The 129107-nt window shown below is 41.4% G+C and overlaps 2 protein-coding genes across 3 annotated transcripts; both read left to right on the top strand.

The window, feature by feature from the left end:
• Positions 1–30779: 30779 nt before the first annotated feature.
• Positions 30780–121048, top strand: LOC139456420 (uncharacterized). 2 transcript variants are annotated; one of them, XM_071238120.1, is made up of 3 exons: positions 30780–30933; positions 104131–104262; positions 113939–121048. In XM_071238120.1, exon 3 carries the CDS (start codon positions 113958–113960, stop codon positions 115914–115916), a length of 1959 nt encoding a protein of 652 aa, XP_071094221.1. In that variant the 5' UTR covers positions 30780–30933; positions 104131–104262; positions 113939–113957; the 3' UTR covers positions 115917–121048. The 2 variants fall into 2 exon arrangements, with proteins under 2 accessions (XP_071094221.1, XP_071094222.1); XM_071238121.1 differs by lacking the exon at positions 30780–30933 and adding an exon at positions 64074–64143.
• Positions 57330–59396, top strand: LOC139455031 (uncharacterized). Its single transcript, XM_071236617.1, has 5 exons — positions 57330–57355; positions 57956–58078; positions 58152–58244; positions 58436–58637; positions 59385–59396. The coding sequence occupies exons 1-5, from the start codon at positions 57330–57332 to the stop codon at positions 59394–59396; spliced, it is 456 nt and encodes a 151-aa protein (XP_071092718.1).
• Positions 121049–129107: the final 8059 nt, after the last annotated feature.

Genomic DNA, 129107 nt, shown 5'->3' on the forward strand with positions numbered 1-129107 from the left:
AGGAAAATCAATTGGTCACCTGAGCAAACACGGGAACATATGGAACATTTCAAAATGAGGGCTTACATCAGTCATAATTTTGGTCACTGTCAAATTTGGAAACATGTCTAACATAACACCTTTTGAAAGTTTTGCTTCGGCATTGTATGCTGTAACCCTGATCAAACAACTTGTGAGCAAGAGTTGCCATCTATATGATTGACATCCTGATTTCTAGTTTAGCTGGGTAAATCAGTGTAGGAGTTTGGCTATTTAACCATTATTGAATTATATCAAATCATCTACATACCTGAAGCTAAAGAGAAGCTTCCTGGCCACATTTTCTTGTTTTGATTCTGCCAATCAGAGCAGAATTACCATTCATGTACAACCAATCTCATTAAAATCAGCTAAACAAAGATCTGGGGACGTCACAGGTCACATTAGAACAGCTTTTAATCCGACCAATCAGAGAGCCGCTTACCAGATCATGAAAGTGACAGTCGGAGTGTGTTTTCTGATCATGCATCCTCAACATTAAACACGGGGTATTCCGAACGCCAGTTACAGGCTGTATGACTGAATCCATACAACCTGGTCCATATATTAGTCATTTCAGAATTTTCTTCTGTTCAGATTCTAAATTTTAATTTGTCAAAATATGTTTCGAAGCCTATTCGCCAGTTTGACTTATTGTCGTAAAGCACGAGAAAGCTGCCTTCTGATTTGGCTGATGTCGACCTCTTGTCATTCATTCCATTGGTCGGTTCAAGTTGGCGACAGGTCGCCCTGACCATTCGTGACCAACTCGTGTTATTCCGGGACAAGCCGAATACCGACGCGTGCCCCTCTCATGGCCATTTTTGCCATGGCCGGGTTCCGTCTTAGCGCAAACGGGCATACCTAAAACAATTGTCAATTCGTTGCGTAATGGTTCACATACATTTCCCCATATATTACATATGTTTCAGATGCAATTCAAACCACATCTGGACATGCGGAATTATACAGCATGGTTGAGCACATTTAACTGTATCTTTGGTATATTATTAGATGCAAGACATATGTAAAATCAAAAATTATTTCGTAGGGATTCTTTGACGAAGAACTTGAAATCATACGCGCATTCTGATGGTATTTTCGTACATAACATTAATCGATAGGGTGGTCGAGTCTACTTGAAGGTTAAGGAAAAGGGCGAGTGGTGACGAACGCGTCCTGGCTTGATCCCTAATGGGATGTCATCAGATATTTGGCTAGTGTTGGCGAGAACTTAGATCTGATTTTAAATGAGATTGTATGCCTAACGAAACTGATAACCAAGGATGTCTACCGAGATATCTACATTTTGCTTATATGTCCTCCCCTTATTTCACATAGATGTTCTCTATCAGGAAGTCCATTATTTCAGGTTTTCATCATTTTGCTCAGTACATTTCAGATGACATTTGCTCTCATATTTGACAAATTGTCCTGAACCTTGACGATAGATAATAAACAACATTTGTATCTACATTTACCACGTTTGGTGATGAATGTCCCATGGATCAAGGAGTGAAGTTTTCTCTTAGTTGTGTACAAAGGTTGAAAAATCAAATGTTTTAACATAATGGAACTTGGTTCTTTTTTGAGATTGCAAATGCACAAATTATTCGATTTAGTTTATTAGAATCCATATGGTATTAGCAATAATTTGTACATATCACTTTGCATCACTTTGTACGGATTTGTATGGAGCTTCTGCGACAGATTGGGGTCAGTTCAATTCTGTTTCCTCTTTTTCAGTTTGTTCATTTTACGTTATCCACTCTGAAAGACTTTGAACAGGTTCAACTGCTCTATTGATGTATATGTTGGCATACGCTTCGACGGCAGCCATAATGATTTTAAAGTTGTGATCCCAACTGTTGACGATAGTTTGGTGACCGATTTCCTGGAACAAGTTTAACGTGGCCTGTCCCGGACTCCGAATTACTTCCTAATCTATGATTATGTTCCTAAGGCGCACATTGTGTCCGGTTACAAACCGATTACTGGATGTCTCTAAGATAGATATCGTCCCATGTTATTAAAGTAAGAATGGCGTATTTGATATATTGCCCTTGTTGTGAGGTCGATTCACATCTTTATGGGTATGTCTGTTATTTGCAAACACTATATTTGTATTTTTAAAAATACATTTATATAGTATTTATCCTTCAGTTGAAGGATTTTATTTCATTTTCATCCCTTTGCAACACTGACACCATAGAGAAGAACAGAAACCTATGATAATCACAGTTAAACTTTGAAATTTTAACTTTATAACCTACTTCATAAACCATTTCAAAATATAATCATGTTATAAAGCTAAATTTGCACTTTTAAGTAGTGAGGATAATTTTAATTATCATTTTAGACTTTGGTTAAGAGTTATATCTTACTGATGAACCGGCAGTAGCCTGATGGTTACAGCGGTCTGTCATCACGAAGAAAGCCAGGTTCGATTCCCGACATGGCTACAGTATGGTGATATTGCTGATATTGCTTGAATATTGCTAACATCGGTATAAAACAAAAAAACCCAAATCCCTCCATTATACGAGGTCAGATCTAAAATGTATATATTTGGTCAAATGGCAGTTACCTCTAGGAAGACGAGTAAAGCAATAGCTTTATCGATCTCACAGTTACATTAAACTGAGAAAGTCATCAGAATTAAAAACCCAAACATTTTTGGACAGTTAAACTTGATATCTTTTCTCGATTTCCAATGCATGTTTAACTGTTAAAACTGTAAATTACTGCAATACATTCAAAATTACAAATTACAAATACATTGTACATTACAAATAGACGGTATGTTGGAAAGGATCCATTGTATTATCAGTGCTCATATGTATCTAAAATATCATTTTGATAAATGTGATAATATTACAGCAAAATGGAAATGTCCTGAAGGGTATGTGATTCAGTCATCTTTGTTCTCAAGTGATATTGACAGACCCCGAGATTACAGATCACCGAGATGACACGGGATTATCTTGGGAAAACGGATGCAGATCTATTGTTGTCAGTGACACCGGAACATGCAGGCTACCTGAACATACGCATTCAGAAATGCTTTCAAAATTGTTCCATTGTGTTGTCAGACTGTCTTCCTGGATAGTGCGTAGTACCCCATAGTCAGACTGCCATCATGGTCAGTGTGTGATACCCCAGAGTCAGACTGTCATCGTGGTCAGTGTGTGATACCCCACAGTCAGAGTGTCATTCTGGATACTGTATAGTACCCCATAGTCAGACTGTCATCCTGGATAGTGTGTAGTACCCCACAGTCAGACTGCATTCTGGATAGTGTGTAGTACCCCACAGTCAGAATGTCATTCTGGATAGTGCGTAGAACCCCACAGTCAGACTGTCATTCTGGATACTGTGTAGTACCCCACAGTCAGAGTGTCATCCTGGTCAGTGTGTGATACCCCACAGTCAGAGTGTCTTTCTGGATACTGTGTAGTACCCCACAGCCAGACTGTCATCCTGGATAGTGTGTAGTACCCCACAGTCAGACTGTCATCCTGGATAATGTGTAGTACCCCACAGTCAGACTGCATTCTGGATAGTGTGTAGTACCCCGAAGTCAGACTGTCATTCTGGATAGTGTGTGATACCCCACAGTCTGACTGTCATCCTACATAGTGTGTAGTACCCCACAGTCAGACTGTCATTCTGGATAGTGTGTAGTACCCCACACTCAGACTGTCATTCTGGATAGTGTGTGATACCCCACAGTCTGACTGTCATCATGGTCAGTGTGTGATACCCCACAGTCAGACTGCCATCCTGGATAGTGTTTAATACCCCACAGTCAGACTGTCATCCTGGATAGTGTTTAATACCCCACACTCAGACTGTCATCCTGGATAGGGTTTGGCACCCCACCGTCAGAATATCATTCTGGATAGTGTGTGATACCCCAGAGTCAGAATGTCATCATGGAGAGTGTGTAGTACCACACAGTCAGACTGTCATTCTGGATAGTGTGTGATACCCCAAAGTCAGACTGTCATCCTGGATAGTGTGTGATACCCCACAGTCAGACTGCATTCTGGATAGTGTGTGATACCTCACAGTCAGACTGTCATCCTGGATAATGTGTGATACCCCACAGTCAGAATGTCATCATGGAGAGTGTGTAGTACCACACAGTCAGACTGTCATCCTGGTTAGTGTGTAGTACCCCACAGTCAGACTGTCATCCTGGATAATGTGTGATACCCCACAGTCAGAATGTCTTTTTGGATAGTGTGTAGTACCCCGGAGTCAGAATGTCATCCTGGATAGTGTGTAGTACCTCACAGTCAGAATGTCATCCTAGGGAATGTGTAGTACCCCACAGCCACAATGTCCTTGTGGATAGTGTGTGATAACTCACAGTCAGACAGACATCCTGGTCAGTGTGTGATACTCACCGTCACACTGTCATCCTGGATAATGTGTGATACCCCAAAGTCAGACTGTCATTCTGGATAGTGTGTGATACCCCACCGTCAGACTATCATCCTACATAGTGTGTAGTACCCCACACTCAGACTGTCATCCTACATAGTGTGTAGTACCCCACACTCAGACTGTCATCCTGGATAGTGTGTAGTACCCCACAGTCAGACTGTCACCCTGGATAGTGTGTGGTAGCCAACACATTATTCTTCAGAAGATGGGACGTTATAGGTGACACATAATTATCTGTTGTACTCAATTAAATACGTTAAAACTATTGGTGGTTCACATGAGAGAACACATGAGAGAACACAGAAAACACATGACTAATCCAGTCCATGGCAGCAGTATACTTTTATTGCCCACACAAAGCACACTCCGGCCTGCGTGTCCTTCTCAAACAGGACGAATTGAATGTGGCATTTATCCGTATTGTCATACGATGCCAAATGGAACTTTGATTTATTGTATTTAGTGAATACAAAAAGAACCTCGTTAATTGGTCGCGATCAAACAAAAGCTACCCCACCAGTGTTGCTTTAAATGCAAGCAAACACGATGATGGAACGGGATGTTGTTAATAAGCCTGCGAGTGTGGACAGAGCGACTGACCAGGCACTGAGGAAGACGGCTGGTCAATCCGAGGCAAAAAGATTCAACACTGATGAAAGCATAGTATTTGCCAGATCTGCAGTTTGCTGTTGTCAAACACTGCAGACGGTATGTTGGATAATGAGAGGGGTGGAACGGTGGATCGTTGTGGTCCTGCCGCCACCACATATCGGCATATCCGACTTGAGACTGAGAGAGTCCACAAACGCCGGCTGTTAGTGCTGGGACTGTGACATCAATACAAACTCGATTGCAGTACGGGAATCCGTCGTTTGCTCTCGGTCTAATTCAGACTTCTTTATCTGGGTCCGAATTAAGAGGAATGCCATCCGATTAAAGACGTTTTCTCGCCTCATTTGAGCTCGTTACTTTCAAATCAGAGTCAAAAGGATATGACAATCTTGCAGATTCCCATTTTGCCCTAACCTTCAGATGGGGATCTAATCTAGATGGTAAGAATGGAGAGCCCACATCAAAGTGCTTAATCCGCGAAACAGGCAAGTGATTTCCAGACAGTTGTTTGTGAAGACAATAAGACCTCCTCCTAAGCCACCAGCAACACTTGGGCTGTGACAGATCTCGTCTCACAGTAAACACACACTTCGCGTGTACCCCCACTGCTAACACTCTCATATGCAATAAAAAACAACTACACACCTTGAGACTTATGATTGGTGAATAAACGGGTCACCATGTAAATGTGAACTTTACACCTTGTGACCTATGATTCGTGCTTTAACCAACTGACTATATAAATGTGGACTTTATACCTTTTGACCTATATGATTCGTGCTTTAACCAAGTGACTATATAAATGTGGACTTTATACCTTGTGACCTATGATTCGTGCTTTAACCAAGTAACTATATAAATGTGGACTCTACACCTTGTGACCTATGATTCGTGCTTTAACCAAGTGACTATATAAATGTGGACTTTATACCTTGTGACCTATATGATTCGTGCTTTAACCAGAAACTATATAAATGTGGACTCTACACCTTGTGACCTATGATTCGTGCTTTAACCAAGTGACTATATAAATGCGGACTCTGCACATTGTGACCTATATGATTCGTGCTTTAACCAAGTAACTATATAAATGTGGACTCTACACCTTGTGAACTATATGATTCGTGCTTTAACCAAGTAACTATATAAATGTGGACTTTATACCTTGTGACCTATGATTCGTGCTTTAACCAAGTAACTATATAAATGCGGACTCTACACCTTGTGACCTATATGATTCGTTCTTTAACCAAGTAACTATATAAATGTGGACTTTATACCTTGTGACCTATATGATTCGTGCTTTAACCAAGTGACTATATAAATGTGGACTTTATACCTTGTGACCTATGATTCGTGCTTTAACCAAGTGACTATATAAATGTGGACTTTATACCTTGTGATCTATATGATTCGTGCTTTAACCAAGTAACTATATAAATGTGGACTCTGCACCTTGTGACCTATATGATTCGTGCTTTAACCAAGTAACTATATAAATGTGGACTCTACACCTTGTGACATATATGATTCGTGCTTTAACCAAGTAACTATATAAATGTGGACTTTATACCTTGTGACTTATGATTCTGGCTTTAACCAAGTAACTATATAAATGCGGACTCTACACCTTGTGACCTATATGATTCGTGCTTTAACCAAGTAACTATATAAATGTGGACTTTATACCTTGTGACCTATACGATTCGTGCTTTAACCAAGTAACTATATAAATGTGGACTCTACACCTTGTAACCTATGATTCGTGCTTTAACCAAGTGACTATATAAATGTGGACTTTACACCTTGTGACCTATGATTCGTGCTTTAACCAAGTGACTATATAAATGTGGACTTTATACCTTGTGATCTATATGATTCGTGCTTTAACCAAGTAACTATATAAATGTGGACTTTATACCTTGTGACCTATGATTCGTGCTTTAACCAAGTGACTATATAAAGTTGGACTCTACACCTTGTGACCTATGATTCGTGCTTTAACCAAGTGACTATATAAATGTGGACTTTATACCTTGTGATCTATATGATTCGTGCTTTAACCAAGTAACTATATAAATGTGGACTTTACACCTTGTGACCTATGATTCGTGCTTTAACCAAGTAACTATATAAATGCGGACTCTACACCTTGTGAACTATATGATTCGTGCTTTAACCAAGTAACTATATAAATGTGGACTTTATACCTTGTGACCTATATGATTCATGCTTTAACCAAGTAACTATATAAATGTGGACTCTACACCTTGTGACCTATGATTCGTGCTTTAACCAAGTGACTATATAAATGTGGACTTTATACCTTGTGACCTATGATTTGTGCTTTAACCAAGTGACTATATAAATGTGGACTTTATACCCTGTGATCTATATGATTCGTGCTTTAACCAAGTAACTATATAAATGTGGACTCTACACCTTGTGACCTATGATTCGTGCTTTAACCAAGTAACTATATAAATGTGGACTCTACACCTTGTGACCTATGATTCGTGCTTTAACCAAGTAACTATATAAATGTGGACTTTATACCTTGTGACCTATGATTCGTGCTTTAACCAAGTGACTATACAAAGTTGGACTCTACACCTTGTGACCTATGATTCGTGCTTTAACCAAGTAACTATATAAATGTGGACTTTATACCTTGTGACCTATATGATTCGTGCTTTAACCAAGTGACTATATAAATGTGGACTTTATACCTTGTGACCTATGATTCGTGCTTTAACCAAGTGACTATATAAATGTGGACTTTATACCTTGTGACCTATGATTCGTGCTTTAACCAAGTGACTATATAAATGTGGACTTTATACCTTGTGATCTATATGATTCGTGCTTTAACCAAGTAACTATATAAATGTGGACTTTATACCTTGTGACCGATATGATTCGTGCATTAACCAAGTGACTATATAAATGTTGACTTTATACCTTGTGATCTATATGATTCGTGCTTTAACCAAGTAACTATATAAATGTGAACTCTACACCTTGTGACCTATGATTCGTGCTTTAACCAAGTGACTATATAAATGTGGACTTTATACCTTGTGATCTATATGATTCGTGCTTTAACCAAGTAACTATATAAATGTGGACTTTATACCTTGTGACCTGTATGATTCGTGCTTTAACCAAGTAACTATATAAATGTGGACTCTACACCTTGTGACCTATATGATTCGTGCTTTAACCAAGTAACTATATAAATGTGGACTTTATACCTTGTGATCTATATGATTCGTGCTTTAACCAAGGAACTATATAAATGTGGACTTTACACCTTGTGACCTATGATTCGTGCTTTAACCAAGTAACTATATAAATGCGGACTCTACACCTTGTGACCTATATGATTCGTGCTTTAACCAAGTAACTATATAAATGTGGACTCTACACCTTGTGACCTATATGATTCGTGCTTTAACCAAGTAACTATATAAATGTGGACTCTACACCTTGTGACCTGTATGATTCGTGCTTTAACCAAGTAACTATATAAATGTGGACTTTATACCTTGTGATCTATATGATTCGTGCTTTAACCAAGTAACTATATAAATGTGGACTCTTCACCTTGTGACCTATGATTCGTGCTTTAACCAAGTAACTATATAAATGTGGACTTTATACCTTGTGATCTATATGATTCGTGCTTTAACCAAGTGACTATATAAATGTGGACTCTACACCTTGTGACCTGTATGATTCGTGCTTTAACCAAGTAACTATATAAATGTGGACTTTATACCTTGTGACCTATGATTCGTGCTTTAACCAAGTGACTATATAAATGTGGACTCTACACCTTGTGACCTATATGATTCGTGCTTTAACCAAGTAACTATATAAATGTGGACTCTACACCTTGTGACCTATGATATGTGTTTTAACCAAGTAACTATATAAATGTGGACTTTATACCTTGTGACCTATGATTCGTGCTTTAACCAAGTGACTATATAAATGTGGACTCTACACCTTGTGACCTATATGATTCGTTCTTTAACCAAGTAACTATATAAATGTGGACTCTACACCTTGTGACCTATGATATGTGTTTTAACCAAGTGACTATATAAATGTGGACTTTATACCTTGTGACCTATATGATTCGTGCTTTAACCAAGTAACTATATAAATGTGGACTTTATACCTTGTGACCTATATGATTCGTGCTTTAACCAAGTAACTATACAAATGTGGACTCTACACCTTGTGACCTATATGATTCGTGCTTTAACCAAGTAACTATATAAATGTGGACTCTTCACCTTGTGACCTATGATTCGTGCTTTAACCAAGTAACTATATAAATGTGGACTTTATACCTTGTGACCTATATGATTTGTGCTTTAACCAAGTAACTATATAAATGTGGACTTTATACCTTGTGACCTATGATTCGTGCTTTAACCAAGTAACTATATAAATGCGGACTCTACACCTTGTGACCTATATGATTCGTGCTTTAACCAAGTGACTATATAAATGTGGACTCTACACCTTGTGACCTATATGATTCGTGCTTTAACCAAGTAACTATATAAATGTTGACTTTATACCTTGTGACCTATATGATTCGTGCTTTAACCAAGTAACTATATAAATGTGGACTTTATACCTTGTGACCTATGATTCGTGCTTTAACCAAGTGACTATATAAATGTGGACTCTACACCTTGTGACCTATGATATGTGTTTTAACCAAGTGACTATATAAATGTGGACTTTATACCTTGTGACCTATATGATTCGTGCTTTAACCAAGTAACTATATAAATGTGGACTTTATACCTTGTGACCTATATGATTCGTGCTTTAACCAAGTAACTATATAAATGTGGACTCTACACCTTGTGACCTATATGATTCGTGCTTTAACCAAGTAACTATATAAATGTGGACTCTACACCTTGTGACCTATGATATGTGTTTTAACCAAGTGACTATATAAATGTGGACTTTATACCTTGTGACCTATATGATTCGTGCTTTAACCAAGTAACTATATAAATGTGGACTTTATACCTTGTGACCTATATGATTCGTGCTTTAACCAAGTAACTATATAAATGTGGACTCTACACCTTGTGACCTATATGATTCGTGCTTTAACCAAGTAACTATATAAATGTGGACTCTTCACCTTGTGACCTATGATTCGTGCTTTAACCAAGTAACTATATAAATGTGGACTTTATACCTTGTGACCTATATGATTCGTGCTTTAACCAAGTAACTATATAAATGTGGACTTTATACCTCGTGACTTATGATTCGTGCTTTAACCAAGTAACTATATAAATGCGGACTCTACACCTTGTGACCTATATGATTCGTGCTTTAACCAAGTGACTATATAAATGTGGACTCTACACCTTGTGACCTATATGATTCGTGCTTTAACCAAGTAACTATATAAATGTTGACTTTATACCTTGTGATCTATATTATTCGTGCTTTAACCAAGTAACTATATAAATGTGGACTCTACACCTTGTGACCTATATGATTCGTGCTTTAACCAAGTAACTATATAAATGCAGACTCTACACCTTGTGACCTATATGATTCGTGCTTTAACCAAGTGACTATATAAATGTGGACTCTACACCTTGTGACCTATATGATTCGTGCTTTAACCAAGTAACTATATAAATGTGGACTTTATACCTTGTGACCTATGATTCGTGCTTTAACCAAGTGACTATGTAAATGTGGACTCTACACCTTGTGACCTATATGATTCGTGCTTTAACCAAGTAACTATATAAATGTGGACTCTACACCTTGTGACCTATGATATGTGTTTTAACCAAGTGACTATATAAATGTGGACTTTATACCTTGTGACCTATATGATTCATGCTTTAACCAAGTAACTATATAAATGTGGACTTTATACCTTGTGACCTATATGATTCGTGCTTTAACCAAGTAACTATATAAATGTGGACTCTACACCTTGTGACCTATGATTCGTGCTTTAACCAAGTAACTATATAAATGTGGACTTTATACCTTGTGACCTATATGATTTGTGCTTTAACCAAGTAACTATATAAATGTGGACTTTATACCTTGTGACTTATGATTCGTGCTTTAACCAAGTAACTATATAAATGCGGACTCTACACCTTGTGACCTATATGATTCGTGCTTTAACCAAGTGACTATATAAATGTGGACTCTACACCTTGTGACCTATATGATTCGTGCTTTAACCAAGTAACTATATAAATGTTGACTTTATACCTTGTGATCTATATGATTCGTGCTTTAACCAAGTAACTATATAAATGTGGACTCTACACCTTGTGACCTATATGATTCGTGCTTTAACCAAGTAACTATATAAATGCAGACTCTACACCTTGTGACCTATATGATTCGTGCTTTAACCAAGTGACTATATAAATGTGGACTCTACACCTTGTGACCTATATGATTCGTGCTTTAACCAAGTAACTATATAAATGTGGACTTTATACCTTGTGACCTATGATTCGTGCTTTAACCAAGTGACTATGTAAATGTGGACTCTACACCTTGTGACCTATATGATTCGTGCTTTAACCAAGTAACTATATAAATGTGGACTCTACACCTTGTGACCTATGATATGTGTTTTAACCAAGTGACTATATAAATGTGGACTTTATACCTTGTGACCTATATGATTCTGGCTTTAACCAAGTAACTATATAAATGTGGACTTTATACCTTGTGACCTATATGATTCGTGCTTTAACCAAGTAACTATATAAATGTGGACTCTACACCTTGTGACCTATATGATTCGTGCTTTAACCAAGTAACTATATAAATGTGGACTCTTCACCTTGTGACCTATGATTCGTGCTTTAACCAAGTAACTATATAAATGTGGACTTTATACCTTGTGACCTATATGATTCGTGCTTTAACCAAGTAACTATATAAATGTGGACTTTATACCTTGTGACTTATGATTCGTGCTTTAACCAAGTAACTATATAAATGTGGACTCTTCACCTTGTGACCTATGATTCGTGCTTTAACCAAGTAACTATATAAATGCGGACTCTACACCTTGTGACCTATATGATTCGTGCTTTAACCAAGTAACTATATAAATGTGGACTCTACACCTTGTGACCTATATGATTCGTGCTTTAACCAAGTAACTATATAAATGTTGACTTTATACCTTGTGATCTATATGATTCGTGCTTTAACCAAGTAACTATATAAATGTGGACTTTATACCTTGTGACCTATATGATTCGTGCTTTAACCAAGTAACTATATAAATGTGGACTTTATACCTTGTGACCTATGATTCGTGCTTTAACCAAGTGACTATATAAATGTGGACTCTACACCTTGTGACCTATATGATTCGTGCTTTAACCAAGTAACTATATAAATGTGGACTCTACACCTTGTGACCTATGATATGTGTTTTAACCAAGTGACTATATAAATGTGGACTTTATACCTTGTGACCTATATGATTCGTGCTTTAACCAAGTAACTATATAAATGTGGACTTTATACCTTGTGACCTATATGATTCGTGCTTTAACCAAGTAACTATATAAATGTGGACTCTACACCTTGTGACCTATATGATTCGTGCTTTAACCAAGTAACTATATAAATGTGGACTCTTCACCTTGTGACGTATGATTCGTGCTTTAACCAAGTAACTATATAAATGTGGACTTTATACCTTGTGATCTATATGATTCGTGCTTTAACCAAGTGATTATATAAATGTGGACTTTACACCTTTTAATTAATGACTGGTATATAAACAAGTAGACCTGTGGAAATCCCGTGTTTGAAAGGGTAAAAGCGACCAAACAGATAGGACGGACAGGCTCGGTGACTTGGTTGATCGTGTGTCATCGTACCCCGATGGCATGCATCGTTGCTCACTATGTCAATCATTGCTTTGTCTGGTCCAAACTCTATTTTATACAGGCCGTCGTCAAATAGTGGCATATTACTGTGACGTTAAATAACTAACAAACACATATAGACAAGGCTCTGTACAAATGTGGACCATGCGCCTTGTGACTGATACTTGGTACAGAGACAGGTCACCATGTATTCATGAGCATCTATTTGTTCTGCTGTCAGGCTTCAGATTCACATATCGTCAATGATCTGCATTAGTGATCATGGCAACCATAGAGTAAGATGTCTGGGATGCTTAAAGGGGTTTAAAAGTGTTCAACAATTTGCTGTGTAGAGAAAGATGTATATCGTAAGGTCCAACTTGAAAATGTGATGTGAGGAATTAGAAACTGTTAATGTAATCCTCAACATCTTAAATGATAAATGTATAATTGTGGATAAATCTGTCGCCACCTGTGTGTGTCCAGGCTAACATTACTCTTCATGTTAAATACTCATAAGAGATAACAGACATAAATTCTATTTATAACTTTAAATAACTAAACCCATCGAAATAGCTTCACCCAGCTAAGTAACAATTTAATCGCACAGTAAGTCAACAGTGCACTATGAGAGAATGTGACTGAGGGTATGTATGTATAAAGATGCTTTTAAAGTTACTTCCACAGCATCAACTGTGGGTTCTGAACATCCCAATTGTCCACGCCTTTCAGATTCAAAGTTGTAGCAATAATTCAAACTGAAGAGCAGTGATCGACACACACACATACAAACAAATGCGGCTTTTCAACTCCGGCAGATTCAGAGGAGTATGTGTATTATCTATATTTCAGCCATAACACGGAGAAGGACTACAGCAATAGGGTTTTATACTGGTAGCATGACTCTAGGTCTTCGACGTGACAGCTGGATGAGATGATGACGGCAAAGGTGACCTTTCAAGATATGAAACTTTTCCACAGTGGTCCAACTGCATACTGACAAGATATCAAATATCCTGTCATTTTCACTGAAATGGCTGACCGAAGGGAAAACAAAGATCGGGTACTATGATTGCACTGGCGTGCAACTATAGAATTGCACATCTTGAGTGTATTCAAGTGTCGTCATGGGAACATGAGTGCTCAGCTACAGCCTCACTTGTCGAGGGGTTTCAGATGATATAACAAGGCCACCAGAAGGCACAGGCTGTACGACGGGCGACACACTAGCAGGTCACAAGAAACGTTTTGACGTTTTGTTGGGGTGAGATACAAATGTAAAGTCTTTGGAAACTGTGTCAATTCATCCACTTCTAGTTTGCAGGTGAAGACTTTGAAACACACAGGCCTAAGCTTCCACACAAAACTGAACTACAGCTGACGTCCCTTGTGCTTAACTTAAACCAGCAGGGATGCGCAATCCACTTACCTCCCACCCTACTGCAGCGTGATCACATACTCTTTCACATCAAGTTAATGAGTTATAATTCCTTAACATAATGGCCCCTACTATTCCCGCGCCTCCCTGACTGCCTCCATACAGAGAATAGAAGTGCCCCGGACGCTGACCTCGCCCTCCCTACGTCACCACACCCACGGTATCCGGCCCAGGTGTACTCCCTGCCCCCCGCCCGGGCCCAGACTCTATACACTTGTAACTTGAAGTCTCCATACAGCATTAAATCTCAGTTTATTTCCCTGTATCGTTTTCTCTCAAAGCTGGAAATCTAAATAGCAAAAGTTTCACTAATAAAATATGCTTGTCAATTTAATGCCATTAAAAGAAACATTGGTTTTGAGCTGTCACATTGAATATTTCAAATCCTTCACAACAATGGCCTTAATGAATACAAGGCAGTGATCGTAATAAGAAACGCATAAATCTGTCAAATTTCGTGTTTGTTCCTCATAACTATAATCCTCGAAACAGGAGCAGTTCTTATGCATTATTCGTGAACTAATGACTGGGTAATGTTAGACTTAACGTGCTAGCTCCTGCATAACGGTAATGCTATTAAGTATCTTTGGCATGTGTTCTCAAAAACTCAATGCTACATCATATTTGCAACTAATATTAATGTAGTTAACAACGCGGATGCGCAAGAGCGCTACTATCACACGTTTTTCAGCACATAGTCTTCACCACGACCACGACACAAACAACCAATCAAAAGTCAATATGAGCATTACAAAGACAAACCTCCGCCACAACGTCAACCTGTCCTAAATCAAAGCAAAATCATAACATCAACCTGTGTTACGCCACAACCAACCGTCACCATAACATCAACCTATGTTACGCCACAACCAACCGTCACCATTACATCAACCTGTGTTACGCCACAATCAACGGTCACCATAACATCAACCTGCATTACGCGACAACCAACCATCATCATAACATCAACCTGTGTTACGCCACAACCAACGGTCACCATAACATCAACCTGTGTTACGCCACAACCAACGGTCACCATAACATCAACCTGTGTTACGCCACAACCTACTTACGCCATAACGTCAATCTGAGCTACAACCCGACCAACCGTCGCCATAACGTCCATCTGAGCCACACAACGACCAACCGTCGCCTTAAAGTCAACCGGAGCCACACCACGACAAACCGTCGCCATAACATCTGTCTGAGCTACAACCCGACCAACCGTCGCCATAACGTCAATCTGAGCTAAAACCCGACCAACAAACGCCATAACGTCCATCTGAGCTACAACCCGACCAACCGTCGCCATAAAGTCAACCTGAGCCACACATCACGAAGGGCGGTCGGGTAGCTTGTGGTTAAAGCGTTCGCTCATCACGCCGAAGACCCGGGTTCGATTCCCGACATGGGTTCAATATGTGAAGCCCATTTCTGGTGTCCCTCGCCGTGATATTGCTGGAATATTGCTAAAAGCGGCGTAAAACCATACTCACTCACTCACTCACACATCACGAACAACCGTCGCCATAACGTCCATCTGAGCTACAATCCGACCAACCATCGCCATAACGTCCATCTGAGCTACAACCCGGCCGAACGTCGCCATAAAGTAAACCTGAGCCACACCACGACGAAGCGTCGCCATAATGTCCATCTGAGCTACAACCCAACCAACCGTCGACATAAAGTTAAAATTACCAAACCACGAGCAACCGTCGCCATAACGTCCATCTGAGCCACACCACGACCAACGTCGCTATAACGTCAACCTGAGCCACGCCACGACCAACCGTCGCCATAACGTCCATCTGAGCCACACCACGACCAACCGTCGCCATAGGTCAATCTTACCACACCCCGGCCAACCGTCACTATAAGTCAATCTTACAACACCAATCTTACGTCAGTCTGTGCTACACCGCAACCAACCGTCGCCATAACGTCAAGCTAGCCTACACCGCAACCAACCGTCGCCATAACGTCAACCTGTGCTACACCACGACCAACCGCCGCCATAACGTCATTTTGTTGTAAGACGTGTAGCGTGACACTGCCGTGGTGTCTCGTACACCTATTGCATGTTCGTAACATGACGGTTCGGCTAAACAATTGTCCATTAAAAATGTTCATCAGCCGGCTTCATTTGTGTTCCATATGATCATATTCAAACAAAAGGTCTTCGGGTAGCATCGATAATATCTTCTTGTTCATGCAACCACAGTGACCAGATGCAGGCATCAAGGCCCTAGGATGTAATGATGCCAGTGCCAATCTCTCTTCACTATCAGGTCCCTAGGGGGAGTCTGCATGGTTAAGTATAGTGAAGATAACGCGTTTCTAGTGTACACATATTATGGTGTGATGACATTGCTGACAGCTTAACAAAGGCATTGATTCTGTATTTTACTATGATCATGTGTGTACGTTCTTTATTCAATCTGTACCTGCATTGGCGATAACGGAGCCTAATGCTCGCTGAGTGTCCAAACACTGTTTGCACGCCCCATCCCAGGACGTGCCTAGGAATGATGGATTTGTGTTCCATGTGTTAGGGGAATTAAATAATGACCCTCTTTACTTGTGCTTAATGTATTACATTGTACATCGTTGTTTACCCAAATGAAGGAAAGTTCGTCAAAAGATAAATATACGATTTTGAAGTATATGGTGTATGTGACTGTTATATATCAATTTAAGCTGAACACATTTTTTTGATAATATGCACTGAAGCAGGAGCAGGCAATATGCCCCTAACCTTTGCGTGTACTGTTACCATATTGGATCATATGTTTACTCGGTTTATTCCATGTCAGCAGAAATTTGATGTTTCATTAGCGGCTTCAAAATCGATTCAATCTTCATCCGTTTTATCGGTTTTGTCAACAGCGTCCCCGCCCTTTTTGCCATGCAATTTTCCGCGTACAAATCAACACATAATCCTATTTCAGCAATATTTGTGTCATCATGGCTTGTAAAATATAAAACAGGCACGATAATGAAGGCATAAAAACTCACAGAAATATCAGCAGTCGGGTAATTTGATTCAGAAATGTTCATACCCCACGTGTTATAGTATGTGTGTACACACCATCAGGAACGTGTGTTGAAAATGTTAGAGTTATGTTAAGATATGTGTTACTGTGCGTGTTAAGCTGCGTGTTAGGGTGTGTGGTAGGGTTTGTCTTGGTATGTCGTTAAGGTGTGTGTTTAGCTTTTGTTAGTATGTGTGTTAGTGTTAGGATCTTTGTTGAGATGTGTGTTAGTATATGTGTTAGGGTGTGTAGTAGGGTGTGTGCTAAGGTGTGTGTTAGGGTGTGTGTCAGGGCGTATGTATTAGGATGTGTGTTAGGGTGTGGTAGTTTGTTTGTGAGTGCGTGTGTGTTAGTGTGTGTGTGTGAGTGTAAGTGTGTGTGTGTGTTAGTGTGTGTGTGTTAGTGTGTGTGTGTGTGTGTTAGTGCATGTGTTAGTATGTGTGTTAGGATGTATATTAATGTGTTTCTTAGGGTTTGTATGAGGGTATGGGTGTCATTATGTATTAGGGTGTATGTTAAGGTGTGTTAGGGTATGTGTTATTGTGTGTTAGGGTATGTGTTAGAGCGTGTGTTAGGGTTATATTAAGGTGTTTTAGGTGTGTCTTAGGGTTTGTCTTAGGGTACGGGTGTCGATATGTATTAGGGTGTGTGTTAAGGTGTGTTAGGGTATGTGTTATTGTGTGTGTTAGGGTATGTGTTAGGTACTGTGTTAGGGTATGTTTTAGGGTATATGTTAGGGTGTGCTAGGGTGTTTGTTAAGCTGTGTGCTTGGGTGTGTGTGTTCGGATGTTTGTGTTGAGCTGTGTGTTAGGGTGTGTTAGTTTCTGTGTGTTAAAGTATATGTTAAAATGATACTACGGTGTGCATTTTAGGTTCTGTGTTAAGGTGTGTGTAAAGGTGTGTATTGGGCTGTGTGTTAGGGTATGTGTAAGGGTTTGTGTTAGTGTGTGTATTCGCGAGTGAGTTCGGGTGTATGTTAGGGTATGTGTTAGGTAGTGTGTTGGTGTATGTGTTAGGGTGTGTTAGGGTTTTGCTAAGGTGTGTGTTTGTGTGCGTGTTTGGGTGTGTGTTCGAATGTTTGTGTTAGGATATGTGTTAGGGTGTGTTAGGTTGTACGTGTTGAGGTATATGTTAAAGTGTGTGTTAGGGTGTGTGTTAGGGTGTGTTAGGTTGTACGGGTTGAGGTATATGTTAAAGTGTGTGTTAGGTTGTGTGTTAAGGTGTGTTAGGTTGTACGTGTTGAGGTACGTGTTGAGGTATATGTTAGGGTGTATGTTAAAGTGTGTGTTAGGGTGTGTGTTAGGGTATGTGTTAGGGTGTGTTTGTGTGTGTGTGTTAAGGTATATGTTAAAGTGTGTACTACGGTGTGTGTTTTAGGGTGTGTGTTAGGGTGTGTAAAGGTGTGTATTAGGTTGTATGTTAGGGTGTGTGTAAGGGTTTTGTGTTAGTTTGTGTGTTCGCGTGTGTGTTCAGGCGAATGTTAGGGTGTGAGTTTGGCGGTGTGTTTGGATGTGTGTTGGAATGTGAGTTAAGGTATGCGTTAGGTTGTGTGTTAGGGTGTGTATGTTAGGGTGTGTGTTAGGGTGTGTGTTCGCGTGTGTGTTCGGGTGAATATTAGGGTGTCAGATTGGGTGTGTGTTAGGGTGTGTGTGTTAGGATGTGGCAGGGTATGTGTTAGGGTGTGTGCTTGGGTGTGTATTTGGATGTGACTTTGGGTATGTTAGGGTATGTGTTAGGGTGTGTGTTAGGGTGTGCTAGGTTGTGAGTTTGGGTGTGTTAGGGTCTGTTGCGGGATGTTTGTGTACTGGAGAGTTTTTGACGTAGCAGAAAGCAAGATACCAATTTGAGGTGTTCCCTGGCGTTTATGTTTACTTGGCAAGTGGATTCTGATATTCATCTCAACGAAGTAAAACAATAATTCGCTATTTGATTAATTTTGATGTCTGTCCTCTGACGACTCAAGTAAACGATGGTCGTATTAGATATTAACGTGTAGCGAAGAAGTGAATGTGGCCAGGATGCCAGCCACAAGTGAGATGATGCTAACATGTAGGGAGGAGACATTCTAGGCGTCATGCATCGATGCCCCTCGCTCTCTATAGACGAGACATGACAAACAGATTGGCAGCTGCCATTATTCAAGGTCTTTTTCACTGGTAGGAAGTCGGTGTCTCACATGCACTGGCGTGAGGACAAGTGGCGCGAAGCAACAGCAATCAATTTTAAACTTTTAACTATAATTCAAAGAAAGTTACAGAACAGCCACTCAAAGAGAGATATTGTTCAACCTTTATGGTTCACATGAGAAGACAATTATCCTGACTTTTAGTTATAACGTAAAGAGAAATTCATCAATGAAAGGGCGTTAAAACATACATATTGCAATTCATCTTTAAGGCCAGACGAAGGTCTCCTGGTTTAGCAAAGCCACCCAATATCGTTTTGCAGACAGAAAAAACGAAAACATATTTATCTCAAAACATTTCCAAACTGAACTCATCGTTGGTGGTTGCATCTAAATCACTTGATAACATGATTGGTCTATTGCAAGAATGCAAGCCAATCAAACAAGCCCCTCTATTTGAACTTGTGCACCTATTCGTACTGCAGCGATCAACATTTTGAATGTCTGTCTGCAGCTGCAGTCCCAAAACGATCATGTGGTCACCGACACACCCACTGATAAATGATAAGAGATAAATCTTATCGCTGGGTCCTGGGCTTGCCATTATGAAGACAGATGTCGACTGTATGTATCACCACATGAAGACAGATGTCGACTGTATGTATCACCAAATGAAGACAGATGTCGAATGTATGATCACCACATGAAGACAGATGTCGACTGCATGTATCACCACATGAAGACAGATGTCGACTGCATGTATCACCACATGAAGACAGGTGTCGACTGTACGTATCAGCACATAAAGACAGATGTCGACTGTATGTATCACCACATGAAGACAGATGTCGACTGCATGTATCACCACCTGAAGACAGACGTCGACTGTATGTAACACCATACGAAGATAGATGTCGACTGTATGCATCAGCACATAAAGACAGATGTCGACTGTATGTATCACCACATGAAGACAGATGTCGACTACATGCATCACCACATGCAGACACAAGGCGACTGTACGTATCACCACATGCAGACAGATGTCGACTGTATGTATCACCACATGAAGACAGATGTCGACTGCATGTATCACCACATGCAGACACAAGGCGACTGTACGTATCACCACATGCAGACAGATGTCGACTGTATGTATCACCACATGAAGACAGATGTCGACTGCATGTATCACCACATGAAGACAGTTGTCCACTGCATGCAAAACCACATGAAGACAGATGTCGACTGTATGTAACACCACATGAAGACAGATGTGGACTGCATGTATCACCACATAAAGACAGATGTCGACTGCATGTATCACCATATGAAGACAGTTGTCGACTGCATGTTACACCACATGAAGACAGATGTCGACTTCATTTATCACCACATAAAGACAGATGTCGACTGTATGTATCACCACATGAAGACAGATGTCGACTGTTTGTATCACCACATGAAGACAGGTTTCGACTGTATGTATCACCACATGAAGACAGATGTCGACTGCATGTATTACCGCATGAAAACAGATGTCGACTGCATGTATCAGCACATGAAGACAAGTGTCCACTGTATGTATCACGACATGAAAACAGATGTCGACTGCATGTATCACCACATGAAGACAGAAGTCGACAGTATGTATAACCACATGCAGACAGATGTCGACTGTATGTATCACCACATGAAGACAGGTGTCGACTGTACGTATCACCACATGAAGACAGATGTCGACTGCATGTATCACCACATGAAGACAGATGTCGACTGCATGTATCACCACATGAAGACAGATGTCGACAGTATGTATCACCACATGAAGACAGATGTCGACTGTATGTATCACCACATGAAGACAGGTGTCGACTGTATGTATCACCATATGAAGACAGGTGTCGACTGTACGTATCACCACATGAAGACAAAAGTCGACTGTATGTATCACCACATGCAGACGGATAGCAACTGTATATATCACCACATGAAAACAGGTGTCGACTGTATGTATCACCACATGAAGACAGGTGTCGACTGTACGTATCACCACATGCAGACAGATAGCGATACCTCATCTCCGGCCAGGTGTATGTCACACACTTGGCTTGTTGCATCAACAAACATTCAGTAATAGGTCAAGTCAAACAAAAACTTAGTCCCAGGGCTAATCAACAAACAGACACAAACCTAGGGCTAGTCAACCACTCACAAGCTGTAAAACTGCGTTTAGAACTTAAACATATACAAGACATGTTTAAACCTTAACATGCTTAAGAATGTGTTTTAATCCCAAACGGAATACGCATTTGGTGTGTTATCTAAAGCCGGTTTAGGGTCTAAACACATAAAATGAGCTTTTGTCACACTGCCTAAGCATAATCAAAACACAACATCCCCATAATCTAAACAAATATACATGTTTAAATAAGATTCACGTGCCCTTGCGTTATCACATGACCACCGGGACTCACAACGAACTGGGTACAATATAAGCAAAGTAATGTCTTAATAAACAAGCTAAGATAATTGTTACTAGAAAAGGTCTTCCCAACGTTTAGACCATTACCAAGAGATCCAGGTAGGGTAACAACAAGTACGGATAGCCCACTACCATTCACACTTCTAGGAGCTGTCCACTAATACTCACATTTCAAGGGGCCTCCCACCCACCGTCATAATTCTAGGGACTCTCCACTAACACTCCACTTCTAGAGGCTGTCCACTAACACTCACACTTCTAGGGGCTGTCAACTTACACTTACACTTCTAGGGGTTGTCCACAAACACTCACATTTCAAGGGGCCGTCCACTACCACTCACACTTTTAGGAGCTGTCCACTAACTTTTACACTTCTAGAGGCTGTCCATTAACACTCACACTTCTAGGGGCTGTCCATTAACACTCACATTTCTAGGGGCTGTAGGGGCTGTCCACTAACACTCACATTTCTAGGGTCTGTCAGCTAACACTCACATTTCAAGGTGCCTCCCAGTCACAGTCATAATTCTAGGGACTCTCCACTTACACTCCACTTCTAGGGGCTGTCCATTAACACTCACAGTTCTAGGTGCTGTCCACTAACACTTGCACTTCTAGAGGCTGTTGACTACCACTCACACATCTAGGGGTTGTCAAGTAACACTAACACTTCTAGGGACTGTTCACTAACACTCCAACTTCCAGGAGCTGTCCACTAACACCCACATTTCTAGGGCTGTTCACTAACACTTGCACTTCTTGAGGCTGTCCACTACCACTCACGCTTTAAGGGGATGTCCACTAACACTCACACTTCTTAGGGCAATCCACTAACACTCACACTTCTAGGGGATGTCCACTAACACTCACACTTCTTGGGGCTATCCACTAACAACCACATTTCAAGGGCTGTTCACTAACACTTGCACTTCTAGAGGCTGTCCACTACCACTCACGCTTTAAGGGGATATCCACTAACACTCCACTTCTAGGGGCAGTCCATTAACGCACACATTTCAAGGGGCCGTCCCTTAACACTCACACTTCTAGAGGCTGTCCACTTACACTCACACTTCTAGGGGCTGTCAACTTACAGTTACATTTCTTGGGTCTGTCCACAAACACTCACACTTCTAGAGGATGTCAGCTAACACTTACACTTCTAGGGGTTGTCCACTAACACTCACATTTCAAGGGGCCGTCACTACCACTCACACTTTTAGGAGCTGTCCACTAACTTTTACACTTCTAGAGGCTGTCCATTAACACTCACGCTTCTAGGGGCTGTCCATTAACACTCACATTTCTAGGGGCTGTAGGGGCTGTCCACTAACACTCACATTTCTAGGGTCTGTCAGCTAACACTCACATTTCAAGGTGCCTCCCAGTCACAGTCATAATTCTAGGGACTCTCCACTAACACTCCACTTCTAGGGGCTGTCCATTAACACTCACACTTCTAGGGGCTATCCACTAACACTCACACTTCTAGGGGCAGTCCGCTAACACTCACACTTCTAGGGGCAGTCCGCTAACACTCACACTTCTAGGGGCAGTCCGCTAACACTTACACTTTTGGGGGCAGTCCATTAACACTCACATTTCTAGGGGCTGTAGGGGCTGTCCACTAACACTCACACTTCTAGGGGCTGTCCATTAACACTCACACTTCTAGGGGCTATCCACTAACACTCACACTTCTAGGGGCAGTCCGCTAACACTCACACTTCTAGGGGCAGTCCGCTAACACTCACACTTCTAGGGGCAGTCCGCTAACACTCACACTTCTTGGGGCTATCCACTAACACTTACACTTTTGGGGGCAGTCCATTAACACTAACACTTCTAGGGGCTGCCCACTAACACTTGCATTTCAAGGGCCCGTTCATTAACACCCACACTTCTAGAGGCTGTTTGTGTTAGGGTGTGTGTTAGGTTGAATGTTAGTGTGTGTGTTCGCGTGTGTGTTCGGGTGAATGTTAGGGTGAATGTTAGGGTGTCTGATTGGGTGTGTGTTAAGGTGTGTTAGGTTGTACGTGTTGAGGTATATGTTAAAGTGTGTGTTAGGGTTTGTGTTAGGGTGTGTGTTCGGGTGTGTGTTAGGTTGTGTGTTAGGGTGTGTATGTTAGGGTGTGTGTTCGCGTGTGTGTTCGGTTGAATGTTAGGGTGTCTGATTGGGTGTGTGTTTTGATATGTGTCAGGGTGTATATTAAGGTTGGTGTTAGGGTGTGCTAGGTTGTGAGTTTGGCTGTGTTAGGGTCTGTTGCGGGATGTTTGTGTACTGGAGAGTTTTTGACGTAGCAGAAAGCAAGATACCAATTTGAGGTGTTCCCTGGCGTTTATGTATACTTGGCAAGTGGATTCTATATTCATCTCAACGAAGTAAAACAATACGATGGTCGTATTAGATATTAACGTGTAGCGAAGAAGTGAATGTGGCCAGGATGCCAGCCACAAGTGAGATGATGCTAACATGTAGGGAGGAGACATTCTAGGCGTCATGCATCGATGCCCCTTGCTCTCTATAGACGAGACATGACAAACAGATTGGCAGCTGCCATCATTCAAGGTCTTTTTCACTGGTAGGAAGTCGGTGTCTCACATGCACTGGCGTGAGGACAAGTGGCGCGAAGCAACAGCAATCAATTTTAAACTTTTAACTATAATTCAAAGAAAGTTACAGAACAGCCACTCAAAGAGAGATATTGTTAAACTTTTATGGTTCACATGAGAAGTCAATTATCCTGACTTTTAGTTATAACGTAAAGAGAAATTCATCAATGAAAGGGCGTTAAAACATGCATATTGCAATTCATCTTTAAGGCCAGACGAAGGTCTCCTGGTTTAGCAAAGCCACCCAATATCGTTTTGCAGACAGAAAAAACGAAAACATAATTATCTCAATTAAACATTTCCAAACTGAACTCATCGTTGGTGGTTGCATCTAAATCACTTGATAAACATGATTGGTCTATTGCAAGAATGCAAGCCAATCAAACAAGCCCCTCTGGTTGAACTTGTGCACCTAGTCGTACTGCAGCGATCAACATTTTGAATGTCTGTCTGCAGCTGCAGTCCCAAAACGATCATGTGGTCACCGACACACCCACTGATAAATGATAAGAGATAACTCTTATCGCTGGGTCCTGGGCTTGGCATTCTCGACGTATTATGAAGACAGATGTCGACTGCATGTATCACCACATGCAGACACAAGGCGACTCTATGTATCACCACATGAAGACAGATGTCGACTGTATGTATCACCACATGAAGACAGGTGTCGACTGCATGTATCACCACATGAAGACAGATAGCGACTCTATGTATCACCACATGAAGACAGATGTCGACTGTATGTAACACCACATGAAGACAGGTGTCGACTGCATGTATCACCACATGAAGACAGATAGCGACTCTATGTATCACCACATGAAGACAGATGTCGACTGTATGTAACACCACATGAAGACAGGTGTCGACTGTACGTATCACCACATGCAGACAGATAGCGATACCTCATCTCCGGCCAGGTGTATGTCACACACTTGGCTTGTTGCATCAACAAACATTCAGTAATAGGTCAAGTCAAACAAAAACTTAGTCCCAGGGCTAATCAACAAACAGACACAAGCCTAGGGCTAGTCAACCACCCACAAGCTGTAAAACTGCGTTTAGAACTTAAACATATACAAGACATGTTTAAACCTTAACATGCTTAAGAATGTGTTTAAATCCCAAACGGAATACGCATTTGGTGTGTTATCTAAAAGCCGGTTTAGGGTCTAAACACATAAAATGAGCTTTTGTCACACAGTTTAAGCATAATCAAAACACAACATCCCCATAATCTAAACAAATATACATGTTTAAATAAGATTCACGTGCCCTTGCGTTATCACATGACCACCGGGACTCACAACGAACTGGGTACAATATAAGCAAAGTAATGTCTTAATAAACAAGCTAAGATAATTGTTACTAGAAAAGGTCTTCCCAACGTTTAGACCATTACCAAGAGATCCAGGCAGGGTAACAACAAGTACGGATAGCCCACTACCATTCACACTTCTAGGAGCTGTCCACTAACACTCACATTTAAAGGGGCCTCCCACCCACCGTCATATATCTAGGGACTCTCCACTAACACTCCACTTCTAGGGGCTGTCCACTAACACTCACACTTCTAGTGGCTGTCCACTAACACTCACGCTTCTAGGGGCTGTCCATTAACACTCACACTTCTAGAGGCTGTCCACTAACAATCCCACTTCCAGGAGCTGTCGACTAACACCTACAGTTCTAGGGGCTTCCCAGTCACAGTCATAATTCTAGGGACTCTCCACTACCACTCCACTTCTAGGAGCTGACCACTAACACTCCCACTTCTAGGAGCTGTCGACTAACACCTACAGTTCTAGGGGCTGTCCACTACCACTCCACTTCTAGGAGTTGTCCACTAACACTCCCACTTATAGGAGCTGTCCACTAACAATCCCACTTCTAGGAGCTGTCCACTACCACTCCACTTCTAGGAGCTGTCCACTAACACTCCCACTTCTAGGAGCTGTCCACTAACACCCACAGTTCTAGGGTCTGTCAGCTAACACTCACATTTCAAGGTGCCTCCCAGTCACAGTCATAATTCTAGGGACTCTCCACTTACACTCCACTTCTAGGGGCTGTCCATTAACACTCACAGTTCTAGGTGCTGTCCATTAACAGTTGCACTTCTAGAGGCTGTTCACTACAACTCACACTTCTAGGGGTTTTCAACTAACACTTACACTTCTAGGGACTGTTCACTAACACTCAAATGTCTAGGGGCTGTCAACTAACACTGACATTTCAAGGTGCTTCCCAGTCACAGTCATAATTCTAGGGACTCTCTACCTAACACTCCACTTCTAGGGGCTGCCCATTAACACTCATACTTCTAGGGGCTGTCCACTAACACTTACACTTCTAGGGGCTGCCCACTAACACTTGCATTTCCATGGGCCGTCCATTAACACTCACACTTCTAGAGGCTGTCCACTAACACTCACACTTCTCGAGGCTGTCCACTAACACTCACACTTCTAGGGGCTGCCCACTAACACTCAGGCTTCTAGGGGCTGTCCACTAACACTCACACTTCTAGGGGCTGTCCACTAAGACTCACATTTCAAGAGGCCTCCCAATCACAGTCATAATTCTAGGGACTCTCCACTACCACTCTACTTCTAGGGGCTGTCCACTAACACTCACACTTCTCGAGGCTGTCCACTAACACTCACACTTCTAGGAGCTGTCCACTACCACTCCACTTCTAGGAGCTGTCCACTAACACTCCCACTTATAGGAGCTGTCCAATAGCACCCACAGTTCTAGGGGCAGTCCACTAACACTCACACTTCTAAGAGCTGTCCACTAACACCCACAGTTCTAGGGGCTGTCCACTAACACTTGCACTTCTAGAGGCTGTTCACTACAACTCACACTTCTAGGGGTTGTCAACTAACACTTACACTTCTAGGGACTGTTCACTAACACTCACATTTCTAGGGGCTGTCAACTAACACTGACATTTCAAGGTGCTTCCCAGTCACAGTCATAATTCTAGGGACTCTCTACCTAACACTCCACTTCTAAGGGCTGTCCATTAACACTCATACTTCTAGGGGCTGTCCAATAACACTTACTCTTCTAGGGGCTGTCAACTAACACTTGCATTTCAAGGGGCCGTCCATTAACACTCACACTTCTAGAGGCTGTCCTCTAACACTCACACTTCTCGAGGCTGACCACTAACACTCCCACTTCTAGGAGCTGTCCACTAGCAATCCCACTTCTAGGAGCTGTCCACTAACGCTCACACTTCTAGGAGCTGTCCACTAACAATCCCACTTCTAGGAGCTGTCCACTACCACTCCACTTCTAGGAGCTGTCCACTAACACTCTCACTTCTAGGAGCTGTCCACTAACACCCACAGTTCTAGGGGCTGCTGTCCACTAACACTTGCACTTCTAGAGGCTGTTCACTACAACTCACACTTCTAGGGGTTGTCAACTAACACTAACACTTCTAGGGACTGTTCACTAACACTCTAACTTCTAAGAGCTGTCCACTAACACTTGCACTTCTAGAGGCTGTCCACTACCACTCACGCTTCTAGAGGCTGTCCACTAACACTCACACTTCTAGAGGCTGTCCACGAACACTCACATTTCTAGAGGCTGTCCACGAACACTCACACTTCTAGAGGCTGTCCACGAACACTCACATTTCTAGAGGCTGTCCACTAACACTCACACTTCTAGAGGCTGTCCACTAACACTCACATTTCTAGAGGCTGTCCACTAACACTCACACTTCTAGAGGCTGTCCACGAACACTCACACTTCTAGAGGCTGTCCACTAACACCCACACTTCTAGGGGATATCCACTACCACTCACACTTCTAGGGGCTGTCCACTACCACTCACACTTCTAGTGGCTGTCCACTAACACTCACACTTCTAGAGGCTGTCCACTAACACTCACACTTCTAGAGGCTGTCCACTAACCTTCACACTTCTAGAGGCTGTCCACTAACACTCCCACTTCTTAGGGCAGTCCACTAACACACATGCTTCTAGGGGCTATCCACTAACACTCACACTTCTAGGGGCATTCCACTAACACTCACACTTCTAAGAGCTATCCACTAACACCCACATTTCTAGGGCTGTTCACTAACACTTGCACTTCTAGAGGCTGTCCACTAACACTTACACTTTAAGGGGCAGTCCACAAACACTCACATTTCAAGGATTCCTCAAGAGCTAGAAAAGTCAAAATAGCAAGTTCGAAGACTTTAATACTTTAGGTCATACTTAATCGCAAATGCTTGACAAAAATTTTAATTTGTAAAACGGAAATAGCGTAAAACAGACGATAAAAACGACAGGCGAAATCGTCTCTCGCCTTGAGGGGATTCCCCTCACTTGGGTTTGAATGTTCCCGGTGTTTGAGGCGCTTTCCAATTTTAACGATCATAACGATCCGGGCGACGCCCAGTTTGACTTCTTCTGCCTTGGATGTTTTAATGCTTAACGTCTTTCTCTGTCTGCTAATCCATTTGATCATCATATCCACAACTTATGTTACTTAAGTATGACTTCAGTTGTTTACTCAGTAATCCCTGACAGGTATTTGTTGTGTGTTATCGTGCACCTGGTGTTTTATTACTCAAACAGGATGTTAGTAATAACACGATTGTTATTTGTTATGTTAATTATTCACAATGTCAAGATTAACGGTCGTTTTACACATTCACCAATGTATGCAATGTTGTAATGATTGAAGGATTAATAGATAAAGCAGAAACAGAATAATGTAAAACGTCTAAGCATCACAAGATATTTTAACGCGGCAAACGTATCAGCCAATGAAAACAATTGTCACCGCTGTGCCGGAAGCTTTTAGGTTTGTTTTGGAAGTCGATTACGGAGCGTGTGATTTGAGCACTTTCACTTGGACATTTAAATACTTTCTACGAATATTATGTATTTTTCTCTCTCGGATCTTGACTAAATGTAGGAAGGAAAACTGATATTCGCAACAAATCACAATCATTGTTTTTCACTTTACTTGCCCTCTAACACATGATTTTTTGTTTGTTTTTCGATAATTACGAAATGCTATAACTGCAGATTCTACTGGCGTATCTGTCTATCGAAAACACAAATTGCCCTGTTTGAATAAGATCTGTGATGATGAGTGAGACTTCATTAATTTCTTACATCAAGCAATATGATCCATTTTCATTGCCCGTGCATTTCTTCAATTTAGTAAATGAAACATAGCGACGGCATACATTTAATCAGACACAAAATACCACGCCCACAAACAATTGGACGGAATTGATGCTGAACAATTCGAAAATCTATGATTTTGAGTAAAATTGAATAATATTCCAGAGCGGTAAAATCTTTTTGGTCGAAAGTGTCACTAGGAGTTAGCACGTAATCGGAAGTGACGTCATGTGATTTCAGCAGCAGGGAGCGGATATACAGAATGGTCACACCCATGTATGTAGATCACACCCTGTCCGCTCAGTGCATCAGGTGATGAGTGTTTGGATATTACATTAACTTTCCGATAGGTAGCCTAATATCCATATTTATACTTTTGGTAATTGAAATGGCTACACTATCCGCACATTAAGTGATTATCTTGCCGGGGCTAGCGTTGCTTGTCCACGGGGACGCTTTCATGTTCCGATCACGAGGAAATTTTGTCTTTAACTATGAATAAATCGATGTCCGTGTATGCCTCAATCTCTCGGCATGTCACTTCTAACTTAAGTTACAAAAAGCATGTGCACACTCGGTTTACGCTGCCAGCACTAAAGTGACCCAGGGGGACCCTTTCCCATCCTTGCCAAATGGCATTGAGTCTCCTTGCCTTGCAACTCCCGCGAACGTATGACCTATATAAAGTCAATATCTTGCTATTGTAATATTAATTCTATCTCCCTTGAAAGTTGCCGTGTTCAATGTGAGCGGATGGTTATAGGGGAATGAGAGGGTTGTGCCCAAGGCCAGAAATGATCTCCAGTACGTGAGGTAACAAGACCGCCCCCTCCTCCTCACAGCCCTCCCGCTCTCCTGTCCGGCCCCTCCCCCCGACGCTCACCCGCCCGCCCGCAGCCACAGTGCACATCTACGCCGCTGCCACCGGCCGCTGTGAGACGTTCTTTCAGAGTCACGTCCAATAGGACATTTACTTGACCAACAGCCACTGACCGCTGGATACCACCATACATTACCTCAGCTCGGGAACACTAGTGATTTTAGCGGCACTTTCTTACAGTCCGCGGTAAGTAATTATTAGGATTTATGAAAAGAAAACCTATTCATATGACTAAACGTTTGATAACTGTTGTAACTCTTAGCAATATTTCAATTTATTTTCTACCATGGTAATTAAATGTGCAGCTTGACATTGATTACTGGAGTAATTCGATAACGTGAGGTTTGTGGAAAAAGAGCAGGAGGTTTGTCTTGCAGCGGTGCATCAGCTCGGTAGAGTGACTTGGAGAGGGATGTCGCGAGGCCAGGTCCTTTCATGGAATGTGTAATTACATCACCATTCTCCAGCACTAGACACGATCTGAGCCAGACAAGTCCGTACCGCACCTCTTAAAAATACCTTACACTAAATGGCAATGTTTCTCTCTTTAAACGTTACCAGAGGAACTGCCAAATAGGACCAGGGGTGTTTGGTGAGAGGAAGCAGCTTGAAGCATGCTACCACATGTATATTGGAGTGTCGGCGGAAGGGTTCCGTGTATCTCGCCTTTACGTTTTGTGACCAGGCATTGAGATCAACACCTGGGATTAGGTTTTATGCAGTAAACAATATAACATTGAGAAGAGATGATTTTATCTTCATGTATTGAAATGTGCGTGAAAATAGTTACATAATTTTAATAGTGTACTTCATAGTTTTTGATGATGTAGATACATCCTTCTCTTGACTGTCGAGCTAGCTGACCAGATATAGTGCGGAAAGAGCCTGCTTGCTGCGGGTAATAAGCAGGGTCCCACAGGACAATCACCTGGCCACCGTCATGGACAGAGCATGCTGTCACTCTCCTTTGTTAAGGGTTGTATAATTCATTGTTACTACTGTGCGGGGTTGATTATTCTGGTTAATTAATTTGCTACAGCTACTTATGCAGCAACTGCAAATGGTATAATAACATTTTGTTCACTACATCACATGAGCTGTAAATGATTTAGTCTTGCGCAGTTTGTATGTAGCCCGGGATCCTGGAGGTGATATTATTACTGTACACATATCGGCATTATCCAGCCAAATAGAGGCTGCGGACAGCCCTGAATGTACATAATATATACATGTACATGGTTAGCAGCATTGTATACACGATTTACATATGATTACAGGACACACCGCCAAGTATTTGTTCTAATCACTGACAACATGAGTTGTTCTGCATTGTTCAGTAATATGTGTTGCATTTCGTTGAATAATGATTCATGGCAGAATATTACTCTTATTAAGGGAATTGGGAAAACTTTCAAAGAAGAATAACCATTCTTCACCTTCTCACAACCGGTAACCATTTACCTGTATTCACTGTAACACTCACGAATTCTTAACTTTTCGTGTGGAAAACCATTTCGTTTAGTGTGCCTAATTTCGTATGGATTTGACTGGTTGTCTACTCTTGGCAACAACATGGGGTACTTCAGAAGAAATGAAGAGCTAATATGTGCATGTAAGCGACACTTCAGAAATATTCTCAGCTTGGAGTCGCCAGTGAAAACAGATATATGATGCCGAGCCTGACGTGCCCGAGCATGCCCATCATTTCAATCCTTCATCCAATTACTCAAAAGCCGATTGAAGATGGTGTGTCTGTGAGGACGGTACCGGTGTCGCCCCTGTGTCGCCCCTATAACACAACTGCAGGTGCAACGGTGACTGCAGGAGTCACGCCCGCAACGGGAATGTTAATTGAGAGCAGCACCCCGGGGGCGCACCACATACACTCAGCCACCTTCTGTAGGTAGATAATTACACATCATAGACACTTGTATCATAACACTTACCTATTACCCAACAACACATCTCGGGCAAATGCTTATTCAACGTTGCTGTTTGAATAAATTCTGAATTTGATTTACACACAGTGACACGATACCATACAGTCTGGACATCGATGCATTAACGTTTTTCCGATTTTCTGTTTACGAAGCCTTAATAGAAATATTTACTGTCATTGTTAGATATACCCCACAATAATGCTCTGTGTATTGGCTGCAAACAAATAGACTCCATAACAGTCTACATAGGATAGATGTAGAACAGGTTAATGCTACAGGGTCAGTGCACCGTTACCTGCAGTCGTCAACAGAGAGAAATAGATAACTGAAACACTACACCAGGGATCGTTGTGTCAACACATATTTATTTCAGTCCGCAGCAAATTACATTTCTGAGTTTTAATCATATCTAAAATCAGTGTTGTTGTTGTTGTTGTTGTTGGCGTATGACAGCTGCGAATGTCTACAAGCAAACCAACCCTCCAACACATGACCAGAGGCATAGCTCTCTGCGCAAACTCTATTTTTTGCTGAACATACATGCGCGGCGATACGTTATCACTTCTGACGACCTGAGGACGCTTTTCACTGTCTACATAATGAATACCCATCGAACATTACGACGTGTATCACAGCCATCTGCACCATCTAAATAAATGTCAGGGTGCCACCCATGCAATACTTTAGCCAGGACCTACCTACTCGCCTTCTCCTTGAGTTTTGAAATATTTATAATACTTCAGTTAAACGTACAACATCATCAAGTACGCCCTTTCTCCAATTCATATGATTCTTCACCCTTGTTTCATCTGTATCCATCTGACACGAGTATGGCTATTGCATGTAGGTCATAGCGCCGTGTTGTGTGTAATGGTCGCACCCGTATCTGCCGGTCGTCATAGTGCCGTGATGTGTGTAATAGTCATACCAGTATCTGCCGGTCGTCATAGCGCCGTGTTGTGTGTAATAGTCGTACCAGTATCTGCCGGTCGTCATAGCACCGTGATGTGTGTAATAGTCGCACCAGTATCTGCCGGTCGTCATAGTGCCGTGATGTGTGTAATAGTCGCACCTGTATCTGCCGGTCGTCATAGCGCCGTGATTTGTGTAATAGTCGCACCCGTATCTACCGGTCGTCATAGTGCCGTGATGTGTGTAATAGTCATACCAGTGTCTGCTGGTCGTCATAGCGCCGTGATGTGTGTAATGGTCGAACCAGTATCTGCTGGTCGTCATAGCGCCGTGATTTGTGTAATAGTCGTACCAGTATCTGCTGGTCGCCATAGCGCCGTGATGTGTGTAATAGTCATACCAGTATCTGCTGGTCGCCATAGGGCCGTAATTTGTATAATAGTCGTACCCGTATCTACCGGTCGTCATAGAGCCGTGATTTGTGTAATAGTCATACCAGTATCTGCTGGTCGCCATAGCGCCGTGATGTGTAATAGTCATACCAGTATCTGTTGGTCGCCATAGCGCCGTGATTTGTGCAATAGTCGCACCAGTATCTGCTGGTCGTCATAGCGCCGTGATTTGTGTAATAGTCGTACCAGTATCTGCTTGTCGCCATAGCGCCGTGATGTGTGTAATAGTCATACCAGTATCTGCTGGTCGCCATAGCGCCGTGATGTGTAATAGTCATACCAGTATCTGCCGGTCGCCATAGCGCCGTGATGTGTGTAATAGTCATACCAGTATCTGCCGGTCGTCATAGCGCCGTGATTTGTGTAATAGTCATACCAGTATCTGCCGGTCGTCATAGCGCCGTGATGTGTGTAATAGTCGTACCAGTATCTGCTGGTCGCCATAGCGCCGTGATTTGTGTAATAGTCGTACCAGTATCTGCCGGTCGTCATAGCGCCGTGATTTGTGTAATAGTTATACCAGTATCTGCCGGTCGTCATAGCGCCGTGATGTGTGTAGTAGTCGTACCAGTATCTGCTGGTCGTCATAGTGCCGTGATGTGTGTAATAGTTATACCAGTATCTGCTGGTCGTCATAGCGCCGTGATTTGTGTAATAGTCGTACCAGTATCTGCTGGTCACCATAGCGCCGTGATGTGTGTAATAGTTATACCAGTATCTGCTGGTCGTCATAGCGCCGTGATTTGTGTAATAGTCGTACCAGTATCTGCTGGTCACCATAGCGCCGTGATGTGTGTAATAGTCGTACCAGTATCTGCTGGTCGTCATAGCGCCGTGATGTGTGTAATAGTCGGATCCGTATCTGCTGGTCGTCACAGCGCCGTGATGTGTGTAATAGTCGCACCAGTATCTGCTGGTCGTCATAGCGCCGTGATTTTACGTAATAGTCGGATCCGTATCTGCTGGTCGTCACAGCGCCGTGATTTGTGTAATAGTCGTACCAGTATCTGCTGGTCGTCATAGCGCCGTGATTTTACGTAATAGTCGCATCCGTATCTGCTGGTCCCCATAGCGCCGTGATGTGTGTAATTGTCATACCAGTATCTGCCGGTCGTCATAGCGCCGTGATGTGTGTAATAGTCGGATCCGTATCTGCTGGTCCCCATAGCGCCGTGATGTGTGTAATAGTCATACCAGTATCTGTCGGTCGTCATAGCGCCGTGATGTGTGTAGTAGTCGTACCAGTATCTGCCGGTCGCCATAGCGCCGTGATGTGTGTAGTAGTCGCATCCGTATCTGCTGACCGTCTTGGCGATATACAGATGCTGTTTATACTGCTATTCTCATTATTTTATTTCTAAAATCACCTATATCTACACAGTTATTATGCTTCAGTGAGCTGCAATTCTTTGTATTTTAAATGTTACATAAAAAATATCAGCTATCCTTTAGGAAGAAAAAAGAATCTCCGCACCTGAAAAAATATAGGAAAAGAACAATGGCTCGCAACCCCTACCCCGCACCCACTCCACCCCGCACCACAATCCACCCCGCACCCACTCCACCACGCACCACAATCCACCCGCACCCACTCCACCCCGCACCACAATCCACCCCGCACCCACTCTACCCTGCACCCACTCCACCCCGCACCACAATCCACCCCGAACCCACTCCACCCCGCACCCACTCTACCCCGCACCACAATCCACCCCGAACCCACTCCACCCCGCACCCACTCTACCCCGCACCACAATCCACCCAGCACCCGCTCCACCCCGCACCACAATCCACCCCGCACCCACTCTACCCCGCACCCACTCCACCCCGCACCACAATCCACCCCGCACCACAATCCACCCCGAACCACAATCCACCCCGCATATGTATGCTGATCGTAAGAGGTGACGTGACCAAATGGATCGGTGGTCAGGCTCGGTGACATGATTGTGTGTCTTAGTTCACAAAATCAATCACTGGATTGTCTGGTCCAGACTCGATCATTTACAGGTCGCCGTCATATAGTGAGAATATTGCTGAGTGCGGCGTTAAACAACAAAATTGTAAACTGTGTAAAATGTAATTCTTCAGCTACAGACTGTTGATTTTCACAGTGTATATGCCAGTACTGAACTAAATTTGGAACAAAGTGCGCAAGGTGAGGTTTAAATGTTTAATGTAGCACGGTCAATCAACAGACAACATAACTCTTCCTTGAAAATACAGTATCTTTATCTCCCTATGCTTCCGTGACATAATTAAATACTAATCTATTTGTAAAATAATTCTAAATACATGGGCTCAATCTGTTGTGTTGAGTACGTTTTTGATCGTTTTGTATTAACGGAGAAGGTTATTAACGCGTAGCTGTCCCAACGCCAGGATGTGTTATGTGCCACAGAATTGCATACGTGTATGTATTGCCGTACACTGTGTTCATGCTGCAGTCAATGTGCAAAATATTTACAAAATAGAATTTCAGTCGTTTTACAAATTGACTGTAAAATCGGTCCATTTATTTGACAGTCCGATTAAAATGATTAAGAAGTTCAAAGGGCTTAATAACAACTCAACAGACTAATTATGCCAGGATTAGAAGCCAAAAACGTATATTATAATATATGGACGTTCGTTTTGTTTTAATTCTATCATTTTTGCTTGGTGATGACATTCAATTTAAAAATGTTTGGAATTCGTTATCATAAAAAAATGGACAGATTGTTCAGTCAAGTTGTAAAATAATTTAAATATTTAGACGTTTGGTATATAGCCTAAGTGAAAATGTCAGTACTGTACCATATATATGGTCATAGGCAACATGCAAGGACACAACATGCTTCTCGCAGTTTTGCAATTTTTTTCGAGAATGCCGATAAAGCACCTGCGCACGTGTCTGAAAGTCATTCATATAATTCTGTGTTTTTCTCATCTTCATGTTTAGTTTCAGAGGGCGCGTGTGGATTGAAGACAGTTACAGAAATAAAACATTTTCTAAAAGTAAATGCTATATGTATCCATTATTGAAGTTTAAAGAAGGGTAGAGCTGAGAGCTTATGTGATGCACAGAACAAAAGCAGTTATTTCTGGTCTCTTACTGACCCTCGAGGATAAATGTAATAAAACATTCACCCCCATTTCACTCTCATTCCCTCCTCAGCTCTACCAGCCTGTACACAGCCCGTTTTCAGCTCTGAATTAAGTCTTGAGGCAATCGAGGATTGAGCGTGACAGAAACTGGGGGACAAATCATATTAACCATGATTCTCTTAATGCCGCATATGAATCTTTTCATGAGATTCCCAGGTACATGAGGACTTTTCGTAACCAGGAATATCCGCGGAGGGCATTAAATGAGGGTCGGGTGTCCACCACGTGCTAGATTGTGTGTCATCAAACCGGACACCGTTGGACCTTGACTGACCTTGGCGTAAAATATACTCACTCATTTACTCGTATGGGGAATTGAATTTTCATCTTAATTGTTATTCATGAACGCATAAGATATTTTTTAAAGAATTGAAACAGGTGACATAATACTTACAGTTGTATGTGAGATGTAGCTTTTGGAAAGATTGAACATCAAATATATTTATTTATGTACTCGAGCGTATTGTTAGCGATTAAACCAGTTAGAAACACTTACAGTTGGCAGATGTGTTGAAGTGTATCCTACCCACAAAATTGATATAGGGTGTAGAGTAGCGTGTTCCTCACAAATTAAGATATAGTACATGCACAAATAAAATCTTACAAACAGATTCTGACAGAATTGTAATCGTGAATTTTAATCTATATACTGTTTAAGACACCACAATCAGATTAACGTTTGCGTACAATTCAGGTTGTGAGCATGCATCTTCAGAACTCGTGAACGTTATTATCGTTCAGCACGTCGTTTTCGCAACCGCCTGTAGGTTCACTCGACTTAACCCGTTTGCTACAAACACCTTTTCAAGCTAAACGTTCTTGTACTGATAATGGTATAACAAATATGTGTGATGATTAATACCAATGATTATGATTCGAAAAAACTAAAGACGGTAATGTTTTCGTTGCTATCTTGCACGAGAAGTTGTTTTGCTTTTTTATATTTTGCTCTATACGTATTTAGAAGTTCTATGTAATGCCATTAAATCAACTTAAACATTATTGACTGGCGACCAGCAAACACATTGCGCAAAAACTGTCGATCCTAGTTGCAAAGCACTGCCTCTTACCATAAATATTATTTATACCTTCGGAACAGAAAAGCTCGAAAATATGCATACATCCTCTATGAACTCTTTCTAGATTTAACGTTGTTCAGATTGTCAGGTACTGCGACATGTGAACAAACGTTGATCTTTTCATGGAACGCAAGCCGATGGTTGCCTCAAATGGGTCAGCCACATGTGCCTGGTTATCAAGGCATAGTAACTTTAACGTCAGGAAGTAGACGTACATTGAGTCTGTGAAATGAAAATAACAAATGTGATGAAATGAAATTACTTTTTAATAGTATAGAAGTAAGGAGTTTGTTTGACCTAAGACATATAGACTTTCTAAACTATTATAGACAAGCTTAAGGGTTTTGTTTTCATCGTTTTGATTCAGGATCTGTATGAAAGACTACCCAGGTCGGTTAAAAGGTTGTGCTATAGGATACATGATGAATGTTACTAAAATTGTGTATAAGGGATATTTCTTACTGCAAAGGTAATCATTGAAACTTAAAATATAGATATTCTTGTCTTCAGTATTAACATTCTAATAAAAGATATTTGTATCAACGATAGCGCCCCCATTCTACCTGTGAGAAAGCGTTAGCCTTACTTTATATAGATGCAAGAAATTGTGTTTCTGAAGTTATCACGCATCACATGTTTGCAACAACCTTATGTGTGTGTGTTTCATCGGTTTCCATTGCTGCTCTTGATAGAGTTATATCATGACTGAAAGGTAATAGGTGTTAATATATAGTCAAGATGGCATAAAGAGAACAATGTGTGGTACATCCAGTATCTACTTAATCAGGGCAACATTTAATTATAAAATTCATCAGTTCTCCTTTCAGGTAATTTTTTTCCTGACTTAAAAGTAAACCTCACAACACAACCGTGCGGAATATTATGTAGAACTCTGGTACAGTACCATTTGACTATATAACACACAATAAGCATTGTGGCTTGTTTGGGTGATAACCCATATATCCGTGGAACAGACTCATGCAGTTCGGGACGTGACAGGTAATATGTTTACAGTTATAACGGACCAGAGTAGACAACATTATAATACTAGGTAGATCACTGTATAAGGTTTAAGGTAAGTGTCGTGTTCAAATGAGAAGGGGGAATCCCGAGTCAATGTGCTCAGGTCACATGACATACAGAGGGTGGAAGAAAATAAGAAATATTAATATAAATAGGTTCAATTGCAAGAAATATCAAAAACCAATATACGTATATGTTCTCTAGCAATATATACCAATCGGTCATTTTCTACAAGGATAAGTTACAAACTATTCAGTTATATGAATGGGAAAGTAATAGGCATTTTCTATACTTTAGCCGTTCCTCACTATTGGCCTTTCCTAATTATTTTGAGTAAAATTATCACCGTTATCATTGCGTTATTTAATGACATGCGCATGACAGCTTCCAGCAGTTGCTACATGTTAGATCGAAATCGCGCATGCACATGATGGCAAATTTAAGGAAGGCATTAAGCAATCCGAATGGGCAGAACGGTAGAATTCAGCACTTCCGCTAAGGGCTAAGAGCACCGCGTCAAACTTCAGCATGTAACTTAACACGCAAGAGCTGTCCAATGAACGTTGAGAAATAGAAATGCCGGCAGACTGTTTCTAACTTGACAATGTCAATCAAGAAAAGGGGATCGTTTAATAACATCGTTCTGTAGCAGTAAATTCCTATAGCAAATAATGACACATTTTGGACGAAATACCTATGGTGAGAATGCATATTTCGTCCAATGCCCAGATATGTCTTCGTTTTTGCAGTGTTAATGTTACACCTGTATAGCTTGCCGTCATATTTACATCCATACCTGCTGGTAGTCATAGCGCCGTTGTGTATGTTGATGTTAGACCCATACCTGCTGGTAGTCATAGCGCCGTTGTGTATGTTGATGTTAGACCCATACCTGCTGGTAGTCATAGCGCCGTTGTGTATATTGATGTTAGACCCATATCTGCTGGTAGTCATAGCGCCATGATGTATGTCACTTTGTTACACCCATACCTGCTGGTCGTCATAGCGCCATGATGTATGTGACTATGTTACCCCCATACCTGCTGGTAGTCATAGCGCCATGATGTATGTTACTATGTTACACCCATACCTGCTGGTAGTCATAGCGCCATGATGTATGTTACTATGTTACACCCATACCTGCTGGTAGTCATAGCGCCATGATGTATGTTACTATGTTACACCCATACGTGCTGGTAGTCATAGCGCCATGATGTATGTTACTATGTTACACCCATACCTGCTGGTAGTCATAGCGCCATGATGTATGTTACTATGTTACACCCATACCTGCTGGTAGTCATAGCGCCATGATGTATGTTACTATGTTACACCCATACCTGCTGGTAGTCATAGCGCCGTGATGTATGTTGATGTTAGACCCATACCTGCTGGTAGTCATAGCGCCATGATGTATGTTACTATGTTACACCCATACCTGCTGGTAGTCATAGCGCCGTGATGTATGTTACTATGTTACACCCATACGTGCTGGTAGTCATAGCGCCATGATGTATGTTACTATGTTACACCCATACCTGCTGGTAGTCATAGCGCCGTGATGTATGTTACTATGTTACACCCATACCTGCTGGTCGTCATAGCGCCATGATGTATGTTACTATGTTAGACCCATACCTGCTGGTAGTCATAGCGCCGTGATGTATGTTACTATGTTACACCCATACCTGCTGGTCGTCATAGCGCCGTGATGTATGTTACTATGTTACACCCATACCTGCTGGTCGTCATAGCGCCGTGATGTATGTTACTATGTTAGACCCATACCTGCTGGTAGTCATAGCGCCGTGATGTATGTTACTATGTTACACCCATACCTGCTGGTCGTCATAGCGCCGTGATGTATGTTACTATGTTACACCCATACCTGCTGGTAGTCATAGCGCCGTGATGTATGTTACTATGTTACACCCATACCTGCTGGTAGTCATAGCGCCATGATGTATGTTACTATGTTACACCCATTCGTGCTGGTAGTCATAGCGCCATGATGTATGTTACTATGTTACACCCATACCTGCTGGTCGTCATAGCGCCGTGATGTATGTTACTATGTTACACCCATAGTGCTGGTAGTCATAGCGCCATGATGTATGTTACTATGTTAGACCCATACTTGCTGGTAGTCATAGCGCCATGATGTATGTTACTATGTTACACCCATACGTGCTGGTAGTCATAGCGCCATGATGTATGTTACTATGTTACACCCATACGTGCTGGTCGTCATAGCGCCGTGATGTATGTTACTATGTTACACCCATACCTGCTGGTCGTCATAGATCCGTGATGTATGTTACTATGTTACACCCATACCTGCTGGTCGTCATAGCAGTTTGTCACTGGTGTAAGGTTACAGCTTCAAGAATTGTAGGTCGGCAATATGAAAGTAAGGGCAACTGTAAAAGTTGACATACATGCCCTATTCATGATCGAAACATGTACAGCCTCGTTGTACAGCATCAACTGAGCTGCATAGGGAACAGCAGCACGCCGCCCAGCGTCATCAGGCAGCCATGTTTGATTCTACTCCGATAGTTACCATATCTGGTTACATTGTATACCTTACGCTCACCAACTTACGCTCATAACTTCAAGATGTTTCACTTCTATGGTAATACGTGTAGCTCCCTGATGTAACAGATCTTCATATACACATTGATACACAAACATGGGTAGGAGAGAAAGCGAGAGATACTTAACTGTCGTTAAAACTGGAAGAAAAATCACGAAAACTGTATCAGTCAAAGACTGCTGCTTTTCCTATTGAAAATCACGAAACAATCAATGACCTGTGTGCTGTCATACCTCGCCGCACTGAAAGCTTAGTTTAATGAAAGAACTCTTCATCTGTGTTAGCCGTGTAATTGATTTTACCATCACCATGGTCATATGACAAATTATAATTGTATCACGACGCCCTGTGCCTTCTTCCACAACATACCAGAATTTGATCTGTTGTAGTGTAATGTAGTTATGGAGTTGAACGATGCCCCTACCCGCCGTCACGCTGTGATATCCGGGTTTGCCAACCGTGCTGTAAACATTCATGCAGTGAGTGATAAGAGGTGTCACCACTGTAGACACATGCCCTGAAGTAGAGGAATAATGTGCAACACTTATATGCAAATACTGTTTAAGTGTGAAATGTTCATCTGTAGGGGTTTGAATTATCAATATCTACCCTTTGTTGATCATGGTTTAAAACACTGGTTACTGTATGATGAGCGTGTTATTGTTAAAGCAGGTCTACCCTGCCCCCATTATAGTGTTGCCCTGACCAGGGGAATCCACTCTAGGTCGCCGTTATTTGCCAGGCTGATTGTTACTTGTGTTTCCCATAAACAATTCATGGATGGTATGGCCTGAAACCCCTATACTAAGGTAAACTATATTCTTCCAGTAGGCCAACGCTGGCCTTGAGCGAAGGCTTCTCTTGCAGATCAGCGGGCAGAGGTTCCAAAATAATCAGATAAAGAGCGACGACCACATCAGTGGACACATTAGACATTCTGTTTAAAGAGCAGCAATGTGTAGCATCGGCTTTTCGAACACTTGTCAAAACGAAAAAAATACAATATATCAAAATATACTGAACCGCAAAAGAAACGTGGATAGATATATGAGAAACCCTATTTGTCCAAACACTGTAAACATACTTTGAGACATATTAAAAAGATGAAACTTGGCAAAACTGATCATCAAGGTTGAAATTAAAGTGTCAAATGCTCTTAAAGTGAAACACAACTCTAGTCTCTGAGAAAATGGCATCACAAGTCAGTATCTCGTGTGTCCGCCATGTACATTGATGACGTCGAATCATGTGCAACGTCGATTCATGGAATGGATGAGACGGTTGATGAATGCCACAGGCACTTGAGCCCACACTCTGAGGAACGCCTGACGCAGTTCAGCTGCAGTTGTCGGCCTTGGTCGGACGTCATTCAGCCGTCTTTGAATCTCGTCCTACAGGTGCTCAATGGGATTTAACCAGGACTGAGGGCAGGCCACTGCATGGTTCTGATGCCACACTGCTGGTGGAAGTCTGTTATTGCTCTCGCAGTGGGTTACAGGCCGGCAAAGCCACATTTCGAAAATAGATAGCCCAAATTGATGTGGCTCTCGCGGCAATGGTTATGGTTGCGTGATTGTATAATGGGGCTCTCGCGGCTATGCTGTCAAAACATGCTTTGTGATTCTAACAGGTTACCGTATATAACAAAGCAAGTCTTGTTTTCTCATTTATTATTCAACAAGGATAACATATTCATCAAAATTTTACATTGATGAATATGAATAGCATATGAATATCATAATGGATTTAATGTCATTACTGCATTACTGCAATACGTGCATCGATTGCCTTGTACTTCTTTCTTCGTGAAGGTTCTCACCGCTGGTGAGAGAGTCTCAGGACTGCAACCTCTTTGAGTGACTGCTCTCGCTGAAATAGCTTCACTACCTCGTAGATGTTCGGGTGGCACTTCTTGGCAAGTTTCTTTATCTTGTTGTGCCACCCTTCCAGGTGATTGTTGGTACGGTGGCCTTGGTTTTCGAAATGGTTCCAAATCTCTGGCATGAAGGCCCCTCCTTGAACCCAACTGGTTGTCACGTAGTCCATGAAGGCAGTCACTTTAGGGCCAGCAGGAGAGTCAGCAATGGCATCAAGCCACACATCATCCACTTTGTCACGAGGTACTAGAGGGAGGGCAGCAGCTCTTCTCACCAGCTTCTTCACCTCCTCATCTTCCTTATAGTCCATCACCAGACCTTCTTTCTGCACCCTCCTCCAGATACATTGGGTGAAGTGAAAGAAACACCCTCTAACTAATGTCCCAGGAAATACATCAGTCACGGCATTGTGAGCTGCACGTTCAAAGTCCAACTGAATTGTAAGTGGGGCAAATTCTAGACCTCCTCTACTAGCAAAATCGCATAGGTACTGAAACATGTTGACATAACACTCTTTTTTTCGATTGGACAACAAACAGTAAACTAATGGAAACATATGGCCAAACACCTCAGCATGTAAACAATAAATCTGATCAAACAACTTGGGACAGGCATAAAATAAAATATACCATCACAAAATACAATGTCTGCAGTACACAAATGTTCAATGTTCTTGTCTGTAGTGAAGATGAGGATGTCGTCACTAACACGGTGTAGGAACTGGTCGCCTCTCTCAGTCTGGGAGTATTAAATTAGGAGTATAATTAAAATGTGGGACACTCATATACAGGTATCGGTAATCGGATTAATTAATTACCCGGTAGAATAGGTGAAATGCACTCAGCTGAAAATGTGGCTCTACCGGCAATAGCCATTTCTGAAATGTGGCTCTCCCGGCTAGACACCTCGCAGTGTGGGCACGGATGCTATTATGCTGAAACTCGTGGTTGCGGCGACGGCCAAATTAGGTATGGCGTGTGGTGTCAAGACTTGATCAATGTACCGAACTGCTGTGACACCATTGCCTCTCCCTGGACCGATGTTCTGGAAGACCACAGGGCCGACCCTCTGTGCAAGACCAATTCCACCCCACCCTATAATGCTCGGACCACCCCACGAGTCTCTCTCAACAACACAAGTATCCGAATAATGTTTCCCATGGCGTCGCAGACTCCCCACTGAAGACGGTCCCGGCGATGACGTGGTGTCAGAATGGGTCGTCGGTGTGGTCTGTGACAGTGGTGGTGTCTGCTCGTGAATCGTCGACGCACGGTGTCTGCACTAATGTGTCGCTGGTGTGTCCCCATGGTCTGTCGAGCAGTTTCCGCAGCAAACTTCCGTTGAAGATATTGTCGCACAATCTGACGATCCTGACGTCGGGTGGTGACCCTTTGTCTTCCACTACGTGGTCGGTCATCTGTAGTGTTGGTGGTCTGGTACCGTTGCTGGAGCCTTTTCATGGTCCTTACGTGGACTTGAAATGCATTGTCCAGCTTGCAATCGTCCAAGGGTTTGGTGTCGCTGATTTCTTGTTAATCTTGGCATGTTGTAGTAATTCAATAACGAATGAATGTATCCGATCTGGGTGGATATTTATAGGGCAAGAAATGGGGGAACGCATGTGCATTTCAATTTGAACGGAACTCACGTGCAGTGGGTTACCATGGCCGTTGCCGTTATGCGTCTGGGCGATCGGTTTTATTGTCATCTGCTTTGTTCTTTATCATCAAATTTCATTTTTCCGGACAAGGTAATGTTAAATTTTAGAAACGTTGACAAAAATTACCCAGATATTTAAATGACAACTTTTCATGCAATGTTACTTAGGGTGACGTTTCTTTTGCGGTTCAGTATATGTTTACAGCAGCATTTAACGTGGTACAGTGTAGTAAATATTGTATTAATCTTTTCTGACCAACAAATTACGAACATGTAAACAGCTTCCTGCCCACAAATACAATAGTCTGGAACAGACCATCCTATCCTGTTGTAAGGACCTGACCTAAGGAGGTGGAAGCATCAACTTGGAACATCAGCTTACTGTAAATCTACGTTAAATGCCATCAGAAGATGGCATGGATTTGGTGTTTATGAATATTATATAGTGTTAATCTGATTTGTGTCATCAGACACTTTGTATAATACCTGGCTCAGTCAGATGGTCTTAATAATATCTGGTAATATATGGTGCTGGACATAGTAACTGAATGAGCCAGGCGGTACACATAGTACCTGAATGAGCCAGGAATTATACATAGCAAATGAATGAGCCAGGGATAATACAAAGCGCCTGAATGAGCCAGGTGGTACACATACTACCCGAATGAGCCAGAAATTATACATAGCAAATGAATGAGCCAGGAATTATACAAAGCGCCTGAATGAGCCAGGAATTATACATAGCAAATGAATGAGCCAGGAATTATACATAGCAAATGAATAAGCCAGGAATTATACAAAGCGCCTGAATGAGCCAGGTGGTACACATACTACCCGAATGAGCCAGAAATTATACATAGTACCTGAATGAGCCAGCAATTATACATAGCACCTGAATGATCCAGGTGGTACACATAGTACCTGAATGAGCCAGGAATCATACATAGTACCTAAATGAGCTAGGTGGTACACATACTACCCGAATCAGCCAGGAATTATACATAGCCGATGAATGAGCCAGGAATCATACATAGCACCTAAATGAGCCAGGTTGTACACATACTACACGAATGAGCCAGGAATTATACATAGCAAATGAATGAGCCAAAATTTATACATAGCGCCTGAATGAGCAAGGAACCATATATAGCACCTATATGAGCCAGGTGGTACACAAAGTACCCGAATGAGCCAGGAATCATACATATTACCTGAATGAGCCAGGTTGTACACATACTACACGAATGAGCCAGGAATTATACATAGCAAATGAATGAGCCAAAATTTATACATAGCGCCTGAATGAGCCAGGAATCATATATGAGTCATTTTCAAAAGATGTCACTATTTGAGTTTCCAAAATTACAAAATCCAATGGTTGATATGATATCTTTTTTTGGTTTAAATGGAGTAACAAATATCTGAAGCTGTCAGTAACATCAAATGGAAGTCTTAATGATGCTTTTTTGAAAGAAGAATAACCAGTTACCATGGCAACTGAAACTTGGCTTGTCTTTCCCATAACAATGTTTGTGTGAATTATTTTGGTTTGAAATTCATGAAAATGCAAAAAGCACATACGAAACATATTTATTTCTTCATATTTTTGTATATTCAACTTGAAGTGAGGATGAAGGGCATTTATTTAGTCTCTTAATGACCAATATGTGCTCAGTGTCAATTCTATGAAATACTGTTACCCCTTCAACATAAATATTCTGATTTCTAAATTTTCAAGATTTCTTGGAGGTTTTTTATTTGATAAACAAAGATAAACTGTGATCAACTTATGTCTCATTGCGGAAACTAAAGACATATTAAGATATATATATTTTTTAAATGAGTGCGTTATAGGAAAGACATGCATGTTACAGGATTGACTATATTTGTTACAGAAAAGACATTGCAAATTCATATCATCAATATGAAAAGAGTGGTAAAGATTATCTTAAATGTTTCTCATGTACATAATAATGCTTGCAAAAGTAATACCAGTCATTATCTTTTTCAGTTATATTGATAAATTTATTCCAACTTTTTAAAGGATAAATTCTAAAATATGTTACAGTAAGGACAAAGGTTTGTTACATGACAGAACAAATTAACATACAATGACATTTTAGATCACCAAGCAGTTTCCGCATTTTTACTGTAATAGCAAATGTGTTACTTTGAATAACAATGCACATGTTTGTTATATTTATATTTTTAAATGATTAATATGAAGAATGTTACCTATGACCTACATTATAACTGTTACAGGAAAGACCTAAGACGTTACAGTACTGACAATGTGAAACAAAGTTTTGGTCAGCCTAGTTACTTCACTATCATAAGTAAACAAAGGTTTACCAAACAGGGGTGCCACTAGATATAGTTATTGTTATATTTCCATCTCATTGTGAAATCTCCAGACTGATGTGATAGAAGACAGTTATGGTGAAGACAACATTTTGTTACATGAAAGACATTTAGAGAATAGTTTTCATGTCTTTTTATGGTTTCTATGATCAACAATCAAATCCAAAGTTTTTGAGGTTGAGTATTAATTTTACTAATATTGTGAAACACTGAAAGTATTTGGTAAAAGAATTGTGGTATACTTGAGACAATAAAGACTTGGTCAACTTGAAGAATGAACAATTCAGAAAATGTCAGAAAACACATGACCTACAATTAGAACACAACTTTCAACTGCAAGTAAGAATCTAAACTACAACCTGGAATGCAACACTTGAAACATCAAGCCATCTAAGAAGAAAGTTGAAAGATTATAGCTGTCTTCCCAAGACATTATACCCCTTCATAGTGGCTTTTAACTGTAGACCAAATGTTATTGTCAACCTCAATGATTCTGGAGTCTTCTGTAACTTTGGGATGATTGTCTCCATCACTAGCCTCCTCATCTTCAGCCTTCACCTTCTCTCCATCACTAGCCCCCTCATCTTCAGCCTTCACCTTCTCTCCTTCACTAGCCTCTCATCTTCAGCCTTCACCTTCTCTCCATCACTAGCCCCCTCATCTTCAGCCTTCACCTTCTCTCCTTCACTAGCCTCTCATCTTCAGCCTTCACCTTCTTTCCATCTCTAGCCTCCTCATCTTCAGCCTTCACCTTCTCTCCATCACTAGCCCCCTCATCTTCAGCCTTCACCTTCTCTCCTTCACTAGCCTCTCATCTTCAGCCTTCACCTTCTCTCTATCTCTAGCCTCCTCATCTTCAGCCTTCACCTTCTTTCCATCACTAGCCTCCTCATCTTCAGCCTTCACCTTCTTTCGATCTCTAGCCTCCTCATCTTCAGCCTTCACCTTCTCTCCATCACTAGCCTCCTCATCTTCAGCCTTCACCTTCTCTCCATCACTAGCCCCTCATCTTCAGCCTTCACCTTCTCTCCTTCACTAGCCTCTCATCTTCAGTCTTCACCTTCTTTCCATCTCTAGCCTCCTCATCTTCAGCCTTCACCTTCTTTCCATCTCTAGCCTCCTCATCTTCAGCCTTCACCTTCTTTCCATCTCTAGCCTCCTCATCTTCAGCCTTCACCTTCTCTCTTTCACTAGCCTCTCATCTTCAGCCTTCACCTTCTCTCTATCACTAGCCCCCTCATCTTCAGCCTTCACCTTCTTTCCATCTCTAGCCCCCTCATCTTCAGCCTTCACCTTCTCTCTTTCACTAGCCTCTCATCTTCAGCCTTCACCTTCTCTCCATCACTAGCCTCATCTTCAGCCTTCACCTTCTCTCCATCACTAGCCTCATCTTCAGCCTTCACCTTCTCTCCATCACTAGCCTCTTCATCTTCACTTTCTCTCTATCTCTAACAGCATCTTCAGCCTTCACCTTCTCTCCTTCACTAACCACATTTGGGGTAGATTGTGTGTAGTGGTCTGTTCAAAACATTGGCTAAAGTGTGAATTTGCCAGATTCCCATAAAAGACTTGTGACTCTTCACTTTGAGGGTTTTGAGTCGAAATATGCTTTGGACTATGTTGTCTGTGAGACAAGTTCCTGGAACATATATGTCAGAATACTGAGCATAATGACGTGGCAAGTTATGTCCCTTTACACTGACATCCTTCCTTTATGCCTTGAGACTGGAAATTTCCATCAAAATCTTTGGCTTCATTGGCAACAAGTTCAGAGACTACTTTCACTGTCATTTCTGCTGCTCTGTCAACTGTCCCAAAAGCAAGTACACTGCGACATGATGGTGAGCAGTTACCATTTGATAACATAGTACAAGGATACAGCTCGCTATTTGTCATTGCCATGGTTAATTTAGTTGTACAGTTCCACTTTGGAGTTGCTTTGTATTCCAGTCAAGCAAACATTGCTATTAAGTAAACCTTCATGAAATCAGCATTAGTGAATTTCAAATTATTTTGATGATGTAATGAAATCTATACATTGTCATACTTGAGTGTTTGTCTTTGCCAACAAAGACCTTTTCAGAAAATAAAGAAGCGTAGAGAGTTGAATTTTAGTGCAGTGAAGAAATGTTTTTCTCCAAAACTCGTATTCTAAAACTTGTTTGACCTTTTAAAATAGAAAATACCCATAAGCTATTAGGTACTTCATGATCACTGCCATGATTCTATATAAAATGTAAAGTTTGTCTTATCTATAACCATGGTACCATATTAACTCCGAAATCATAAACACTTATTTTAGCAAGCTTAGGAACAAGTAACTAAAATCTCATTGATCCCTTTAGTACAATATATCATCAAACATAACAGAGAGTAGTTACTTTGATTCTGATTGTCTTATGGAAATGTAGAATGTCATTACTGAAGCAAAACTGTCTTTGCCGTAACACATTTCTTATAACAATTAGGTGTTTCAATAATTTTGCATAAAATGATGAAGTGCAAGTTTATCCTACAAACTGCTTGATTGAAATAATTAATTAGAATATTGAAAAAGAACAGAGTAATTTACTTTGCTTCTTTATAACTTTTCAATTGCAAAATGTCATTACAATAACAAAATATGTCTTTACTGTAACACATTTCTTATAAAAACCATATGTTCTGACAACGTTGCTCAAAATCATAAAATACAGCTTTGTCTTTCAAACTGCTGAATAAAAATATTCAGTTGGAATGTTGTAAAAGAACAGAAAGTAATAGTATTCTTACTTTATAGCTTATTAAGTGAAGAAAGTCATTACCATAACAAAATCTGTCTTAGCTGTAACAGAATTTAGTGTTACAGGAAAGACTGTTACAGGAAAGACAAATCATTAGATAAAAAATTATATTGACTAATTAATGGTCCCTTCATGAAGCTGAATGTTCACACAATTTTCTGTTCATGAATCGGCACATAAACTTGGATCTTGAAATAACTATTTTGCATCTGTTCCATTGAATTATAGCGTTATGGGAAAGACATGAAATGAAAATACTCATCATTTCCTTACCTTTTTGGTTAACTTTTAGTGCTTATTTGTCTCCTGGTGCACATAGCACATCACACTCCTATTGTATAGGAAATGGTACTAGGAATGACAGAAAGTACTGATATCCTTGCATTGGGGATCATTGATTATTCCAAAGTTTTATTAAGTGTTACAGGAAAGACACAACATCTAAGGACGGTGTTATATATGATTATTATTCAGGAATTATATCAGTTAGATTGAAATCATACACTGAAATTCCTAAATGAATCTCGTTTTTATAAGATAACCACAGTAATATTATATATATGCCAATATTTATAAAATGACAGTTTCTCAAATTTGAAGCTAAATGCATTGGGACAGCCAAAAATGCACTTTTTACCCATTTAAAACGCATCAAAAACACATAATATGACACAATGATTGAAAATAACCATTTTACTAGATGCATTACTTTGCAGGTGATAATCGATACAAATTGCAATGTCAATATATTTTTTTTTTAAATTTTAATGGGTTCGGACAGAAATAGTGACATCTTTTGAAAATGACTCATATAGCACCTATATGAGCCAGGTGGTACACATAGTAGCTGAATGAGCCAGGAATTATACATAGCGCCTGAATGAGCAAGGAATCACACATAGTACCTGAATGAGCCAGGTGGTAAACATACTACCCGAATGAGCCAGGAATTATACACAGTACCTGAATGAGCCAGCCAGTATACATAGTACCCGAATGAGCCAGGAATCATACATAGTACCTGAAAGAGCCAGGTGGTACACATACTACCTGAATGAGCCAGTAATTATACATAGTACCTGAATGATGCAGCCAGTATGCATAGTACCCGAATAAACCAGTCAGTATACATACCGCCTGAATGAGCCAGGAATAATAAATAGTACCTGAATGAGCCAGGAATTATACATAGTATATGAATGAGCGAGGTAGTATACATAGTACCTGAATGAGCCAGGAATTAAACATAACACCTGAATAAGGCACAGCCAGTATACATAGCACCTGAATGAGCCAGGAATTAAACATAACACCTGAATGAGGCAGCCAGTATACATAGTTCCTGAATGAGCCAGGAATTATACATAGTACCCGAATGAGGCAGCCAGTATACATAGGTACTGAATGAGGCAGCCAGTATACATAGCACCTGAATGAGCCTGGAATTATACATAGTACCTGAATGAGGCAGCCAGTATACATAGTTCCTGAATGAGCCAGCCAGTATGCATAGTACCCGAATGAACCAGTCAGTATACATACCACCTGAATGAGCCAGGAATTATCAATATTACCTGAATGAGCCAGGAATTATACATAGTACGTAAACGAGCCAGGAGGTACACATAGTAACTGAATGAGCCAGGAATTATATATAGCACCTGAATGAGCCAGGAATTACACATGGTACCTGAATGAGCCAGGAATTATAACAGTACCTGAATGAGCGGGGTTGTAAACATAGGACCTGAATGAGCCAGGAATTATTCACAGCACCTGAATGTGCCAGGTAATAAACGTAGTACCTGAATGAGCAAGGATTTATGCATAGCACCTGAATGAGCCATCCAGGATACAAAGAACCAGTATACATATTAACCGAATGAGCCTGGAATTTTACATAGTACCCGAATGAGCCAGGAATTATACACAACACCTGAATGAGCCAGGAATTATACATTGCGCCTGAATGTGCCAGCCAGTATACATATTACCTGAATCAGCCAGGAATTATACATAGTACCTGAATGAGCCAGCCAGTATACATAGAACCTAGATGAGCCAGGAATTATACATAGTACTTGAATAAGCCCGCCAGTATACACAGTACCTGAATTAGCCAGGAATTATACATAGTACCTGAATGAGCCAGCTAGTATACATAGTACGTGAATCAGCAACCAGGAATAACACAAAGCACCTGAAGGAGCCAGCCAGTGTGCATAGTACCTCAATGAACAAGGAATTGTGCTTAGTATTGAAGGAGCCAGCCAGTATACATAGTATCCGAATGAGCCAGGTGGTATACATACTACCCGAATGAGCCAGGAATTATACATAGTACCTAAATGAGGCAGCCAGTATACATAGTTCCTGAATGAGCCAGGAATCATACATAGTACCTGAAAGAGCCAGGTGGTACACATACTACCTGAAACAGCCAGTAATTATACCTAGTACCTGAATGAGGCAGCCAGTATACATAGTTCCTGAATGAGCAAGCCAGTATACATAGTAACTGATTGAGGCAGCCAGTATACATAGTTCCTGAATGAGCCAGCCAGTATGCATAGTACCCGAATGAACCAGTCAGTATACATACCACCTGAATAACACCTGAATGAGGCAGCCAGTATACATACTACCTGAATGAGCCAGGAATTATACATAGTTCCAGAATGAGCCAGGAATTATACATAGTACCTGAATGAGGCAGCCAGTATACATAGTTCCTGAATGAGCCAGCCAGTATACATAGAACCTAGATGAGCCAGGAATTATACATAGTACCTGAATGAGGCAGCCAGTATACATAGTTCCTGAATGAGCCAGCCAGTATACATAGCACCTGAATGAGCCAGCCAGTATGCATAGTTCCTGAATGAGGCAGCCAGTATACATAGCACCTGAATGAGCCAGCCAGTATACATAGTTCCTGAATGAGGCAGCCAGTATACATAGTACCTGAATGAGCCAGCCAGTATGCATAGTACCCGAATGAGCCAGGAATTATACATAGTACCTGAATGAGCCAGCCAGTATACATAGTTCCTGAATGAGGCAGCCAGTATACATAGCACCTGAATGAGCCAGCCAGTATACATAGTTCCTGAATGAGGCAGCCAGTATACATAGTACCTGAATGAGCCAGCCAGTATACATAGCACCTGAATGAGCCAGGAATTATACATAGTACCTGAATGAGGCAGCCAGTATACATAGTTCCTGAATGAGCCAGCCAGTATGCATAGTACCCGAATGAACCAGTCAGTATACATACCACCTGAATGAGCCAGGAATTATCAATATTACCTGAATGAGCCAGGAATTATACATAGTACGTAAACGAGCCAGGAGGTACACAGAGTAACTAAATGAGCCAGGAATTATATATAGCACCTGAATGAGCAAGCCTGAATGGGCCAGGGATTATACATAGGACCTGAATGAGCCAGGAATTAAATAAAGTATCTGAATGAGCAAGCCAGTATACATAGCACCTGAATGGGCCAGGGATTATACATAGTACTTGAATGAGCCAGGAATTATACATAGCACCTGAATGGGCCAGGGATTATACAGAATACCTGAATGAGACAGGTGGTATACATAGTACCTGTATGAGCCAGGAATTATGTATAGCACCTGAACGAGCCAGGAATTATACATAGTACCTAAATGAGCCAGGTAGTATACATAGTACCTGAATGAGCCAGGAATTATACATAGTACGTAAAAGAGCCAGGTAGTATACATAGCGCCTGAATGAGCCAGGAATTAAACATAACATCTGAATGAGTGAGGTAATATACACAGAGCCAGGAATTATACATAGCACCTGAATGAGCCAGCCAGTATACATAGTACCTGAATGAGCCAGGTAGTATACATAGCACCTGAATGAGCCAGGAATTAAACATAACATCTGAATGAGTGAGGTAGTATACACAGAGCCAGGAATTATACAGAATACCTGAATGAGGCAGCCAGTATACATAGTACCTGAATGAGCCAGCCAGTATACATAGCACCTGCATGAGCAAGCCAGTATACATAGTACCTGAATGGGCCAGGAATTATACATAGTACCTGAATGAGCCAGGTAGTATACATAGCGCCTGAATGAGCCAGGAATTAAACATAACATCTGAATGAGCAAGCCAGTATACATAGTACCTGAATGGGCCAGCCACTATACATAGTACCTGAATGAGCAAGCCAGTATACATAGCACCTTAATGAGGCAGCCAGTATACATAGCACCTTAATTGGCCAGGAATTATACATAGTACCTGAATGAGCCAGCTAGTATACATATCACCTGAATGAGGCAGCCAGTATACATAGTACTTGAATGAGCAAGCCAGTATACATAGTACCTGAATGGGCCAGCCACTATACATAGTACCTGCATGAGCAAGCCAGTATACATAGCACCTGCATGAGCAAGCCAGTATACATAGTACCTGAATGGGCCAGGAATTATACATAGTACCTGAATGAGCCAGGTAGTATACATAGCGCCTGAATGAGCCAGGAATTAAACATAACATCTGAATGAGTGAGGTAGTATACACAGAGCCAGGAATTATATATATAGTACCTGAATGTGCCAGGTTGTATGCATAATACCTGAATGAGCCAGGAATTATACATAGTACCTGAATGAGCCAGGAATTAAACATAGTTCCTGAATGAGCAAGCCAGTATACATAGTACCTGAATGAGCAAGCCAGTATACATAGTTCCTGAATGAGCCAGGAATTAAACATAGTTCCTGAATGAGCAAGCCAGTATACATAGTACCTAAATGAGCAAGCCAGTATACATAGTGAGTGAGTGAGTGAGGGGGGTTTAACGCCGCTTTTAACAGTATTCCAGTTATATCGCGACGTGTCAGCTTAATGTGGGAGGAAAGCCCGAAGTGATGCAGGTCTCAGACGTTTACCACTTCGGTGAAACCCACGAGCACGGGTATGGTGCTGACAAACCTAGAAACATAATCGGGGCGAACCGGGATTCGAGCCAATAATCATAGGTTTCTGGTGTGCCCAAGGGACGCAACTCTGCACAGCGAATTGCGGCGCCTTAGACGACTGGACCACCCGTGTCCCCAAGCATACATAGTACCTGAATGAGCAAGGAATTATGCATAGTTCCTGAATGAGCAAGGCAGTATACATAGAACCTAAATGAGCAAGCCAGTATACATAGTACCTGAATGAGCAAGCCAGTATACATAGCACCTGAATGAGCAAGCCAGTATACATAGCACCTGAATGAGGCAGCCAGTATATATAGTACCTGAATGAGGCAGCCAGTGCACATAGCACCTGAATGAGGCATCCAGTATATATAGTACCTGAATGAGCCAGCCAGTATACATAGTACCTGAATTAGGCAGCCAGTATACACAGCACCTGAATGAGCAAGCCAGTATACATAGAACTTGAATGAGCTTGCCAGTACAAAAACTACCTGAATGAGCCAGCCAGTATACATAGTACCTGAATGAGGCAGCCAGTATACATAGTACTTGAATGAGCCAGCCAATATACATAGTAACTGATTGAGCCTACAAATATACATCGCACCTGAATGAGCCAGCGAGTATACATAGCACCTGAATGAGGCAGCCAGTATACATAGTAACTGAATGAGGCATCCAGTAAATATAGCACTTGATTGGGTCAGCCAGTATACATACTACGTGAATGAGGCAGCCAGTATACATAGTACCTGAATCAGGTAGCCAGTATACATAGCACCTGAATGAGGCAGCCAGTATACATAGCACCTGAATGTGTCAGCCAGTATACATAGCACCTGAATGAGGCAGCCAGTATACATAGTAACTGAATGAGGCAGCCAGTATATATAGTAACTGATTGAGGCAACCAGTATACATAGTAACTGATTGAGCCAGCCAGTATACATAGTACCTGAATGAGGCAGCAAGTATACATAGTACCTGAATGAGCCAGCGAGTATACATATTACCTGAATGAGGCATCTAGTATACATAGCACCTGAATGAGGCAGCCAGTATACATAGTTCCAGAATGAGTCTGCAAGTATACATAGTACCTGAATGAGGCAGCAAGTATAAACAGCACCTGAATGAGGCAGCCAGTATACATAGTACCTGAATGAGGCAGCCAGTATACATAGTAGCTGAATGAGCCAGCCAGTATACATAGTAACTGAAATGAGGCAGCCAGTATACATAGTAGCTGAATGAGCCAGCCAGTATACATAGTAACTGAAATGAGGCAGCCAGTATACATAGTACCTGAATGAGCAAGCCAGTATACATACTACCTGTATGAGTCAGCCAGTATACATAGCACCTGAATGAGGCAGCCGGTATACATAGTACCTGAATGAGCCAGCCAGTATACATAGTAACTGATTGAGCCAGCCAGTATACATAGTACCTGAATGAGGCAGCCAGTATACATAATGTATAAATAACGGTGATGCCGTACTATAACATTTCTATGTATCGAAGTAAACAAAAAAGAGTGCGTTTAAAATTGTTTTTCGATTATATCAGAGTAATCAGTGTCTTTAGGTGTTGGTATATTATGTTTTGTATATTTTAAGAATCATCAACATGTTTCAGATTGATAGATAATGACAAACATGTATGTTTCTTACTGTTTTTCTTAGTTCTAGCTTTGATGATAATTCATGTTCACCTCGCAAGTCTTCGCTTAGTTTGCGAGAAGGTTATGCCCTTATTATGCAAACATGTGTGCTGTCGTTGTCGCATTGAGGTGTGTCAGTATGAGTGGCACTCGTTTATAACAAATGACAATGACTAAGTAAAGGGTTGTAAAATCGATTTGAGAGGTCTTTAAAAAACAAACATTTGAAGCTCTAACTGTCAGCTTATAAATCTCAATCACGGAGAACCGCTCACACATATTAATACAATCCATGCCTAGTGTCTAACATAAATAAGTCTAAGTACTACAGTGCCTTACATAAGCCTCAGTACCACAACGTCTAACATAAGCCTTAGTACCACAGCGTCTAACATAAGCCTTAGCACCACAACGTTTAACATAAGCCTTAACACCACAACGTCTAACATAAGCCTTAGTACCACAGCGTCTAACATAAGCCTTAGCACCACAGCGTTTAACATAAGCCTTAACACCACAACGTTTAACATAAGCCTTAGCACCACAGCGTTTAACATAAGCCTTAGTACCACAGCGTCTAACATAAAACATAAGCCTTAACACCACAGCGTCTAACATAAGCCTTAGTACCACAGCGTCTAACATAAGCCTTAGCACCACAGCGTTTAGCATAAGCCTTAACACCACAACATCTAACATAAGCCTTAGTACCACAGCGTCTAACATAAGCCTTAGCACCACAGCGTTTAACATAAGCCTTAGCACCACAGCGTCTAACATAAGCCTTAGTACCACAGCGTCTAACATAAGCCTTAGCACCACAGCGTCTAACATAAGCCTTAGCACCACAGCGTCTAACATAAAACATAAGCCTTAGCACCACAGTGTCTAACATAAGCCTTAGCACCACAGTGCATAACATAAGCATTAACACCACAGCGTCTAACATAAGCCTCAGCATCACAGCGTCTAGCATAAGCCTTAACACCACAGCGTCTAACATAAAACATAAGCCTTAGCACCACAGTGTCTAACATAAGCCTTAGCACCACAGTGCATAACATAAGCATTAACAACACAGCATCTAACATAAGCCTCAGCATCACAGCGTCTAGCATAAGCCTTAACACCACAGCATCTAACATAAAACATAAGCCTTAGCACCACAGTGTCTAACATAAGCCTTAGCGCCACAGTGCATAACATAAGCCTTATCACCACAGTGCATAACATAAGCCTCAGCACCACAGTGTATAACATAAGCCTTAACACCACAGCGTCTAACATAAGCCTTAGCGTCACAGCGTCTAACATAAGCCTTAACACCACAGTGCATAACATAAGCCTTAACACCACAGTGAATAACATAAGCCTTAACACCACAGCGTCTAACATAAGTCTTAACACCACAGTGCATAACAAAAGCCTTAACACTATCGCGTCTAACATAAGCCTTAACACAACAGCGTCTAACCTAAGCCTTTCTACAACAGTGCCTAACATAAGAATAAGCACCACTGTGCTTTACATAAGCCTCAGGACAAAATTGCCTTTCATAAGCCGTAGCAGCACAGTGCATAACATAAGCCTTTGTACCAAAGTGCATAACATAAGCGGCAGTACCACAGGACCGGGTATTATGTTATGTCTTGATGTGTAACGCCATATTGTGTACATAGTCGATGTATCGTGACGTGTAATGCCATGGTGTGTACATAGACCATGTATCTTGACGTGTAACGCCATATTGTGTACATAGTCGATGCATCTTGACGTGTAACTCCATGGTGTGTACATAGACCATGTATCTTGACGTATAACGCCATATTGTGTACATAGTCGATGTATCTTGACGTGTAACGCCATGTTATGAACATAGCCCATGTATCGTCGGCCTTGTCATCGAGTTTCAGCTAAATGTAACTAAAGGTAATATTCAGTCCAACTGCTATGCCATCCCTATTGACCCCGTTATGGCCGCCTTTGGATACTAAAGTCATCTTAAGCCCTCAATATATGTTGTGTCGTTGTGTAGTAGTCGGATCTTTTAGTGTCTTTCTTACTAATTTTAAATACAATTCAGTGATATAATATCAGTTCTTTTACTGTCTTTTGTTCACAGGTTTTCATACGATTTAAGTGTATAACTTTGTGACAGATATTCTGCTGATGTCACCTTTATGGGTTTCTCTCACTGACTACATATTGCCTGCTCCTTGTTTCTGCATGGGTGACGCTTGTTGACTCTATGGGTATTAGACAACTTAGTCCAAGTATCCTACCTGGAAAGGTATGTTTGTTAAAATATGGAAATCGGTTTGTGTATCCTTTCTCGAAAATAGAACATATGGACGTGTTGACGATGTCTTTGGCCACAGAAATCTTAAAGCTTCAAGTCTCCTACCTTTGTACCAGTCAGCTAATCCCCAAACCCACCGTGCACGTGCTGTCACTGCTCCCAGTCGACCTATACAGCATGCTTCCAGACCACGGCAAGTTGTTTCCATTTGGATGAATGTATCAGATACGTGACGTGTACTGATATCCCCATAACAGTTAATCCTTTAGTAAGAATACATCTGGGCATTACAGAGGCATGAATGTGGACATATGCAGCTGTACATTACAGAGGCGTGGCGGTGGACATATACAGCTGTACATTACAGAGGCGTGACGGTGGACAATGACTGTGGACGCATATGTTCGGTTGCTTGATAAATGTAGTAAATCAGCCCTACCAATAGTTCATTGTCCGTCATACTCGTATGTGCGCCGCAGCATTGGCGATGTGAAAGTTATGAATTATAGAGAGCAAGTAGAGTTGTTTACAAGCGGATTATCTCGACGACGACGGTATATGTGGACATATACAGCTGTACATTACAGAGGCGAGGCGGTGATCATATGCAGGTGTAAATTACAGAGGCGTGACGGTTGGCAGACACAGCTGTACATTACAGAGGCATGACTGTGGACATATACAGCTGTACATTACAGAGGCGTGGCGGTGGACATATGCAGGTGAACATTACAGTGGCTTGACTGTGGACATATACAGCTGTACATTACAGAGGCGAGGCGGTGATCATATGCAGCTGTACATTACAGAGGCATGACTGTGGACATATACAGCTCTACATTACAGTGGCGTGACTGTGGACATATCCAGCTGTACATTACAGAGGCGTGGCGGTGGACATATACAGCTGTACATTACAGTGGCTTGACTGTGGACATATACAGCTGTACATTACAAAAGCATGACTGTAAACATATACAGCTGTACATTACAGTGGCGTGACTGGACATATACAGCTGTACATTACAGTGGCGTGACGGTGGACATATACAGCTGTAAATAACAGCGGTGTTACTGTGGACATATACCGCTGTACATTACAGAGGCGTGGCGGTGGACATACACAGCTGTACATTACAGTGCCGTGACTGGACATATGCAGCTTTACATTACAGTGGCGTGACTGTGGACATATACAGCTGTACATTACAGTGGCGTGACTGTGGACATATACAGCTGTACATAACAGTGGCGTGACTGTGGACATATACAGCTGTACATTACAGTGGCGTGACTGTGGACATATACAGCTGTACATTACAGTGGCGTGACGGTGGACATATACAGCTGTACATTACAGTGGCGTGACTGTGGACATATACAGCTGTACATTACAGTGGCGTGACTGTGGAAATATCCAGCTGTAAATTACAGTGGCGTGACGGTGGACATATACAGCTGTACATTACAGAGGCGTGGCTGTGGACATATACAGCTGTACATTACAGAGGCGAGGCGGTGGACATATGCAGGTGTACATTACAGTGGTGTGACGGTGGACATACAAAGCTGTACATTACAGAGGCGTGGCTGTGGACATATACAGCTGTACATTACAGAGGCGAGGCGGTGGACATATGCAGGTGTACATTACAGTGGTTTGACGGTGGACATACAAAGCTGTACATTACAGAGGCGTGACTGTGGACATATACAGCTGTACATTACAGTGGCGTGACGGTGGACATATACAGCTGTACATTACAGAGGCGTGGCGGTGGACATATACAGCTGTACATTACAGTGGCTTGACTGTGGACATATACAACTGTACATTACAGAGGCGTGACTGTGGACATATACAGCTGTACATTACAGTGGGGTGACTGTGGACATATCCAGCTGTACATTACAGAGGCGTGGCGGTGGACATATACAGCTGTACATTACAGTGGCTTGACTGTGGACATATACAGCTGTACATTACAGAGGCATGACTGTAAACATATGCAGCTGTACATTACAGAGGCATGATTGTGGAGATATACAGCTGTACATTACAGTGGCGTGACTGGACATATACAGCTGTACATTACAGTGGCGTGACTGTGGACATATACAGCTGTACATTACAGTGGCGTGACTGTGGACATATACAGCTGTACATTACAGTGGCGTGACTGTGGACATATACAGCTGTACATTACAGTGGCGTGACTGTGGAAATATCCAGCTGTAAATTACAGTGGCGTGACGGTGGACATATACAGCTGTACATTACAGTGCCGTGACTGGACATATGCAGCTTTACATTACAGTGGCGTGACTGTGGACATATACAGCTGTACATAACAGTGGCGTGACTGTGGACATATACAGCTGTACATTACAGTGGCTTGACGGTGGACATATACAGCTGTACATTACAGTGGCGTGACTGTGGACATATACTGCTCTACATTACAGTGGCGTGGCGGTGGACATATACAACTGTGCATTACAGTGGCGTGACTGTGGACATATACAGCTGTACATTACAGTGGCGTGACTGTGGACATATACAGCTGTACATTACAGAGGCGTGGCGGTGGACATATATAGCTGTACATTACAGAGGCGTGACGGTGGACAATGACTGTGGACGCATATGTTCGGTTGCTTGATAAATGTAGTAAATCAGCCCTACCAATAGTTCATTGTCCGTCATACTCGTATGTGCGCCGCAGCATTGGCGATGTGAAAGTTATGAATTATAGAGAGCAAGTAGAGTTGTTTACAAGCGGATTATCTCGACGACGGCTTGAAGTATGACCAGACGCCCTCCTCTGTTGTGAGTGTAATGAGCGAGTGTAATGCTGAAATATGGTCTCATCAGGTATTTGCGGTTGCATGAAATGGCTAACCAGCAAAGGTCTTGTTTGTATTGTTGTCAGTACAAATTCACCTTGGTGAGCACATGATATTGAATTTCGAAATATTCCGTTATTTCACATATAAACTAGCATATAGCTATCTGAATTTTGATTCACATAATACACATTTGGGAAACATGGAGTTCTACATTTCGCTGCCTCATACTGGGCACTAGAGAACTGGTTCCTAACACAAGGTAAATCATTATGCTATAATGAAGGAACGTTGAAGAAGTAATATTCATTGACAACAGACCACTGTTCGCTGGAAGGCGACTAAGCCGCCGACTAGCTGGCACAACAAACTTGTCCTGGAGGATATTCAAAGCCATCTACTTAGTAATATACTACTATTGCTAACTGCACACGACAAATATAGATTATATATCTGCTATCCTAGATTAGACTGGCGGAGCATTTTCTCCGTGTGAAAGCTATCTAATGGTGGTATTGTGCTAGATGGGCGAGATATACAGTATGTACTGACGGTGTTCTGTGCTGCTCATAAACGGAGCAATGATGCGTTGACCGGTGATTGTGAAGCTCCATGCCATCATGTGTATGACATATCGATTACACCACAGCTTTTTCATACAACCATTCAAGACGCATGCTTTGATTTCCCCCGGTTTATTCTTTTCTTTCCGACTAATTAGTTAAAGCCCTCCTACCGTCAACAATTCCTCGCCGTGAGCGGAGTGTTGGCCTCGGACAGGCGGGGAACAATTAGTAGCAATTCATCTCTGCTTGTTCGTCGTCTCTTCCCTAAGGAGCATCGCAGTTCAAGTTAATATGATTGAAATGAGCTGGGACGTTTCAGCGATCTTTGCAAGTCGTCAATAAAGACATATTGGCAAATATAACATGGGCTCGCCACCCATCTAATGATACCCAGAAATCTTTTAAAGCGGGGGATAATTATCTCTTGAACAAGGGATAAGGTGCGAGGTTAAGTACTCTCAAATGCAGCCAATATTTTCTTTCTCGCTCCCTCTATGGATTGGTCTTCGCCATGTGTTCTATGTTGCTATAAAAAGACGGGTGGCCTGGCAAATTGGACGGCAAACAAACAATTGAGCACGAGAAACGGTGATCAGCTCCGATTTCCCTCCTACATAGTTCGATCTCCTTGAAAAGCGCTAAACCACATGACGTCTCGCCTGGCTTGACGGTACATACAGTGGTCGTTGCAGAGAACTGAGGCGGCCCGTGGCTCTAGACTGCAACATTGGATGACGTCGTGCTACCCGCAGACTCCAGAGAATCGCCCAAACCTACTCTCTGCTTCTCCTTGATGCAATCCCGGCTGTGGGAAACAATACGGTAGACTTGCCAAGTAATTGGATTACAAGTTGAGATGCTATAGCAGTTGTATTATATGGAAAGAATACCCCAAGACAACCATCCGCGTCTCGATTTAGAGGAATGATTGACTAGCAGAAACTTCGTCAAGGCCCCAGTGATTTGGTAGCAGGCAGACATCTGCCCCCAAGCCGGCATTAGTCGTGGACAACGTCCTGCGCGATCAACTAGTGTCCGGCACAGAGCAGCTGTGAATTACTCGCACTAGACTAAGTCTGGTGAAAGGCGACTACGTCGTGATACGTCCACGTGTAGTGCACTTTCGGGCGTTGCTGTCACATGTAGACCGACGCTAAACAACGTTTGGCATATACCTGGATATGGCACTGGACATGGCTGGAAAGGTTAGTAGTAGACAAATCGTCAAATATCTACCTACTTTAGGGGCAATGTCTGTGTAACACTCGCTGTTGTCTTCTTCCTTCACACAATACATAAGCTACACACGACCCCAGGCATGTCTGTTTAATAGAATATCTAAGGCCTGGATTTTGCTTTTAAAACGCTAGGATACATTGATAAAGTAGTTTTCATTTGTGTCAACAATTTCAGTGAGGTTAATTGTAATCCCAGGTGTATGGCAAGGAATGTTATTTTCATGACTGTACTCTGATGGATGTTGAATAATGTCTGTGCTCACAACATCGTCCGCCGTGCCTGCAGGCAGAGTGAACCACTTCTCCCACGCGGCTGTAGTAACTCACGGAGAGGGACCATCACTCAGGGCGACACTGACCAGGCAGCTGTGACGTAGTGGTCCGCCATGGGACGAATTAAGGTCGTGTTGTGTCATCCCTTGATATACCACTTTAAATTGACAATACTAGAATTTATCCACTGTATTATTGAACAAGAATGAACTTTCTTTACTTTTCGACAATAGAAAAAGTCTCTTGAGACCGCATTATTGTGAGGCATACTGGTTTGACATAGGCACCCTTGAGACAAACACACATTCTCTTTACTGTAAGGCATATATAGTGTGTCATAGGCACTCTTGAGACAAACACATTCTCTTCCCTGTAAGGCATATATAGTGTGTCATAGGCACTCTTGAGACAAACACATTATCTTTACTGTAAGGCATATATAGTGTGTCATAGGCACTCTTGAGACAAACACACATTCTCTTTACTGTAAGGCATATATAGTGTGTCATAGGCACTCTTGAGACAAACACATTCTCTTCCCTGTAAGGCATATATAGTGTGTCATAGGCACTCTTGAGACAAACACATTATCTTTACTGTAAGGCATATATAGTGTGTCATAGGCACTCTTGAGACAAACACACATTCTCTTTACTGTAAGGCATATATAGTGTGTCATAGGCACTCTTGAGACAAACACATTATCTTCCCTGTAAGGCATATATAGTGTGTCATAGGCACTCTTGAGACAAACACATTCTCTTCCCTGTAAGGCATATATAGTGTGTCATAGGCACTCTTGAGACAAACACATTATCTTTACTGTAAGGCATATATAGTGTGTCATAGGCACTCTTGAGACAAACACACATTCTCTTTACTGTAAGGCATACTATAGTGTGTCATAGGCACTCTTGAGACAAACACACATTCTCTTCCCTGTAAGGCATATATAGTGTGTCATAGGCACTCTTGAGACAAACACATTATCTTCCCTGTAAGGCATATATAGTGTGTCATAGGCACTCTTGAGACAAACACATTCTCTTCCCTGTAAGGCATATATAGTGTGTCATAGGCACTCTTGAGACAAACACATTATCTTTACTGTAAGGCATATATAGTGTGTCATAGGCACTCTTGAGACAAACACACATTCTCTTTACTGTAAGGCATACTATAGTGTGTCATAGGCACTCTTGAGACAAACACACATTCTCTTCCCTGTAAGGCATATATAGTGTGTCATAGGCACTCTTGAGACAAACACATTCTCTTCCCTGTAAGGCATATATAGTGTGTCATAGGCACTCTTGAGACAAACACATTATCTTTACTGTAAGGCATATATAGTGTGTCATAGGCACTCTTGAGACAAACACACATTCTCTTTACTGTAAGGCATATATAGTGTGTCATAGGTGTAGCAGAATAAGTGTGTGCATCGATAAATGATGTGAAAACACTGCTACGAGTGTGATTCGTTTTATTAGATGACGAGTATGTGTGGTATACGTTTCTTTCACAGCCTGAAATACACAATAACACTCAATAAGAATCTTGTAAATTATGACAATTAAAATGAGAACATGATACTTCATTAGGATTACCTTATACATGTATAGAGGATATGTATACGTCAGAACATGATACATCATTAGAATTACATTATACATACATGTAGTATATGCATACGTCAAATCAAAATACTTCTTAGGTGGTGTAAAACGTGATCAATAGATAAACATAAACATAAACATAAACATAAACATAAACATAAACATAATAATAATAATAATAATATATTTACATGTGGTGATAAGTAAACATACCAGAAGTATGGCCTCTAGGTGTGGGTTACACTTTAGTCTGCCACGACTACATGGCCAGGGCTACAGTGACATCAAAGTACCTATAAATATGGAAACTATTCTAAATGTACAATAAGCTTCCTTACACAATGCTCTTGCACGTGTGGACATTATTATCAAATCAGTGCTATTGTTTATACATATTTACAGATCTGAACACAGCACTACCATAAAACACAATAAATTACTAAACATCCTAAAACTATCATAAATGTCCACACACTTACAATACATTTTACACATACATGATAATAGCATCATAAACATATTCAAACAAAACCCTGTCCAGGAGAATCAGACATTGACTAAATCTCACACACATCATCACAAATACCTTATTTAACGTGCACCTATATATATATAATCTTATTTATGAAAAGATAGGTTTATAAATGTTTGAGTATTAAATTGGAAACATACCTTGGCTTCACAAAATCTATAAAATGTGCCCACTTGCTGTCGTCTGTCAGTGACTTGTCTGTGTAGTGACTGAGGTGCAAGTGAGGGTTAAAAAGCATGCAAAGCTGACCCTAAGGAAAACAACAGGGTCTACCACTCAACCAGAACATTTGCCCTGGCTGACACAAAGGAGCTGATAGGGTAATGACTGACCCAAGCATAACTAAGTTAAAAGGTGTTGTATCAAATATTCATTAAAATCCCTAAAACCCATACTGCAAATTAATACTAAATACTAATACTAAATACTAATATCAATAATAAATAATAATACTAAATACTAATATTAATAGAAATACTAATGATAATACTAACTACATTATTATATACACTATATACTAATACTGACACAAATAACTAATGCTAATATTAATACTAATACTAACTACACTATGTATTATATACACTATATACTACTGGTATATTACTGGTTAGTTGACAGTTAAACAAAACCTGTAACTCCCACATAGGCACTCTTGAGACAAACATACATTCTCTTCACTGTAAGGCATACTATAGTGTGTCATTGGCACTCTGGAGACAAACACATATTCTCTTTACTGTAAGGCATACTATAGTTTGACATAGGCACTCTGGAGACACAAACATTCTCTTTACTGTGAGGCCAACTATAGTGTGTCATAGGCACTTTGGAGACACAAACATTCTCTTTACTGTAAGGGATATTTTTTTGACAAAGGCAGTCTGGAGACACAAACATTCTCTTTACTTTAAGTGATACTTTATTTTGACATAGGCAGTCTGGAGACACACACATTCTCTTTACTGTAAGGCATACTATAGTTTGACATAGGCACTTTGGAGACACACACGTTCTCTTTACTGTAAGGCATACTATAGTTTGACATAGGCACTTTGGAGACACACACATTCTCTTTACTGCAAGGGATACTTTATTATGACACAGGCAGTCTAGAGACACAAACATTCTCTTTACTGTAAGGGATACTATAGTGTGTCATAGGCAGTCTGGAGACACAAACATTCTCTTTGCTTTAAGGGATACTTTATTTTACATAGGCAGTCTGGAGACACAAACATTCTCTTTACTGTAAGGCATACTATAGTTTGACATAGGCAGTCTGGGGACACAAACATTCTCTTTACTGTGAGGGAAACTTTATTTTGACATAGGCACTCTGGAGACATACATTCTCTTTACTGTAAGGGAAACTTTGTTTTGACATAGGCATTTTTTTTAGACACAAACATTCTCTTCACTGTAAGGCATACTATAGTCTGACATAGGCTCTTTGGAGACAGAAACATTCTCTTTACTGTAAGGCCTACTTTAGTTTGACATAGGCACTCTGGAGACACACACATTCTCTCTGCTGTAAGGCCTACTTTAGTTTCACATAGTCATGACTAGTGTAAAAAGACACAAACAATATTTCTTGTATTTCAGCGCCTTGAGACAGTATTGAGTAGGAGTTATCTCCCCCTGACAGCCCCGTGTACTACGGGGTTGTGTGACTGTTGTTGGCATCCTAAAAAACATCCTCTAGATAGCCAACTATCACGCCAGAACATGGTACAAAACATGGAAAACTTAAGGGCACGGAATTGCAAATTATTACGGTCAATTATTTCAAAGATTAAACATTCTGTAGTAGTAAAGTATAATTGTCAAGATTTGAGAGCCTTCATTACAATAAAGGCAGTAATAAGAGGCGTCTGTCACGCACACGTTGGCGGTTTGTAGTTAGTGTTTAGCAACAGTGTCTCTCTAGCCGCCTCAGCCGCCATGATTGAGATCACAGTCCCAGCTTAAACGAGAAAACAATTACAGGGGCAGGTTGCCTTTTGAATTTTAAGTGCATCGCACGGAACGGTTAACGTTAGTTGCTTTAGATTCATTCATGCACTGAATGTAAATTGAATTTTGTTTGTTTTTCCACTTTTGTAAAAAGTCAAAATCAACTTGTTTTAAGAAAACATGGAGTTATTCTGCAACTGGTGCAAGTGAAGTGTCATGATGGCGGAAGAAGCTGCAGCAGCAGATAATTAGCACCAGTAAATTCCACTGTATTCAGGACAGGCTCTGTGGAATATATGATAGCAATTATTGAGCCATTTCCTATCCCAATGCACACTTGAGTATTGTGGATTTGCCTATCATAGAGACAATATGCAGGACCCGCCTAGCAGTGTAACGATGTAAGAGGAAATAGAAGCGGTCTCTAGGGAAGTACAAAGAGATGCGCTCCCAAACACACTGTCCTGGCAGTAGCACCACAAATGTGTTAAGGTGTACGCAGTAGTCGCTAATCGGAGATACTTCTGTAGGTTAAGTTGCATCTGAAACACATAGTGTCAGTATTGAAACACTAGTCTGACTTCAGCTACCTGTGGAACCACAACAAGCATGCTTGTACATTTGATCTCTTACCCTGGGATCACAGCAGATTTGTTATCAAATTAACAGTTAATGCATCCCAACTGAGGAACTTCATGTATCTTTAATTAAGTCAGTATGTTGATACTATGGCATAGTGAAGAGAGTCATTGTTGTCTGATACCGTTCGGATTCGTACCCAAAGCAGATGTATTTACGGGCCAGTGTAAATGCAGGAAATCCTAACAGCCCAGAGTAGAATGTGTGACGTAAATAGGGTAAATGGGCTGGTTGTTACCTGGAGAGAATGTAAAGAACGTCAACAGGGCTGGGTTGTTACCCAGATTAAATGTAGAGAATGCCAACAACCTTAGGGTATTACCCGGATAGATGTAACGAATGCCAACATCCCCAGGGTGTCACCCAGAATAAATGTAGACAATGCCAATATCCTTAAGGTGTCATCCACAATAAATATAGAGAATGTCAACAACCATAGCGTGTCATCCAGAATAAATGTAGACAATGCCAACATCCTCAGGATGTCATCCAGAATAAATGTAGACAATACCAACATCCTTAGAGTGTCATCCAGAATAAATGTAGAGAATGTCAACAGCCTTAGGGTGTCACCCAGAGTAAATGTAGAGAATGTCAACAGCCTTAGGGTGTCACCCAGAGTAAATGTAGCGAATGTCAACAGCCTTAGGGTGTCACCCAGAATAAATGTAGACAATGCCAACATTCTAAGGGTGTAATCCAGAATAGATAAAGAGAATGACAACATCTTTAGGGTGCTACCCGGAATAAATGTAGAGAATGCCAACATACTTAGGGTGTAATCCATAATAGATATAGAGAATGCCAACATCCTGAGGGTGTCATCCAGAATAAATGTAGACAATGCCAACAGCCTTAGGGTATCATCCAGATTAAATGTAGAGAATGTCAATACATCTAGAATCTGTGACAGTATCGAGTTGACACCAAAACGAGGATTATTTAAATATTTGAAACATTGCCACGCATAAATCATAGTGAAAGGAAAGTTTCGGGTATGTGTTCGGGTATGTTGTAATACTCCCTCATGGTCACTGATGGTATACATAGTGGAGCTGCGACAATGAATATACCGACCGTGACCTGAAGGACTTTGTTTCTTGATATGTAATACTTATGCCCCGTTCACATGCATAACATTTACTCACGACAGTAATTTTGCAAATTTTTGTGTAATTATACGTACGTGTGTATATGTAAATTTACTATGCGTTCGCGCTGGGTGTGTAAATAAGGTATGTAAATGGTGTAAGGCTCAAATATTCATCAGACTGTTCACGACGTTCGACATGGAAAGGTTGTTACCCAATCCAAGTCCAATGAGAAGAGAGTGACAAACAAAGGTCTTCGTATAAAGCAACATTCAGATGTTACATTCTCTGACGTGGTCATAAACGTTAACGTGACAACATATACATACAGTACAAATTTACATTTACATTTGCACCTGCTTCAGACATGATGCAAATTTGCACTTGGTGTCAATATACACACATACTCGTAAACGCGTTAACATGACAAGTATACCCAAGTATACACTCGATGCAAATATACACACATATGTATAGAGGTGCAAGGGAACGGGGTATTAAAAAATTACGAGTATCTAGAATCATAAAGTAAATTAAAAATATAACCCTGAAATTATAAGCAAAGAATATTCTATTCCTGGTTCGATATGGTAAGACATGATCTAAGAGTTTATGTCATCACGAGTCATCATTAACAAGCTGATTCCCACACAGGCCGATAAAACCACAATAAGGGTTATTATAGAACACTGACTCAGCTGATCGGTACACACTATCTATAGATTCATGTCCACTATGTCGAGGTCTACACGCTGTGTATGCTATGGTGGATCGTAATTTGTTGACACTCTCATAATGCATTCCTCATTAGATGATCGATATCCATACACCCAGTAACCTCCTCATGGTATGCTGGAGTATGTCCATATACCCAGTAACCTCCTCATGGTATGCTGGAATATGTCCATATACCCAGTAACCTCCTCATAGTATGCTGGAGTGTGTCCATATACCCAGTAACCTCCTCATGGTATGCTGAAGTATGTCCATATACCTAGTAATCTCCTAATGGTATGCTGGAGTATGTCCATATACCCAGTAACCTCCTCATAGTATCCTGGAGTATGTCCATATACCCAGTAACCTCCTCATGGTATGCTGGAGTATGTCCATACACCAAGTAACCTCCTCATAGTATGCTGGAATATGTCCATATACCCAGTAACCTCCTCATAGTATGCTGGAGTATGTCCATATACCCAGTAACCTCCTCATGGTATGCTGGAGTATGTCCATATACCTTGTAACCTCCTAATGGTATGCTGGAGTATGTCCATATACCAAGTAACCTCCTCATGGTATGCTGGAGTATGTCCATATACCCAGTAACCTCCTCATAGTATCCTGGAGTATGTCCATATACCCAGTAACCTCCTCATAGTATCCTGGAATATGTCCATATACCCAGTAACCTCCTCATAGTATGCTGGAGTGTGTCCATATACCCAGTAACCTCCTCATGGTATGCTGAAGTATGTCCATATACCTAGTAATCTCCTAATGGTATGCTGGAGTATGTCCATATACCCAGTAACCTCCTCATAGTATCCTGGAGTATGTCCATATACCCAGTAACCTCCTAATGGTATGCTGGAGTATGTCCATACACCAAGTAACCTCCTCATAGTATGCTGGAATATGTCCATATACCCAGTAACCTCCTCATAGTATGCTGGAGTATGTCCATATACCCAGTAACCTCCTCATGGTATGCTGGAGTATGTCCATATACCTTGTAACCTCCTAATGGTATGCTGGAGTATGTCCATATACCAAGTAACCTCCTCATGGTATGCTGGAGTATGTCCATATACCCAGTAACCTCCTCATAGTATGCTGGAGTATGTCCATATACCCAGTAACCTCCTCATAGTATCCTGGAGTATGTCCATATACCCAGTAACCTCCTCATGGTATGCTGGAGTATGTCCATACACCCAGTAACCTCCTCATGGTATGCTGGAGTATGTCCATATACCCAGTAACCTCCTCATGGTATCCTGGAGTATGTCCATATACCTTGTAACCTCCTAATGGTGTGCTGGAGTATGTCCATATACCAAGTAACCTCCTCATGGTATGCTGGAGTATGTCCATATACCCAGTAAGCTCCATGTGGTATGCTGGAGTATGTCCATATACCCAGTAATCTCCTCATGGCATGCTGGAGTATGTCCATATACCTAGTGAGCTCCACATGGTATGCTGGAGTATGTCCACATACCCAGTAAGCTCCACGTGGTATGCTGGAGTATGTCCACATACCCAGTAAGCTCCACATGGTATGCTGGAGTATGTCCATATACCCAGTAAGCTCCACATGGTATCGTTGAGTATGTCCATATACCTAGTAAGCTCCACATGGTATGCTGGAGTATGTCCATATACCTAATAAGCTCCACATGGTATGGTGGAGTATGTCCATATACCTAGTAAGCTCCACATGGCATGCTTGAGTATGTCCATGTACCTAGTAAGCTCCACATTGTATTCTGGAGTATGTCCATATACCTATTAAGCTCAACATGGTAGGCTGGAGTATGTCCATATACCTAGTAACCACCACATGTGTTTTGCACTTACAACCATAACGATTAATTAACCTAAGTTAAAAAAAAACAAATATTATCGACAGTTATCATAATGCCCAACTACACGCTGGGAATGTTCAGCTTAAATGCGAGATATCCTGTCAGTTTCGTTGAAATAAATTATTCAATGTCAATAGTTATTCCTCTGGTTTAAAAGATATATCATAATTAACATCGCTGAACCAAATGGATCTATAGTAAAAATATGCAGAAAATGATTAAAAAATCGTTAGGTATAAAACATGGAGTCTAGAGTCTATAAATATATTGATTCCATCCAACGACAAAAATATATATTTCAGTAAAATCGCTGAATTTATGTTTTCGTTAAATGTTAAAGTTTAGATTGTATTTTTCAATGTAGAAAGGCCAATGTAATCAATGTTGACAATGTTGATTACAATGTGAAATTACAACATATTTTCAAAGATCGAAGGCCACTGTTGGATCAATGTTGAAAACAATGTCAAACCTGTTACTAGTATTAGAGGAGGAAAGAGGTATGCCATTGTGGACTTTCGGTACCTCTGTTACCTGCATGGTAGCCAAGCAGAATTCACACCATCCCTTCAGCTGCTGGCGATTGTTAGTGAGACAATCCGAAAATTAAGATAACATATGTTCTATGATTGAACACGTGGGAGTTAAAAGATTGGTAAGGTGAAATGGGGTTTAACGTCGCGTCCAAGATTATTGCACTTAAAAAGCGACGTGCATGCACGTGTGTGTCTGTGGCTGCTTGTACTAGTCCGGAGATGATGTTACCATGTCTCATTAACATGTTCCTTGTAAGTAAACAGGAGTATATAGAGGGGGGTGAAGTGAGACAGACTTCGTGTGCGTATACAGGAGTATATAGAGGGGTGAAGTGGGACAGACTCATTGTAAGTATACAGGAGTATATAGAGGGGGTGAAGTGAGACAGACTTCTTGTAAGTATACAGGAGTATTTAGAGGGGTGAAGTGAGACATACTCCTTGTAAGTATACAGGAGTATATAGAGGGGGGTGAAGTGAGACAGACTCCTTGTAAGTATACAGGAGTATATAGAGGGGGTGAAGTGAGACAGACTCCTTGTAAGTATACAGGGGTATATAGAAGGGGTGAAGTGAGACAGACTTCTTGTAAGTATACTGGAGTATATAGAGGGGGTGAAGTGAGACAGACTTCTTGTAAGTATACAGGAGTATTTAGAGGGGTGAAGTGAGACATACTCCTTGTAAGTATACAGGAGTATATAGAGGGGGGTGAAGTGAGACAGACTCCTTGTAAGTATACAGGAGTATATAGAGGGGGTGAAGTGAGACAGACTCCTTGTAAGTATACAGGGGTATATAGAAGGGGTGAAGTGAGACAGACTTCTTGTAAGTATACTGGAGTATATAGAGGGGGTGAAGTGAGACAGACTTCTTGTAAGTATACAGGAGTATATAGAGGGGGTGAAGTGAGACAGACTTCTTGTAAGTATACAGGGGTATATAGAAGGGGTGAAGTGAGACAGACTTCTTGTAAGTATACTGGAGTATATAGAGGGGTGAAGTGAGACCGATTTTTTGTAAGTATACAGGAGTATATAGAGGGGGTGAAGTGAGACAGACTCCTTGTAAGTATACAGGAGTATATAGAGGGGGTGAAGTGAGACAGACTTCTTGTAAGTATACAGGAGTATATAGAGGGGGTGAAGTGAGACAGACTCCCTGTAAGTATACAGGAGTATATAGAAGGGGTGAAGTGAGACAGACTTCTTAGAAGTACACAGGAGTATATAGAGGGGGATGAGGTGAACCATACTCCGTGTAAGTATACAGGAGTATATAGAGGGGGGTGAAGTGAGACAGGCTTCTTGTAAGTATACAGGAGTATATAGAAGGGGTGAAGTGAGACAGACTCCCTGTAAGTATACTGGAGTATATAGAGGGGGTGAAGTGAGACAGACTTCTTGTAAGTATACAGGAGTATATAGAAGGGGTGAAGTGAGACAGACTTCTTGTGCGTATACAGGGGTATATAGAAGGGGTGAAGTGAGACAGACTTCTTGTAAGTATACTGGAGTATATAGAGGGGGTGAAGTGAGACAGACTCCTTGTAAGTATACAGGAGTATATAGAGGGGGTGAAGTGAAACAGACTCCTTGTAAGTATACAGGAGTATATAGAGGGGGGTGAAGTGAGACAGACTTCTTGTAAGTATACTGGAGTATATAGAGGAGTGAAGTGAGATAGACTTCTTGTAAGTATACTGGAGTATATAGAGGGGGGTGAAGTGAGACAGACTTCTTGTAAGTATACAGGGGTATATAGAAGGGGTGAAGTGAGACAGACTTCTTGTAAGTATACTGGAGTATATAGAGGGGGTGAAGTGAGACAGACTTCTTGTAAGTATACAGGAGTATATAGAGGGGGTGAAGTGAGACAGACTTCTTGTAAGTATACAGGGGTATATAGAAGGGGTGAAGTGAGACAGACTTCTTGTAAGTATACTGGAGTATATAGAGGGGTGAAGTGAGACCGATTTTTTGTAAGTATACTGGAGTATATAGAGGGGGTGAAGTGAGACAGACTCCTTGTAAGTATACAGGAGTATATAGAGGGGGTGAAGTGAGACAGACTTCTTGTAAGTATACAGGAGTATATAGAGGGGGTGAAGTGAGACAGACTCCCTGTAAGTATACAGGAGTATATAGAAGGGGTGAAGTGAGACAGACTTCTTAGAAGTACACAGGAGTATATAGAGGGGGATGAGGTGAACCATACTCCGTGTAAGTATACAGGAGTATATAGAGGGGGGTGAAGTGAGACAGGCTTCTTGTAAGTATACAGGAGTATATAGAAGGGGTGAAGTGAGACAGACTCCCTGTAAGTATACTGGAGTATATAGAGGGGGTGAAGTGAGACAGACTTCTTGTAAGTATACAGGAGTATATAGAGGGGGTGAAGTGAGACAGACTCCCTGTAAGTATACAGGGGTATATAGAAGGGGTGAAGTGAGACAGACTTCTTGTAAGTATACAGGGGTATATAGAAGGGGTGAAGTGAGACAGACTTCTTGTAAGTATACAGGAGTATATAGAGGGGGTGAAGTGAGACAGACTCCTTGTAAGTATACAGGAGTATATAGAGGGGGTGAAGTGAGACAGACTTCTTGTAAGTATACAGGAGTATATAGAAGGGGTGAAGTGAGACAGACTTCTTGTAAGTATACAGGAGTATATAGAGGAGTGAAGTGAGACAGACTTCTTGTAAGTATACTGGAGTATATAGAGGGGGGTGAAGTGAGACAGACTTCTTGTAAGTATACAGGAGTATATAGAGGAGTGAAGTGAGACAGACTTCTTGTAAGTATACTGGAGTATATAGAGGGGGGTTAAGTGAGACAGACTTCTTGTAAGTATACAGGAGTATATAGAAGGGGTGAAGTGAGACAGACTTCTTGTAAGTATACTGGAGTATATAGAGGGGGTGAAGTGAGACAGACTTCTTTTAAGTATACAGGAGTATATAGAGGGGGTGAAGTGAGACAGACTTCTTGTAAGTATACAGGGGTATATAGAAGGGGTGAAGTGAGACAGACTTCTTGTAAGTATACTGGAGTATATAGAGGGGTGAAGTGAGACCGATTTTTTGTAAGTATACAGGAGTATATAGAGGGGGTGAAGTGAGACAGACTTCTTGTAAGTGTACAGAAGTATATAGAAGGGGTGAAGTGAGACAGACTCCTTGTAAGTATACAGGAGTATATAGAGGGAGGTGAAGTGAGACAGTTCTGAGAGCAACAGTTGATCTTGTGATTTTTTCCAATATGGTTTGTGGTGGTTCAGTATCTCCGATCTGAGGTTTCATCTCATACGTCAAGAGCGCGTCCATTGTTATGCTTTCAACGCGTGTGTGTGTCATCTGCGAGTCGTTCCAGCTAAGTCGTTAAACATCCCTTTTGATATGAGAGATCCCTTGTAATCAAACAATAGTTATAGTTCAGGTCTATTAACTGATCACAGTTATTGTACGCTTAATCACAGCTTTTATTCCTCCTAACCGTCGCAGTTTGTATATCGATCAGTGGTTAGATATGAATACATCAACAACACCATACTGATTGGGACACGGCTTGCAGTACAGCTACAGGGATATCGCTATGTCAGCTCACGTTAAGCACGGATGATATTGAGATATCAACCCAAGGTAAATCTAGGAGGATACTGTCATATCAGGGTTCCAGATATTTTTTCAGCTATTCAATATTTACTCACATGCTGTCATTCACTTTGGGTTTTGATAATTTTCTCTGGGTATTCAATATGTTTTAGACCCTTGCGTCCAGTCTGCTGGTCATTATTTAACCAATGAAAGAACCTTTTGGAAACGCTGGTTCGGGGGACTTCTAATTTGCACCTGTCTAAGTGCGTCACATGTCGTTTATATAAGTGATACATGTCTAAGTTACAGACAGCGAGACGTAGCACTTATGACGTAGTAGAGTTCATGTATGCGTGATGCCTGCATGCGATCAATATCTACAATCTGTAAAATCTACATTGGGTAATTACGCATAGTGTTGTACTATGGTTGTTGTTTATTCATGTGTATTTGTACGCAAATAATTCAATAAAATTTATGTTGTGATATTTATTGTGCGTATTTTACACAAATACGCAGATTATCTAGGGATCTGTATATTGATAATGTAAAGCTGGATATCGTTAAAACTACTCATTAGGAAACTGTTATCTCAGAACAAGAAATAAGCACACGTGTATCACGTCACTGTCGAACTAGGGCAATACAGTTCGCTGTTAGCTAGATACCACTATCTATTACCCCAGGGGTAAAACATATCGGTGCAATATCGCTTTTCAATTATTATAGGCATTTGATCGGATGATCGTGAACTGTGACCTTTTCGGCAGTACTTTCGCTACATTCATTCGTTCATATTTCGATCACAAGAACACTGTTTTTGTTAACAACCAAACAAAGGAACACATCCTGAAGTAATGTTAAGTTGTATTTTATCATCAAATTCTGAAGCATATCAGCAGAAAAACAATATCTTAGTTTAAATATGCATCTATATCTCTGAATGTGTGAATGCGGAAGCTCATATTGTTCAGGATGACCGAAGAATTTGTGATGAGGGCTACACAGTAGGACTATTTCACTAAACTGACATAACATAAATTACAAGTCATTAGTACTACAAAGTATTATTCCTTAAACTGTTCTGAACACAACCGATGATCAACATGAATATACGAAGCCGGATATTACTTTCCAGTATATAAGTGTGGTGCCACGTTTCACGCATGAAACACTGTGTTTCCTCGGCCTGTTGACATTTTCGGCAGCTGCAGTCGGTGAAAGGAACGTTCGAGCCAAACTGGAACTCTGCTGCCTACACACAGTTGTCTCCTACGCACTTCTGCTTTGACAGGATAGTATTTTATAGAGCGAAATTAACGAGATATTACGATCAATTGAATGTGTTAAATTACAACTACTTCAGTTATGATAAGGTGTTAAACACCAATTCGGACTTTCTATTTGACAACAACATAATATTATCGTTTTGTTTTTACCTGTTCTGGAGAAAAGTGAACAAGAAAGGATTTTTGTCCGCGCCATGGCATCACTGACTACGGGTGTGGTTTGGTCAACCAACCTTTCTCCCAGTTGATGTATGGACGGTACTGAAAATCTTTGTTTTTGTTATTTCTCCTCGAATTATATGAATGGTAATGCATATTGTATGTGGTAATATTTCATTCGCTCCAATATCGATATCAAGTTTATGTTTCGCGCAAAATATTTTTCAGTTTGCCATCTGTACACCTCGGGCAAAAGGAAACAAGTTGGTATAATAACCTGTAAATGGATGAATTAATTTCTTTATTTCCTCCAGAGCTGAATGTTACACATACACATACAAGGCACATACATTATTTACAATATATTATTTAGATTACTTGGCTATATTCAATGAAATCATGTCAATTTACAATATACAATTTGTGAGCAGTAAGGTATATGTGTCCAGTAGATATACATAAGGTATTTGGGGGCACGGGTGGCCCAGTCGCTGTGCAGTGTTGCGTCCCTAGGGCACGCCAGAAACCTATGATTGTGGGTTCGAATCCCGGTTCGCCCTGATTATATTTCTAGGTTTGTCAGCACCATACCCGTGCTCGTGGGTTTCACCGAAGTGGTAAATGTCTGAGACCTGCATCACTTGAGTCTTTCCTCCCACATTGTCACGCTTGCTTGATAACGTTGTTAGAACCTACACCGAAATGTGCTTGATAACAGTGCTAGAACCTACACCGAAACGTGCTTGATAACAGTGTTAGAGCCAACACCGAAACGTGCTTGATAACAGTGTTAGAGCCTACACCGAAACGTGCTTGATAACAGTGTTAGAACCTACACCGAAACGTGCTTGATAACAGTGTTAGAACCTACACCGAAACGTGCTTGATAACAGTGTTAGAACCTACACCGAAACGTGCTTGATAACAGTGTTAGAGCCTACACCGAAACGTGCTTGATAACAGTGTTAGAACCTACACCGAAACGTGCTTGATAACAGTGTTAGAGCCTACACCGAAACGTGCTTGATAACTGTGTTAGAGCCTACACCGAAACGTCTCTCTTAATTGTAATAAAGAAGGTGTTCATCCATAAATTCATATCCTTACTTAGTACACCAACTTCTAAATGCCTATCAAAGAAGTTAAAACATAAAATCGTCGTCAAGCATATCTTTTTATACATCTTTATGCAACCAAACATGAAAAGAACTGATTTCTGTCAGACATAAAACATTGACAGTGCAAAATAATTTGACAATCATAGTCGTAGCAATGTCCATAACAATGGTTACATTACTTCTGCTCTTGATCCGATTTTAATACAAACTTGCAGGGGATGTCTTAAATGTGAAAAGACATGCATTTATTTGCATTATAAAGAACATGCATTTGTAACCGTGTATGAATTCTATGGTGCCGCGAAAGTGTTAGTCTCTCTCAAAATGTTTTGTTCATTCTCTGATAGACGTCTGATTACAAGAGCTCGCCAAATCAATTTAGTGATCGCAATGAACTAACACATTTCCTTGCCTCTGAGGAACACGTCATAACTCTTTGTTTACAGGATAAATTACTGTTTATGATTATTCCGTCGATTTTAGCATCGTCAAACGTGTTGCTTATGTTATTATGAAGCTGGCGTGTTTTACAGAATAAAAGGGATTCACTCTTAGGGGCATTATATGCGAGTCTCCATTTGTTGGCATATAAACGAACTGCATCAATTGAAGACTGTAAGCCGCTAGGGTTGTAGACATGAGTGTTATATCATCGGCCAATTAAATAAATTCCATGAACAGAGAGGCAATTGTTTGCTTTCCTTAATTTACAGTTCGTTTATGAAAACGAGAGAGAACCATGCTGACATAATCCGACCTTGCCCGACACCTTGTTTCATGGGAAACTGATCTGATTTGTCTTCGTCGTATAACATAAAAGCCCATGTATGTATAGCTATGGAAAAGTAGGGTCCATAATTTGCCCTTGACAGCAAGGTAATTTCGTTTGATAAATAGACCGTGATGCCTAGTACGATCGAAAGCCGTTTCATTATCTGTCTACAAATGCAGCAAATACTTGTGATTCTCTTCAAAGTAGAAATTAACACATTCAAACATGAATGCAAACATGATTGCTCCATGTTTTTTTCTGAAACCAAATTGCAAACTATAGAAGAAGGATTGGAAGTCACTGATCAGTGTTTATTTTTCTTTTCTACTTAAAATTATGTTTCTCTGAGAGTATAGATAGACACGATGTAAGAGGTATGCCACAGTAGCTGCGGGGACCATGTTTGTGGTTTTTCTTTATATAGGTAATTATCGTACCTTGTCTGAAGGCACGTGGATACAAGCACTTGGATTTTTGTATACAGGATATCGTCTAGTGGATCAACGATTTTCTTCTACGATATTATGAATTTTTGATACAATGGTGCGTTTAAATCATCAGTGGTGAGGTTTGGCTACGTCTGAATAAGTCACCCTACAGTTTACATATATCTGCTGAAGAAACAGTACTACGTCCATTGTAAAGTAGTTGGAACCAGAAGTGTGTTACTAAATCAACTCACTCTGAGCAAAGATTAAGGAGTTAAACTTTAAAGTCCCATCGGAGGTATTTCATTGGTGACTAGAAGAAGTTATGCATTAGTAATACATACATTTGGACTAAAACCTGTGAACAAAGGAGAGTAAAACAATGACAAGCCTCTATTTAAAACTAGTAAAACTGGTAAAGCTAGAATAGTAGCCCTGCATCTAAATGAGCTGGAATGGTATAGCTTGCTATGCCAGTTCGTTCTGTAGAACTGTAAAGGGTATCTTGCTGTGACAATAAGTGTTGTAGAACTAGAGCGAGACCTCTTACTATGACAATAAGTGTTGAAGAACTAGAGCGGGTCTCTTGCAATGACAATACGTGCTGTAAAACTAGAGCGGGTCTCCTACTATGGCAATAAAGGATGTAGAGCCAGAGAGGGTCTGTTGTCATGACAATAAGTGTTGTAGAACAAGAGAGGGTCTCTTGCTGTGACAATAAGTGCTGTAGAACTAGAGATGGTCTCTTGCTATGACATTAAGTGTTGTAGAACCAGAGAGGGTCTCTTGCTATGACAATAAGTGTTGTAGAACTAGAGATGGTCCCTTGTTATGACAATACGTGCTCTAGAACCAGAGAGGGTCTCTTGCTGTGACAATAAGAGAGGGTCTCTTGCTGACGAACTAGAGCTAGATCTCTGGCTTTGACAACAAGTGTTGTAGAACTAGAGCGAGATCTCTTGCCATGACAATAAGTGTTGCAGAACTAGAGCGAGATCTCAAGCCATGACAACAAGTGTTGTAGAACTAGAATGAGATCTCAAGCCATGACAACAAGTGTTGTAGAACTAGAGCGAGATCTCAAGCCATGACAACAAGTGTTGTAGAACTAGAGCGAGATCTCAAGCCATGACAATAAGTGTTGTAGAACAAGAGCGAGATCTCAAGCCATGACAATAAGTGTTGTAGAACAAGAGAGGGTCTCTTGCCATGACAAGTGTTGTAGAGCAAGAGAGGGTGGTCTCTTGCTATGATAATACGTGCTGACGAACTAAAGCGAGATCTCTTGCTTTGACAACAGGTGTTGCAGAACTAGAGCGAGGATTCTTGCTTTGACAACAAGTGTTGTAGAACTCGAGCGAGGATTCATGCTTTGACAACAAGTGTTGTAGAACCAGAGAGGGTCTCTTGCTATGATAATACGTGTTGACGAACTAGAGTGAGATCTCTTGCTTTAACAACAGGTGTTGTAGAACTAGAGCGAGATCTCTTGTCATGACAACAAGTGTTGTAGAACTAGAGCGAGATCTCAAGCCATGACAACAAGTGTTGTAGAACTAGAATGAGATCTCAAGCCATGACAACAAGTGTTGTAGAACTAGAGCGAGATCTCAAGCCATGACAATAAGTGTTGTAGAACAAGAGCGAGATCTCAAGCCATGACAACAAGTGTTGTAGAACCAGAGAGGGTCTCTTGCTATGATAATACGTGTTGACGAACTAGAGTGAGATCTCTTGCTTTGACAACAGGTGTTGTAGAACTAGAGCGAGATCTCTTGTCATGACAACAAGTGTTGTAGAACTAGAGCGAGATCTCTTGCCATGACAACAAGTGTTGTAGAACTAGAGCTAGATCTCTTGCCATGACAATAAGTTTTGTAGAATTAGAGCGAGATCACTTACTCTGGTTTTGCTCTATGCTGAACAAGCTGCAACCTGGCGTTGATGGTGTATGGGAACTACAGCAATCACATAACTGCAGTAACAATTACGGACCACTAGTAGCGAAATAACCATTATCACATTTTGTTTTATCCCACATATTTACTGAGAAATTACACTCACTCTACGCTAAATCCTATTATGATATTATTGAAACTTATTTTACAGGTTTGTTTGTACTTTTTCAAAACAGACAAACTAGCCATCACCCGAAACGTCTTCCTGTACAGTGAAGAGATCAACACGGTTCGGGCCCCTCGCTAATGTAGATACCCACGCTTGATTACACCCAGTAAGATGTAAGTGAGGGTCTCCTGCAGGTCGATGCACTTCCCATTCATCTGGTTAGTTACATGGCTGGAGCAGCAACAGACTTGGGCCTGAGTATGAGCATACCCACAAACATCCGATCAAACAGGCCAAATAAATCTTGCGAAATGAAAGCTTTTCGATGTGTAGTCGTTTGTAAACTTCTTATGCCTATAAAATTTTAAATTAGTTATCAATTTCTTTCTGCTTTTACTCAAGTGCTGAAAAGGTGTCAGTATTATCGCCACGGTCATAAATCGCAAGATAGAATGTGTAAGTGGACTGTAGGGAATACAGCTTTTATTTCCTTCATCTCTCGATTAACAGCAGAGATTATAAAGTCGCCTGTTACTACATCATCCCTTTACACCTCCATAACAGAACTGGTATTTATGAAGCTGTAGCTCGGCATGATAGACATAGTAGAAATAACTGTGTGGAGACAAGATACATGCACCACAAGACATATCTCCGTTGTATATCCATCCGTTCAAAGACAAATAAAGTTAATTACAGTATTCTCTTGCGACAAGAACCGTTTATTATTGATAAGGAACGGGCAATTCACAGCTGTTCCTACAGCTGAGGGAACTGATGCCGCGATCTTCACCTTTCATGGCTTAATAACTTGCCAGTCATAAATACACAGACATAGAGACGAGGGTCGTGTAAGAAATTCCGCTTTTTGGCGTAAATTCAAAACACAATAAACACTGATTGCTAATATCACTAACGGTTCTATAATGTACCACTTTGCTGAACACAATGGGTAACATGACGGGTTTTAAAAAAGTACCTACATGGAGCCTTACATCTCCAGACTCCACGTAATGCTGGTTAGTGCGCTGTTGCCATGACATCATCTTTATCCAATGGCTAAAAAATTAACATATGTGAACTCCCGAGCGTAGTTTTCGCCATGACAAATATAATCTTCACACCTTGTACATATTTCTTCCAATTAATGTTGAGGCGTCACACTTATAAATTGAAATTCAACTCACGCTGTCTAAAGATTTCAATCTGAACTGATGATGTTGATGTTGACATCAACAGACTGAGATTAATCAAGAGTCTATAATTCACAATTCTAGCGTTGAGTAATGGAAAGCTACACACTGTCACCAAACAGGGTCACCTTTAAACCTATACAATGTCTCAACGCAGTGCCACCTCTAACACTATAAACTGTCTCCACACAGTGCCACCTCTGACACTATACACTGTCTCCATACAGAGCAACCTCAAACACAACACTCTGTCTCCACACAGGGCCACCTCTTACTCTATACACTGTCTCCACACAGGGTCATCTCTAACATTATACACTGTCTCCTCACAGTGCCACCTCTATCACTACACACTGTCTCCACACAGATCCACCTCTAACACTTTACACTGTCTCCACACAGTTCCACCTCTAACTCTATACACTGTCTCCACACAGATCCACCTCTAACACTTTACACTGTCTCCACACAGATCCACCTCTAACACTTTACACTGTCTCCACACAGATCCACCTCTAAAAGTATACACTATCTCCACACAATTCCACCTCTAACACTGTACACGCTCAACACAGTGCCACCTCTATCACTATACACTATCACCACACAGATCCACCTCTAACTCTATACACTGTCTCCACATAGGGCCACCTCTAACACTATACACCTCTAACGCTATATCCTGTCTCCACACACCCCTAACACTGTACACTGTCTCGACACAGAGCCACCTCTAACGCTACACACTGTCACAGCACAGGGCCTCCTCTGACACTATACACTGTCTCAGTGCAGTGCCACCACTAACACTAATGACGGTCTCAAGACCTTTAGCAGCATACACTGCCTCCCCACAGAGCCACCTGAAACGCTAAACACCGACACCACACAGAGCCACCTCGAACATTACACACTGTCTGAATACAGGGCCACCTCTAACACTATACACTGTCCCCATACAGAGCAACCCCATACAGAGCAACTTCAAACACGACACACTCTTTCCACACAGAGCCACCTCGAACACTATACATTTACGCCACACAGGGCCCCCTCTAACACTATACACTGTCTCCACAAAGGGGCCCTCTGACACTATACACTGTCCCCATACAGAGCCCACTCTAACTCTTTACACTGTCTCCGCACAGGGCCCACTCTAACACTTTACACTGTCTCAACACAGTTCCACCTCTAAAAGTATACACTGTCTCCACACAGATCCACCTCTTACACTATACCATGTTTCCACACAGAGCCACTTCTCACACTATACACTGTCTGCATACAGGGCCACCTCTAAACTATAAACTGTCTCCACACAGGGCCACCTCTAACACCATGCACTGTCCCCATACAGAGCAACCTCAAACACGACACACTCTTTCCACTCAGAGCCAACTCGAACACTATACACTGTCTGTTTACATGGCAACTTCTAACACTATAAACTGTCTCCACACAGGGCCACCTCTAACACTATACCATGTTTCCACACAGAGCCACTTCTCACACTATACACTGTCTGCATACAGGGCCACCTCTAAACTATAAACTGTCTCCACACAGGGCCACCTCTAACACCATGCACTGTCTCCACTCAGGGCCACCTCTAACATTGTAAACTGTCTCCACACAGATCCACCTCTTACACTATACACTATAACCACACAGGGCCACCTCTATCAATATACACTGTCTCCACACAGGGCCACCTCTAACACTGCACACTGTCTCCACACGGGGCCCACTCTTACACTATACACTGTCTCCACAAAGGGCTACCCGTAACACTATACACTGTCTCAAGACAGAGCCACCTTCAACACTATAAACTGTCTCCACAGAGGGCCACCTCTAACACCATTGATAGATAGATAGATATATATTTTTTATTTCCTCCAATTGAATGGTGTACCCGTAACAATATACATTGTCTCAACGCAGAGCAACATTTAACACTATATACTGTCTCCATACAGAGCCACCTCTAAAAATATAAACTGTCTCCATACAGAGCAACCACATACATAGCAACCTCAAACACGACATACTTTTTCCACGCAGAGCCACCTCGAACACTATACATTTTCGCCATACAGGGCCACCTCTAACACTATAAACTGTCTCCACACAGAGCCACCTCTAACACTATAAACTGTCTCCACACAGGGCCACCTCTAACACTATAAACTGTCTCCATACAGAGCCATTTCGAACACTATACATTTTCGCCATACAGGGCCACCTCTAACACTATAAACTGTCTCCACACAGGGCCACCTCTAACTCTTTACACTGCCTCCACACAGGGCCCACTCTAACACTTTGCACTGTCTGCACACAGATCCACCTCTTACACTATACACTATCTCCACAAAGGGCTACCCGTAACAATAATCACTTTCTCAACGCAGAGCCACCTTTAACACTATACACTTCCTCCACACAGAGCCACCTCTAACACTATACACTTCCTCCACACAGAGCCACCTCTAACACTATACACTATCACCACACATATCCACCTCTAACACTATACACTGTAAAAACACAGAGCCACCTCTAACACTATACACTTCCTCCACACAGAGCCACCTCTAACACTATACACTATCACCACACATATCCACCTCTAACACTATACACTGTAAAAACACAGAGCCACCTCTAACACTATACACTGTCTCAAGACAGAGCCACCTTTAACACTATACACGGTCTCCACTCAGGGCCACCTCTAACACTATACGATGTTTCCACACAGAGCCACCACTAACACTATACACTGTCTGCATACTGGGCAACCTCTAACACAATGCACTATCACCACACAGAGCCACCTCTAGCAACACACACTGCCTCCACACAGAGCCACCTCTAACACTATATACTATCACCACACAAAGCCACCTCTAAAACTATACACTTCCTCCACACAGAGCCACCTCTAACACTATATACTATCACCACACAGGGCCACCTCTAACATTATACACGGTCTGCACACAGGGCCACCTCTAACATTATACACGGTCTGCACACAGGGCCACCTCTAACATTATACACGGTCTGCACACAGGGCCACCTCTAACATTATACACGGTCTGCACACAGGGCCACCTCTAACACTATACGATGTTTCCTCACAGAGCCACTTCTCACACTATAAACTGTCTGCATACAGGGCCACCTCTAAAAATATGCACTGTCTCCACACAGCCGTCTCTAACACCATACGACTTCTCCACACAGTGCCACCTCTAGCACTATACACTATCTCCACACAATTCCACCTCTAACACTTTACACTGTCTCCACACAGAACCACCTCTAGCACTATACACTATCTCCACACAATTCCACCTCTAACACTGTACACTGTCTCCACACAGAACCACCTCTAGCACTATACACTATCTCCACACAATTCCACCTCTAACACTGTACACTGTCTCCACACAGAACCACCTCTAGCACTATACACTATCTCCACACAATTCCACCTCTAACACTGTACACTGTCTCCACACAGAACCACCTCTAGCACTATACACTATCTCTACACAATTCCACCTCTAACACTGTACACTGTCTCCACACAGAACCACCTCTAGCACTATACACTATCTCCACACAATTCCACCTCTAGCACTATACACTATCTCCACACAATTCCACCTCTAACACTGTACACTGTCTCCACACAGAACCACCTCTAGCACTATACACTATCTCAACACAATTCCACCTCTAACACTGTACACTGTCTCCACACAGAACCACCTCTAGCACTATCACTGATTACACACGGCCTCCCATTACACTGTCACTCGAAACTCGTGTTCAAATAATCAAGTGCGTTTTAACCCTAAATATGTTTTCACGTTACAATATAAGCACTTTGTATTATACTCTTTAAGGTGGTAATTCTTACCTCGTACCAGCAAGTCAACTGTGTCCTGGAAGTGAATCGTATTTAATGACGATAACTGAGGTACATATGTTCACATAGTTCCTTGAAAACCACCAAGAATATATTTGGAAACATTTCACTTTTCTTACGAATGTAGTTTGGATGGGGCCCTCCAGGTATGGAATGACAAAAAAGCGTGCGTTTTTTTTACCATCCCTGCACCCTTCGTCTCTGATTCATAGTTTATTAACTTCAAGTTGATTATGCAAGGCAGCAACAATGTTGTGTATTACCAGTGCTATATTCCCGGGACTCAATTCTCTTCAATCTCGATCTGTGTGTGTATGCGTTGGGGGCAACAGTGACACCTTGCCTCAAGCTGTTAACTGTAAAAGCGGTTTTTGGCCAGCTGAGATCTCATTTTACTTGCATGCCTGAGGCGTTGATAGCGCGTGTTTCCTATTGGCTGTCGGGGTCTCAGTTGACCACATCTTGCACGCTGGCCCACTCCGCCTGACAGCTTGCGTGAGTCGCACAAACACCGTGTCCCATGCTATTTCCATACACACACTTAAAAACTTTATTATCATTTTACGTGCATGCAGTTTCGTAGAGGTGTCATCAGTGACGAGAATGTTAAAACCTTTAATCACAGTCCAGCCGCTGCAGGAATGGGTTATCACTCTGTATACAGATAACCTACGGTGATTCAACAGTTAAGCCTAAAAGATCAACGATCACAAACGCTGCGTTTGCATGTACGAAAGGATAATTTTCACTGAGGAAATCAAATTCATTTTACGTGAAAGGGAGAAACTGTTGTTCTTTTTCATTTTCTTTTTTTAAAAATCTTGAACAACGGCGTGAATGAGCTGGTGATGCAGTGTTTGTGTGACGCATTCAGATGTAGAGAATGCTGGGTGGGGAAGCTGTCTGATACATCATGGACGGTTTCAGCATCCTGTACTAGGAGCTTAGGTCTTCCCGACACGAGCACGGAGAGATGGAACATATTGCTGTCTCGTTACTACGGCTCGATCTTGCTTCTTCCTACAGCTCATATGTTACAATGTTTCACGTATTACATATAACTCATAAAGTGCTCTCGAATTACATGCTTGAGTTGGTTTCAATTCAAACGACGTCCAGTGATAGGGCTGGTCCTCCTGGCGATTGCCTGCGGATATGATTTGATGCACACGCCAGTAATTATTTAGCCTATGAGAAGATAGGATACATCTATACCAGTGATCTTGGGCGGAATATAATAGAGTGAATCGGCATCAGCGATCTCAATTGATTAATACCCCACCTGACAGTTTGGGCAAATGTCACTTTAAACAACCGCAGGCAGAACCAATCGGTTTTGTCTCGGACAAAGCAGTGTGCCCACACGATCTGTTTGACTGCCCTTGGTAATCGAAGTGGGGAGCTCAAACGTCGCGCGAGGCTGACAAGAGGACCAGCGGGGAGGGTTCGGATGGGGATCCCAGTGCAGGGGTGTGAAGAGAGGACCAGACGTGAGGGTTCCGATGGGTACTCCAGGGGACCAGGTGAGGGTGAGGGTGACGAGAGGACCAGCGGATGTGGGGGGGGAGGGGTCCGATGGGGACCCCAGGGGAGAGGGTACAGACGTGAGGGTTCACACAAATCACACACAAAGAAACTGACGGTATAGCTACATAACGGTAAAGATAAGGGTTAGGGTGATGGTATAGCTACATAACGGTAAAGATAAGGGTTAGGGTGTCTAGGTAACTGATGGTATAGCTTCAGAACGGTGAAGTTAAGGATAATGGAGTTTATGTAACTGACGGTATAGCTACAGAACGGTAAAGTTAAGGGTAATGGAGTTTAAGTAACTGACGGTATAGCTACAGAACGGTAAAGTTAAGGGTAATGGAGTCTAAGTAACTGACGGTATAGCTACATAACGTTAAAGTTAAGGGTTAGGGAATCTAAGTAACTGACGGTATAGCTACAGAACGGTAAAGTTAAGGGTAATGGAGTTTAGGTAACTGACGGTATAGATACAGAACGGTAAAGTTAAGGGTAAGGGAATCTAAGTAACTGACGGTATAGCTACATAACGTTAAAGTTAAGGGTAATGGAGTCTAAGTAACTGACGGTATAGCTACATAACGTTAAAGTTAAGGGTAAGGGTGTTTCAGTAACTGACGGTATAGCTACATAACGGTAAAGATAAGGGTAAGGGAGTAAGAGGGGTACAACAGTAACAAAAAGGCAAGCTCAGTAATCGATATACGGATAAGATAACTAAACTACACAAGGGCTTTGTAGATAATGTGAGGACAAGGTACCAACGCTAATGGATGCTTCGGAAAAACCCGGACATATCGGGAACACAGTCGGGGAAGAGGGGAGCACATTATCCGAAAACATACATGGTTCTTTCACTAATTCTACGACATATTCGTCCTCACAAATACGTCTCCACCTCTGACAAGTATGGCATGGAAAATAAAGTCTTCGCATCAAGCCAACACTTCCTTGTTCCATCAGTTGGCTTTTCCGTCTCAATTGTGATGAGACAATCTACACACAGTCAATCATCAAAGTAAGGAACTTCAGGTTTTTGCTACGATACAAAACATTTACTGCTCTCATTTATACTACTGATTTTGATAATATTTCTCTGTTAATGTGTTCATTGAATATTAATTTAAGAGGACATTAAACCGGCCTGAAAGACTGATGTTTTGAAAAAGGGGTAAACCTTACCCATAGTCTCCTAGATTTCAAATTTATGAACCAAGGACGTCTACCCACAATGTACACATTCTTCGTAATTATTTGTGGGTTTTAAATGATTTCCTAGGAAAATATATTTGAACATCACATAACATTGGCAAGAATATAAACCCTAACATTACTTACAGTGACTGAAGTCATCGTCAGGAGACTAAAATCAAACGACTATGCAGAGGGCAGAATGCCAGAAGGCAAATTTCAGGCTAATCCCTAACGTAAAGAAACGTCTATGGCCGTCTTACTGAGGGATTTGAAGAGAACAAATCAAACATCGTTCCCGTCTGGTTAAATGTCTGAAGTGACCAAACCACGTTGCTGTGCTCAGGGGCGATTTATCCGTACTTGAGCGATATCAAGTCGAGCTTAATAGAATAATATAAATAATCATGTCGCTTCATGTTTCTGGTGGGTGGCCAAGGTGCCATGCTGGGACATTGTCAGTTAAGTGTTTAGTATTAGTATTTGACCGAGAGGGGGGAAGCCATTGAATTTTTTCTGTTCACAATTTCAGTAATGTAGCGATACCTACATGATTTACTATGACTTGTCTATCAATATTGAAAGAAATGAGAATTATTCATATGGTGACAAATTATGGAAATATGTTCAAAATATCTCAGTTTTAGACAAATACAACAAATGTGGCTATATCCGAATCCAGAGTTTTGATCAGGTACAATCACGTGTTTCTAATGTAAAATACAAAAGTGCATATATCTGCGCATAAGCCAACTATTGGGCTGTTTAGGACCAGGGAACTGGCAATCTGACATTAATGTGTATTGTCTCCTCCTCCAGTCCTAGCGTTTTCAGACGTAATGACGGAGGACGGACCAGAGTGCTGTAATAGAAACTGCATGAGTTAGTCATGTAGAGCAGATTACTTGATGATCTTCTCGTCACAATTAGTTTACTGCTATCCCCCGGCCTCGGCAGCCAGGCTGTCAGAAATGGGATACGCCTGGATGGAACAAAGAAATTATGACAAGCGCCAGGAGACATCAACCCGTCAGCGCAGGCTCTCTTTCCCCCCAACGTTGATGCTTAGCTGATCGTGCAATCAAGACCAATTTGCTGTCTCCAATCGCTCCATTAGGCCTTATCAACGATTTCGCCTCTCCAATCCCTTCTAATATGTTCTAGGGAAGCCACGCAAGCGTAATAATGTATTGTGTCGCAAGTACAAGAAACTTGTCCCATGCACTTGTGGCCGAGTTCCTGCTAACCTGCCTCGTGATTCAAGGGTTCACTAATGGCAGTGAGTCTCTGCTTTGTGCTGCTGAATCTGCAGTTAAACTTGAATACTGTATAAATCACTGTTGTTGAGGCCGGGTTAAGCTTAAAAGCGAATGACTACGGGATTCAACAAAATACACTGCTTACAAAGTTATTTTCCGCCGAGACGTCCTCTAATGTTGGAAACAAATTGAATCTTTACAGAGCGTGTTGATGGCCTTTGTAAATTTGGTGATGGTATTGATTGCTTGACGAGGGTGGAACGACAGCTTGAGAGCTCTATCGAGGACCTGGTTCAATTGGGACCCAATGTCTTCCCCTGTGAATGGCCTGGACGGGGGAAAGCCACAAGCTTGCGGCTTCTTGCTCCCTGCCATTTATCCCAGTTACACAATTAGGACCCCAATAGAAGTCAGCCGGAATAGTCGGCTATGTTTGGTGCAGAAATTACCATAGTTGTTTTATGGGTAAATTGATGTCATTGGTTGCATTGCTGTGGGGGCCGTGAAGTTGCCGCATGGGAATTTCTGTATTGTTTCACTAAACCCAATTAATGGCCAGTACATGTTGGGAAATATTCGTAGATGATTTATACAATACCGGTTTGGACATACACACAACAGTGGGTAATCGCAATGGTATTACAAGTTATCAAAATAGTATGATAGCAATAAAAACTATGATTTATTGTGTGAAGGAAATACTTTATATGGACTTGAGTGTTGTTGAGGACAGCGCTGCTGTGGTTACATTACATTTGATGCCAGTGCTATCACAACTGTTTTTTCACCGAAGGTGCTTGTGTTTCTTTAAAGCGTTAAACAGCCTTTCAGTTAGACATTTACAATGTCACCTGTCTCTTATAGACGATATATATATGATATACGACATAAGCATATTGGTTCATCAGTTCACGATATAGGAGAGTGGTATATAGCAGTAGCACATTGTCTCAATCAGTTCACGATACAGGAGGGTGGTATATAGCAGTAGCACTTTGTCTCAATCAGTTCACGATATATGAGGGTGGTATATAGCAATAGCACATTGTCTCAATCAGTTCACGATACAGGAGGGTGGTATATAGCAGTAGCACATTGTCTCAATCAGTCCACGATATAGGAGGGTGGTATGTAGCAGTCGCACATTGTCTCAATCAGTTCACGATACAGGAGGATGGTATATAGCAGTAGCACTTTGTCTCAATCAGTTCACAATATATGAGGGTGCTATATAGCAATAGCACATTGTCTCAATCAGTTCACGATATAGGAGGGTGGTATATAGCAGTAGCACATTGTCTCAATCAGTTCACGATACAGGAGGGTCATATATCGGTGTAGCACATTGTCTCAATCAGTTCACGATATATGAGGGTGGTATATAGCAGTAGCACATTGTCTCAATCAGTTCATGATACAGGAGGGTGATATATCGGTGTAGCACATTGTCTCAATCAGTTCACGATATATGAGGGTGGTATATAGCAGTAGCACATTGTCTCAATCAGTTCACGATACAGGGGGGTGGTATATAGCAGTAGCACTTTGTCTCAATCAGTTCACGATATATGAGGGTGGTATATAGCAATAGCACATTGTCTCAATCAGTTCACGATACAGGGGGGTGGTATATAACAGTAGCACATTGTCTCAATCAGTTCACGATATAGGAGGGTGGTATATAGCAATAGCACATTGTCTCAATCAGTTCACGATACAGGAGGGTGGTATATAGCAATAGCACATTGTCTCAATCAGTTCACGATACAGGAGGGTGGTATATAGCAGTAGCACATTGGTTCATCAGCTAACGATACATGAGATAGCTACATAGCAGTAGCACATTGGTTCATGCAGTTTACGCTATAGGAGGGTGGGAAATAGCAATAGCACATTGGTTCATGCAGTTGAGGATATAGGAGGGTGGTATATAGCAGTAGCACTTTGTCTCAATCAGTTCACGATATATGAGGGTGGTATATAGCAATAGCACATTGTCTCAATCAGTTCACGATACAGGAGGGTGGTATATAGCAGTAGCACATTGTCTCAATCAGTCCACGATATAGGAGGGTGGTATGTAGCAGTCGCACATTGTCTCAATCAGTTCACGATACAGGAGGATGGTATATAGCAGTAGCACTTTGTCTCAATCAGTTCACAATATATGAGGGTGCTATATAGCAATAGCACATTGTCTCAATCAGTTCACGATATAGGAGGGTGGTATATAGCAGTAGCACATTGTCTCAATCAGTTCACGATACAGGAGGGTGATATATCGGTGTAGCACATTGTCTCAATCAGTTCACGATATATGAGGGTGGTATGTAGCAGTCGCACATTGTCTCAATCAGTTCACGATACAGGAGGATGGTATATAGCAGTAGCACTTTGTCTCAAACAGTTCACAATATATGAGGGTGCTATATAGCAATAGCACATTGTCTCAATCAGTTCACGATATAGGAGGGTGGTATATAGCAGTAGCACATTGTCTCAATCAGTTCACGATACAGGAGGGTGATATATCGGTGTAGCACATTGTCTCAATCAGTTCACGATATATGAGGGTGGTATGTAGCAGTCGCACATTGTCTCAATCAGTTCACGATACAGGAGGATGGTATATAGCAGTAGCACTTTGTCTCAATCAGTTCACAATATATGAGGGTGCTATATAGCAATAGCACATTGTCTCAATCAGTTCACGATATAGGAGGGTGGTATATAGCAGTAGCACATTGTCTCAATCAGTTCACGATACAGGAGGGTGATATATCGGTGTAGCACATTGTCTCAATCAGTTCACGATATATGAGGGTGGTATATAGCAGTAGCACATTGTCTCAATCAGTTCACGATACAGGGGGGGGGGTGGTATATAGCAGTAGCACTTTGTCTCAATCAGTTCACGATATATGAGGGTGGTATATAGCAATAGCACATTGTCTCAATCAGTTCACGATACAGGAGGGTGGTATATAACAGTAGCACATTGTCTCAATCAGTTCACGATATATGAGGGTGGTATATAGCAGTAGCACATTGTCTCAATCAGTTCACGATACAGGAGGGTGGTATATAGCAGTAGCACATTGGTTCATCAGCTGACGATACATGAGATAGCTACATAGCAGTAGCACATTGGTTCATGCTGTTTACGCTATAGGAGGGTGGGAAATAGCAATAGCACATTGGTTCATGCAGTTGAGGATATAGGAGGGTGGTATATAGTGGTAGCACATTGGTTCCTCAGTCGACGATACTGGATGGTGGTATATAGCAGTAGCACATTGGTTCATCAGTCGACGATACAGGAGGGTGGTATATAGCAGTAGCACATTGGTTCATCAGTCGACGATACAGGAGGGTGGTATATAGCAGTAGCACATTGGTTCATCAGTCGACGATACAGGAGGGTGATATGTAACAGTAGCACATTGGTTCATCAGTTGGGTTGATATATGTCAGATTAATTGTATTAGAATTACAGGATACAGGAGGATATCAGTATTTCCTTGGTTAAATGGACGGTGACACGTGCCAGTGCAGAATTATAGGGGGATTAACTGTATGTATTGTCAGTGTAAAATGTTTGGGAGATTAACTGTTGGTATTGTCAGTGCAGGACGTGAGGGGGTATAACTGGGATTAGTGTCAGTGGAGGATGTTAGGGAGATTAACTTGGAGTAGTGTCAGTGTAGGATGTTAGGGAGATTAACTTGGAGTAGTGTCAGTGTAGGATGTTAGGGAGATTAACTTGGAGTAGTGTCAGTGTAGGATGTTAGGGAGATTAACTTGGAGTAGTGTCAGTGTAGGATGTTAGGGAGATCAACTAGGAGTAGTGTCAGTGTAGGATGTTAGGGAAATAAATGTAGGTATTGTCAGTGTAGGATGTGAGGGTGATTAACTGTAGGTATTGTCAGTGTAGAATTCTAAGGAGATTGACTGGGAGTAGTGTCAGTGTAGGACGTTAGGGAGATTAACTGTATGTATTGTCAGTGTAGAATTTTAAGGAGATTAACTGGAAGTAGTGTCAGTGTAGGATGTTAGGGAGATTAACTGGGAGTAGTGTCAGTGTAGGATATTAGGGATTTTAACTGGGAGTAGTGTTAGTGTAGGATGTTAGGGAAATTAACTGTAGGTATTGTCCGTGTAGGATTTTAGGGAAAGTAACTGGGAGTAGTGTCAGTGTAGGGTGATAGGGGAAGTAACTGGGAGTAATGTCAGTGTAGGATGTTAGGGGGAATAACTGGGAGCAGTGTCAGTGTATGATGTTATGGGGATTAACTGGGAGTAGTGTCAGTGTAGGATCTTAGGGAGTTTGACTGGGAGTAGTGTCAGTGTAGGATGTTAGGGAAAGTAACTGGGAGTAGTGTCAGTGTAGGATGTTAGGGGAAGTAACTGGGAGTAGTGTCAGTGTAGGATGTTAGGGACATAAACTGTAGGTATTGTCAGTGTAGGATGTGAGGGAAGTAACTGGGAGTAGTGTCAGTGTTGGATGTTAGGGGAAATAAGTGGTAGTAGTGTCAGTGTAGGATGATAGGGAGATTAACTGGGAGTTCTGTCAGTGTAGGGTGTTAGGGAAAGTAACTAGGAGTAGTGTCAGTGTAGGATATTAGGAGGATTAACTGGGAGTAGTGTCAGTGTAGGATGATAGGGGAAGTAACTGGGAGTAGTGTCAGTGTAGGATGTTGCGGAGATTAACTTGGAGTAGTGTCGGTGTACGATGTTAGGGAGATTAACAGGCAGTAGTATCAGTGTAGGATGTTAGGAATTTTAACTGGGAGTAGTGTCAGTGTAGGATGTTAGGGGAAGTAACTGGGAGTAGTGTCAGTGTCGGATGATAGGGAAAGTAACTGGGAGTAGTGTCAGTGTAGGATGTTAGGGAGATTAACTGAGAGAAGTGTCGGCGTAGGATGTTAGGGAGATTAACTGGGAGTAGTGTCAGTGTAGGATGTTAGGGATTTTAACTGGGAGTAGTGTTAGTGTAGGATGTTAGGGAAATTAACTGTAGGTATTGTCAGTGTAGGATTTTAGGGAAAGTAACTGGGAGTAGTGTCAGTGTAGGATGATAGGGGAATTAACTGGGAGCAGTGTCAGTGTAGGATGATAGGGAAAGTAACTGTGAGTAGTGTCAGTGTAGGATGTTAGGGAAAGTAACTGGGAGTACTGTCAGTGTAGGGTGATAGGGGAAGTAACTGGGAGCAGTGTCAGTGTATGATGTTATGGGGATTAACTGGGAGTAGTGTCAGTGTAGGATCTTAGGGAGTTTGACTGGGAGTAGTGTCAGTGTAGGATGTTAGGGAAAGTAACTGGGAGTAGTGTCAGTGTAGGATGTTAGGGGATGTAACTTGGAGTAGTGTCAGTGTAGGATGATAGGGACATAAACTGTAGGTATTGTCAGTGTATGATGTTATGGGGATTAACTGGGAGTAGTGTCAGTGTAGGATCTTAGGGAGTTTGACTGGGAGTAGTGTCAGTGTAGGATGTTAGGGAAAGTAACTGGGAGTAGTGTCAGTGTAGGATGATAGGGAAAGTAACTGGAAGTAGTGTCAGTGTTGGATGTGAGGTAGATTAACTGGGAATAGTGTCAGTGTAGGATGTTAGGGAAAGTAACTTAGAGTAGTGTCAGTGTAGGATGTTAGGAGGATTAACTGGGAGTAGTGTCAGTGTAGGATGTTAGGAGGATTAACTGGGAGTAGTGTCAGTGTAGGATGTTAGGGGGAATAACTGGGAGTAGTGTCAGTGTAGGATGAAAGGAAAAGTAACAGGGAGCAGTGTCAGTGTAGGATGTTAGGGAGATTTACTGGGAGTAATGTCAGTATGATGTTATGGAGATTGACTGGGAGTAGTATAAGTGTAGGATGATAGGGAGATAACTGGGAGAACTGTCAGTGTAGGATGTTAGGGGGAAGTAACTGGGAGTAGTGTCAGTGTAGGATCTTAGGGAAGTAACTTGGAGTAGTGTCAGTGTAGGATGTTAGGAGAAGTAACTGGGAGTAGTGTCAGTGTAGGATGTTAGGGAGATTAACTGGGTGTAGTGTCAGTGTAGGATGTTAGGGGGATATAACTGTGAGTAGTGTCAGTGTAGGATGTTATGGAGATTAACTGGGAGTAGTGTCATTGTAGGATGTTAGGGAGATTAACTTGGAGTAGTGTCAGTGTAGGATCTCAGGGAAAGTAACTGGGAGTAGCGTCAGTGTAGGATGTTAGGGAAGTAAGTGGGAGTAGTGTCAGTGTAGGATGTGAGGGAGATTGACTTGGAGTAGTATAAGTGTAGGATGATAGGGAGAGTAACTCGGAGTACTGTCAGTGTAGGATGTTAGGGAGATTAACTGGGAGTAGTGTCAGTGTAGGATGTTAGTGGAAGTAACTGGGAGTACTGTCAGTGTAGGATGTTAGGGGAAGTAACTGGGAGTAGTGTCAGTGTACGACAATTTTGGAAGTAACTGGGAGTAGTTTCAGTGTAGGATGATAGGGAAAGTAACGGGGAGTATTGTCAGTGTAGGATGTTCGGGGAAGTAACTGGGAGTAGTGTGAGTGTAGGATGTTAGGGGAAGTAACTGGGAGTAGTGTCAGAGTAGGATGTTAGGGAGAATAACTGGGAGTAGTGTCAGTGTAGGATGTTATGGAGATTAACTGGGAGTAGTGTCAGTGTAGGATGTGAGGGAGATTAACTGGGAGTAGTGTCAGTATAGGATGTTATGGAGATTAACTCTAGGTATTGTCACTGTAGGATGTTAGGGAAAGTAACTGGGAGTAGTGTCAGAGTAGGATGTTAGGGAGAATAACGGGGAGTAGTGTCAGTGTAGGATGTTATGGAGATTAACTGGGAGTAGTGTCAGTGTAGGATGTGAGGGAGATTAACTGGGAGTAGTGTCTGTATAGGATGTTAGGGAGATTAACTCTAGGTATTGTCACTCTAGGATGTTAGGGAAAGTAACTGGGAGTAGTGTCTGTGTTGGATGTTAGGGAGATTAACTGGGTGTAGCTTCAGTTTAGGATGTGAGGGAGGTTAACTGTAGGTATTGTCAGTGTAGGATGTGAGGAAGATTAACTGGGAGTAGTTTCAGTGTAGGATGTTAGGGAGGGTAACTGGGAGTATTTTCGGTGTAGGAAGCAAGGGAAATTAACTAAGAGTAGTGTCAGTGTAACGTGTAAGGGAGATGTCGTGTTTCTGGGTTACCTGTTCCTTGTGGAAAGTAGTTTGAAGCTTGTCTGGTTGTTGGCCAGACGTCACGTGAGCAAACCTTGCGATATCCTTCCAGAACCTACAGTCCACGCCAAGGGATTATCTCTGTTGTGTTTGCTTGTACGTCATGATGACACCTCCCTCTGTGTCGCTCTGCTCCAGTGCATGTGGAGGATTTGCAAAGAACTTCTTTAGGTTTAGGTTTTGATCATCTTCTCTGGAATAACGCGTAACCTGTTTCACAAGACACAGGGGTTTTGAACTTAATATTTGTTTTTCAATTGCTCATAAAACTCATGAGTAGAAAGTATTGATTTTGTCCTTCCACTAGCTCTGTGTATAATGTTTTCGCGTAATATGTCCGCAGACTGATATAACTTAAACTGGCGGAAGCAGAGCGGTATATCAGTGTAACGACACATAACGTCGCTATTACACTGCATGTCCACTTCCTATATAACAGCTGCATGGGTTTCCGCAAACCTGTTGTTTATGTTGTACATTTCAATTCCGACCCTATTGTCATAAACCAAGGACAAAAAGAACGCCGTGTCTTCCCCATTCGGCTTCTCTTTACTTTAAATAAATCTCGTCCTGCCTGTCCCGATCGATATACTTGGTGACACTGTTTCACCTTTGTACAATTCATTTCCTTCTGTGGACTCGCTCAGCTAGGCATGGAATGATTTGCTGTGTGCCCGCATGTGCCGCGGCTCCTTCATCACGACGAGGTTAAAGATGCTGGCGCTGACTCTGCAGCCCACTCTCATTAGGATTTCTCCCCACCCAGTCGGCGCACGCGCTCGTTATTGCCTGTACGTGTGTAGTATGGACTTTATCGTTTAAAAGAGTTATCTGTCCACTCAGGAAATATGATAGGAAAGACTAAGGATTTAAATGTTCCTTCCAACTGAGCTGACCTACCTGATATTTACTATCATTCTTCACTTATTTTTGGACAGGTACGAGAATATCTATCTTGATAAATTAAGCATGCCTTTATCCAACTACCAGACCCCAGTCATTCGAGTCCGCGAAATGTCTTTGATACATGTCATATTATAAGATAGTATGTGTGTACTGGCTGGGGGTAGCGTGTGTCTACATGTGTGTACTGGCTGGGGGTAACCTGTGTCTACATGTGTATACTGGCTGGGGGTAACCTGTGTCTACATGTGTGTACTGGCGGGGGATAACGTGTGTCTGTCTACATGTGTGTAGTGGCTGGGGATAACGTGTGTCTACATGTGTGTACTGGCTGGGGGTAACCTGTGTCTACATGTGTATACTGGCTGGGGGTAACCTGTGTCTACATGTATGTACTGGCTGTGGATAACGTGTGTCTACATGTGTATACTGGCGGGGGGTACCGTGTGACTACATGTGTGTACTGGCTGGTGGTACCGTGTGTTTACATGTGTGAACTGGCTGGGGATAACGTGTGTCTACATGTGTATACTGGCGGGGGTTACCGTGTGACTACATGTGTGTACTGGCTGGTGGTACCGTGTGTTTACATGTGTGAACTGGCTGGGGGTACCGTGTGTTTACATGTGTGCACTGGCTCGGGGTACTGTCCATCTGAATAACAATAATATCATGTGTGCGCAAGTCGGGGTCCGTATAAAGCTTTCGATATCATCCATGAAGATCCGAAGCTGTTAAGCGCATTTTAGCTTGGGCATTATGTATCTGCGTGTAACACCGAGTAATAAAAACTACTAGTTTATGGAAACTTGTTTAGTCGCTCAAGGCTGCCACATTTTGACTACGTATACAACAGGTACTATTGGTATTGGAATTGAACGACGGCGGTGTTTAGGAATACTTCTCTCCCGAGCGTCAGCAGACATTGGTCAGCGTCTGGCAGGATGCTGTCTCGTGGGCGATATTATACCATTCTTGATATTGCGACAGTCTTGATATTGTGGCAGAGAGCTACTTTCAAAGACAACAAATAGCGAAGTACATTGATGAATAGTATATATTTATTCCCTGCCGATCTCACACAATGTATGCAGGTTCCGGTATCAGTACTCATTTACAATCCAAAAGGACCATGAGAGCTGGACCATCAAGACGAGAAAGAAGTTGAATTCCCTTAGAGATATTGGAGTAAGAGCAGGAGGTCTGAACCCAGTCTGTTGTGTGAACATATGGCGTAGAGTAATAATTCCATGTGCTGTCTACCTGTGTGAACTGTGGTCTAATATATCCAAGACGGATTTGAATTGAAAAACTCCAGCGCTGCTTTGCACGCAATATACATAATTTTACATAATGTAAGATCTCCGACCGTTGCAACTTTTCAAACCTTAGGATTGTGGACCATGACAGCTGTGACTGACAAAATGAAGCTGATGTTTCTTGGGAGGTTGTGTTGAAGCAACCACAGATATCCCCCGTTAAAAAGGTGTTCTATTTCAAACATAAGTGTGTAACACATGATCTACTCACTGTACACACACCACATATATAACCTGTACACACATCACACATATAACCAGTACACACGTCACATATATAACCAGTACACACACATCACATATATAACCTGTACACACACATCACATATATAACATGTACACACACCACATATATAACCAGTACACACACATCACATATAAAACCTGTTCACACACACATAACATATATCACCTGTACATACATCACACATATATAACCTGTACACACACATCAGATATATAACCTGTACACACATCACACACATAACCTGTACACACACCACATATATATAACCTGTACACACATTTAACAAGTACACACGTCACTTATATAACCTGTTCATACATCACACATATATAACCTGTACACATACATCACCTATGTAACCTGTACACACTTCCCACATATAACCAGTACACACATCACACACATAACCAGTACACACATCACATATATAACCTGTACACACAGGTTATATAAATAACCAGTACACACATCACATATATAACCTGTACACACATCACACATATAACCTATACACACATCACATATGTAACCTGTACACACAACACATATGTAACCTGTAGACACATCACATATGTAACCTGTACACACGTCGCATATGTAACCTGTAGACACATCACATATCTAACCTGTACACACATCACATATATAACCTGTACACACGTCGCATATGTAACCTGTAGACACATCACATATATAACCTGTACACACGTCGCATATGTAACATGTAGACACATCACATATGTAACCTGTACAAACATCACATATATAACCTATACACACATCACATATATAACCTGTACACACATCACATATGTAACCTGTAGACACATCACATATGTAACCTGTACACACGTCGCATATGTAACCTGTAGACACATCACATATGTAACCTGTACACACATCACATATATAACCTGTACACACGTCGCATATGTAACCTGTACACACGTTGCATATGTAACCTGTAGACACACCACATATATAACCTGTACACACGTCGCATATGTAACCTGTACACACATCACATATATAACCTGTACACACGTCGCATATGTAACCTGTAGACACACCACATATATAACCTGTACACACGTTGCATATGTAACATGTACACACATCACATATATAACCTGTACACACGTCGCATATGTAACCTGTAGACACATCACATATGTAACCTGTACACACGTCGCATATGTAACCTGTAGAAACAATACACATATGTAACCTGTACACAAACCACATATGTAACCTGTAGACACATCACATATATAACCTGTACACACACCACATATATAACCTGTACACACATCACATATATAACCTGTACACACATCACATATGTAACCTGTAGACACATCACATATGTAACCTATACACACATCACATATATAACCTGAACACACACCACATATGTAACCTGTAGACACATCACATATATAACAGCACACACATAATATATATAACCTCAATACACAGCACGTATATATCACGTTCACGCATTATTTTTATATGCGCGAATTGCTGCAACATAGGCTATGCGCAGTTAAGGAATAATAACTCACTCACATATTTGAAATGCATAGGCATCACTTATATAACATATGTACGCGACACGTTTTGGCGCCATCATTGGTCAATCACCATATGCATCCTACATGTAGAACCCACACAGAATGGTATGGTGTTTGAAAGTATTCGTTTTCTACAATTGCATTAGTTACTCAAAATTGTTTTATTAACCATGTGTATTGCATACATGCCCTCGACATATACTTCCCTCTGTGACTCCTGCGGAATAATGAATATTTCATGTTTGTGTGTGAGTGATACTTTGCTGATATGAGACCAAGTATGAAATATTCATCACACATTTTCTAGGTCTCCCTGTTTCCATGTTACCTATGAGATAAAGGTACTTCTACTGCTGCTGTAAGTCAGCATGTTGATACATGGTAGACTGGCGATCAATTGCTGGCGGCGTGCTGGTGCTTCTTTCCATGCGCCCTCGTGTGATAATTTAAGGGCGTTGAAGATTACTATATTGGGAATATGCTGTTCAACGATAAACACTTTACATTTGTCGACGATTAAAAAGAGCTAATAAATTAGTGTGAAGAAGTACACATCAATAACGGGAGTTAGTTTACAGTTGAGAGTGTGAAATCTCCTCGACCTATCAGCTGCGAGACGGCGTGTACTGATAGAGTAGCGGGCCATTCACATTTCTATTGTTTCACTGGATGGCGTCGTGACAAAAAAGTCGCTATTGAGACTTTAGCCATACTCAAACACAGGACCATTAAACCTCGGAAACAATGCTCTCGTCGTCTTGCCTTTCTAACTGTTGTTTCACTGATGCCGTGTTTAATGACAGAATAAGCGGACTCTGAGATTGTTGCGTGTAATGGAATGACGAGTTAAGCCAATATTTGTATATGCGTTATAGCAGCAGCGGACACTCTGTGTTACAGTTCTGGCGGCGTCTTTCATCGCCATGTTGAGGTATGTGGACTAAGGCGACTACTGTGAGCAGCTGATGTTGACGACGCCCGGAGCAGGCACTTTACCCCCACCTTTACACCCAGCACATCACGCTACTTCAGGTACGTTCTCTATTATCACAGTACGTTGGAACACAGCTACCATGTACACACCTTTATGTGGCGCCATCGCAAGCATTTGACACAACCTAAACAAATTGTTGTACATGTTTATTAAGGTACGATGTTATAAATACATGACGAAATATTCAGCACTAATAAAGACGTTGATTATGGGATCCACGCTCGAGCACTACTTGCATATGACGTAAGAACTTCTTTAAACAAGGCAATTCTCGAACATATCACGTCACAACATTTTTAAACATGACACCTCTACTTACATATGGCGTTTACAACATCTTTTAAACATGACACCGCTACTAACCTATGGCGTTGACAACATCTTTAAGTATGACACCTCAACTTACATATGGCGTTGACAACATCTTTTAAACATGACACCTCAACTTACATATGGCGTTTACAACATCTTTTAAACATGACACCTCAACTTACATGTGGCGTTTACAACATCTTTTAAACATGACACCTCAACTTACATATGGCGTTTACAAGATCTTTTAAACATGACACCTCAACTTACATATGGCGTTTACAACATCTTTTAAACATGACACCTCAACTTACATATGGCGTTTACAACATCTTTTAAACATGACACCTCAACTTACATGTGGCGTTTATAACATCTTTTAAACATGACAACGCTACTAACATATGGCGTTGACAACATCTTTAAACATGACACCTCAACTTACATATGACGTTTACAACATTTTTAAACATGACACCTCTACATACATATGGCGTTTAGATCTTTAAGCATGGCACATCTATTTGCATATGGCGTTTACAACATCTTTTAACTTGACACCTCAACTAACATGTGGTGTTTACAACATCTTTAAGCATGACACCTCTACTTGCAAATGACGTTAACAACTTCTTTCAATATGACACCTGAACTTGCATATGGCGTTTGCGACATTCTTCAATATGACACCTCATCTCGCACATGACGTTTATAACATCTTTCAACATGACGCTTCAACTTACATATAACGTTTACAGCATCTTTTAAACATGACACCTCAACTTACATATGGCGTTTACAACATTTTTAAACATGACACCTCTACTTGCATATGGCATTTACATCTTTAAGCATGGCACATATACTTGCATATGGCGTTTACAATATCTTTAAACGTGACACCTCAACTAACATATGGCGTTTACAACATCTTTGAGCATGACACCTCTACTTGCATATGACGTTTACAACTTCTTTTAATAAGCCACCTGAACTTGCACATGACGTTTAGAACATTTTTCAATATGGCACCTCTACTTACATATGGCGTTTACAACATTTTTCAATATGACACCTGAGCTTGCATATGACGTTTGCGACATTCTTCAATATGACACCTCATCTCGCACATGACGTTTATAACATCTTTCAACATGACGCTTCAACTTACATATAACGTTTACAACATCTTTAAACATGACACCTCAACTTACAAGTTCGTTTACAACATCTTTTAACTTAACAACTCTACTTACACCTGGTAGTACAGAACTTGTTAAACTACCCTCATTAAGAATGCAACATTGACAGAGCGATCTGTAATTAATTGCACTTCACTAGTCCATCTGTTGGATAACAAAATATCAGGCCGGTATTGGGCCATTTTTGGATTTCGGACATGAATAAGTTATCAATCCCATTTGTAAGACTGAATAGGGGATATGGAGTGACAACATGCTTGACCGGACTGCTGATACGTCCGGGCCCTGATGGCGAGGGGTCGTGCTCATGCTAGTAACCACTGATTTGACGTGCCGGGATTCCCCTTTGCGTTTTTGGAATATAGTGGAATAAAATCATTCACACTGTGGCCACTATTCATTTTATTTTATCTTCCCTGTGGATGAAAAAATGCATACCTATTGATAATTACTGACCACCTTCAATGCGACTACCAGTTTATCAAGAATACTTTTTGATCAAATTAAAAACAATCAATGTTTGCCTATTTGTGTCCATCAAATATACTAATCTAACCACTTACTTCCATGTCAGCTAATTAAACCAACCAAACATAATGCTTCATATCTCATATAGCACAGGACGCTGTGAGAGAATATCCAATGCAATATTTCATATCTCATAGCACAGGACGGTGTGAGAGAATGTCCAATGGAATATTTCATATCTCATATCGCACAGGACGATGTGAGAGAATACCTAACACAATATTTTATATTTCATAGTTGTGGGCGGTGTGAGAGTATGTCTAACACAATACTTCATATCTCACAGTAATGGGCGGTGTGGGAATATATCTAACACAATATTCTATATCTCACAGTAGTGGGCGGTGTGAGAGTATGTCTTACACAATATTCTATATCTCACAATAATGGGCGGTGTGCGAGTATGTCTAACACAATATTCTATATCTAACAGTAACGGGCGGTGTGAGAATATGTCTAACACAAGTGGGCGGTGTGAGAGTATGTCTTACACAATATTCTATATCTCACAGTAGTGGGCGGTGTGAGAGTATGTCTAACACAATATTCCATATCTCACAGTAATGGGCCGTGTGAGAGTATGTTTAACAAGATATTCTATATCTCACAGTAGTGGGCGGTGTGAGAGTATGTCTAACACAATATTCTATATATCACAGTAGTGGGCGGTGTGAGAGTATGTCTGACACAGTATTTCATATGCCATAGTACAGGAGGGTGTGAGAGAATGTCTGACACAGTATTTCATATGCCATAGTACAGGAGGGTGTGAGAGAATGTCTGACACAGTATTTTATATCCCATAGTACAGGAGGGTGTGAGAGAATGGCTGACACAGTATTTCATATGCCATAGTACATGAGGGTGTGAGAGAATGTCTGACACAGTATTTCATATGCCATAGTACAGGAGGGTGTGAGAGTATGTCTGACACAGTATTTCATATGCCATAGTACAGGAGGGTGTGAGAGAATGTCTGACACAGTATTTCATATGCCATAGTACAGGAGGGTGTGAGAGAATGTCTGACACAGTATTTTATATCCCATAGTACAGGAGGGTGTGAGAGAATGGCTGACACAGTATTTCATATGCCATAGTACAGGAGGGTGTGAGAGAATGGCTGACACAGTATTTCATATGCCATAGTAAGTACAGGAGGGTGTGAGAGAATGGCTGACACAGTATTTCATATGCCATAGTACAGGAGGGTGTGAGAGAATGTCTGACACAGTATTTTATATCCCATGGTACAGGAGGGTGTGAGAGAATGTCTGACACAGTATTTCATATGCCATAGTGCAGGAGGGTGTGAGAGAATGTCTGACACAATATTTCATATCCCATAGTACAGGAGGGTGTGAGAGAATGTCTGACACAGTATTTCATATGCCATAGTACAGGAGGGTGTGAGAGAATGGCTGACACAGTATTTCATACATCTTCCCGAGGCAAGTGAGTTAACTGACCATAAAAGTCCAGTTTCCACCCTTGCCGAACTAGGCTGGTATTATGGAGTTAGACTTTGGCTGGACTAACGAGTCTATGCATAGTTCAATCAAAATCGCGCACCGAAATCGAAATCCGGTTCGTAAAGTGTCATGCAGGTTTCGGTCGACTGCAGGATTTGCAAGCATGTTCACCGCTAACTCGTTGTCAACAGACTTTTTCTAAATCTTTTCATGCTTATAATCAAGGTGCCCACGTGATTTGATGCACTTCGCGATGTACATAGTACAGGAGGGTGTGAGAAAATGTCTGACAAAGTATTTCATATTTCATAGCACAGGGCGGTGTGAAAGAATGTCTGACACAATACTTCATATCTCACAGTAGTGGGCGGTGTGAGAATATGTGTAACACAATATTCTATATCTCACAGTAGTGGGCGGTGTGAGAATATGTCTAACAGCATACTTCATATCTCACAGTAATGGGCGGTGTGAGAATATGTCTAACACTATATTCTATATCTCACAGTAGTGGGCAGTGGGAGAATATGCCTAACACAATACTTCATATCTCACAGTAGTGGGCGGTGTGAGAATATGTCTAACACAATATTCTATATCTCACAGTAGTGGGCGGTGTGAGAATATGTCTAACAGCCTACTTCATATCTCAGAGTAGTGGGCGGTGTGAGAGAATGTCTGACACAGTATTTCATATGCCATAGTACAGGAGGGTGTGAGAGAATGGCTGACACAGTATTTCATATGCCATAGTGCAGGAGGGTGTGAGAGAATGTCTGACACAGTATTTCATATGCCATAGTACAGGAGGGTGTGAGAGAATGTCTGACACAGTATTTCATATGCCATAGTACAGGAGGGTGTGAGAGAATGTCTGACACAGTATTTCATATCCCATAGTACAGGAGGGTGTGAGAGAATGTCTGACACAGTATTTCATATGCCATAGTACAGGAGGGTGTGAGAGAATGTCTGACACAGTATTTCATACATCTTCCCGAGGCAAGTGAGTTTACTGACCATAAAAGTCCAGTTTCCACCCTTGCCGAACTAGGCTGGTATTATGGAGTTAGACTTTGGCTGGACTAACGAGTCTATGCATAGTTCAATCAAAATCGCGCACCGAAATCGAAATCCGGTTCGTAAAGTGTCATGCAGGTTTCGGTCGACTGCAGGATTTGCAAAGCATGTTCACCGCTAACTCGTTGTCAACAGACTTTTTCTAAATCTTTTCATGCTTATAATCAAGGTGCCCACGTGATTTGATGCACTTCGCGATGTACATAGTACAGGAGGGTGTGAGAGAATGTCTGACACAGTATTTTATATCCCACAGTAGTGGGCGGTGTGAGAGAATGTCTGACACAGTATTTTATATCCCATAGTACAGGAGGGTGTGAGAGAATGTCTGACACAGTATTTCATATGCCATAGTACAGGACGGTGTGAGAGAATGTCTGACACAGTATTTTATATCCCATAGTACAGGAGGGTGTGAGAGAATGTCTGACACAGTATTTTATATCCTATAGTACAGGACGGTGTGAGAGAATGTCAGACACAGTATTTTATATCCCATAGTACAGGAGGGTGTGAGAGAATGTCTGACACAGTATTTTATATGCCATAGTACAGGAGGGTGTGAGAGAATGTCTGACACAGTATTTCATATGCCATAGTACAGGAGGGTGTGAGAGAATGTCTGACACAGTATTTTATATCCCATAGTACAGGAGGGTGTGAGAGAATGGCTGACACAGTATTTCATATGCCATAGCACAGGAAGGTGTGAGAAAATGTCTGACACAGTATTTTATATGCCATAGTACAGGAGGGTGTGAGAGAATGTCTGACACAGTATTTTATATGCCATAGTACAGGAGGGTGTGAGAGAATGTCTGACACAGTATTTTATATCCCATAGTACAGGAGGGTGTGAGAGAATGTCTGACACAGTATTTTATATCCCATAGTTCAGGAGGGTGTGAGAGAATGTCTGACACCGTATTTCATATGCCATAGTACAGGAGGGTGTGAGAGAATGTCTGACACAGTATTTTATATCCCATAGTACAGGAGGGTGTGAGAGAATGTCTGACACAGTATTTTATATCCCATAGTACAGGAGGGTGTGAGAGAATGTCTGACACAGTATTTTATATCCCATAGTACAGGAGGGTGTGAGAGAATGTCTGACACAGTATTTCATATGCCATAGTACAGGAGGGTGTGAGAGAATGTCTGACACAGTATTTTATATCCCATAGTACAGGAGGGTGTGAGAGAATGTCTGACACAGTATTTTATATCCCATAGTACAGGAGGGTGTGAGAGAATGTCTGACACAGTATTTCATTTCCCACAGTAGTGGGCGGTGTGAGAATATGTCTAACACAATATTCTATATCTCACAGTAGTGGGCAGTGTGAGAGAATGTCTGACACAGTATTTCATATCCCATAGTACAGGATGGTGTGAGAGAATGTCTGACATAGTATTTCATATCCCATAGTACAGGAGGGTGTGAGAGAATGTCTGACTTAATACTTCATATCTCACAGTAATGGGCGGTGTGAGAATATGTCTAACACAATATTCTATATCTCACAGTAGTGGGCAGTGTGAGAGAATGTCTGACACAGTATTTCATATGCCATAGTACAGGAGGGTGTGAGAGAATGTCTGACACAGTATTTCATATGCCATAGTACAGGAGGGTGTGAGAGAATATCTGACTTAATACTTCATATCTTACAGTAGTGGGTGGTGTGAGAATATGTCTAACACAATATGTCGATGTGAGTGTATGTCTAACACAATACTTCATATCTCACAGTAGTGGGCGGTGTGAGAGTATGTCTAACACAATGCTTCATTTCTCACAGTAGTGGGCGGTGTTAGAGTATGTCTAACACAATACTTCATATATCACAGTAATGGCCGGTTTGAGAATATGTCTAACACAATACTTCATATCTCACAGTAGTGGGCGGTGTGAGAGTAAGTCTAACACAATACTTCATATCTCACAGTAGTGGGCGGTGTGAGAGTATGTCTTACACAATATTTCATATCCCATAGTCCAAGATTAAGATATGTTAGACAGGAAAATCACACATTTCAAATATTAAAGGGATATCTAACGTTGTCCTAAATTGGTGCACCAAAGGTTAATGTTCATCTACTATACACATGCTTTCGAAATAGTTCCCGTGAAAGTGACACGTAAATATTTTATAGAGATAGTCAAAGCTGTAGTGAATTATTTACATGCTCACATCCGGTTTCTTAGCGGTTTGGCATTCCAGGTTGTTGTCGAGCTTTCTAAGGTTACGAGCGATGTGCCTTGCGGGCTTCGCTCCAGAGACACTGTGTACAGGTTGAGAAAAGAGCTCTTCCGCTAGCAGTGCACCATCTCACTGAAACAATGGCCAACACGGTTGCCTCAAAGCGGATATTAGTGGGATCTTTGCTCTGTCGAATGTGTGCGAATTGAACCGAGCCGCGAGGTAATCGATACTGTAGCAGGAAAAAAATGCATATATATTTTTTTGTTGTAGTTATTGATCGAGATCAGATTTTTTTATAAATCATCGTTGCAATGTCGCAATCTATCCCCACGAAGCTTTCAGTCGTTTGGTCCGTGTTCAACTCCTTCTATTGCTAGATACTTTTTTTCTCCTGGTGTTATTTGGTGAAAGATCAGCAATTACTGTTTTTACACTTGACGTTGTTGCTGGATGTGTTGTGTGAAAGGTTGGAAGTACCAATACGAAAATAACACCTTTCATTCAAGAGATATAGGTGTGCAGTGCTCTTACCCACTCACTACAGGAGACGTAGCACCTGGAACCTGAGAGCACGTGGAACTCATTAAGGTGTCGCACGGTAAAACACAAAGTTATTACATAAAAGTTGCTGCTGTCGTTGTTGTACTCATGGGTTTGATATTCCACGAGAAACATCGTCTTTATTCACCTGAGCAGTTTTCAAATTGTTGATCCTTGGTGTCTGAAAGTAATGTTATTACATGTTTCGGTTAGTAATGAAAAAGTACATTAGAAAAACCTAAACTGATAATATCCATGAATTTGCACAGATCACAACTAAATCAGTCCAACAGCCACACTATACCTTAAATAAGCATTTGAAACGAATAATAGTTTCCACAATGTAGATACAAAATGTTGACAATGAAAACATTTGAAAATACCTGGTTTCGCTGAAGTGAAGGATATCCGCTGATCTGCGTCAAGATTATTCTCTTTTTCTAAGATAAAATTTCTGGTGCCCCCCGCCGTGATATTGCTGGAATATTGCTAAAAGCTGCATAAAACCATACTCACTCACTAAGATAAATATTTCTAAAATATTTAGTTGCTTTATTATACCCCCGTCCGAGCTTTTGTACGGCCCATATCTTTTTAACCATGCACCCTAGCTTCACCAAACTTGCTACACACATTTACCACAATGAGTACTTGTCCCACGCTAGTTCGAAGATTCTGATTTTTTAAATTTTTGCCGTTTCCATGGACACATTAAGAAACTTAAACTTTTAGGGTGGGTGTTTTGTACGGCACATAACTTTTTAACCATGCACACTAGCTTCACCAAACTTTCTACACACATTTACCACAATGAGTACTTGTGCATTTTGCTAGTTTGAAGATTCTGAACTTTTTAATTTTTGCCGTTTCCATGGACACATTAAAGAACTTAAACTTTTAGGGTGGGTGTTTTGTACGGCCCATATCTTTTTAACTATGCATCCTAGCTTCATCAATCTTGCTACACACATTTACCACAATGAGTACTTGTGCCTTTTGCTAGTTTGAAGATTCTGATTTTTTAATTGTTGCCGCTTCCATAGAATCATGGTGAAACATAAATTTTGGGTAGAGTTTATGTACGATCCATGTTTACAATATCATGTATCCTAGCTTCAGCAAACTTGCTACATTAACTACTATGATTTTTTTTTTTAATCTTTTATAAGATTCTGAAAGTTTTCTCTTTTGCTGTTTTCATGGAAACCTGTTGGAATTTAGAAATTTTGATGACTGGTTTTGTATAGCTAATATATTTTCCAAAATTGTTTCCACTCATGTAGATCATCATAAGTATCTGCGCTTTGTGTTAGTTTCAATTTATGAATTCTTTACCAAATCTGTTAAGGCTAGATGGAAATTATCAATTTATTAATTTTCTTATATGATATTGTTCCATTTTTGATGTGTTGTTATATCAACAATTTTTGGTCCTTTTCATAATTTTTCTTATGTAACTCCTCAATCAAATTTTTATTCAAAGGTGTTCATGGTGATCACCTTCCTCGTAGTGAACACTGGTAACATGGGAGATTTGGGGGATGGGGTGGGGTGGTGTGGTGTGGTATGGGGTGTGGTATGGGGTGGGTGGGTGGGTGGGGGTCAATTGTCACTGGAACTCAATCTTAGTTTTTAAAACATTGAAGTTAAAATCAGTTAGAAATATTTCATTAATTAACAACTATTTACTATTTGTTGTTGATCAGCGGGGATAACGGGGGTATGTGAGCTTTGCTCACTTCTTTCTTGTTTAATCTGATTGTCCGAATTAAAAAAAAGGTTAAGTGTGCATAGCATGGGGCGCACTTGTTAACTTCCTCTCCAATTTCACATTTTACTATAGATGCATATCGGGAAATCATTCACCGAGCTCACAGTTTCACGTTTAAGTATTAGGTATAGTAACCTTTCAAACTATTTAAACACACATGAAAAAAACTCGTTTATTTATAACAAAACACCATAATATCTATATGATAGTGGGCTATTTTATTCGCATTTACGATTTTCCTCAATATTTTAAACCAGTTAATACACCTTATGCAGCTTGATAACCTCTTAATGCATATTTATAATGATATACATTTTCAACCAAATAATACAACAGTCCATGCAGTTGCTATATTACTCTGTCATGTAGAGTAATGTTGTTTCTGCTGCATAATACATTGATACTCTGCTTTAAGCATCTTTCTCAGGGGAACATATAGACATTACACTTAGAATCTATCGAGGATATGCAGTGTGTGCCTTAGCCGTTCAAGCTGTCAATAGAATACTTAAGGTATCGTGACGTTGATATGCTCCACAGGTTTTGAGTAAATATTTATGACAACACGGCTCTTTACAAGTATTGCATGTATGTTGCAGGTGTTATGCAGACAGGCAGATGATGTTGCTGCAGCTCCTACCCCTCTGCTCCCTGCTCTGTGCTCTGTCAAGCACCCGAGCCACGTGCAGGTTCCCCGAGTTCCTCCAGAGAGAAGAACCTTGGGCTGCAGACTATGGAGAGGGAACATTTGTTGCGTACGTCAAGGGAACGTACATGCAAATTAACCAGATCAAAGGCGGAAGTGGTAGTGCATATGCTCGAAGATGTATACAAAAAACCTCGAATGGCAAGTATTTGGTGACTCACGAGGAGAAACAAAAAGAGCACCGTTTTGTTTGTATGCAGTTTCTTCGAAGAAGTGCCAATATTGTTCAACTGAAAGTATCTCGTAACTCGAATCGGCGCTCCATTGACTTGTGTCAGGATCGTTTAATGGCTCTGGATCACTGGCCTATCGTGCAGTTAAGCCAAACACCCGATCAGCGCATTACTTGTCCTTTTGTCGGCGGCTACAACGTACAGATGCAATTCCCTAACCACACTATAGTATGTGCCGACCATCTTCTTTTGTTAAGGATTGAAAGTGAATGTGAAAAGGGGGAAGGAATATTGTTTGATTTCCGGGACGAACAATGTATCCCACCTTCTCTGCCTCGAGATGTGAAACAAAGAGCATACTGCATTGCTCACTGGGAAGAAAATGGCCAAACATTTGTTATTCTCCAACATGCGACTGTTCACAAACAAATGTGGTGTCTCCGTATCAGTGATGCCCTGGGGGATATGAAAGGAGCATATCTTATGCTGGACCTTGTTTGTCATCCTAACGAGTCGGAAGAGGAAACGTTGAACTATTACTACATCAGCATTGAAAAACAAGTTCACTCAAGTATCTGTGCTGATGCCGTAGATGGATGTTCTTTGATCAAGGATTTTTGTGACACAGATTTCAGGCAGCACTGCTCAAAAACATGTCGTGATTGTGAGTATGAAAGTGAAATTGGCTTGTGTACGTTTCCCGAACATATGAGAGGGAAATGGATCGACGCAAAAGGGAGCAGAGAAAATGAAATCAACATCTACGATTATTCTATGAATATAAACGACATAGGAAGATTTCAGTGTTTGGAGATGCAGAGCGATTATTATCGAGATCGACGAGTCCTTCTTGAGTTGTTCGACAACGGGTGCTACCCGCGATACGCCTGTGTAGAACTGGAGAAGATAGCCCTTCCGGTCATGAAGTACCGCTTAGGACGCAGACTCGACTGGCCTCTGATACCAACGCATGATCAGAAGAAACTTATCTGTGATGATGAACGATTTAAGTCAAAGCCTGACAGTCTGTATGACAACAGTTTGAAACCACCAAGGCTACTCATACGCAAAGAAAAGATCCATTATGTAAGCTGCGGGCTCCCACCGTCATTGCAATACGGGCTGTCTTTCAGAGAGGAGGGAGAAGACTGCGGTGGTTGTCTGTACTACAGCCCTGTTCATGAAGATGACAGCATCACGGTGCAGCCTGTCAACTGTTCCTCCCCTAACCTCCCCATCGATTATAGGTGTGTGGCATCCTTCCAGTTCGGCAATGATACGCATGCAGTTGTCGCCAAAAGTAGAGACACATACCTGTGTTGGGTGTTCACAGACGACAGCAAAATCAAGGTTCTTACAGCTGGCGATTGTTTCTCCTATGAATTAATGGAGACCGCCAAACTTCAAGGTTATTTCACTATCACTGAGGAAAATCTGTGTCAGAATATCATGCGAGTGTTAAGAACAACTACCACCACAACAGAGAAAACAACACAAATAACATCCACTTTAGGTAGAATCGAGTATACTGTGATCGCCCCCGAGGAAGCAGAGATTGAGGTGGAACAGGAACCAATCATTACTCCAAGCTCATCAGTAGGTAATGGTGCCATCCTCAGCACAACACCATTGTCATACCATATGTTATTCTTGCTCATCCCCTGCCTTGTGTTTATACTGAGACACAGTCTGAGCTGAGTGTACCCAGTGGTGTGTGATGACCTTCCGTCATGCACTACCAAGTGCTGAGGTTCCAACTGACCATACGACTATTCATTGATTTAGTCTGCATGTAAGGAAGAGCTAAACATCACATAAACGACTGAATCTATTCACTGAATGCATGTGATAACATTACTCTGATTTGGAAGTCCTAACTACAAAGAACATGACTCCTGATCGCGCTTGACCAGAACCCAAGATAAACAACTACAGAGACATGATGCTGTCTGAACCGGTGATGGTGTGATGTAGCTTCATAGGAGGTCGTTATCACACAGAGTTGCTATTGTATATGTTGAAGAATTGGTGAGATAAGACAGATATGTCACCGGTCACGCAGATTAGGCAGTGTGACTCAAGGACGGTCGGTCTGGTGCATTGGTTAAGGCTGTAGACGTGCCGCAGATGTTGCCGCAGATGTTGCTGCAGGTGCCTAGACGGGACTTCAGTCTTACAGTTTCTTGAAGTATGGGAGGTTCCATGGTTTCCTAGTTGCACCGATATATAAGTCGATTTATTCAGGGGTCCTCTTTAAGAAAGTATTTTTTTAGACCTTTTCTCTCTGGTTGGCTTCTGACTTCGTAATACTTTGTATACATTTTGCATGTTTGTCTACATGTAATACATTCACTCTAAGCCGTGTACATATCGCTACTGATTATTCCTCCACATCCATATGCACATGTATAGTTTATAGGTGCAATACTCCATTTCAAGAAGTGTTATGATATTGTCTTCTCTAATGTTAAATTGTTTTGATCTTTTCATGCCTCGTAAATCGTGGTATGGGAACGTTAATGAATAAACTTTTCCCCTACTTAATCTCATTATATGCATGTTAACCAAACTCATTGACAATATGTGTGGTATTGACAAGCTAACATGGCTCTGAGATCGGCGGTTACACTCCCGTGTTGTTATGTGTGTTTGGTTCTGTGTATGTGTTTGTTTGTACGTATGGTTTTGTGCGTGTGTGCGCGCGCGTGTGTGTGTGCGCGTGTGTGGGTGCGTGTGTATTTGTGTGTGTGATATAGTATGCATACGTGCATGTGTTAGTATGTGTGTTTGTGCGTGGTGTCTATGTTCAGGTAACACAAAACACGTGTCATGAAGGAAGGAGATGATGTGTCAATATTGGGTCTTTATTAAAGAAAGTATATATGTAATAACAACCGTAGTTGCATATTTTGCTTTGCGCTATGCCAGCATAAGGGTACTTATGTGTACAGACATCCATGGGTTGAGAAGACGATGTTTCCTACTGCTTTAACCGGCAACCTCTTCTGTTGTTGAAGTTCACCTTTATTCCTCGAGATTGGGCTATCTTATGACCAAAGTCTAGGCTATATCTAAGATTGTCTTTGTATTCAATTCCTGATGAAATCATTAGACGTTTACTGTACGAGGTAGTTTTAGGCGATGAACACAACATCTTTGCACACACCGCCACGCTGATATAATCCAGAACAGTACTATCAGTTAGGTCTTTAAAAATTAAACACAAACATCCATATTTGCAATGTACAGGTGTTTTCTAAAGTAATTCATTACAGAGTACAACACGCTTAGTTATGCCTGAGAAGACTCTGATATTGATTACAGTTCCTATCATGTTGAGTGTTACCTATAACGCTGTGCAATGCATAAATACATATATGCTTCAATTCAAAAACAGAGTTTCATTTTGTATGTTGTGTCTTTTACATATAGTATTATGTGTTTCTCTATCGTAGTCCGACTCTTCTTGAGCTGCGATGTTTCCATGTCTGATGTAACACATCGTTCACTCTTTGTGCTAAGGTCATTATGTGTGTTGTCATGGACATAGATGTGGTAGGAGTTCTTTACATACTCTCCTACTCTCCTTATCTCACCGATTGCTAGCTGGCTCCATCTCTGAGCCGTGCCATGCCCTGTCACGGTTGGGCTAGTGCCGGCAGTCACGTGTGAGCTAGTGTCGGCAGTCACGTGTGGGCTAGTGTCGGCAGTCACGCGTGGGCTAGTGTCGGCAGTCACGTGTGGGCTAGTGTCGGCAGTCACGTGTGGGTTAGTGTCGGCAGTCACGGGTGGGCTAGTGTCGGCAGTCACGTGTGAGCTAGTGTCGGCAGTCACGGGTGGGCTAGTGTCGGCAGTCACGTGTGGGCTAGTGTCGGCAGTCACGTGTGGGCTAGTGTCGGCAGTCACGGGTGGGCTAGTGTCGGCAGTCACGTGTGAGCTAGTGTCGGCAGTCCGAGCTGTATATAGCAGATGTGGACAGCTACAGCTAATATTATCACTAATATTGACAGTCGCAGCTATTGTTACAGATTATGTTAACATTCACGGGTAATGCTTATGTCGGCAGTTACAAGTAACAGTAGTAGTTAATGTTGGTCGTCATAGTTAATGGCATGGCTAAAGTTGACTAATCAGCTTTACTTACAGCTAATGTAAGCCATCACAGCTACTACTGCCTGTTGTATCATTGACGTCTTTTCCACTACAGCTGCTCACAGGGTGAGTCAGTAAGAATAGTTTTACGCCGCTTTTAGCAATATTCCAGCAATATAACGGCGGGGGACACCAGAAATGGGCTTCACACATTGTACCCATTTGGGGATTCTAACCCGGGTCTTCGCCCCGACGAGCGAACGCTTTAACCACTAGGCTACCCCACCGCCCTTCGGCACAGGGAAATGAAGATACTTAAACATAGGGCTCACCTTATGTCGTCATTGGGACAAACATCTACTGTGAAATCTGTCTAACCAGTCTAACTGCCATCATTTCTACTATGTCATGTGATGGGTCCATCTTTTCTACAATATGCTATAGCTTATATTGGCTGATACAACAGGTGTTATAGCTTATATTGGCTGATACAACAGGTGTTATAGCTTATATTGGCTGATACAGCCGATGCTATAGCTTATACTGGCTGATACAACCGGTGTTATAGCTTTTATTGGCTGATACAACAGGTGTTATAGCTTATACTGGCTGATACAACAGGTGTTATAGCTTATATTGGCTGATACAACAGGTGTTATAGCTTATATTGGCTGATACAGCCGATGCTATAGCTTATACTGGCTGATACAACAGGTGTTATAGCTTTTATTGGCTGATACAACAGGTGTTATAGCTTATACTGGCTGATACAACAGGTGTTATAGCTTATATTGGCTGATACAACAGGTGTTATAGCTTTTATTGGCTGATACAACAGGTGTTATAGCTTATATTGGCTGATGCAGCCGGTGTTATAGCTTATACTGGCTGATACAGCCGGTGTTATAGCTTATACTGGCTGATGCAGCCGGTGTTATAGCTTATACTGGCTGATACAGCCGGTGTTATAGCTTATACTGGCTGATACAACAGGTGTTATAGCTTATATTGGCTGATACAACAGGTGTTATAGCTTATATTGGCTGATACAACAGGTGTTATAGCTTATATTGGCTGATACAGCCGATGCTATAGCTTATACTGGCTGATACAACAGGTGTTATAGCTTATACTGGCTGATACAACAGGTGTTATAGCTTATATTGGCTGATACAACAGGTGTTATAGCTTATATTGGCTGATACAGCCGGTGTTATAGCTTATACTGGCTTATACAGCCGGTGTTATAGCATATATTGGCTTATACAGCCGGTGTTATAGCATATATTGGCTTATACAGCCGGTGTTATAGCATATATTGGCTCATAAGATTGTGTACAGCTCATGTTGGCCAGAAGAGATTGTGTTAAAGACACTGCTGTATGTTACAGTTTTTGTTACAGCTGATATTCCAAAATTGGCTGTTACAGCTTGTATTATAGCTAATGTTGGTCGTCACAGTTTGTGTTATGGCTAATATTGGCTTTTACAGTTTGTGTTATGGCTAATGTTGGCTGTTACAGTTTGTGTTATGGCTAATGTTGGTCGTCACAGTTTGTGTTATGGCCAATGTTGGTCGTCATAGTTTGTGTTATGGCTTATGTTGGTCATCACAGTTTGTGTTATGGCTTATGTTGGTCATCACAGTTTGTGTTATGGCTTATGTTGGTCATCACAGTTTGAGTTATGGCTTATGTTGGTCATCACAGTTTGGGTTATGGCCAATGTTGGTCGTCACAGTTTGGGTTATGGCCAATGTTGGTCGTCACAGTTTGGGCTATGGCCAATGTTGGTCGTCACAGTTTGTGTTATGGCTAATGTTGGTCGTCACAGTTTGGCTGTTACAGCCCCTATCATCAAGTGTCAAGGTGCGTCTAATCAATACCCTGCGATTAGTGCGATTGTAATATGTTCCATCATGTTACATAAGACGGTTCATAAACGTTGATGCAGCCTGTGTCAAACAAGTGATGTTTGCTGGTCTCCCGCCGTGTACCCTCAATACGGCCTCTGTGGGTTCTTATCGCCAACTTGCCATAAGTCAAGTCCCACGTGTATTTATTGTTGCATGACCTGTACATCAATGGCCTCAACGCCCCCTGATGAATGTGCACCGGCTCTCCATAATGCAGGACACCTTCCATGTCCTCCTTTAGGCAAAGTTACCTCACTACAGTTTTGTTCTACATCTTGTGTGTTCCCTGAATGCGTCTCCTACATCTGCCTACACTGTTCCCCAAAAGGGTGGTAGCGCCCCTTCCTCTTGAGTCGCGCCTGATCACTGTGGCCATGTCCCCGCCATCTGCCCTGCATGTTCTCTCGGTGTTGGCGACCAGGTAGATCCTTGCTACTTCTTCAACAGCAGCGCGCTCCATAGACTACATGCCCTTCTCTAACTCTCATGCTCTCCTCAGTTTGTAGTCTGTAGGTCCGTTGTGCCTTTAAGCTGTAATCTCGACTATTTCATTAATCCATTATTCTACTTGTGTTCAATTGTAACATTACACGCGATATTAGAGTTGCGAAATAGTTGCGGCCGCTTGGTATGCGTTACAAGAAATAGCCATACCTGGGACCATATAACCCATATGCAGATTATGCATTTATTAATTTGATTTACAACGTATTTAAGAAGCATACTATTGTTTTATGTGCCACTGCACCATATTTCATATCTACAGCACTCGTTATGTCTTGTTTGTTTCTATAAAGGAGGCATATGTGAGTTGTGTCTATTGATATGCTGTATCTATAAGACTTGTTTTTCAATAAATCTCTTTAAAACTGTTGATCTGTTGGGAATGTGTGATAACGTAATGACAAGATATCATATACTACTCGTGTCCCTGTCACAAACTACCCGTTGATGAGATGCAAACACTTCTCCAGCAACCACTGCTCCCAGCTTAAACAGGTGCATGCAGTGGCGCACTGACCACTGCCCCTATCTTCTATACGGTTATACATCAGGCAATGTCCTCAGTATAGATCTATGCATACAGTGGCGCACTGACCACTGCCCCTATCTTCTATACGGTTATACATCAGGCAATGCCCTCAGTATGGATCTATGCATACAGTGGCGCACTGACAACAGACCCTATCTTCTATACGGTTATACATCAGGCAATGTCCTCAGTATAGATCTATGCATACAGTGGCGCACTGACCACAGACCCTATCTTCTATACGGTTATACATCAGGCAATGTCCTCAGTATAGATCTATGCATACAGTGGCGCACTGACCACAGACTCTATCTTCTATACGGTTATACATCAGGCAATGTCCTCAGTATAGATCTATGCATACAGTGGCGCACTGACCACAGACCCTATCTTCTATACGGTTATACATCAGGCAATGCCCTCAGTATGGATCTATGCATACAGTGGCGCACTGACAACAGACCCTATCTTCTATACGGTTATACATCAGGCAATGTCCTCAGTATAGATCTATGCATACAGTGGCGCACTGACCACAGACCCTATCTTCTATACGGTTATACATCAGGCAATGTCCTCAGTATAGATCTATGCATACAGTGGCGCACTGACCACAGACCCTATCTTGTATACGGTTATACATCAGGCAATGTCCTCAGTATAGATCTATGCATACAGTGGCGCACTAACCACAGACCCTATCTTCTATACGGTTATACGCCAGGCAATGTCCTCAGTATAGATCTATGCATACACTTATATATCAATCAATGAGCTCAGTATAGATGCGGATATACACCAACAACTGCCCCGGGCTTATATCTATGCATACAGCTATTCACCAAGTACAATATCTAGCTTAGATCTATGCATACAGTTATATACCAACTACAACACCAAGGTTAGATCTGTGGATACAACTATACACCCCAACCACTTCCCCAAGCTCAGATATGTGCATACAGTTATACACCAACTTCTTCCCCTAGCTTAGATCTGTGGATACAGTTATACACCCCAACTACTTCCCCTAGCTGAGATCTGTGCATACAGTTATACACCCCAACTACTTCCCCTAGCTGAGATCTGTGCATACAGTTATACACCAACTACTTACCCTAGCTTAGATCTGTGCATACAGTCATACACCAACTACTTCCCCTAGCTTAGATCTGTGGATACAGTTATACACCAACTACTTCCCCCAGCTTAGATCTGTGGATACAGTTATAAACCCCAACTACTTCCCCTAGCTTAGATCTGTGGAGACAGTTATACATCCCAACTACTTCCCCCAACTGAGATCTGTGGATACAGTTATAAACCCCAACTACTTTCCCTAGCTTAGATCTGTGCATACAGTTATACACCAACTACTTCCCCTAGCTTAGATCTGTGGATACAGTCATACACCAACTACTTCCCCTAGCTCAGATCTGTGGATACAGTTATACACCAACTACTTCCCCTAGCTGAGATCTATGCATACAGTCATACACCAACTACTTCCCCTAGCTTAGATCTGTGCATACAGTCATACACCAACTACTTCCCCTAGCTGAGATCTATGCATACAGTTATACACCAACTTCTTCCCCAAGCTCAGATCTGTGCATACAGTCATACACCAACTATTTACCCCAGCTTAGATCTGTGCATACAGTTATACACCAACTACTTCCCCCAGCTTAGATCTGTGGATACAGTTATAAACCCCAACTACTTCCCCTAGCTTAGATCTGTGGAGACAGTTATACATCCCAACTACTTCCCCCAACTGAGATCTGTGGATACAGTTATAAACCCCAACTACTTTCCCTAGCTTAGATCTGTGCATACAGTTATACACCAACTACTTCCCCTAGCTTAGATCTGTGCATAATGTCATACACCAACTACTTCCCCTAGCTCAGATCTGTGGATACAGTTATACACCAACTACTTCCCCTAGCTGAGATCTATGCATACAGTCATACACCAACTACTTCCCCTAGCTTAGATCTGTGCATACAGTCATACACCAACTACTTCCCCTAGCTGAGATCTATGCATACAGTTATACACCAACTTCTTCCCCAAGCTCAGATCTGTGCATACAGTCATACACCAACTACTTACCCTGTCTTAGATCTGTGCATACAGTTATACACCAACTACTTCCCCTAGCTTAGATCTGTGCATACAGTCATACACCAACTACTTCCCCAAGCTCAGATCTGTGCATACAGATAAACACCCCAACTACTTCCCCTAGCTTAGATCTGTGGATACAGTTATACAACAACTACTTCCCCTAGCTTAGATCTGTCATACAGTTATACACCCCAACTACTTCCCCTAGCTTAGATCTGTGCATACAGTTATACACCCTAACTACTTCCCCTAGCTGAGATCTGTGGATACAGTTATACACCCCAACTACTTACCCTAGATGAGATCTGTGCATACAGTTATACACCAACTACTTTTCCTAGCTGAGATCTGTGCATACAGTTATACACCAACTACTTTTCCTAGCTGAGATCTGTGGATACTGTTAAACCACCCGACTACTGCCCCTAGCTTAGATATGTGCATACAGTTATACATCCAAACAACTTCCCCTAGCTCAGATCTGTGCATACAGTCATACACCAACTTCTTCCCCTGTCTTAGATCTGTGCATACAGTCATACACCAACTACTTCCCCTAACAAAGATCTGTGCATACAGTTATACACCAACCACTTCCTCTGTCTTAGATCTTAGGTTACAGTTATATACCAACTACAACACCTAGCTTAGATGTATGCATACCTTTATATTTCTATCCATGTTTGTCGCACCAACACTATTAGATCCGGAGATGGGTTACTGATATGCTTCAGCGCTAACGTATGATAAAAGATGGATTTGTCCTCTACTAAAGCACTTAGCGATATATGATCTTATGCCGGATAGCCATCACAGAACATGCACTTTACATTAATACTGATGTTGGCCGAAAACTTTAAGCATGGAAATGCATTATAAAATGAAATGTTCATACCAGCAGTGTTGCCACATAACCCAAATCGGTTGAACATGTTGTTGCCAATATTTTATCAATAATGTGAGCAAGTAAGCAGGCCGTAATAAAGCTGGAAGTGAGATATATGCGAGGTATCTCTGCTAGGGTAGTGAAACATCTGCCGGTGCTGGGTATGAACGCCTCATTTCCAAATTTCTACTGAAACTTTAGATAGAGCATATGTTTTTTCACAGAAGGGAATAAAAGGGGCAGGTGTTCTTAAAACATTAGAAGGCTCAGTCCTAAACTACACCCAGTTGGTATGCACCATACAAATACCAGGAGAGTTGCGATAAAGAGAACACAGAGGGTGGTTTTCTAAAACGTAAATTCAATAATAAAAATGACCTCAAATGAGTTTTGGTTACACATTGTTCTAACGGGATTGATAATCATGTTATTTTACAATCGCTATCCTTAAACATTACTTTAACACATGTTGATTTAAGGTTTACATTAAATCTTCTTTTTTTGTAAACGTTTAAGGCGTAGTTATTAATATCCTCAGGACAGTTAAAAATCATTTACATCAATCATAAGGTCAGTAACGACGAACACCATCTCTCTTGTGGACATCGTGATATATCGTCATGACAATATCATGTAGTGCAACATTTTATTTACATGACTAATATTAATACCTGGTCTGCTCACTAAGTATTTGATAGCAAATTAGTGATTATTTGACAACCGGATGACGTCTTGTTGACGTCCAAATGACGTCTGACAGTCCCGAGATCCCGACAGTCATTCCGGATTCATTCCGACGGAATATTACAAGATTGTAATGAATCAATCATACAAGTTACACTTACAGTTATCACAAGTCGCAAGTGATTTGACGTCCATATAAAATATTACAGTTTACAGTCTATTTTTATACGTTTTGACAGTCGTCGATTGGCATCGCGATCCGGGTGGTCCGAGGTCATTCCGATCGGTATGTTTATATTATCAACATTATTAGTATAACACGGACAGGCCAAGATAAGAGTTATTTGATGAAGATATTTAGATATTCGTTGATCTTGTGTATATTGCACTATGCCCTTGTCTCACCAGGCAGGTGGAGGTGTCTGCGTGAAATAGTAATAACGATATAACACAATAGAGCATAACAATATATTCGTCATTGAAGCTAAAGCCATTGTGGCATGTCAGAGTCCCAGGAGTACGTGTTTGTGTGTCTGTGTTGTTGTTGTTGTAGACGTATGTGTTACATCCTGATTGCACGGGAAGTACTCGCTGCTCAGTGTTCAAGTCATAATAGGTAAAAGCCCAGTCCAGGAATACTTACACTTGTTAATAATTGGGAATGAATAGTTTAAAGGCAGATTCCAAAGATCCAATGAACGCAAGGAATACACAGGAATATCCACCCAGGTTAGTACATAATTACACCCATGAAACACTGAGGGTAGACAGTAGACACATGGGAGCTGCAGATACTTCAGGATAGATATTACACACATGGGAGCTGCAAATACTTCAGGATAGAGGGTAGACACAGGATACATGGTACACACACGGTAGCTGCAGATACGTCAGGATAGATGGGTAGACACATGGAAGCTGCAGATACGTCAGGATAGAGGGTACACACACAGGAGCTGCAAATACTTCAGGATAGAGGGTAGACACAGGATACATGGTACACACATGGGAGCTGCAGATACGTCAGGATAGATGGTTCACACACGGTAGCTGCAGATACGTCAGGATAGATGGTTCACACACGGTAGCTGCAGATACGTCAGGATAGATGGGTAGACACATGGAAGCTGCAGATACGTCAGGATAGAGGGTACACACACAGGAGCTGCAAATACTTCAGGATACATGGTACACACACAGGAGCTGCAGATACGTCAGGATAGATGGTTCACACACGGTAGCTGCAGATACGTCAGGATAGATGGGTAGACACATGGAAGCTGCAGATACGTCAGGATAGATGGTACACACACAGGAGCTGCAAATACTTCAGGATACATGGTACACACACAGGAGCTGCAGATACGTCAGGATAGATGGTACACACAGGAGCTGCAGATACGTCAGGATAGAGGGTAGACACACAGGAGCTGCAGATACGTCAGGATAGATGGTACACACATGGGAGCTGCAGATACGTCAGGATAGAGGGTAGACACACGGGAGCTGCAAATACGTCAGGATAGAGGGAAGACACACAGGAGCTGCAGATACGTCAGGATAGAGGGTAGACACACGGGAGCTGCAGATACGTCAGGATAGAGGGTAGACACAGGGGAGCTGCAAATACTTCAGGATACCTGGTACACACACAGGAGCTGCAGATACGTCAGGATAGATAGTACACACATGGGAGCTGCAAATACGTCAGGATAGATGGGTAGACACACAGGAGCTGCAGATACGTCAGGATAGATGGTACACACATGGGAGCTGCAAATACGTCAGGATAGAGGGAAGACACACAGGAGCTGCAGATACGTCAGGATAGATGGTACACACATGGGAGCTGCAGATACGTCAGGATAGATGGTACACACATGGGAGCTGCAGATACGTCAGGACAGATGGTACACACATGGGAGCTGCAGATACGTAAGGATAGATGGTACACACATGGGAGCTGCAAATACGTCAGGATAGAGGGTAGACACATGGGAGCTGCAGATACGTCAGGATAGATGGTACACACATGGGATCTGTAGATGCTTCAGACTTCAGATAAACCAGGATATAGAGTACTCTAGTGATGACACTAATGGATATCAGTAGGAGTCTATTATAAATTGACATCAATATCATATCATATCATGAATGTACATCAGTTATAGAATTTCCATTTATATTTTTAAATTTCTTTTAATTAAAATGGCTAAACATTTCAAAACTTTTCTATTTCCTGTTGATATCTAATCTATAAGCTTCTGTCTTGATGGATAACGATGATGATATATCGGTGACAACATATTTCTACTTGACCTGTAGTAGGGACACAGTAGCAAAAAATGGAATCATCTTCGCTCTCCATCAAGTTACTCGATATATTTTTAGCAAGTGTTGTCATAAGGCCTTCATCAAAAGTTGATGTTATATATTTATTTTTATATATTATTGAAGGCTTGGCTCTTTTATAGTTCGGGTCATCAAACAGCAGCTGGACAAAAGGAAGTATATACCCGTGTTTTGAAAATTGCTAAAAGGTAAACAAACATGATTTTTTTTTATGATGATGTATTTGATACACGTATCATGGTTGTGTTTTGGATCATAAGTTGCAATGTTTCGGCGACTTTTTCAACCTAGTAACGGTTTGATAGCCTTTGCAATTCTAGGGACAAACACAAGTGTGTATTGTCTTTTTGCATCATTTTAGAAAAAATACCCTGACTGAATTCGCACTGCTAAAGTAGAAACCACAAAGTACTTTGAGAAATAGAGTACAAGTTATATCATGATGAGAACATTAATTTGATTCGTTTGCCAAGTAAACTGTTGAATTTATGATATGTTTACTCAGTCAACAGTCTTGTGCGTACCTCAGTGTTTCATGGGTGTAATTATGTACTAACCTGGGTGGATATTCCTGTGTGTTCCTTGCGTTCATTGAATCTTTGGAATCTGCCTTTAAACTATTCATTCCCAATTATTAACAAGTGTAAGTATTCCTGGACTGGGCTTTTACCTATTATGACTTGAACACTGAGCAGCGAGTACTTCCCGTGCAATCAGGATGTAACACATACGTCTACAACAACAACAACACAGACACACAAACACGTACTCCTGAGACTCTGACATGCCACAATGGCTGACTGTAAACATAACTGACGTGACTCAAGTTGGAAGCGTCCATAGGATAAATGAGACCTTCGCCAAACATGAGTGACTCAAGTCGAGCACAAGGTACCACTGGTAAATATATTTTACATCTAACAACTCGACATATTTTCATGCTGAGGGCTCCCTTTGGCTGTGTCGTGTATCAAATGCAGAAATTCTGCAAAGTCAAACTTCAGTATAAAACGATTACTTTTAACCAAGTTTTACATTCTGTCAACACTGAAATGGACTGATAACTAAAAACGGAAGTGGCGAAAACAGTTGATATTTATCCAACTTTACTGTCAAAACCCATTGCTCAAAGTGTCATCTGAATGTCACTGCTGTCCTTTACTGCTGTCCTTCAATGCTGCTCTTCACTGCTGTTCTTTACTGCTGTCTTTCACTGCTGCCCTTCACTGCTATCCTTCACTGCTGTTCTTTACTGCTGTCTTTCACTGCTGCCCTTCACTGATGTTCTTCACTGATGTCCTTCACTGATGTTCTTTACTGCCGTTCTTCACTGATGTTCTTCACTGCCGTTCTTTACTGCTGTCCCTTTCTAGTGTCCTTCACTGCTATCCTTCACTGCTGTTCTTTACTGCTGTCTTTTACTGCTGCCCTTCACTGATGTTCTTCACTGCTGTCCTTCACTGCTGTTCTTCACTGCCGTTCTTCACTGCTGTCCCTTTCTAGTGTCCTTCACTGCTATCCTTCACTACTGTTCTTTACTGCTGTCTTTTACTGCTGCCCTTCACTGATGTTCTTCACTGCTGTCCTTCACTGCTGTTCTTCACTGCTGTTCTTCACTGCTGTCCCTTACTAGTGTCCTTCACTGCTATCCTTCACTGCTGTTCTTTACTGCTGTCTTTTACTGCTGCCCTTCACTGATGTTCTTTACAGCCGTTCTTCACTGCTGTCCCTTTCTAGTGTCCTTCACTGCTATCCTTTACTACTGTTCTTTACTGCTGTCTTTTACTGCTGCCC

Source organism: Haliotis cracherodii, unplaced genomic scaffold (genome assembly GCF_022045235.1).
Source record: "Haliotis cracherodii isolate W230 unplaced genomic scaffold, xgHalCrac1.p SCAF_11, whole genome shotgun sequence".
NCBI classification, from domain to species: Eukaryota; Metazoa; Mollusca; class Gastropoda; order Lepetellida; family Haliotidae; genus Haliotis; species Haliotis cracherodii.

Bases quoted from the DNA above. Each gene is read 5' to 3' on its own strand.
- LOC139455031 (XM_071236617.1), top strand. From the start codon at position 57,330: ATGTGTGCTGTCGTTGTCGCATTGAG. The intron at 58,079-58,151 runs GTCTAACATAAA...GCATAACATAAG, and splicing joins ATAAGCCTTAGCACCACAGC to CATTAACACCACAGCGTCTA. The intron at 58,245-58,435 runs GCACCACAGTGT...GCATAACATAAG, and splicing joins AACATAAAACATAAGCCTTA to CCTTATCACCACAGTGCATA.
- LOC139456420 (XM_071238120.1), top strand. From the start codon at position 113,958: ATGATGTTGCTGCAGCTCCTACCCCTCTGCTCCCTGCTCTGTGCTCTG.